The following is a 129,278-nucleotide window of genomic DNA, read 5'->3' as shown; positions in this document are numbered from 1 at the left end:
CACTTCAGTATATATCTGTAAAAGATAAAGTTGCTTCAAAAAAACCTAACAGAGTATCATGATCACACATTCATTCTTTAAGTAGAGACCCGGTGCAAGAAATTCTTGCATGCGTGCGGTCCTTAGACCTGGCCAGAGATTGAAGCACAAGTGTCTGGCATGGAAGGACGGGTCCCAGGTGACCTGTGGGCCATGGGCTGCACCTGGGCCTCCTGGGCCCTCACGCGTCCCCCTCTGCTGAGTCACAGTGCCCGAGTCCCCACGTGGAGATGCGCTGAGTGCAGCTGGACACCGCAGGCCAGGGCACAGCGTGGGCCTCTAGGCTGCCAGCGGTGCCACACAGAAGCTGGGAAGGCAGCACACGCTCTCCTGGCCGGCCTCACAGACCAGCTCCTGCATGAACCCACAGGGAGCCCGACGGGCCCCAGTGGTCCTGGCGCTTGAGTCCCGGCTCACCCAGAAGAGGCCTCACGGGTGTGGAGCAGGCACCAGGCACCTTAGTGCAGGGGCTTCCCCAGTGCGTGAACCCTGGCATCCTGGGGAGGGTAGCAAAGGGAGTGAGAGCAAGTTTGGCCTACACCCCGCATTCTCACCACACCTCTGTCCCTCTCACCCTGCCTGTGAGAGGTCGAAGCCCCCAGCTCAGGTACCTTGGGAAGTTGGTTGCTGCCACCCACCCCCAATTTCCCATGTCAGCCTACAGCCCAGACCTGATTGGGTGATCAGGACCTGCGGGCTGCTGGTTGCTGTCTGTTTAACAATAGGTTGGGCCAGTAGTGTCCTGGGGGGAAGGTGATGGTGGTGGGGGGGGGGGGAGAGGAAGGGGAGGGCCCCCCCTCCTCCTGGCTCCTGGTTGGGTATCTCAGTTGTTTAGAGCATTGCCCTAATAAGCCACAGGTTGTGGCTTCGATTCCTCATCAGGACACATACAAGAATCAATCAATGAATGCATAAATAAATGGAACAACAATTTGATATTTCTCTCCTTCTCAAATAAATAAATTAAAAAAATTTGAACCTTATATTTATGTTACAGTTAAGCCCCTCTTGTAGTGGGGAAATGGAACCAACTGTGGTCGAGGGTCTAGGGTACAGGACAAGTTAATATTAGTAGTTGGGGCAACAGGGCAAGTTAATATTAGTAGTCGGGGCAACGGGGCAAGTTGATATTAGTAGCTAGAGAAACGGGGCAAGTTGATATTAGTAGCTAGAGCAACTGGGCAAGTTGATTAATGAATACCTTGGTAACGGGGCAGTGTTGATTAATGTATCCCAGGTAACTTTGTGTGTGTTTAGCCAACCGTTGTATGGTTTTGGGGAATAAAAGGCTGGCCCAGAACCAGGGTAGGCGCAGTCGTAGGAAAACACGCCTACGGCAGTCGCTGGCCAGCTTTCAATAAATCCTCACTTGCTGCTTAAGACTTAATCGGAGTTGGTGGTCTTACAATCACGAACATTGGTCCATAACATTTATAGTCAATTGATTTTTTATAGAAGTGCCAAGAATTGTATTAAATATTCATAGAAGCGCTAACCCCAAGAGCCAAACTGTGGCAACAACCAAAACCACATCAAGTGATGAAAGAGTAACCTAAGTGTAGTATGTATATATAATGAAATACTATTCAACCATAATAAGGAAGTACTAATACATACTACAATAATGATGGACCTTGAAAATGTGTGTTCCATGAAAGAAGCCAGAAACAAAAGAACACATATTGCAAACTTTCATTTATATGAAATGTCCAGAATAGTATATGTACTACTAGGTGTGAATACTGCACCATGTGGATATGTTACCATGTTGATGTATATCCTTCCAGTTTTTTCTTGCATAATTCTGAATGATGATTGTCTTGTAGTTTAGTTATAATTTTGATGTGGTTGTGGGAGGATGCGAGTACCGTGTTTCCTGTGCTGCCATCTCGATTATAAGCCCCTCTAACCTCTTTTATTTATTTATTTATTTATTTATTTATTTTTTGGTTAATCCTCACCCGAGGATATTATTTTCACATTGATTTTTTTAAAAAGTAAATATATACATATTTTTGAATATGAACCCCAGACATGTGCCTTTTACCACAATCAAATCTGAGACGCTTCAGTCCACAGGCCAACCCTCTATGCACTGAGCCAAACCAGCTAGGGCTAAATAAATATATTTTTATTGATTTCAGAGAGGCAGGGAGAGGGAAAGAGAGAGAGAAACAGCAATGATGAGAGAGGATCATTGATTGGCTGCCTCCTGCATGCCTCCCACAACCCACACCCACAACCTGGGCAAGTGCCCTGACCCAGAATCAAATCTGGGACCCTTAGGTCTACAGGCCAATGCTCTATCCAAAGAGCCAAAATGGCTAGCTCCCCATTGATTTTTAGATAGTGTAGAAGGGAGGGAGGGGGCACAAGAGAGAAACATTGATATGAGAGATACATGGACCAGTTGCCTGCTGCACAGGTCCCAACTTAGGTTGGTGACGCCTGAAACCCAAATATATGTCCTTGACCGGGAATCAAACTCGGACCCTTCTGGTCCATGGGCCAAGGCTCTAACCATTAAGAAAAATATGGGCCCTTTTTTGCTTCTTTTTTAAATAAATATTTATTGTTCAGATTATTACAGATGTTCCTCTTTTTTCCCCTCATAGCTCCCCTCCACCTGTTTCCCACCCCACCCCATGCTTTTGCCCCCCACCACTGTACTCATCCATAGGTGTATGATTTCTGTCCGATCTCTTCCTCCACCCCTCAAACCCCATTCCCCCCGAGAATTGTCAGTCCACTCCTTTTCTGTGCCCCTGCTTCTATTATATTCACCAGTTTATTCTGTTCATCATCTTCTTCCTACTCTTCATAAAGAATACACTTCAGCATTTCATATAATCCTGGTTTGGTGGTGGTGAAGTTCTTTAGTTTTTTCTTGTCTGTGAGGCTCTTTATCTGACCTTCAATTCTACATGATAGCTTTGCTGGGTAGAGTAATCTTGGTTGTAGATTCTTCCTTTTCATCACTTTGAATATTTCTTTTTATTAAAATTGTTTTATTGCTTAAAGTATTACAAAGAGTATTATATATGTCTCCTTTTTTTTTTCTCCCCATGACCTTCCTCTAGACTCCCATACCCCCCAGTGTCTTGTGTCCATTGGTTATGCTTATGTGCTTGCATACAAGTCCTTCGGTTGATCTCTTACCCACCCACCCCAACCCTCCCCGGACTTCCCGCTGTAGTTTGACAGTCTGCTCGATGTTGCTCTGCCTCTGTATTTATTTTTGCTCATCAGTTTATAATGGTCTTAATTATCCATAAATGAGTGATATCATGTGGTATTTTTCTTTCATTGACTGGCTTATTTCAATTAGCATAATGCTCTCCAGTTCCATCCATGCTGTTGCAAATGGTAAGAGTTCCTTCTTTTTTACAGCAGCATAGTATTCCATAGTGTAGATGTACCACAGTTTTCTAATCCATTCATCTGCTGATGGGCACTTAGGCTATTTCCAGAGCTTAGCTATGGTGAATTGTGCTGCTATGAACATAGGGGTGCATATATCTTTTCTGATTGGTATTTCTGGTTTCTTGGGATATATTCCTAGAAGTGGGATCATTGGGTCAAATGGGAGTTCCATTTTTAACTTTTTGAGGACACTCCATACTGTCTTCCACAGTGGCTGCACCAGTCTGCATTCCCACCAGCAGTGCACAAGTGTTCCTTTTTCTCCACATCCTCTCCAGCACTTGTCATTTGTTGATTTGTTGATGATAGCCAGTCTGACAGGTATGAGATGGTACCTCACTGTTGTTTTGATTTGCATCTCTCAGATAAGTAGTGACTTTGAGCCTATTGTCATATGTCTCTTGGCTTTCTAAATGTCCTCTTTTGAAAAGTGTCTATTTAGGTCCTTTGCCCATTTTCTGATTGGATTTTTTGTCTTCCTTTTGTTAAGTTGTATGAGTTGCTTATAAATGTTGGAGATTAAACCCTTATCAGTGATAACATTGGCCAATATGTTCTCCCATGCAGGGGCTGTCTTATTGTTTTGTTGATGGTTTCTTTTGCCGTGCAAAAGCTTTTTATTTTGATGTAGTCCCATTTGTTTATTTTCTCTTTAGTTTCCAATGCCCTAGGAGCTGTATTGGTGAAGAAATTGCTTTGGCATATGTCTGAGATTTTGTTGCCTTTGGATTCCTCTAGTATTTTTATGGTTTCCCGTCTTACATTTAAGTCCTTTATCCATTTTGAGTTTATTTTTGTGTATGGTGTAAGTTGGTGGTCTAGTTTCATTTTTCTGCATGTATCTGTCCAATTTTCCCAACACCATTTACTGAAGAGAGTGTCTTGACTCCCTTGTATGTTCTTGCCTCCTTTGTCAAATATTAATTGAGCATATTGGTTTGGGTCGATTTCTGGGCTCTCTATTCTATTCCATTGATCTATATGTCTGTTCTTGTGCCAATCAATACCAGGCAGTTTTGAGAACAGTGGCGTTGTAGTACAGCTTGCTATCAGGTATTGAGATCCCACCTACTTTGTTCTTCTTTCTCAAAATCGCTGCAGCTATTCAGGGTCTTTTTTTATTCCAGTTGAATTTTTGGAGAGTTCCTTCTAGGTCTGTGAAATATGCCATTGGTATTTCAATGGGAAGTGCGTTGAATTTATAGATTGCTTTGGGTAGTATGGACATTTTAATGATGTTGATTCTACCAATCCATGAACATGGTATGTTCTTCCATCTGTTTATGTCTTCCTCTACCTCTGTTTTCAACATCCTGTAGTTTTCTGAGTGGAGGTCTTTTACCTCTTTAGTAAAGTTTATTACTAGGTACCTTAATTTTTTTGGTGCGATGGTAAATGGGATTGCTTTTTTAGTCTCTCTTTCTGTGAGTTCACTATTGGTGTATAGAAGTGCCATAGATTTCTTGGCGTTAATTTTGTATCCTGCTACATTGCCGAGTTCATTTATTAAGTCTAATAGGTTTTTGATGGAGTCCTTAGGTTTTTTATGTATAATATCATGTCATCTGCGAATAAGGACAGTTTTACTTCTTCTTTTCCAATTTGGATGCCTTTTATTTCTTCTTGTCTAATTGCAATGGCTAATACTTCCAGTACAATGTCGGACAGGAGTGGTGAGAGTTGGCATCCCTGTTTTGTTCCTATTCTTAGGGGAAATGGTTTTAGTTTTTGCCCATTGATTATGATGTTGGCTGTGGTCTGTCATATATGGCTTTTACTATGTTGAGGTATGATCCTTCTATTCCCACCTTGATGAGAGTTTTTATCAAAAATGGGTGTTGGATTTTGTCAAATGCTTTTTCTGCATGAATTGATATGACTATGTGGTTTTTATCACTCAATTTGTTTATGTGATATATCACGTTTATCGATTTGCAAATATTGTACCATCCTTGTCTCCCTGGGATAAATCCTACTTGGTCATGGTGTATGATCTTTCTGATGTACTGCTGGGTCTGATTTGCTAAGATTCTGTTGAGGTTTTTGGCGTCTATATTCATGAGGGATTTTGGCCTGTAATTCTCTTTCATTGTGTTGTCTTTGTCTGGTTTTGGTATTAGGGTGATGCTGGCTTCATAGAATGAGCTTGGAAGTGTTCTTTCCTCTTGAATTCTTTGGAATAGTCTGAGGAGGATAGGTTTTATTTCTTCCTTGAATGTTTGGTAAAACTCCCCTGTGAAGGCGTCTGGCCCTGGGCTTTTGTTTGCTGGAAGCTTTTTGATGACTCCTTCAATTACTTCCATAGTTATTGGCCTGTTGAGATTTTTAGATTCTTCCTGATTGAGTTTTGGAATGTTGTATTTTTCTAGGAATATGTCTATTTCTTCCAGGTAGTCTTGTTTGTTGGAGTAGCGTTGTCCATAGTAATTTTTAACAATCATTTATATTTCTGTGGGGTCTCTTGTATTTCACCTCTATAATTTCTGATTTTGTTTATTTGGGTTCTCTCTCTTTGCTTCTTGATGAGCCTGGCTAGAGGTTCATTAATCTTGTGTATCCTTTCAAAGAACCAGCTCTTTGTTTCATTGATTTTCTGTATTGTTTTTTTGGTCTCTATGTCATTTATTTCTGCTCTAATGTTTATTATTTCCTCCCTTCTGCTCACTCTGGGCTTTTCTTGTTGTTCTCTTTCCAATTCTTTGAGATGTAGAGTTAGATGATTACTACCATTTTTTCTTTCTTTCTTTCTTTCTTTCTTTTTTTTTTTTTTTTTTTCAGTTTGGCCTGTAGAGCTATAAACTTTTCTCTCAGGACTGCTTTCATTGTGTCCCAAAGGTTTTGGATTGTTGTGTTTTCATTGTCATTAGTTTCCAGGATGTTTTTAATTTCTTCTTTGATCTCATTGGTAACCCAATCAATATTTAATAACATGCTATTCAGCTTCCAAGTGTTTGAGTGTTTTGGAATGTTTTTATTGTAGTTTTTTTCTAATATTATGCCATTGTGGTCTGAGAAGATGCTTGGTATGATTTCAATCTTCTTGAATTTGGGAAGACTTTTCTTTTTTTTTTTTTTCTTTTTTTTTTTTATTGCTTAAAGTATTACAAAGGGTATTACATATGTGTCCATTTTATCACCCCGCCCTAGACAGTCCCCTAGCCTCCCCTATCCCCCAGTGTCTTATGTCCATTGGTTATGCTTATATGCATGCATACAAGTCCTTTAGTTGATCCCTTACCCCCCTACCTCCTGCCCCCCAACCCTCCCCGGCCTTCCTGCTCCAGTTTGACAATCTGTTTGAGGCAGCTCTGCCTCTGTATCTATTATTGTTCAAAAGTTTATAATGGTCTCTATTATCCATGAATGAGTGAGATCATGTGGTATTTTTCCTTCATTGACTGGCTTATTTCACTTAGCATAATGCTCTCCAGTTCCATCCATGACGTTGCAAATGGTAAGAGTTCCTTCCTTTTTAGAGCAGCATAGTATTCCATCGTGTAGATGTACCACAGTTTTCTAAGCCATTCATCTACTGATGGGCACTTAGGCTATTTCCAGATCTTAGCTATGGTGAATTGTGCTGCTATGAACATAGGGGTGCATATATCCTTTCTGATTGGTGTTTCTGGTTTCTTGGGATATATTCCTAGAAGTGGGATCACAGGGTCAAATGGGAGTTCCATTTTCAGTTTTTTAAGGAAAATCCATACTGTCTTCCATAGTGGCTGCACCAGTCTGCATTCCCACCAGCAGTGCACAAGTGATCCTTTTTCTCCACATCCTCTCCAGCACTTGTCGTTTGTTGATTTGTTGATGATAGCCAGTCTGACAGGTGTGAGATGATACCTCATTGTTGTTTTGATTTGCATCTCTCGGATGATTAGTGACTTTGAGCATGTTTTCATATGTCTCTTGGCTTTCTGAATGTCCTCTTTTGAAAGGTGTCTATTTAGGTCCTTTGCCCACTTTTTGATTGGATTGTTTATCTTCCTTTTGTTGAGTTGTATGAGTTCCCTATAAATTTTGGAGATTAGGCCCTTATCAGATATGACATTGGCAAATATGTTTTCCCACACAGTGGGTTTTCTTGTTGTTTTGTTGATGGTTTCTTTTGCTGTGCAGAAGCTTTTTATTTTGATGAAGTCCCATTTGTTTATTTTCTCTTTAGTTTCAAGTGCCCTAGGAGCTGTATCAGTGAAGAAATTGCTTCGGCATATGTCTGAGATTTTGTTGCCTTTGGATTCTTCTAGAATTTTTATGGTTTCCTGTCGTACATTTAAGTCCTTTATCCATTTTGAGTTTATTTTTGTGTATGGTGTAAGTTGGTGGTCTAGTTTCATTTTCTTGCATATATCTGTCCAATTTTCCCAACACCATTTATTGAAGAGACTATCTTGGCTCCATTGTATGTTCTTGCCTCCTTTGTCAAATATTAATTGAGCATATTGGTTCGGGCCGATTTCTGGGCTCTCTATTCTATTCCATTGATCTATATGCCTATTCTTGTGCCAGTACCAGGCAGTTTTGAGAACAGTGGCTTTGTAATACAACTTGATATCTGGTATTGAGATCCCACCTACTTTGTTCTTTTTCAGGATTGCTGCAGCTATTCGGGGTCTTTTTTTATTCCAGATGAATTTTTGGAGAGTTCGTTCTAGATCTCTGAAGTATGCCGTTGGTATTTTAATGGGAAGTGCGTTGAATTTATAGATTGCTTTGGGTAGTATGGACATTTTAATGATGTTGATTCTACCAATCCATGAACATGGTATGTTCTTCCATCTGTTTATGTCTTCCTCTATATCGTTTTTCAACGTCCTTTAGTTTTCTGAGTAGAGGTCTTTTACCTCTTTAGTTAAGTTGATTCCTAGGTAGCTTAATTTTTTTGGTGCAATGGTAAACGGGATTGCTTTTATAATCTCTCTTTCTGAAAGTTCACTACTGGTGTATAGAAATGCCTCAGATTTCTTGGGGTTAATTTTGTATCCTGCTACATTGCCAAATTCATGTATTAAGTCTAGTAGCTTTTGGATGGAGTCTCTGGGGTTTTGTATGTATAATATCATGTCATCTGCAAATAAGGACAGTTTTACTTCCTCTTTTCCAATTTGGATGCCTTTTATTTCTTCTTCTTGCTGAATTGCAATGGCTAACACTTCCAGTACTATGTTGAACAGGAGTGGTGAGAGGGGGCATCCCTGTCTTGTTCCTGTTCTTAGGGGAAATAGTGTTAGTTTTTGCCCATTGAGTATGATGTTGGCTGTGGGCCTGTCATATATGGCTTTTATTATGTTGAGGTATGATCCTTCTACTCCCACCTTGCTGAGAGTTTTTATCAAAAATGGGTGTTGAATTTTGTCAAATGCTTTTTCTGCATCAATTGATATGACCATGTGGTTTTTTTCTTTCAGTTTGTTTATGTGATGTATCACGTTTATTGATTTGCGGATATTGTACCATTCTTGCATCCCTGGGATAAATCCTACTTGGTCATGGTGTATGATCTTTCTGATGTACTGCTGGATCCGATTTGCTAAGATTTTGTTGAGGATTTTGGCATCTATGTTCATGAGGGATATTGGCCTGTAGTTCTCTTTCATTGTGTTGTCTTTACCTGGTTTTGGTATTAGGGTGATGCTGGCTTCATAGAATGAGCTTGGAAGTGTTCCTTCCTCTTGAATTTTTTGTAGTAGTCTGAGGAGGATAGGTTTTAGTTCTTCCTTGAATGTTTGGTAAAACTCCCCTGTGAAGCCGTCTGGTCCTGGGCTTTTGTTTGATGGAAGCTTTTTGATGACTGCTTCAATTTCTTCCATAGTTATTGGCCTGTTGAGATTTTTAGATTCTTCCTGATTGAGTTTTGGAATGTTGTATTTTTCTAGGAATTTGTCCATTTCCTCCAGGTTGTCTAGTTTGTCGGAGTAGAGCTGTCCATAGTATTTTTTAATGATCATTTGTATTTCTGTGGGGTCTGTTGTTATTTCGCCTCTATCGTTTCTGATTTTGTTTATTTGGGTCCTCTCTCTTTGCTTCTTGGTGAGTCTGGCTAGAGGTTTGTCAATCTTGTTTATCCTTTCAAAGAACCAGCTCTTGGTTTCATTGATTTTCTGTATTGTTTTTTTGGTCTCTATGTCATTTATTTCTGCTCTAATCTTTATTATTTCCTTCCTTCTGCTCACTCTGGGGTTTTCTTGTTGCTCTCTTTCTAATTCTTTGAGTTGTAGAGTTAGATGATTTACTACCATGTTTTCTTGTTTTTTGAGATAGGCCTGTAGAGCTATAAACTTCCCTCTCAAGACTGCTTTCATTGTGTCCCATAGGTTTTGGATTGTTGTGTTTTCATTGTCATTAGTTTCCAGGATGTTTTTAATTTCTTCTTTGATCTCATTGGTAACCCAATCAATATTTAGTAGCATGCTATTCAGCTTCCAGGTGTTTGAGTATTTTTGGTTGTTTTTATTGTAGTTTATTTCTAATATTATGCCATCGTGGTCTGTGAAGATGCTTTTTATGATTTCAATCTTCTTGAATTTGGGGATACTTTGCTTGTGACCCAATATATGGTCTATTTTTGAATATGTCTTATGAGCATTTGAGTAGAATGTATATTCCCTGGCTTTGGGGTGGAGTGTTCTGAAGATGTCTATTAAGTCCATCTGATCTAGTGAGTCATTTAGGATTGCTGTATCTTTGCTGATTGTTTGTCTAGAGGGCTTATCCAGTGCTGTCAGTGGTGTATTAAAGTCCCCTACTATGATTGTATTGTTGTCGATCTCTCCTTTGATATCTTCCAGGAGTTTTTTTATGAATTTGGGTGCTCCTGCATTGGGTGCATATATGTTTACCAGAGTTATATCTTCTTGTTGTATTGATCCCTTTAGTATTATGAAGTGGCCTTCCTTATCTCTTGTTATGGCCTTCACTTTGAGGTCTATTTTGTCCGATATAAGTATTGCTACCCCAGCTTTCTTTTCCTTTCCATTTGCCTGAAAGATATTTTTCCATCCTTTCACTTTCAGTCTGTGTGAGTCCCTTCTAATGAGGTGGGTTTCTTGTAGACAGCAGATGTATGGGTCATGTTTTTTTATCCATTCAGCCACTCGATGTCTTTTGTTTGGAGCATTTAGTCCGTTTACGTTTAAAGTTATTATTGAAAGGTACTTGTTTGTAGCCATTTCTGTTTTTGTGTGGCTGTTTTCTTTCTGAGCTTTTTATTTCTTCTTTTTATACCAGTCCCTTTAGCATTCCTTGCATTGCTGGCTTGGTGGTGATAAACTCCCTTAGCCTTTTTTTGTCTGTGAAGCTTCTTATTTCCCCTTCAAGTTTGAATGATAGCCTTGCTGGATAGAGTATTCTTGGATTCAGTCCTTTGCTTTGCATCACTTTGTAAATTTCAGTCCATTCTTTTCTGGCCTGATGTGTTTCTGTTGAGAAATCATTTGACAATCTAATGGGAGAGCCCTTGTATGTAACTTTCCGTCTCTCTCTTGCAGCCTGTAAGATTCTCTCTTTGTCCTGAACATTTGCCATGGTAATTATGATGTGTCTTGGTGTGGGTCTTTTCGGGTTCACCTTGTTTGGGACTCTCTGGGCATGTGTGACTTTTTTCTTCCCCACCTCAGGGATTCTGATATTATTTCTTCTAATAGGTTTTCTAATCCTTGTTCATCCTTTTGTTGTTCTGGTACTCCTATTATTCGTATGTTGTTTCGTTTCATGTTGTCCCAAAGCTCCCTTAGGCTCTCCTCCTGTCTTTTAATTTTTTTCTCCAATTGCAGTACATTTTGGGTGTGTTTTGCTTCCTTGTCTTCTAATTCACTAATTCGGTCCTCCGCTTCTCCTAGTCTACTGTTGATACTTTCAATGGAGTTTTTCATTGCAGCTATATCACTCTTCATTTCTTCTTGGGTCTTACTTAAGTTGTTGATTTTTTCATCTGTTTCTTCTAGCTTCTTCCATATGTTATCGATTTTTTCATCTGTTTCGTCTTGCTTCTTGCAGAGGTTGTCGATTTTTTCCTCCATCCGGTTTATGCACTCTAGGACCCTTATTCTGAATTCTTTTTCTGTCATGTTGCATGCCTCTGTATTACTTAGCTGCTTTTCTGGAGAGTCCTCCTTCTCTTTCCTTTGGGGGTTTCTTTGTCTACCCATGTTTGATCTCACTGACATATCTAGACGTTGAGTCGTTCAGTGGTTGCTCCCTTGGTGGCAGTGACTCCTTGATCTGTGGTTGCTCTTCGGGCGGTTGCGGTAGCAGCTGCTCTTCAGTTGGCAGCAGCTCCTCTGGTGGGTTCTGTTCACAGCTGTAGTGGCTCTTCTTGCTGGTGGGGCGAGGTTTCACGTACAGCTGCTGTTCCTCGGCAGAGGGTGTGTTGCTCAGGAGGTTGCTGTTGCTTGGATCTGCTGCGTTGATTTAAAGGCACAAAATACAACACAACAAGGCACCACGTACCAGGCACTATACACAAATATATTCACGATATTAATAACCCCAAATAAAGGTGATCACCCTAATTAAGAGAATTAGGGAACAAGGAAGAAGAAAGAGAAAAAGATAAAAGAGAAAAAGAAAAGAAAAGTAGGGACCAAAAAAAAAAAAAAAAAGGAGTGCAAAAATGAAATTTGGAAAAAGAAGGGGGGAAAATAAAAGCGAGAAAAGAAAAAAAAAAAGAGCGAAAAGAGAGAATGAAGTGGAAGAGGGGAAGAGACTTTTTATATGAGGAGAATACTCCTATAGAACAGCCATTAATCCCAACAAATTCCAGCACCAGCTCCCTGGAGATGAATGCAAACTAGAAACAACCAATAATATAACGATGAAAATAGAATGGAGAACACTAATCCCAAAATAAAATAAAGAGAAAATAAAATGGCACTTTAAAAAATGGTAAAATGGTAGCAGTAGTAATACTGGTTAAAAATAAGAAGGTAGTAATTAAAAGGGTAAAATCGGGTGATGGAAAAAGAAGAAAAAAAAAAAGAAAAGAAAAAAAAGAAGAAGAAAAAAAAAAAGGAAAAAAAATTGGTTTCTTAGTTAAAAGGTGGAAAAAAAAAAAATTGCAGTAGTGAAGGTCCCTTGGTTCTTCTATTCTTCAGTGTGGCTCGCCTTAGACCTGCCAGGTATTCAGGAGAGTGTTGAGTTTCCCTGCGATACACTGTTCCTCTGTGTTGTAAACCACAGTCCTTATTTTAAAGTAAGCCGCATTTGTTTCCCAGACTGCCTTATTTTGTGTTTAGCAAAGAGTCAGTTTGTGGGTCAGCCTCTGGGTGGCAGTGTTTTGGGGTTGGCCTCTGAGGCTATAGGGCCTTTCTGTCCAGTGGAAGTTCACTGCCCAGAGCTGGCTGCGTAATAGTTAGTTACCAGCGCTGTGTTGTTGCTGGGATTGAAAATCCCTCTATAGGCCAGACCCTGTTAACTCCCAGGGACTGATCAGGTTATTTTAATCCTTGATCTTGTACAGGGTGGAATCTGGGTGTGGCTGTGCTCCTTGCCTGAGGGCTGGGGGGAGGAGTCTCACTCTCCAGAGAGAATGGCTGCCCCAGTCCTGGGCTCAGGGATGTCTCAGCACTCAATTCGCTGCCACCTCTCCCGGCCCCCCTCTCTCCTCAGTCTCTCCCCAGATTCCACTCCTCCGCACACTCTCCCTCTCTTCAGCACAGGTGAGTGTCTGTATCTGAAATGTCCCATGAACAGGATTCAGTGAAAACAAACAAACAAACGCCGACCGCGGAAACGGGAAAGGCTTGGTTTCTGTAAGCTTCTTCTCTTACCGGCACTGCATGGTCTGGTCAGCTCTTCAGGCTGCCCCCTTTAGGCTCAGTCCTCTGTGATCACAGAACCCAGCTCTCAATTCCCCCGGTGGCGCCAGGAATCCCGCGTTCTCCTTTCCCCCGTCAGGGGCTGTGCCTGTCCCAAGGGACGCGGCTGCCGTGCGGTCTCCCTCCGACTCTCTGGGTTCAGAGGTCTGGCAAACTTTCCTGCCCAAATCCCTGGGTTTTTTTTACCTTTCCTGGGGAGTTCTGCTCTTCTCGGCTGCAAACCGTCTCACCAGCTGAGCAATTTCGCCAATTCGGTGTGGGTGTTACTAGTTTCAGCTGCTGACTCCATTTGCTCCTGGACACGACCTGGGACGCGTCTGCCTATATCGCCGCCATCTTCCGTCCCTGGGAAGACTTTTCTTGTGACCCAGTATGTGGTCTATTTTTGAAAATGTCCCATGTGCACTTGAGAAGAACGTATATTCTGTGGCTTTGGTGTGAAATGTTCTGAAGATGTCAATTAAGTCCATCTGATTTAGTGAGTCATTTAGGATTGCTGTGTCTTTGCTGATTTTTGTCTAGAGGATTTATCCAGTGATGTCAGTGGTGTATTAAAGTCCCCTACTATGGTTGTTTTGTTGTCGGTGTCTCCCTTGATATCTTCCAGGAGGTTTTTTTTTATGTATTTGGGTGCTCCTGCATTGCGTGTATATGTGTTTATCAGGATTATATCTTCTTGTTGTATCAATCCCTTTAGTATTATGAAGTGGCCTTCCTTATCTCGTGTTACGGCCTTCACTTTGAGGTCTATTTTGTCCAATATAAGTATTGCTACCCCAGCTATTTTTTTTTTAATTTCCATTTGCTTGAAAGATATTTTTTCATCCCTTCACTTTTAGTCTGTGTGAGTCCCTTATTCTGAGGTGTGTCTGTTGTAGACAGCAAATATATGGGTCATGTTTTTTTTTATCCATTCAGCCACTCGATGTCTTTTGATTGGAGCATTTAGTCCATTTACATTTAAAGGTATTATTGAAATGTACTTGTTTGTAGCCATTTCTATTTTTTGTGCCTGTGTTCTTTCTTACCTTTTTATTTCTTCTTTTTACACCAGTCCCTTTAGCATTTCTTGCATTGCTGACTTGGTGATGAACTCCCTTAGCCTATTTTGTCTGTGAGGCTTCTTATTTCCCCTTCAATTTTGAATGATAGCCTTGCTGGATAGAGTATTCTTGGATTCAGTCGTTTGCTTTGCATCACTTTGTAAATTTCCGTCCATTCTTTTCTGGCCTGATGTGTTTCTGTTGAGAAATCATTTCATAATCTAATGGGAGATCCCTGTATGTAACTTTCCGTTTCTCTCTTGCAGCCTTTAAGATTCTCTCTTTGTCCTGAACATTGGCCATGGTAATTATGCTGTGTCTTGGCGTGGGTCTTTTCGGGTTCATCCTGTTTGGGACTCTCTGTGCTTGTATGACTTTTTTCTTTCCCATCTCAGGGACGTTTTCTGATATTATTTCTTCAAATAGGTTGTCTAACTCTTGTTCCTCTTTCTGTTGTTCTGGCACCCCTATTATTTGTATGTTGTTTCATTTCATGTTGTCCCATCGCTCCCTTAGGATCTCCTCCTGTCTTTTAATTTTTTTCTCCAATTGCAGTTCAGTTTGTGTGTGTTTTGCTTCCCTGTCTTCTAATTCGCTAATTTGGTCCTCTGCTTCTCCTAGTCTACTGTTGAAACTTTCAATGGTGTTTTTTTATTGCAGCTATATCACTCTTCATTTCTTCTTGCTTCTTACATAAGTTATTGATTTTTTTCATCCATTTCTTTTTGATTCTTACATAAGTTGTTGATTTTTTTTTCATCCGTTTCTTCTTGATTCTTGCATAAGTTGTTGATTTTTTCCTCCATCCGGTTAATGCACTCTAGGACCCTTAATCTGAATTCTTTTTCTGACATGTTGCATCCCTTGTTTCACTTAGCTGCTTTTCTGGTGAGTCCTCCTTTTCTTTCCTTTTGGGGGTTTCTTTGTCTACCCATGTTTGATCTCACCAACAAATTTTAATGTTGAGTCCTTCAGGGGCTGCTCCTTGGGTGGCAGTGGCTCCTCAGTCTGCGGTTGCTCCTCAGGCAGGTGTGGTAGCAGCTGCTCCTCAGTTGGCAGCAGCTTCTCTGGTGGGTGCTGTTCACAGCTGTGGTGGCTCCTCTGGCTGTTGGGGAGAGGCTTCTCACACACCTGCTGTTCCTCAGACAGAGGGTGTGCTGATCACGAGGCTGCTGATCCTTGGATGGGGGCGGGCTACACACCTAACTGCTACTCCTTGAAGTGGGGCGGACTGCTCATGTGGCTGCTGTTCCTTGAATGGGGGCTGGCTGCACACTGCTGTTGTTCCTCTGATGTGGTGGGATGCTTGTGGTGCTACTGCTCCTTGGAGTTGGACTGGTTGATTGCAAGTCTGCTGCTCCTCGGATCGGGGTGGGCTACTTGCTCGGCTGCTGCTCTTTGGATGGGAGTGAGCTGCATGCGTGGCTGCTCCTCGTTGGACAGGAACGGGCTACTCACCCAGCTGCAGCTCATCGGACAGGTGCAGGCTGTGTGTGGCTCCGTTCCTCGGACCAGTGTGTGCTGCACAGGGCTGCCGCTCCTCGAACGTGGGCAGTCTGATCGTGTGGCTGCTGCTCCTCAGACCGAGGTGGGATGCTGCTGCACCTCGAGTAGGGACAGGGTGCTCGCAGAACTGCTGCTCCTTGAATGGGGACGGGCTGCTCACACAGCTGCTGTTCCTCGGATTGGAAAGGCTGCTCATGCGGCTGCTGCCCCTTGGACAGGTCAGCTGCTCGCGTGGTTGCTGCTCCATGGACAGGGGAGCGGTCCACTCACACAGCTGCTGCTCCTTGGACAGGGGCAGGCCACAGGAAGCTGATGCTCTTAGACCTGAGCAGGTTGCTCACGGGGCTGATGCTCCTTGGACAGGAGCGTGCTGCTCACGTGTCTGCTGCTCACGTGGTTGCAGTGCCCTGGACTAAAGCGTTGGGCTGGTCAGTGGGGACCGTGTTCAGAACTCACAGGAACCTGTGCCAGGGGTGGCTGGAGACTTGGTGACTGTGGGACCACAGCCAGAGTATCAGGTCCCTGGCAGGGGTGGCTGTAGAGTCCCAGGTGTTACCTGAGGGGACCCTGGGTGGAGGTGAGGCTGGACTCCCAGTTACATCAGCTCTCCCCTTTGAAAAGGTGAGGCCTCTGAGGAAGAGCTGGCCTCCTGGTCCTGTTTGCAATGGTAGCAGCGGCTACCTAGTTAGGCGAGCCCGGTTAGCCTGCCCCCAAAGGTCCTGCGGGGTCTAACTGTGCCTCAGTCACACACACACACACACACACACACACACACACACACACACACTCCTCTTTTGCACCCTCACTGCCGCCTTCTTCCTGCGGCTGTAGCTGGGTCTAGGGTGTAATTGACCCCTTTGTTACTAAAGTTTCCTCTCCACGTGTCTGATTATGTGGCTTGCTCTCTAGCACTTTAGCCAGACAGGATAAAATTCACCTTAACAAGGTATGACCAATAGGGAACAAAGCATGAATGTACTCATGACACCGATAACCCCAATATAAGTGACCACCTGAGAAAAGAGAATTAGGGGAGAGAAAAAAAGAGCACAAATGATATAAGAGAGAGAGAGAGAGAGAGAGAGAGAGAGAGAGAGAGAGAGAGAGAGAGAGAGAGAGAGAGAGAGAGAGAGAGAGAGAGAGAGAGAGAGAGAAGATAGGAGAGAAAAGAAAAAGGAGAAAAAATATATATACACACATACATACATGTATATATGTATATATATATGTATATATGGAGAAAACACCAGAGGACCAATAGAAAAACCAAACAAATACAAACACCAAACACCCAGTAAAGAGGGTGTGGGCAGAATCTGTAGAGGCTAAGCTAATATACAGGAAATAAGGTTAAGAATTGGATAAATATGGGGAGGACCTCACTTCAGTATAGAGGAAGTAGAAAAGGGATGAGTGGATAAGAAGAGACAGAAGGGGAATAAAATAATATATTTACAAAAAAAGATTTTAAAAAATGGTATAAAAATAGAAAATAACAAATAAAAATAAAATAATATTGAATGATGAAAAAATAATGTGAAAAGAAGTAGAAAATAAAGCACCAAAAAAAGGAGAACAAAGGCCGAAACCGGTTTGGCTCAGTGGATAGAGCGTCGGCCTGCGGACTGAGAGGTCCCGGGTTCGATTCCGGTCAAGGGCATGTACCTGGGTTGCGGGCATATCCCCAGTGGGGGATGAGCAGGAGGCAGCTGACCGATGATTCTCTCTCATCGATGTTTCTAACTCTCTATCTCTCTCCCTTCCTCTCTGTAAAAAATCAATAAAATATATTTAAAAAAAAAAAAAAAAAAGAGGGTGTGGGCAGAATCTGTAGAGGCTAAGCTAATATACAGGAAATAAGGTTAAGAATTGGATAAATATTGGGAGGACCTCACTTCAGTATAGAGGAAGTAGAAAAGGGATGAGTGGATAAGAAGAGACAGAAGGGGAATAAAATAATATATTTACAAAAAAAGATTTTAAAAAATGGTATAAAAATAGAAAATAACAAGTAAAAATAAAATAATATTGAATGATGAAAAAATAATGTGAAAAGAAGTAGAAAATAAAGCACCAAAAAAAGGAGAACAAAGGCCGAAACCGGTTTGGCTCAGTGGATAGAGCGTCGGCCTGCGGACTGAAAGGTCCCAGGTTCGATTCTGGTCAAGGGCATGTACCTGGGTTGCGGGCACATCCCCAGTAGATGTGCAGGAGGCAGCTGATCGATGTTTCTCTCTCATCGATGTTTCTAACTCTCTATCTCTCTCCCTTCCTCTCTGTAAAAAAATCAATAAAATATATTTTAAAAAATAAAAAGGAGAACAAAAAAAAAGCAAAAAAAAAAAGCTAACAAAACAATAATAATAAAATAAAAATTAAAAATTGAAATGTCAAGGAGGGAAAATGGCGGAGGTATAAGCGGACGTGTCCTGTGCCTTGTCCTGGAGCAGATAAGGGTGAGCAGCTGAAACGGGTAACATTCAGCCTGAATAGGTAGAGGATTTTCAGCTGAGAGATTGTCTGCAGCTAGGAAAGACTGAGAACCCCCCAGGGAAAAAAAAGGACGCTTGGAGACTGCGGCTGAAGCCTCTCCTGGTGCGCCAGCTAAGCAGCGGAGACTGCGCCATCTTGGGTGGTTGTTGCTGGCATCCAGAGACCAGCTACTAACCTGGAAACAAGGGATCTCAAGCAGCGTGACTGAGTGAACTCAGAGGAACACTGCTTCTTCTCACAGAAAGGTTGGACATCCCCTAAAGGTGCGGTTTGCAGTTCGGGTTGGAGGGAGGACCTAGCTCGAGCGCGCACGCGGGGCGGAATCTCCGCCCCACAGAGTCCGCAGCCATTGGGACCAGCGTGACCCGCGAGTGGGGAAGGGGCCCCACAGGGCTGCTGGCAGAAGGGAACGCGAAAAATGAGCCCATAGCTGGACTGGATGTAAAGGAGCAGCCTTGGACTTTGCCAATCTGCTGGCTGCTTGGTGCCAGGGGCGAGTGGGTGCGCGGAGACTGCGCACGGAGACTGTGCGCAGACCTGGAAGGTGGAGGCTTGCGAATTTGCACAACTATCAGGCTCTTGTTACAGTTCCCCTTAGATCCGTGCATTTGATTATTAAACTCAGAGCATGGGATTCCCCAGTTGGGGTCATTCGCAGAGCCTGTAGGGGAAAGTTCTTTTTGGGGAGCCTGGGAAACAGCGAACAGTGGCAAGGAACCAGCTCTGGGCAGTGGTCTTTCCCGAATCAGTTCCAAATACCATAGAGGACAAAACCCTACTGATAGAGAGGACTTAGAGCCTCTGGGGTAAATCCAGACACACTGCCACCCAGAGGCAGAGCCACAAACTGTCTCTTTTGCGATCACAAATAAAGGCAGTCTGGTAAAAAAATACAACCTGCCTTAAAATCAGGTCTGTGGTTTACTGCACGGAGGGACAGTGTATCGCAGGGAAGTTCAACACTCCCCTGAATGCCTGGCAGGACTGAGGCGTGCCAAAAAGAAGAGTGGAAGATCTGAAGCACCTTCACTTCCGAATATTTTTATATATTTTTTTAAATTCTTTTTTCACCATTTCATTAAGAACCTATTTTATCTATTTTTTTATTTTTTATTTTTTTCATCACCTGATTTTACCTTTTTAATTACTACATTTTTTAACCAGTATTATTGCTATCCTTTTACCATTTTTCAAGGGTCATTTTATTTTTTATTATTTTTTATTATTTTTCTTTATTTTATTTTGGGATTAGTGTTCTACACTCTATTTTCATCGTTCCTTTAGCATCATTTCTCTCTATCTCACATTTACCCTTAAGCCAAAACTCTTCCTCACTTTCCCCCTTTTGTTGTCCTGTTTCTCTTACCCTATTCCTGCTTTGGATTTTACCTATTCCTTCTTTCTACCCACTGTCTAAATTTCACCCTACTTATATATCTAATTTCCAATCCCTCACTCTCCCCATACAAATAGCCTCTTCCCCACCTCTATTTCATTCTCTTAATTTTTTTTTGTTTTTGTTGTTGTTGTGTTTTTTTGTGGGTTTTTTTGGTCTTTTTGAGTTTTTTTTTCTCTCCCTTTTCCCAATCTCATTTCGGCACTCCTTTTTGTTTTTTATTTTTCTCTCTAATATTTTTCTCTTTTTTCTTCTTTATCCCCTAATTCTCTTCGCTCGGGGGCGGGGGGGGGGTCACTTTTATTTGGGGTTATTAATATCGTGAATGCATTTAGTTTGGTGCCTTGTACGTTGTGCCTTGTTGTGTTGTATTTTGTGCCTTTGAATCAGCGCAACAGAGAGAGATCTACATAACCAAACACCTTGAGAAGAGAAATCATGGTGAAACAAAGAACCAACCCAAATATGAAAGAAAAACAGGCATCATCAGAAAAGGAAGTAAACGAAATAGAGGCAATGGAGGCAAGCAACCTGTCAGAGAAAGAATTCAGAGTAATGGTCATAAGGTGGATGAAAAGAATGGAAGACCAATTCAACAATATGTGTAGGAACCAAGAGGAAATGAAGAAGAACCAAGAGGAAATGAAGAGAAACCAAGAAGAAATGAAAAACGACATCACTGCCATAAAGAACTCAATAGAAAGCATCAACAGTAGACTAGAAGAAGCAGAGGACCGTATCAGCGAGCTAGAAGACAAGGTAGAAAAAAATACCCAAACAGAACAGCTTCTAGAAAAAAAAATTAAAAAGCAGGAAGAGAGCCTAAGAGAACTCTGGGACAATGCTAAACGAAACAACATCCGAATAATAGGGGTGCCAGAAGGAGAGGAAACTGAGCAAGGAATAGAAAACCTGTTTGAAAAAATAGTAACAGAAAATTTCCCTGATATAGGGAGGAAAAAACTCACACAAATCCAAGAAGCTCACAGAGTCCCAAACAAAATGAACCCGAAAAGACCGACACCAAGGCACATAATAATTAAATTGGCAAACACCAACGACAAAGCAAGAATCTTAAAAGCAGCCAGAGAGAGACAGAAAGTTACCTACAAAGGATCCCCCATCAGACTAGCGACCGATTTCTCAACAGAAACACATCAGGCAAGAAGGGAATGGAATGAAATATACAAAGTCATGCAAAGGAAGGGTCTGAATCCAAGAATACTATACCCAGCGAGGCTATCAATCAAAATTGAGGGTCAAATCAGGAGCTTCACAGACAAAAATGGTCTACGGGAGTTTATTACAACCAAACCAGCAATGCAAGAAATGCTAAAGGGTCTGCTGTAAATAGAAAAAACAGGAAACAAAGAAGGAACGCAGCGGTAAAGAACAAAAATGGCGACTAACAAGTTTCTATCAATAATAACTTTAAATGTAAATGGATTAAATTCCCCAGTCAAAAGGCATAGGGTAAATGAGTGGATAAGAAAACATGACCCATATATCTGCTGTCTACAGGAAACCCACCTCAGAAAAAAAGACGCACACAGACTGATGGTGAAGGGATGGAAAAAGGTTTTTCAGGCCAATGGAAGTGAAAAAAAAGCCGGGGTAGCAATACTTATATCTGACAAATTAGATCTCAAAGTGAAGGACATAAAAAGAGATCAAGAAGGCCACTTCATAATACTAAAGGGAGCAGTCCAACAAGAAGAAATAACTCTGGTAAATATATATGCACCCAATATAGGAGCACCCAAATACGTAAGAAATCTTCTGGAGAAGATCAAGAGAGAGATTGACAGCAATACAATCATAGTAGGGGACCTTAACACCCCATTATCGCCACTGGACAAATCCTCTAAACAGAAACTCAGCAAAGAAACATCAATCCTAAATGACTCACTAGATCAGATGGAATTAATTGTCATGTTCAGAACATTTCACCCCAAAGCCACAGAATATACATTCTCCTCAGGTGCACATTTGTCATCTTCAAAGATAGACCATATATTGGGTCACAGACAAAGTCTCTTCAAATTCAAGAAAATTGAAATCATATCAAGCATCTTCTCAGACCACAAAGGCATAAAACTGGAAATCAACTACAACAAAAACAATCCAAAAAAATCAAACACATGGAGACTAAATAGCATGCTATTAAACAACGACTGGGTCACCAGTGAGATCAAAGAAGAAATAAAAAACATCATGGCAACGAATGACAATGAAAACACGACAATCCAAAACCTATGGGACACAGCAAAAGCAGTCTTGAGAGGGAAGTTCATAGCTCTACAAGCCTACTGCAAGAAACAAGAAACAATGAGAATAAATGACCTAACTCTACAACTCGAAGAATTAGAAAGAGAGCAACAAAAAAAGCCCACTGTAAGCAGAAGGAAGGAAATAACAAAGATCAGAGCGGAGATAAACGACATAGAGACCAAAAAAACAATACAAAAGATCAACAAAACCAAGAGCTGGTTCTTTGAAAGGATAAACAAGATTGATACACCTCTAGCCAGGCTCACCAAGAAACAAAGAGAGAGGACCCAAATAAACAAAATCAGAAATGAAAGAGGAGAAATAACAACAGACCCCATAGAAATACAAAGGATTGTTAGAAAATACTATGAACAACTCTACTCCAACACACTAGACAACCTGGAGGAAATGGACATATTCCTAGATAAATACAACCTTCCAAAACTTAACCAGGAAGAATCTAAAAATCTCAATAGGCCAATAACTATGGAGGAAATCGAAGCAGTAATCAAAAAGCTTCCAGCAAACAAAAGCCCGGGGCCAGATGGCTTCACAGGGGAGTTTTACCAAACATTCAAGGAAGACCTAAAACCTATCCTCCTCAGACTATGTCGAAAGATCCAAGAGGAAGGAACACTTCCCAGCTCATTCTATGAAGCCAACATCACCCTAATCCCAAAACCAGATAAAGACAATACAATGAAAGAGAATTATAGGTCAATATCCCTCATGAACATAGATGCCAAAATCCTCAACAAAATCCTAGCAAATTGGATCCAGCAGTACATCAAAAAGATCATACACCATGACCAAGTAGCATTTATCCCAGGGATGCAAGGATGGTACAATATCCGCAAATCAATAAACGTGATACATCACATAAACAAATTGAGAGAAAAAAACCACATAGTCATATCAATTGATGCGGAAAAAGCATTTGACAAAATCCAACACCCTTTCTTGATAAAAACTCTCAGCAAGATAGGAATTGAGGGGTCATACCTCAACATAATAAAAGCCATATATGACAAACCCACAGCCAACATCATAATCAATGGGCAAAAACTAAAACCATTCCCCCTAAAAACAGGAACAAGACAGGGATGCCCCCTCTCACCACTCCTGTTCAACATAGTACTGGAAGTACTAGCCATTGCGATCAGACACGAAGAAGAAATAAAAGGCATCCAGATTGGAAAAGAAGAAGTAAAACTGTCCTTATTTGCAGATGACATGATACTGTACATACAGAACCCTAAAGACTCCATCAAAAAATTATTAGACTTGCCGAAACCGGTTTGGCTCAGTGGATGGGGCGTCGGCCTGCGGACTGAGGGGTCCCAGGTTCGATTCCGGTCAAGGGCATGTACCTGGGTTGCGGGCACTTCCCCAGTGGGAGATGTGCAGGAGGCAGCTGATCGATGTTTCTCTCTCATCGATGTTTCTAACTCTCTATCTCTCTCCCTTCTCTCTGTAAAAAAATCAATAAAATATATTAAAAAAAATTATTAGACTTAATAAATGAATTCGGCAATGTAGCAGGATACAAAATTAATGCTAAGAAATCCATGGCATTTCTTTACACCAATAGTGAACTTACAGAAAGTGAAACTACAGAAGCAATCCCATTTACCATTGCACCAAAAAAATTAAAATACCTAGGAATAAACTTAACTAAGGAGGTAAAAGACTTATATGCTGAAAACTACAGGACACTGAAAAAAGAGATAGAGGAAGACATAAACAGATGGAAGAATATACCGTGTTCATGGATTGGTAGAATCAACATCATCAAAATGTCCATACTACCCAAAGCAATTTATAGATTCAATGCAATCCCCATTAAATTACCAACGGCATATTTCACAAATCTAGAACGAACGTTCCAAAAATTCATCTGGAATAAAAAAAGACCCCGAATAGCTGCAGCAATCCTGAGAAAACACAAAGTAGGTGGGATCTCAATACCAGATATCAAACTGTATTACAAAGCCACTGTTCTTAAAACAGCTTGGTACTGGCACAAGAACAGACATATAGATCAATGGAATAGAATAGAGAGCCCAGAAATCGACCCAAACCACTATGCCCAATTAATATTCGACAAAGGAGGCAAGAGCATTCAATGGAGTCAAGACAGTCTTTTCAATAAATGGTGTTGGGAAAATTGGACAGATACATGCAAAAGGATGAAACTAGATCACCAACTCACACCATACACAAAAATAAACTCAAAATGGATAAAAGACTTAAACGTAAGACGGGAAACCATAAAAATACTAGAGGAATCCACAGGCAGCGAAATCGCAAACATATGTCGAAGAAATTTCTTCTCTGATAATGCTCCTAGGGCAATGGAAACTAAAGAGAAAATAAACAAATGGGACTACATCAAAATAAAAAGCTTTTGCACAGCAAAGGAAACCATCAAAAAAACCAGAAGGCCCACTACATGGGAGAACATATTTACCAATGATACGACCGATAAGGGTTTAATTTCCAACATATACAGGGATCTCATGAAACTTAACAAAAGGAAGATAAACAATCCAATAAAAAAATGGGCAACGGACCTAGATAGACACTTTTCGAAAGAGGACATACAGAAGGCAGAAAGACATATGAAAACCTGCTCAAAGTCACTAATTATACGAGAGATGCAAATCAAAACGACAATGCGTTATCATCTCCCACCTGTCAGAATGGCTATCATCAACAAATCAACAAACAACAAGTGTTGGAGAGGATGTGGAGAAAAAGGAACCCTTCTGCACTGCTGGTGGGAATGCAGACTGGTTGCAGCCACTGTGGAGAACAGTATTGGAGCTACCTCAGAAGACTAAAAATGGAACTCCCATTTGACCCTGTGATCCCACTCCTAGGAATATATCCCAAGAAACCAGAAACGCCAATTAGAAAGGATATATGCATCCCTATGTTCATAGCAGCACAATTCACCATAGCTAAGATTTGGAAACAGCCTAAGTGCCCATCAGCAGATGAGTGGATTAGAAAACTGTGGTACATATACACAATGGAATACTATGCTGCGGTTAAAAAAAAGGAACTCTTGCCTTTTGCAACAGCATGGATGGAACTGGAGAGCATTATGCTAAGTGAAATAAGCCAGTCAGAGAAAGATAAATACCACATGATCTCACTCATTTGTGGACTATAGAGAACAACATAGACTGATGAAAAAGGACAGACCCAAAGACTGAGAAACAGCGATCAGGCTATCAATCCCCAGAAGGAAAGTAGGGGAGGGCGGGGGTAAGGGGAAGAGATCAACAGAAGGACTTGTATACATGTATATAAGCCAAACCAATGGACATGGATAATGGGGGGATGGGAGCATGAGTTTGTGTGTGGGGGGGAGGATGGGGGTTAAAGGGGGGGATGAGGACACATTTGTAATACCTTAACTAATAATAAAAAAAATTAAAAAAAAAGAAAAGAAAAAGTCTATCATAGTGGCTTAAATAAAAATTCAAATAATTCAAAAAAAAATTGAAATGTCATTCCTTTGGCTGGCTTACGATCCCAGTTTTCTGGAATGCCTGTGATGTTCTTTTTCTGTTGCTGGGACTGAAGGCCCCTCTACAGGCCAGACCCTGTTAACTCCCAGGGACTAATCAGATTGGTTTAATCCATCGTACCATTCAGGGTGGAATGTGGGTGTAGCTGTATTCCTTGCCTGGGGGCTGGAGGGAGGAGTTATATCTTCAGGAGAAAATGGCTGCCCCAGTTTTGGGCTCAGATGTGACTCAGCACTCAGTTTGCTGCCACCTCTCCTGGACCCGCTTCTCTCCCCAGCCTCTCCCCAGATTCCACTGGTCTGCACCTTCTCCTGCTCCTCAGCACGGCTGAGTGTCTGTATCCAAAATGTCCTATGAAGAGGGTTCAGTGAAAACAAAGAAATGAAGGGACAGAACGGAACTGATAGCTGTGTCTCTAACTCCTCTCCCAGGAAAGCCACAGAATGTATCAGTTACTCAGCCTGCCCTTATCTCAGCCAATGGGAAAGCGGGGGAAACTAGCCCAAGGCCAAGAGAATGCTAGCCACCCCCCTGTCTTTGTGTAACCAGACCCTAGCTGCACCCTGCCCTTGCATCACTAGCCCCCGGCCCTCACTCAACCAACCAGAATCGGCCAAATCAGTGGTCAGAGTGTGCCCCCACCCCCGACCCCAAGCCCTATAAATTCTTTGTTCCCTTGGGACTCGGGGCTCTCTCTTGCATCCAGCAATGGAAGCGGGGGGAGGGGGGGGACCAAGTCCCGGGCTTGAATAAAAGACTCTATGCTTTTGCATCGGACTCAGCTCCCTGGTGGTCTGTCTTGGGGGATCTTGAAATCTGGGCATAACAAACACCGGCCGCAGAAACGGGGAAGACTGAGTCTCTGTAAGCTGCTCTCTTACCGGCACTGCATGGTCTGGTCAGTGCTTCAGGCTGCTCCCTTTAGGCTCAGTCCTCCGTAATTATGGAACCCAGATCTCAAATCCCCCAGCCCCAACAGTCCTGAGGATTTCCTTTCCCCAGTCAGGGGCTGTGCCTGTCCCAAGGGATGCGGCTGGGTGCCGCGAGGTCTCCCTCTGACCCCCTGGGCTCAGAGATCTGGCAAACTTTCCTGACCAGATCCCTGGTTTTTACCTTTCCAGGGGAACTCTGCCCTTCCCAGCTGCAAACTGTCTCACCAGCTGAGTATACTTTGCCAATTTGGGGTAGATGTTATTTGTTTCAGCTGCTCATTCTATTTGCTCTGGGACAAGCCTTGGGATGCATCTGCCTATTCTGCCACCATCTTGTCTCCTCTTGTGTAACCTCTTTTTTAAAAATATTTTTTTATTGATTTATGAGAGAGAGGAAGGGAGGGAGAGAAGGAAGGAGGGAGGCAGGAGGGAGATATGGAGGAAGGAAGGGAGGGAGGGAGAGAGAGAGAGAGAAACATGAATGTGAGAGAGAAACACCAATCAGCTGCCTCCTGCACGCCCACCCCGACTGGGGATCGAGCCTGGAACCTGACCATGTGCCCTGACTGGGAATCAAACCAGTAACCTTAAGTGCCTGGGACAACACTCAAGCCAATGAGCCACATCAGCCAGGGCATGAAACCTCTTTTTTAAAACTTAATGTAGTATGAACATTTCCTTATGTCATTAAAAAGTATTTAAAAATTATTTTAATGAATTGCATCATGTATTTGAACTGAAATGTATCTATATACCATGAAATGTCGAGTATTTTGAAGTTTACTTATTGATAAACTAGAGGCCAGGCACACAAAATTTATGCATGGGTACGTTCCCGAGGCCTGGCCTGTAGTCAACACCATCTTCTCAGCTGCCCGCAGCCAGCCCCACCACACACCCCCGGTTCCCAGTTCGCCATCAGGTGATCAGTGCCTGATGGCTAGGGGATGGGACTGAGAGGTAGGCTGTTCCCGCTGGCTCTTTATCCCTGCCCCTGCCACAGGTGGCCATCGGGCGATGGGAGCCGGCTGGCCAGGGAAAGGGACCAAGAGGTGGTCAGTGCGCCTCATAGTGACTGGTCCAGCGGTTATTCTGGTCATTCTGCCCTTAGAGTCAATTTGCATATTACCCTATTATTATATAGGACAATGTCATAATGAACATGTATTTGTATATATATCCTTGTGCATAATTTAGATTAAAAATAAGATTAAAAAATAGTTCATTTACTCATTTTTTCTCTCAACAGATATTTATTGATTAACTGTTTTGTGCCATTTCTCTCAGGAGTCAACATTGTGGGGAGGGGCTTTTCATTTCACCTTAAGTTCTTTAGATATGAGCTGATTGGTCAGTTACAAGTTGGGCATTCTAGGCTTGGTTGCTAAGATACGAATATTTCTCAACAGTTTAACAGTCATTTCAGGAGACATTTCTGTGTTGTCTGACTGCTTTCTCATAGTGCTACTTGCGCATTTGGTGTTGGTGAGAGAATAGAAATAGGCTCAGCCCTGGAGCAGAGGTGAGTTTGAACGTGAGAAATAAAGTTGGACAGTGGCTGTGTCAGAAGAGCAAAGGGATGGATTCAAGGGGTATTTCCTAAGTACAATTTTCTGTTCTTGAAGGGCTGTGGATGATTCGAGAGAGAAGGAGTAAGACTCAAGCACTGCCTAGCCACAGAAATTAAGTTTGAATGGAGAGCAGATACTAAGTTCAATGTGGGATGTACTCAGTTTGAAGAACTGTAAGAAATTAGGAATTCTAAAATATAGAGATAAAGGTTTGCAATTCAAACAAGTCTGGATATATATATATTCAAAAATTTTAAACATTCATTCTGACTATATTTTTCTAGCAATGGTTAAATTTCATTAATTCTCCATATTTATTCTGAACAAGCTAAGGGTCTCCAACCCCTTAATTGCCCTGTAATTCACCTTGATCCCCTTTTCTGTTGTGTTGGCTAATGTTTTAGTTCTATCACAACTTAAATTCTCTCAAATTAGGTGATTATTACTATATTTTGACAGTTAATAACTTATTTAAATTTGCCAACTTCCTAGTCAGGGTCCTAATAGAAAACAGATTACATACTCAAATTAGGACAATTCCAGGAGAGTTTAACAAATAAATTAATTAAAGCAGCTTTATCTAATGGGTATGTATGGGTAGAGATGAAGAAACCCACAAGAGGCAGTTTAATGTGCCAGAGCTTGTAACAACCAGACTTTTAGCACTGCTAGGCCTGAAGGGATTTGGGAAAGGAGCAGTCGTCGAAACCTGAAAGAAGAGATGTATGTACGGGGTTATCTTGAGAGAAGCGGTGGCCTCAGAGAATTAACATAGTGCATTTCATCAACATCATGAAATCGTAGTGATATAGTAACTCAGGGAAAGTTCCTCATATGTTTCTCATTCAGATAGTTTCAGCAATTTATATGCATTATGGGGGCATCAGTGTTACTCCATCTGTCGTCCTCACTCTCTGTTTCTTTTTCCCAAGCCAAGGATCATCATGCCAGGAGGAACCATGAGACCATACTCTCTGACATGACCATCCTCCCTCTCTGCAGTGTCCTATTGGGGCTTTTCATTGGCAAAACTCAATTGCAAGCAAGAGAATAAGGGAACTTACTTGATGTAGTCCATACTGGGCAGCCTCCACGACACTTAGAGTGGAGCAGGGTGTAGGGAAGATTTGGAGAGCCAAGAGAAGATATTCAGGGTGCCATGTGTTTTTACTAATTCTTTGTCCATAATTTCTCACATCCCAGTACTCCTTTCCAGGTTTATTTTATTCCTTGGTGAAGAAAATATATTAGAATTTTTTCAATGAGGGCTTATGAGTAATACATGTCTTAGTATATCTGAAAATGTATTCATTTTGCCTTCACTCTTGAATGTTATAGCTGAGGATAAGTTTCTAGACTGATATTTTCCTTCAAAACTTGGAGGCTATTATTGCATTGTTTCATCTACTATTGCTGATGAGAAATCTGCCATTGGTCTGTTATCTCCTCTGGGGTTCTTTTTTTTTCCTCTGAACTTTTTATGATTCTCTCACTTTCCTTGATCTTTTATCTTATTCCAATGTCTCCAGGTATGAATTTATTTTTATCCTGTGAAAGACTTGGTGTGCTTTTTCAATCTGAGGATTCATATCTTTAATTGTGAAAGATTCTCAGCCATTATTGCTATTACCTTCTGGCCATTCACTCTATTTTTTTGAATTCCCATTACGCATCTATTGGAGTTTTTCATGCTATCTTTCATCTCTCTCAACATTTTTCTTCATCTCTCTATATCTGTGCTATGTTATGAGTCACTTTAGTCTACTTTCCAATTCACGAATTCACTCCTCTGCTGTGTCTAGTGTACTATGAAATCTTTCTACTGAGGTGTTTAATTCATCTCGATGTTTTTCTTTTCTGTATCTGTCATGTAAAAATGTAACTGCTGACCTGGCTGGGTGGCTCAGTTGGTTGGAGCATTGTCCTGTACACCAAAAGGTGTGGGTTTGATTCCCATTTAGGGCACATAACTAGGTTGGGGATTCACTCCTAGGTTGGGGTTTATGTACAGGAGGCAACTGATTGATGTTTCTCTCTCACATTGATGTTTCTCTCTCTCACTTCTTTTTCTCTAAATCAATAAACATATACTCAGAGGAGGATAAAAATTAAAAATATATATTTTTGTTGTTAAATAAACATTGAAAAACATACATGAGCCAATTGTGTAGACCTCAATTATTTATCACAAAGAAGATATCAGTGTTACCACCATCTAGGTCAGGGGTCCTCAAACTACGGCCCGCGGGCCACATGCGGCCCACCGAAAACATTTATCTGACGCTCTATCCACTGAGCCAAACTGCTTAGGGCTGAATTATTCTCTCTTATCATTGATGTTTCTAGCTCTCCCTCCCTCTCCCTTCATCTCTGAACTCAATAAAATATATATTTAAATTTAAAAAAAGATGTGATCCAAAGGGCAGGCTGAGATCCTAAAAGGTGATACCTAATAACACGTATCCAATCTCTTAGGATTCTCATATTGATTTTTATTGTACTAAGTTTTCACATGAAGAATAGAGTCTCCAGGATTTAATGAATTGCCAACGGATATATTGCTAGTGAAGGGCAAAGTCATAATCAGCAACCACACTGGTCTCTTCTGGTTTTTCATTATTTCTTGCATGATTTCATCATACTATGTTACCCACTTTTGAAGAAAAACATACCCAATTCCAGCAAGAGAGAAACAGTTCCCCTCTACTAACCCTCTTTATTCCTTAGAGAGATATTTAGAGCTATGGCAGTTTCCTCAGCTAACTCGAAAGGGGAGTTGAGCCAGTATATCTCAAAAGAAGACATCGAGAAATTTATGATGGCACTCAAAGTTGGAGGTCAGGTGAGGACATCTCAGACATCTTCCTGGCACTGGCCCCAGGGTGGAACCACCTCCATAAAGGTAGCTGGTTGGGTGCATACCCATTCTGTCAGGAGAGGGGCAAGTATTTCCAGTCAGCAGAGCACTACTCGGCTCAGTCCCTTCACAGCTCCAGGTCAGGTTCCCATGTCCCTAGGTTAACCCATAAACTTCTCCACCTACTTCCCCCCAAACCTGGGTCCAGCTTTAATCTTCTCTCTAGACTCAGTCCTCCTCTTCCTTTCTCTACCATGGATCATTATTCTCTTTCTTTCTTTCTTTTAACCCTCCATCCTTCAACCTTCCTTTCTTCTTGAATCCCTTCTCTCCTCTAGATGTCAGAAGATGATATCATAAAGACCCTCAAATTACTGGAAGTCAAAATTCTAAATACTAAGATGCCTAATACATTCTGCCGGAAAATTACAGGTGTCCTTATCAACTACCTGAGGAGAATGGTGAGGAGCTCATGCCTGTGGGTTGGGGGCTATGGGGAAAGAAAGGATTCCAGATCTAAAGCCAGGAGTTCCTTTCTGGTGGGTGATGACATTTTGAAGTTAAGTAGTATTTGGGAGATGAGTACCTCAAGTTTCTAAACAGTTTCCTAGAGCGTATGTTTTATACCCTGAACATGTCTCAAGAACTGTGACCTAAAAGTTAAAGTAATGAAGTAAGGAGGTAAGGTGAAAGAAGTGAGATGGAAAGAGGGAAACGGATTTAGGCTTTGGGCCTCAAAATCTAAGCTGTCCTAATCCTCCTCCTGGGATATCTTAGGCAGTCACACCTTTGCTGTTGCAACTCAGCTAATCACCTCAATTTATTTACTAACCTATTTAAATCCACCCACTTGCCTGCTAGCCCAACTTTGGACTGAACATTCATGACCACTACCTATTCATCTATTCAGATACTTTTATACTTAATTTTCCTGGTACTGGGTAAATCTGGTTTCTGATTTTCTTGGTTAACTGTCTACATGCAAGGTGTCTTCCAGTTTACCTGCCTTCTTTGGCACACCTGTTTACTGATCAAGACCTGACCCTTCAAGAAATTTTCAAAGTTACCTCCATAATGTACCCAACTCTGTTATGACGGTTCACTTGTTGCTTCAGGGAAGGCTCTGTGCTCTGGAAATGCCAAGCCCCATTCCCACCCCAACACAAGCCCAGAGACTTTGCAGAGTGTTTCATTTCCTGCACTCTTGCACACTCTAGGAAGCTCTTGCCTTCTATCATGGGAAAGGTGTATGTTGAATGGGGTAGTAGGATGAGATAGGATAGTTACTGCCCTCTAGATAGAGGAGAACCACTTACTGAGCAAAGCCAATTCTCAGAAGCTGAGGGACTCATCTTGGAGATTAGTCTTGGAACACTGAGTCTTTCTTTTTCCAGGAGACAAAGGAAGAAATGGAAAAGGCATTCACTGCGGTCCTAATGGCTCTGGGGTCACATTTTCCAGAAGTGATCATTGTCAAGCTATGGGACAGACCAAATACACACTGTCTGCCCCCAAGGAGCCTCATGGTTGCAGTGGGGAAGATCATCCTTTCCAAAGGTATTGCTCCCCCGGATGGAAGAATTTGTCTGAGAAAGGAACAGGGGCAACAGGCCTTGGGGTGCTGTATGGAATTTAGAGTATAGCTTTATTCTCCTTACTCCTTTCAGTGTACTAGTATATCTCTACTTAGTTTAGTCAAGGGTGTGTGTGTACGGATGAGCGGGGCAAACTAGCTTCCCTGTGGGACCGATGGGAACTCAGGAGGGAGTTCCTGGAGACTAGGAGTGGCACAGGAGAGCATATTAAAAAGCACAGGAAACTGTGGGGCTGGAGGTGAGGCTTGGAGAACTAGTGGGAAGGCTGAATAGAAAGCCCCCATTTAACACAGGTGAGAAAGGGCAAAAGAGAAGTGAGGAGTGCTTTGCTTAGGGGAAGCTGAAGTTTTGAATTTGATCAGAGGTTTGGAAGGTAATAATGTAGTAGGATGAGGCAGAGAATCACCACACAATCTCCATCCTGGTGGCTGTTGGTGACAGCATTAGTTCTCTTACCCATTGTATTCCCCTCCCTCAATCAAAAAGTGTTGAGGGAAAAATCAGGTCATCAGGCAAATGCCAGACCCTGCCCTTTCTTTGCCACTTGGACCTTGGGCCAGAGAGATATTGGGGGAAGTCAGCTGGCCTTCTGGGCATTAGGTTCAAAATGACAAGGCTTATGGTTTGGGCTGCATAGCAAACTCAGAGGACACAGCACAGAAGCTGGAAATGTGTCTCTTGATCTAATCAGGGCAAATGTTCTCACTTTACAATACTGAGAAGGCCTCCAGCAGCATAGCTCTTTGCTTCATAAAGGTCCTTGGAAGGGAGTGTGCATGTGTAGGGTGTGGTAATACCTTGCATCTGCATGCTGTGCTAGCATCCATTATGGAGCTTCATTTTCCCAACAGCCCTCTGAGGTGGGCTCATTAGGAACTGTAGTCCTATTTAACACCTCAGGACATGGAAACTAGCATAAATTAAGTATCTTACTCTGGGTTACCCAGACACTTTGGAGGCAGAGCTAGGATCTGAACCCAAACATCCTGGTCTCTTATTAGATTCTGTACACTAAGGCGGGAGGCTCCTTTCCTTGGGATAGGGATGTTTTTCTTTTACTCTCCCTCCCAGATACAGTTTCCTATGTTGGTTCTATATGGAGATCTATCCAGCCTCTTCTGAAGTTGGCCCAAGAGGAGAATGACATGTTGGCGATATGTCATGGTAAGGGTCAGGAGGGTCTGGGGAAAGGCTTAATTGGAATCCGGGAGGGAGGAAAGAAGGCCAGGAAGAGACTGGGTCCCTCTGAAGTTGGACCCCATAAGTCTATGGAAAGTGCAGATGATTGCTGAGAGCAGGCCAGGTATGAGTAGATGCTGTTCTCCATCTGACCTTTCTTGGCCTGGTTTGGGGCAAGGAGCAAACTTGATAGGGAGGCTGTAGGTGTTGACCGCCTTTCTCTTTCACTTTCCCTGCCTATCCTGGAACTAGGTGAGGTCAGAAAGGAACGATAGTTGGGGAGGTGGTGGGCAGGTGGGTCCTTCCCAGAACAGGACCCCCAAAGCCCTTTTTGGGTTGGGGAGGAGAGGACTGTACATATAGGTGTGCATGCTTTACTTTGTGGAATGGGAAAGGTGATGGGCAGCTCTAACTCCCTTCCCTCCGTACAGTATTCTACGGATTGGTTGTCAGTGCCCAGAAACACCTGGATCCCTGGGATGATAAGGTGATGGACTTTAGTCAAAGGGAAATGTCCATGAAGGCCTACATCACCTTCCGCATCTTCCTCAACCGTTGGTCTTTGAACAGCACGGACAAGGTGGGAGTGGGAGATTACAGGGGATGGGTGGATGGGCTGAAGGAGTAAGGCTTGAGCCAAAGTTAGGCTCAAGTTTGTCCACTTGCTGGTAGAAGGGTCTTCTGGGAGAGCAGGTGTTCCTCCTCAGGCTCCTCTTACCATGCTCCAGAAAAACATAGAGTAAAAAAACACGGCACTGTCCATTCACTTATTTGTTAAGTGTGCAATTTACATTTATTGATTAGTCTCATTTGCCAGGCATGATGCTAGGACCTGGTCATACAAAGATGAATAAAGCCCAACCCCTGAGTGTTTGTCTTCCTCATCCTATTGCTGATGCAAGTTTGTATATCTCTGTAGGCACAGGTGACAGAGCAGGTTCTGCAGATAATGGGCCACCTTTTCTTCCTTATGTCACCAACCAAACTCAAGGACCAAGTGAACCGGTTAACACAATGGTTAATGATTTTGATGTCCACGAAAGTGACACCTTTCTACATTTCCCAGGTGATTGGGTTGTGCGTGAGAGGGAAATTTGACTCGTTCATGTATTTCATATTTATTGCGTAGTTAATGTTGGAGTGGGCAAAGCTTGGCCCATAGGTCAAATCCATTCTGAAACTTATTTTTGTAAGGAATGTTTTACTGGAACTCAGCCATGTCCATTTGTTGAATTCACCTCATGCTTTGAAACTCTCTGACTTCCTTGTCTCTGACCTTTAGAGCCAGCTTGAAAGGGCCTATGAGATAAGATCAAGCCTACCTGGAGTACCTCCCTATGTTAAAGTTAACCAGTGTGGGACCTTACTTATGAAGGGTGTCCCAAAATTCACGCAAGAAGTAATTTTGATAGAAAACACAGGTTTATAATTAAAAATTTTAATCTTTTTATTGATTCATAAAGTATACAGTATAAGGTTATGTATAGAATAGCATATTGGGTAAATGGCTTCTCGAAATGTCCAATTCTTGACTACAGTGCCGAATTGATGTCCTTGGACTCTCAGCTACACTCTCACAAAGTGCTTTGATGTTTTGTGTTGAACGACTTGTTGAAGGATGGCCAGAGTGTTTAAGATCACTAATTGATCCAGTCTGTCTAAATTTTTTAATTAATCTCTTCACAGTTGATGAAGTAAAATCACTATTCCGACCATATTTTGCACAAAAATTGCTAACTGTAGCTGCCAAAGCTTCATTATTTTTATAATATTGCTCAACAATGAAAACGTGTTGTTCTTTTGTGGAGTGCTCCATTTTTAATAACCCTGAACTGTCAGCTGTCACGCTATCTTTTTTTTTTCATTGGCAACACTTGACGGCACAAATGGCGTAAAATTCAAATCTTGGGTGAATTTTGGGACACCCTTTATCTGCAAAATCCTTTCACATCAACACCCAGCTTAGTGCTTGATTGAAAAACCAGGAGAAGTTGTGTGTACACCAGGGACCTGGGATTTTAAGGGCCATTTCAGAATTATGCCTGTGATAGAAATGTTATACACATATTAGGTATTTTTATGAACAGAGTTTCAAGAACCAGAACACAAATGTTCTGATTGTTGTTTCAGTTTTCCTTCTAATTCAATGGCATTTCTCAAACCGAGTTCCCCCAACTTCTAATGAGTATTTCACAAAAAGAAGGCGTGTTATTTAGTAAACTGGGTGAGAAATGTTGAGTTTAAAATTAAACAAATTTCTTACCTGTAGGACTTCTCTGAGTGTTCAATATGTGGGTTAGTCTGGTCCTCTAAGAAGCACATACCAACTTGGACTAGAGGTGCAAGAGAGTTATTGGAGGGACACCTGTGAGGAAAAAATAGGGAAGGAGCCAGAGGAGGCTGGGAGAGCCATCAGACTGAGGAGATGTTCTGACCATTGATAAGGAGAAGGAGAAGGGGGAAAGATGGGAGAGAAGGGAAGAAGAGAAAGTTTTACATTAGAGTGTCGTTCTAAGAAAGTTCAATGCTAACAGGGAATCAATGCCAACAGGGAGTCATTGAGCCAATGTTACCCATCAGAAAGTCCTACATCTTGCATATGTAGGCCTGCTTTAGTGGGCCTGCCATACTCAGTCATTGGCTGGAAGAAACCTTTGGGAATCTAGCCTCACTTTTAAACAGTGATGGATTTTAAAATAAAGAAGTTGGAGATGTCGTTCAATTATGCCCTCCAGAATAGGCATCTGAGAGGCCCATTTTTCATGGTTGCTCAACATGGTAGTATGCACTTGTAAATTTCCAACAGGAGATTTTTTTTCTTTTTAGTGCAACCCCCATTAGCATCAAGTTTTCAGGGATCACCATTTGTGGTCTACCATTGCACTACCACCTCACATGCACTTTCTTTGGTGTGTGAAGATTTGACCTTCCTCATGTATGTGCTCTGAGCTTTCTCCTTTAGTAGAGCAGCCAGTCTCTCATTTACTAGTACCTACCCTCCTGTCATGTGTCTGCATGTTGCCTCAGGTAAGGTCTGTGAACCTGGAGCAGAGGTTTGCTCTTTGAGGTCAGTTAGCCAGTTAGAGGATGAAATTTGTAACCTACCCGCTAGTCTGCAGATTGTGCAGGTAGAGATTGTACCCTACATTTTACGGACAGTGGAAATGTTTTGGCTACTTCCTCCTTCTCTCTCCTTCTCTATCACTCCAGGGGCTAGTGATTAAGAATCTGCTGGGGGCCAGCCCCAGCGGGTCCAGGGGTTCCCAAAGGTGTGGACGGAGTCGGCGAAGAATGTTTTACACGGAGACAGCGTTCAAAACTCTCTAGCTTTCCTTAGTCTCCGTGGATCTTCCCTGTGCCTGGCTGAGGCCACAGAGAGATCCCAAGGCAAGCTGAGCCTTTATTTTATAGTGAGAGGTAAACAAGGTAGTGGTTTCCATTAGTTACACAGTTCTTGTGAGTTTCACTTGTTTACACAGTTCTTGTGAGTTTCACTTGTTTTTGTTCTTGTGAGTTTCACTTGTTTACACCATGGTTATACTTCTTGCACTTCCTCAGCCCATTAGCTTCCCAGATAAGATCTAGGGAGTGTCACAAAGTCAAGCCTAATTATGCTAAGAGGACTGTGCCCTCTAAGCTGGGAATTGTTTGTGACTTTGCCTACAGGTCAGTCTGAGGCTTAACCCTATATCAGCTCCCTACATCTCACCCTTCTTTTATTTTTTAAGCTACTATAATGAGAGTTTTTAAGCTACCATAATGACAGTAAAACTTAAGCATCAAACTTAAACATCAAGAACAAAACTCTGGCTATTAAAGCAACAACAAAACAATGCCAATGCAAAACCCAAAACATTTTAAAACTTGAACATAACATTTTTAAAACTAGTAATAATAATAAAACAATGGCAATGCAAAACAGCAATAAGTGAGAAATCAAAGCACAGTAACATTTTTCTACCAAATGAAAGTTTCTTTTGCCAATTTACTCAAGAGTACTCTGACTTGGCTGAGAGAGTAGCTTCCATTTCTTGCTTTTCTACCATCTGCAGGGCCTCAGTTGTTAACTTCTTCAGCTGACCCCAAGTCAGTGATTTGGTTGTCCTTGTTGATCTGGCTAGCGGGCGATGTCACTGGTGACGGGCTTCCCGAAGTGTCACCATGTTGTACGGCTGGATCAAACGGTCCATCAGGGCCGTGTTTGATGATGGTGTCGGTGTCTGGGGAGGAGTCAACTGTGCCCTCTGGGTCGGCTGAAATGGATGATACTGGGGAGGAGGAGGATGAGGTGGAAATGGAGGGTAGTAGAGAGAAAAAGAAGAGAAAGCAAAAGAACTACAAGGCATGGAAGTGTTTTAAAAAAAGAGGAAGAAGAAAGTGAAGAAGGCAGCATCCTGACATAGCCCTTTCCTTCAGCTGCACCTTTCCCTGTGGTCCAAGGTAGAAATGGGAAACAAGTCCTGTTGCAGTGAGAGGGCAGCTGCTGTCAGCCAGTCTCTGTCTTTACCTGGGTCCCGATCTGAGCTGGGCCAAGTCTCTTTCTGTTCCCAATCTGAGCTGGGCCAAGTCTCTTTCTGTTATCTGGGTCCCGATCTGGGCTGGACATGGGAAGCGAGAAGCAGCCATGGGGGCAGGAGACCTTCCTCAGAAGGGGCGAGTGTTCAAGCCCCTGCACAATTGGGGGGGTGAGGATCTGTGCCCCACCTCTGTTGAACCCCAAGTTCTCTCCTACTGGCCCCCGGCTGTGCCTGTCTTAGGTTGCCCCACCCTGTGGAGTCTTACCCGTCGTTGACTACCAGCCATCTCTGGGCCAAGTAGGGTGATGTGAGGTTTAGTTCTGTCTCCTTGGTAGCCTATGCCCCTGTGGCCTCCATGCCCAGCAACTGCCTTGGGATCCCCTCGCCTGCTGGCGGGGCCCCGGCATTGATCACATATCTTGGGAAACCCAGGTTTCTTCTCCAGAGAGGGCCCAGCTTACACCATTGGGCGAGAGACAGATCCATGGTACCAGCCACCGTGACCTCAGCAAGAACAGAGAACTCAGGCAACAGCTGTGGGCCCGGGACAGGGATTTCTCAGCCCAGGATGTCGGGCTCTTGGTACAAGACAACTCCACATATGGGGCATATACCAGACACTCCCAGTCACAGCAGAAAAGGGAGGTGCCCTTCCTGGATCAGTAGGGTAGGGAGATTCTAGAAAAGGCTGTGTTCAGGAGAGCAGGAGAAAGGCCAAAGAACCAGCAAACAAGTAGTCAGATTTTTAAAAAAAGAAAAAGGAAAGGAGATGTGGGGCAAAGCTGGGACATAAGGACAGACAAATAGGAGGCACATGCGATCCTTCCAATGGACAGGTGGTTCCAGCTCAGGGCTGCTTGTTGTCTGACTCGTCCTCCTCCTGCTGGGTTAGACTTGGAAAACTTCAATTTAAAAAGAAATCTTTTTCTTTTACACTAAGTAATCTACAGGGTTACTTCCTGGATGTTGACTGATAGTGCCGCAAGGCCATGTATTACAAGTCAAAATCATTAAACATTTATTGTGACTGTACTTTCAGATTTGGTATTTTAACAGCAAATCATTAGAGTATCCTATAAATATTAGTGGAAAATATTTCAAAATTTTAAAATTTCTCCTTTTCATTAAATTTAAGATAATATGTTTAAACAGCATTCCCTTTCGGCTTATTCGCATATACAGAAGGATCATGGGAAGCCTTCGGTAACCTTTTTTAGAAGAATTTTACTTTACTAGGATTCAATTGCTTACAAAGATACTGGCTTCTTATAGTAGGTACAGTTAGTAAATTTAGTAAAATTTTATGTCTGATTCACGAGGTGCAAATGCTGTCCCACCTGCAGCCTAATTTAAAATGCAGCGGCAAGGAGCTTTTGCTATTTTAAATTGCATCTTAAAATTCTGCTGCATTTTAAGAAATATCAAACAAAATAACTTGATTTGCCCTCTCTTAGAGGCAAAAACTTAAAATATATTTATTAATTTATATTTGATAAATCTTTCCATGTGATTTCAAGTATATTAAATTGGCTTTATTAATAAATCTTTTAAGAAGAGAAAATAAACTTTTGAAAACATTCCAGGGCCCATGAAATGTCCCAAAGTCATTCCTTGGTTATAGTTTTGAAATCCAACTTGAAAGACCATCAAATATATATGTGTATATATGATTTAAAGATTATATACCTTTTATAATTATTAAGAGATATCAATTAAATTGAAACTGATCTTAGCATATAAAAATTTTGGTTGGGATCACAGAATTTACCCTCTTTTTTCAATCAGACAAATGTTGAAATTTTACTATAATTATATGATTTCTCCCAATTTATTTAACCAGAACTTTAAATTCTTAGCTGGCAAGTTAAATATTTAGCATTTCTCAATCAATAACATTTTTAAGAATAAACTTCAAAAATGCAAGACATAATCAACCAACAGATTTAATTCTGTCCTCTAGATTTTTCATGAGGCAGATTTAGCAATTTAGCAAACTCCCAAAGTCCTAGGCTGCCATTGCTCCCAAGGATGGGAAACTGGGAAGCAAGCCTGTCTTTAGAAGTTGCCACTGGCAGGAAATTTTTGGTCTACCTGCTTGTTCTGTTGGGGGAAGGGAGGCTAGCCCTTCCTCCATTAGAAATTGCCTTGGGAAGCCAGCCTTAATTAAAGAGTGTAGCCGTCTTTTACCTGGGCTACTTAGATTTTTATAATTAATATAGTTCAATAATTCTTGAGATTCAAATCCAAATTATTATTTTAAGGCATACTCTTTAGCAAATTTTTGTAACAGACAATTTTACTGAATTTCCTTTTCGGCCTTGAAGTTAACTTTTCAACACCCTTCATTAGCATTTAAAAACTGTTCTTTATTATGGAAATATACCAATCTTGTTGCTAGAATCTAGCCAGCATCTTTTTTCCTTTGGGTAAAATTTGCCATTTTTCTTGGGAAATAATCAGTCTTGGGTTTTATTCTGTACATTTGGAAAGAGATTTCAGCTCAAAACTCTATCTAAATGTCCAAAATCGGACGATGCGCACCTTAGTTCCAAGCCAGTTTCTCTTTACGCATGCACAGAAATCCCAGACGCATTTTTAAATTTTGTAAAACTTTTCAATCATGAGAAGAGTTTAAATTAGAATACTTGGGGAGGAGGCATCCATATTGGATCGCCATGTGCTCCCTTCTTCGCTTTCCCCACATCATGCTTTGGGGGAAGTTTCAGCAAATGACTCAGATGGCATATTTTTCCCAAAGTCATGCTTAATAGAAAAAGACATTTTAAATTTTTTTTCCTTTTTCGCTTTCCAAAGTTATGGCTAGCACCCAAGGTTATCTTGGCCAAACTTTGCACTTCCCGACATGTTCTCCGGTAATTTTTAAACAATACATTAAGTAATCTCATTGCGGGAGAGCTTATAGCTCTGCCCTCTCCTGCCACCTTTGAATCTCTCCACACCAGAGGCGGACTCAGCAGCAGGGTTTCATTTCTTATTATAGATTTTAGATTCCAAATACAAACTAAGATATTAATTTGAACAAGAAACCACATTGAAGTGACCATGGCACTCTTTCTTTCTTTTTTTTATTTTTCAAGTTTTGATTAACTTTTTGGCAAACTTTTAATATCTAATGTACCTCTTTCAAAAAAAAAAGGGTTATGTTCTATAGTAACATGCAAAAACTGTAAGAGATTACCTTCTGAAACTTTAACTCCTTAAGCATGCACATCAATAGTTTATCATAAAGTTTCTTACTTTTTTTTAAAAGCCGAATATACTTTTTTAAAGCCAAATCCTGCCCCGTTAGCCTGGTTAAGAAAACGTTCCCAGCCTACTTACAGATCTGGAGAGCTAACTTTGATGTGTTAAAACTAAGTAAAATGCATTTACTCAATCCAAAGCAGGCATTAAAAAGAAAACCCCCAAATGCTCCCTTATATCCATTTTAAGAGTAGGATTGGCACTTTCCGCTATTACCTGAGTCCTTATCTATCACCCCAGGGAGAGCTTGCCAATCCTGGACTTTCCCGGGGTGGAAAGGCTGCAGTGGGGTTAAGGATAAGGCTCCTTGGGCCTACCTTCTCCCATGCCTTTACATTTACCTTTCCAGCACCTTTCCTTCCTCAGAAAAGCATGGACACACTTGTATAAAACGTTCCGTCTGACTAGGAGTAACCTTAACTCCTCTGCTAGCAAGCATATGTGTTTAAAGATCAATACAGAGTCTTTTTCCTTTAGACTAAGTATGGCAAATCTTCTCAATCTATGTTCTGTACTATCCACCTTCTTACCCTACTTATTGTCTATAGGGGGGTCTGCAGCACCCTATGGTGGAGTCCTATCCGTCCCGAGTGCGGGGGTTCTCAATGTGTGTGGGGGGGCTTACCTAGGGGAATCCTGTTCAGGCGCCATATGCTGGGGGCCAGCCCCAGCGGGTCCAGGGGTTCCCAAAGGTGTGGACGGAGTCGGCGAAGAATGTTTTACACGGAGACAGCGTTCAAAACTCTCTAGCTTTCCTTAGTCTCCGTGGATCTTCCCTGTGCCTGGCTGAGGCCACAGAGAGATCCCAAGGCAAGCTGAGCCTTTATTTTATAGTGAGAGGTAAACAAGGTAGTGGTTTCCATTAGTTACACAGTTCTTGTGAGTTTCACTTGTTTACACAGTTCTTGTGAGTTTCACTTGTTTTTGTTCTTGTGAGTTTCACTTGTTTACACCATGGTTATACTTCTTGCACTTCCTCAGCCCATTAGCTTCCCAGATAAGATCTAGGGAGTGTCACAAAGTCAAGCCTAATTATGCTAAGAGGACTGTGCCCTCTAAGCTGGGAATTGTTTGTGACTTTGCCTACAGGTCAGTCTGAGGCTTAACCCTATATCAGCTCCCTACAAGAATCGAGATATTTGTCAATCTGTAGTACAATTTGTTTGGAAATTAACTAGCACTAGCCAGCTCTACTTAGGGAGGCTGGCCCAATGTGGGGGTCTATCGGCAAACCAAAGGGGAAGAAATGTTAAATATTTAAAATCCAGTGGAGGGATTTCTGCTCTGGCAAAGATCGAGGCCAGAATTACTCTCTTCTCTGAAACAACTAAAACACTACGCAAATATATGAAGTAATGGTTCTCAAACTATTGAACTGCAGGCAACAAAGAACAGTGTCCCTGAGAGACAGTGGAGACATTGCAGAAGCTCTATTGTTGCCCCTATTTACTTCCTTGAGAAAATTTCCAGTCAGTGGCAGAGGAAAAGAAACCCCAGGAAGAGTTGATGGACTTTCTGAGTTGAGAAGATAGGACTGAGGGGCCAGGGAGACCAGCATAGCTAGAGTTTACAGGGTGGAGTACTAAATAGTCCGTGTGTGTGAGGAAATGGTTCCAGGTGAGGAAAACTCCCAAGCCTGAAAGAACAGTAGCCAGAACTCACACAGGGCCAAGAATTACACCTGTTCCCACCAACCAGTCTTAAAACCTTATAATTCATAGGTCGTTAGGTAGATGGGTGGGTTGGGGACCAAAATTAACAGTAGTCTGAATGCTTTTCTGTTCCTGCCTAACTAATTTTAAAAGCAAGACCCAAAGGATCAAATTATTTTCAAGTGACTTTAGCTGTGTTCCAGGGAAAACTCAAGAATATTTATAGGAATATTAAAATGTCCAATACCCAATAAGGGAAGTTTACAATGAGTCACATTAATTTTTTAAAAAATAACCAGGCATGCTTAGAAGCAGGACAATATGACCTATAATAAGGAGAAAAATATATAAAAAACTGACCCAGAACTCACACAAATGTTAGAAGTAGCACACAAGGACATTTAAACATGTTTTATAACTGGTTCTATTGGATTAAAAACTAGAAGAAAGTTTAAGTAAATAAGTAAAAACCAGGAAAATATATTTTAAAAGTACCCAAGTTGAACTTCTAGAGTTAAAGACTAGAATATCTGTGATGAAAAACACTGGATACTATTAATGACAGATTAGACATTGCAAAAGACAGTACTTGTTTATTGAAGACTGCAATTGAAATTACACAAAATGAAACAGAAAAAGTGAAAAAAATAAATAAAGAAGAAAGCATCAGCCTGGCCAGAGTGGCTCACTGGTTGAGCGTCGACCAATGAGGCAGGAGGTCATGGTTTGATTCCGGGTCAGGGCATATGAGCAGGTTACAGGCTTGAACCCCAGTGGGGGGCATGCAGGAGCCAGCCAATCAATGATTCTCTCTCATGGTTGATGTTTCTATCTCTCCCTCTCCTTTTCTTTCTAAAATCAATAACACAATAAATTAGGAAAAAAAGCATCAGTGAGGCATGCAACAACTCTAAGCAGCTTAATTTATGTGCAATATGAGTCCCCTCATAAAGGAAGAGACAGAAAATGTATTTGAAGAAATAGTGGTTGAACAATTCCAAAATCTGAAGAATAGAATAAACCTACAGATCTAACACAGTCAATGAACCCAACACAAGAGATAAAAAAAACTATTCCAAATCATGTTACAATCAAATTTCTCAAAACCAGTGGTAAAGAAAAAAGGATTTTTAAAAATTAACTTTATTGGAGTGACATTAGTTAGCATGAACATGGAGGTTTCAGGTGTGGGCTTCTGTATTATAAGATCTGTATATTGCTCCATGTGTTCACTACCCAGTTAGATCTTCTCATGTCACCATATATTAGTTCCCTCTGCTCTCCCCACCCCTATTGATCCAGTTTGAATTCATTTTTGTACGTGGGACCAAACTGTAACCCACTTTCATTCATTTATATGTGACTTTCCAGTTTTCTCAGCACCATTTATTAAAGAGACTATCTTTATAGTGTGTTTCTGGCTCCTTTGTTGACAATTATCTGTCCATATACATGTGGTTTTATAGCCTGGCTCTCTATTCTGTTCCATTGACCTGTATGTCTGTTTCTATGTCCGTACCATGCAGTTCTGATGATCATAGCTCTGTAGAATAATTTGAAGTCAGATAGTTTGATACCTCCAACTTCATTCTTTTTTCTCAGTATTGTCTTGGCTATTTGGGGTCTTCTGTGGTTCCATACAAATCTGACGATTTCTGATTCTATTTCTTTAAAAAATGACACTGGAATCTGTATATTGCTTTGGGTAATATGGCCATTTTAACTCTTTTGATTCTTCCAATCAATGAACATGAAATATTTTTCCATTTTGTTGTGTCTTTTTCAATCTTTTTAAATATTTCTTTATAATTTTCAGTAGATAGGTCTTCCACATTCTTTGTGAAGTTTCTTCCTAGGTACTTTATTCTTTTGATTGCAATTGCAAAAGGAATTATTTTTTCATTTTCTTTTCTGAAGTTTTGTTGTTAGTATTCAGAAAGGCAATGGATTTATTTTTTCTTGGTGCATGGGGGGAGGCTCCACCAATTGCGCCACAGCCTCCAGGCAGTTTATTAATGAGATATTGTACATTCTTTTTTTATTTCTTTTTAATTTTTTTTAATTTATTGCTTAAAGTATTACAAAGGGTATTACATATGTGTCCATTTTTTCCCCCCGCCCTAGACAGTCCCCTAGCCTCCCCTATCCCCCAATGTCTTATGTCCACTGGTTATGCTTATATGCATGCATACAAGTCCTTTAGTTGGTCTCTTACCCCCCTGCCTCCTGCCCCCAACCCTCCCCGGCCTTCCCACTGCAGTTTGACAATCTGTTTGAGGCAGCTCTGCCTCTGTATCTATTATTGTTCAAAAGTTTGTAATGGTCTCTATTATCCATGAATGAGTGAGATCATGTGGTATTTTTCCTTCATTGACTGGCTTATTTCACTTAGCATAATGCTCTCCAGTTCCATCCATGACGTTGCAAATGGTAAGAGTTCCTTCCTTTTTAGAGCAGCATAGTATTCCATCGTGTAGATGTACCACAGTTTTCTAAGCCATTCATCTACTGATGGGCACTTAGGCTGTTTCCAGATCTTAGCTATGGTGAATTCTGCAGCTATGAACATAGGGGTGCATATATCCTTTCTGATTGGTGTTTCTGGTTTCTTGGGATATATTCCTAGAAGAGGGATCACAGGGTCAAATGGGAGTTCCATTTTCAGTTTATTGAGGAAACTCCATACTGTCTTCCATAGTGGCTGCACCAGTCTGCATTCCCACCAGCAGTGCACAAGTGTTCCTTTTTCTCCACATCCTCTCCAGCACTTGTCATTTGTTGATTTGTTGATGATAGCCAGTCTGACAGGTGTGAGATGGTACCTCATTGTTGTTTTGATTTGCATCTCTCGGATGATTAGTGACTTTGAGCATGTTTTCATATGTCTCTTGGCTTTCTGAATGTCCTCTTTTGAAAGGTGTCTATTTAGGTCCTTTGCCCATTTTTTGATTGGATTGTTTATCTTCCTTTTGTTGAGTTGTATGAGTTCCCTATAAATTTTGGAGATTAGGCCCTCATCAGATATGACATTGGCAAATATGTTTTCCCACGCAGTGGGTTTTCTTGTTGTTTTTTTGATGGTTTCTTTTGCTGTGCAGAAGCGTTTTATTTTGGTGTAGTCCCATTTGTTTATTTTCTCATTAGTTTCAAGTGCCCTAGGAGCTGTATCAGTGAAGAAATTGCTTCGGCATATGTCTGAGATTTTGTTGCCTTTGGATTCTTCTAGAATTTTTATGGTTTCCCGTCGTACATTTAAGTCCTTTATCCAGTTTGAGTTTATTTTTGTGTATGGTGTAAGTTGGTGGTCTAGTTTCATTTTCTTGCATGTATCTGTCCAATTTTCCCAACACCATTTATTGAAAAGTCCATCTTGACTCCATTGTATGTTCTTGCCTCCTTTGTCAAATATTAATTGAGCATATTGGTTCAGGCCGATTTCTGGGCTTTCTATTCTATTCCATTGATCTATATGCCTATTCTTGTGCCAGTACCAGGCAGTTTTGAGAACAGTGGCTTTGTAATACAACTTGATATCTGGTATTGAGATCCCACCTACTTTGGTCTTTTTCAGGATTGCTGTAGCTATTCGGGGTCTTTTTCTATTCCAGATGAATTTTTGGAGAGTTCGTTCTAGATCTCTGAAGTATGCCGTTGGTATTTTAATGGGAAGTGCGTTGAATTTATAGATTGCTTTGGGTAGTATGGACATTTTAATGATGTTGATTCTACCAATCCATGAACACGGTATGTTCTTCCATCTGATTATGTCTTCCTCTATATCTTTTTTCAACGTCCTGTAGTTTTCTGAGTAGAGGTCTTTTAACTCTTTAGTTAAGTTTATTCCTAGGTAGCTTTATTTTTTTGGTGCGATGGTAAACGAGATTGTTTTTGTAATCTCTCTTTCTGAAAGTTCACTATTGGTGTATAGAAATGCCTCAGATTTCTTGGGGTTAATTTTGTATCCTGCTACATTGCCAAATTCATGTATTAAGTCTAGTAGCTTTATGATGGAGTCTCTAGGGTTTTGTATGTATAATATCATGTCGTCTGCAAATAAGGACAGTTTCACTTCCTCTTTTCCAATTTGGATGCCTTTTATTTCTTCTTCTTGCCGAATTGCAATGGCTAACACTTCCAGTACTATGTTGAACAGGAGTGGTGAGAGGGGGCATCCCTGTCTTGTTCCTGTTCTAGGGGAAATGGTGTTAGTTTTTGTCCATTGAGTATGATGTTGGCTGTGGGCCTGCCATATATGGCTTTTATTATGTTGAGGTATGATCCTTCTACTCCCACCTTGCTGAGAGCTTTTATCAAAAATGGGTGTTGAATTTTGTCAAATGCTTTTTCTGCATCAATTGATATGACCATGTGGTTTTTTTTCTTTCAATTTGTTTATGTGATGTATCACATTTATTGATTTGCGGATATTGTACCATCCTTGCATCCCTGGGATAAATCCTACTTGGTCATGGTGTACGATCTTTCTGATGTACTGCTGGATCCGATTTGCTAAGATTTTGTTGAGGATTTTGGCATCTATGTTCATGAGGGATATTGGCCTGTAATTCTCTTTCATTGTGTTGTCTTTACCTGGTTTTGGTATTAGGGTGATGCTGGCTTCATAGAATGAGCTTGGAAGTGTTCCTTCCTCTTGAATTTTTTGTAGTAGTCTGAGGAGGATAGGTTTTAGTTCTTCCTTGAATGTTTGGTAAAACTCCCCTGTGAAGCCGTCTGGTCCTGGGCTTTTGTTTGCTGGAAGCTTTTTGATGACTGCTTCAATTTCTTCCATAGTTATTGGCCTGTTGAGATTTTTAGATTCTTCCTGATCAAGTTTTGGAATGTTGTATTTTTCTAGGAATTTGTCCATTTCCTCCAGGTTGTCTAGTTTGTTGGAGTAGAGCTGTCCATAGTATTTATTAACAATCATTTGTATTTCTGTGGGGTGTGTTGTTATTTCACCTCTATCGTTTCTGATTTTGTTTATTTGGGTCCTCTCTCTTTGCTTCTTGGTGAGTCTGGCTAGAGGTTTGTCAATCTTGTTCATCCTTTCAAAGAACCAGCTCTTGGTTTCATTGATTTTCTGTATTGATTTTTTGGTCTCTATGTCATTTATTTCTGCTCTAATCTTTATTATTTCCTTCCTTCTGCTCACTCTGGGGTTTTCTTGTTGCTCTCTTTCTAATTCTTTGAGTTGTAGAGTTAGCTGATTTACTACCATTTTTTCTTGTTTTTTGAGATAGGCCTGTAGAGCTATAAACTTCCCTCTCAGGACTGCTTTCATTGTGTCCCATAGGTTTTGGATTGTTGTGTTTTCATTGTCATTAGTTTCCAGGATGTTTCGAATTTCTTCTTTGATTTCATTGGTAACCCAATCAATATTTAATAGCATGCTATTCAGCTTCCAGGTGTTTGAGTATTTTGGGTTGTTTTTATTGTAGTTTATTTCTAATATTATGCCATCGTGGTCTGCGAAGATGCTTTTTATGATTTCAATCTAATTGAATTTGGGGATACTTTGCTTGTGAACCAATATATGGTCTATTTTTGAATATGTCTTATGAGCATTTGAGTAGAATGTATATTCCCTGGCTTTGGGGTGAATTGTTCTGAGGATGTCTATTAAGTCCATCTGATCTAGTGAGTCATTTAGGATTGCTGTATCTTTGCTGATTGTTTGTCTAGAGGGCTTATCCAGTGTTGTCAGTGGTGTATTAAGGTCCCCTACTATGTTTGTATTGTTGTCGATCTCTCCTTTGATATCGTCCAGGAGTTTTTTTATGAATTTGGGTGCTCCTGCATTGGGTGCATATATGTTTACCAGAGTTATATCTTCTTGTTGTATTGATCCCTTTAGTATTATGAAGTGGCCTTCCTTATCTCTTGTTATGGCCTTCACTTTGAGGTGTATTTTGTCCGATATAAGTATTGCTACCCCAGCTTTCTTTTCCTTTCCATTTGCCTGAAAGATATTTTTCCATCCTTTCACTTTCAGTCTGTGTGAGTCCCTTCTAATGAGGTGGGTTTCCTGTAGACAGCAGATGTATGGGTCATGATTTTTTATCCATTCAGCCAATCGATGTCTTTTGTTTGGAGCATTTAGTCCGTTTACGTTTAAAGTTATTATTGAAAGGTACTTGTTTGTAGCCATTTCTGTTTTTGTGTGGCTGTTTTCTTTCTGAGCTTTTTATTTCTTCTTTTTATACCAGTCCCTTTAGCATTCCTTGCATTGCTGGCTTGGTGGTGATAAACTCCCTTAGCCTTTTTTTTGTCTGTGAAGCTTCTTATTTCCCCTTCAAGTTTGAATGATAGCCTTGCTGGATAGAGTATTCTTGGATTGAGTCCTTTGCTTTGCATCACTTTGTAAATTTCTGTCCATTCTTTTCTGGCCTGATGTGTTTCTGTTGAGAAATCATTTGACAATCTAATGGGAGATCCCTTGTATGTAACTTTCCGTCTCTCTCTTGCAGCCTGTAAGATTCTCTCTTTGTCCTGAACATTTGCCATGGTAATTATGATGTGTCTTGGTGTGGGTCTTTTCGGGTTCACCTTGTTTGGGACTCTCTGGGCTTGTGTGACTTTTTTCTTCCCCACCTCAGGGAAGTTTTCTGATATTATTTCTTCTAATAGGTTTTCTAATCCTTGTTCATCCTTCTGTTGTTCTGGTACCCCTATTATTTGTATGTTGTTTCGTTTCATGTTGTCCCAAAGCTCCCTTAGACTCTCCTCCTGTCTTTTAATTTTTTTCTCCAATTGCAGTACATTTTGGGTGTGTTTTGCTTCCTTGTCTTCTAATTCACTAATTCGGTCCTCCGCTTCTCCTAGTCTACTGTTGATACTTTCAATGGAGTTTTTCATTGCAGCTATATCACTCTTCATTTCTTCTTGGGTCTTACTTAAGTTGTTGATTTTTTCATCTGTTTCTTCTAGCTTCTTGCAGAGGTTGTCGATTTTTTCCTCCATCCGGTTTATGCACTCTAGGACCCTTATTCTGAATTCTTTTTCTGTCATGTTGCATGCCTCTGTATTACTTAGCTGCTTTTCTGGAGAGTCCTCCTTCTCTTTCCTTTGGGGGTTTCTTTGTCTGCCCATGTTTGATCTCACTGACATATCTAGACGTTGAGTCGTTCAGTGGTTGCTCCCTTGGTGGCAGTGACTCCTTGGTCTGTGGTTGCTCTTCGGGCGGTTGTGGTAACAGCTGCTCTTCAGTTGGCAGCAGCTCCTCTGGTGGGTGCTGTTCACAGCTGTGGTGGCTCTTCTGGCTGGTGGGGCGAGGTTTCACGTACAGCTGCTGTTCCTCAGCAGAGGGTGTGTTGCTCAGGAGGTTGCTGTTGCTTGGATCTGCTGCGTTGATTTAAAGGCACAAAATACAACACAACAAGGCACCACGTAACAGGCACTATACACAAATATATTCACGATATTAATAACCCCAAATAAAGGTGACCACCTGAATTAAGAGAATTAGGGGATAAGGAAGAAGGAAGAGAAAAAGATAAAAGAGAAAAAAGAAAAGTAGGGACCAAAAAAAGGAGTGCAAAAATGAAATTGGGAAAAGGAGGGGGGAAAATAAAAGCGAGAAAAGAAAAAAAAAGAAAAAAAAAGAGCGAAAAGAGAGAATGAAGTGGAAGAGAGGAAGAGACTTTTTTATATGAGGAGAATACGCCTATAGAACAGCCATTAATCCCAACAAATTCCAGCAACAGCTCCCTGGAGATGAATGCAAACTAGAAACAACCAATAATATAACGATGGAAATAGAATGGAGAACACTAATCCCAAAATAAAATAAAGAGAAAATAAAATGGCACTTTAAAAAAAAAGATAAAATGGTAGCAGTAATAATACTGGTTAAAAATAAGAAGGTAGTAATTAAAAGGGTAAAATCAGGTGATGGAAAAAAGAAGAAAAAAAAAGAAAAAAAAGAAGAAAAGAAAAAAAAAGAAAAAAAATTTGGTTTCTTAGTTAAAAGGTGAAAAAGAAAAAAAAAATTGCAGTAGTGAAGGTCCTTCGGTTCTTCTATTCTTCAGTGTGGCTCGCCTTAGACCTGCCAGGTATTCAGGAGAGTGCTGAGTTTCCCTGCGATACACTGTTCTTCTGTGTTGTAAACCACAGTCCTTATTTTAAAGTAAGCCGCATTTGTTTCCCAGACTGCCTTATTTTGTGTTTAGCAAAGAGTCAGTTTGTGGGTCAGCCTCTGGGTGGCAGTGTTCTGGGGTTGGCCTCTGAGGCTATAGGGCCTCTCTGTCCAGTGGAAGTTCACTGCCCAGAGCTGGCTGCGTAATATAGTTAGTTACCAGCGCTGTGTTGTTGCTGGGATTGAAAATCCCTCTATAGGCCAGACCCTGTTAACTCCCAGGGACTGATCAGGTTATTTTAATCCTTGATCTCATACAGGGTGGAATCTGGGTGTGGCTGTGCTCCTTGCCTGGGGGTTGGGGGGAGGAGTCTCACTCTCCGGAGAGAATGGCTGCCCCAGTCCTGGACTCAGGGGTGTCTCAGCACTCAATTTGCTGCCACCTCTCCCGGCCCCCCTTCTCTCCTCAGTCTCTCCCCAGATTCCACTCCTCCGCACACTCTCCCTCTCTTCAGCACAGGTGACTGTCTCGAGATATTATACATTCTTTTTAAAAAGTGTTTTTAAGTCCTCAGAACCTGTTGTGTATTTTGCACTTATGGCATGTCTCAGCTCACACTGGCTGTTTTCAGTGCTCAGTGGCCACACATGGGTAGTGGCTGCCTGATTGGCTGGTGCACTTGGCCATCCCCATGTCATTGGCTGTGAGGCAGTGGATTTTTGCACATTGATTTTTGTATCCTGCAACTTTACAGTATTTGTTTATTGTTTCTAATAGTTTTGTTTTTTTGGTGGAGTCTTTAGTGTTTTCTATATACACTAGGAAAATGTCAACTGCAAAAACTGATAGTTTTATTTCTTCCTTCCCTATTTGGATGTCTTTTCTTTCTTTCTCTTGCCTTTTTGCTCTGGTTAAGATTTCTAGTACTATGTTGAATCAGAGGTGTGACTGTGGACATCCTTGTTTTGTTCCTGTTCTTAGAGGAAAAGTTTCAGGTTTTCACCATTGAGTATGATATTAGCTGAGGATTTATCATAGATGGCCTTTATTATGTTGAGGTACTTTGCTTCTATTCCTATTTTATTGAGTGTTTTAATCTTACATGGATGTTGTATCTTATCCAGTGCTTTTTCTGCATCTATTGATAAGATCATATGATTTTTATCTTTTCTTTTGCTGATGTGGTGTATTACATTGATTGATTGGTGTATGTTGAACCATACTTGTGACTCTGGAATGAACCCCACTTGACCGTGATGTATTTTTTTTTTTTTTTGGATATACTGTAGTATTTGATTTGCTAGTATTTTGTTTAGGACTTTTCATCAGAGATATTGAACACAATATCTCTGTGTTCATCAGAGATATTGGTCTGTAATGTTCTTTCTTGGTGTTATTTTTGCCAGGTTTTGGTATCAGAGTTATATTAGCGTCATAGAGTGTGTTAGGAAGTATTGCCTTTTCTTCAATGTTTTGGAAGAATTTGAGAAAGATATGTTTTGAAAAAGAGAAAATCTTAAATACACAAAAGGATGTTTCATATGGAGGAATAATGAAAACAATAATAGATTTCTAAATGGAAACAATGGAACTGAGAAGATCTATAATAAAAGAGTAATATGCTAATTAGACTGGACATCCTTCAGGATATCATTCTGGACATCCTTCCGGACAAAGTCAGGGCCAGAAGGAAGCCAGCTCGCATCCGGGGTGCCTACAGGCGGCCAGAGGGAAGCCAGCCCGGCCTGTAGAAAAACACTGTCAATGATAAAAAAGAATGAAATCTTAACATCTGCAACAACATGGATGTGCCTAGAGCAGTGATGGCAAGCTTATGACACGCGTGTTAGAGGTGACACGCCAACTCATTTTTTCAGTTGATTTTTGTTTGCTAAATGGCATTTAAATATATAAAATAAATATCAAAAATATAAATCTTTGTTTTACTATGGTTGCAAAAATCAAAAAATTTCTATATGTGACACGGCACTAGAGTTAAGTTAGGGTTTTTCAAAATGCTGACAGGCCAAGCTCAAAAGGTTCTCCATCACTGGTCTAGAGGGTGTTGTGCTGAGTGAAATAAGTCAGTCACAGAAAGACAAATGCCATATGATTTCACTTATTTGTGGAATCTAAGAAACAAAATAAACAATCAGAATTGTAACAGACTCATAGATACAGAGAACATTTTGATGATTGCTAGATAGGAGGCAGGTGAATGATGGGTGAAGAAGATGAAGGCATTAAGAAGTACAAATTGGCAGTTACAGAATAGACATGGGATGTAAAGTACAGTATAGGGAATATAGTCAGTAATACTGTGACAACTCTGTAGGGTGTCAGATGGCTATTATCGAGGTGACCACTTTGTAAGTTATTTAATGTCTGGTGACTGGGTTGTGAATTGTAAATGAAAAATAAAACATGATTTTATTTATTTATTTCAAAAAGATTTAAAATAATAAATAGGAAGGGAGAGGGAAAAAGAGAAACATCAATGGGAGCAAAGCATTGATCCTTCGATGGGCTGCTTCCTGCAAGCCCCCATCAGGGAACAAGACCGAAACCTGGGTATGTGCCTGACCAGGAATCAAACCTGCAACCTTTCAGTGCCTGGGACAATGCCACATTGGCCAGGGTGAAAAATAAAACATGATTTTTAAAACCTGGATTAATAAATTGGACTTCATCAAAGTGAATACTTTATTTTTAAATTTTATTTTAATTTTTTCCATTTTTATTGAATGTATGGGGATGACATTGGTTAACAAACTTATACAGGTTTCAGGTGCACAATTCTACAACACATCACCTGTACACTGTATTGTGTGTTCACCATCCCAAGTCAAGTCTCCATCCATCACCACTTATCATCTCTATACCCTCCTCAACCTCCCTGTCCCCCATCCCTCAGCAATCCCCACACTGCTGTCCCTGTCCATGAGTTTTTTTTCTCGTTTTAAAATATTTTGCTCAATTCCTCCACCCCCTTCACTCTCTCCACCCTCCAAAAGTGAGTAAATTCTGTTCTTTGAAAGTTGTTAAGAGAATGAAAAGACAAGTCTCAGACTGGAATAAAACATTTGCAAATCATATATATATGTATCCAGAAAATATAAAGAACTCTCAAAATGCAATTTAAAAAATTAAAAAGCTGCCTAGGCCAGTGTGGCTCAATTGGTTGGAGCGCTGACCTGTACACCAAAAGGTTGTGGGTTTGATTTCCATTCAGGGTACATATCCAGGTTTTGGTTTGATCCTAGGTTCGGTCAGAGCACATGTGGAAGACACCTGATTGATATTTCTCTCTCACATTGATGTCTCTCTCTCTCTCTCTCTCTCTCTCTCTCTCTCTCTCTCTCTCTCTCTCTCTCCTCTCTCCCTTTGCCCCTCCCACCCGCCATCCTCACTAAAATAAATTTGAAAGTATTTTAAAAATTGGCACAAAAATTGAATGGATATGGGGATAGCAAATTAGCACAGGAAAAGTTGCTAAACATCATTTAGGAAATTAAAAATTACAATGAGATGCCACTATACATCTGATAGAATGTAAATTGGCACAACCATTTAGGAAAACAGTTTGGCAGTTTTTTAAAAAGTAAGTGAGAGACTTATGACGACAGAGAGCAGATCAGTGGTTGTCTGGGGAAAGAACGGTGTTGGGAGGGCAGGGCAAGAGGGGTTAGAAAGTGACCAGAGGAAACTTTTTGGGATGATGAGTATGCTTATTATCTTAATTGTGGAGATGGTTTCAAGGGTGTTAACATTTATTAAATAGTATATTTTCAATATGTGCAGTGTATTATATATCAACTATAGGCCGAGTGCAGGAGATTCATGCCCTCGGTGGCGGAGAGGTGTGGTCCGTCAGCCTGGCGTTCACCCTATTGCAGTCCAGGAGCCCTTGGGGGATGTCCCGTGCCATGGAGGCAAGAGAGGCTCCTGCAAATACAGCTGCAACTGCATGAGCCCTGCCTCTGGCTGAGCAGCACTTCCCCTGTGGAAGCGCACTGACTTCCAGGGAGCAGCTCCTGCATTGAGCGGCTGCCCCTGGTGGTCAGTGCACATCATAGTGACCAGATGCTCTTCCATTCAATCAATTTGCATATTCCCCTTTTTTTTATATAGGATTAGACATCAATAAAGCCTTTTTTTAAAAAAAATAAAATGGCCCTAGCTGGTTTGGCTCAGTGGATAGAGCATCGGCCTGCGGACTGAAGGGTCCCGGGTTCGATTCCGCTCAAGGGCATGTACCTTGGTTGCGGGCATGTCCCCGGTAGGGGGTGTGCAGGAGGCAGCAGATAGATGTTTCTTTCTCATCAATGTTTCTGGCTCTCTATCCCTCTCCCTTCCTCTCTGTAAGAAATCAATAAAATATTAAAAAAATAAAATGGACTGCTTACACATGTGAAAAGTAAGGCTATTTGTAGCCTCTCATACAAGTGAGAAGAATAACCCATAAAACAGTACAGTTCACTAGGTAAAGGGTAGATATTTAGGCTTTAAAACGTGGTTTTCTGAATTTTGAAAGTCGGAAAATAGAAGCAGTTCTTTCTTTGACCATGATTTCTTTATCCTATTTCTTTGAAATCAGCCAACACCTGCCATGTTGAGTTGCTCTAAAAGTTACCGTGAAATAATGAGGTTATTTGAAAGTAAGTGTAGCTTCTTGGGTGAGGTGAAAGAACAGGTCATGGCTGTATTTGTCTGTGGAAAAACTAGCCCCTGGGCCTCCTTGCAAAGGTCCAAGAGGGCATGTGAACTGTGATATTGGGCCACCTCTAAGAGGAGATCTGAGGACAGAGGCTCTCCGTTGAGGCCGTGGCAAGGGCTGGCTGAGTGGCTGACTCTGTCCTTACACACACAGTGTATCTACCAACTCGTGGAGGCTCTGGCGCTCAGCGGCTGTGGAGGTGTAAACTTGGAATCCCAGCTGGAAAACATTACAGGCATGCTGTTCCAGCAGGTGAGTGCTGGAGGCTGCAGGTATCCTGGGCTTGGTCTTCCCCTCTTGTTTGGAGGTGATGGTTCCCCCAGGGCAGGTCACTACCTCCACACGGCCCTGGGCTTTTTTCACGGTGACTGTAACTGCACACACCTCAGGCTTCCCTCCCAGGATTCTAGTCACAGAGTGGATATTCTCTATGAGGTAAATTGGATACAGTTCTGTATGTTTCTGGGGGTGGAGGCCATTGTTGCTCCCTCTAAACTGGTTAAGGGCAGAGAGTCCAAACCGACCCATTATGCCTGTGGGAAATGGCAGGCCTTCTGTGTTGTAGCCTAGAGGAGGAAGAGGACAATTGAACATTTTGCTAAAAGGTGTTACCGTCCATATATTTGCTGGCCACTGTCTTCTTTTCTTTGGGGCTGTGTAGGTGTATTCCTGGGTCCTCTTTTCACATTCTTATGGGCAAGTGCCGCACTTTTTCTGGCTGCATACCTCAGTTTCTTCATCCATGCCCAGAGCCCCAGATTTTTCAGTGCTCCCAGGTCTGATGCCCTTGGTCTCCCCACAGCTCTGTGAGCGAGTGAACCCAGCAGACCCTCACTCTGTGGAGAACCGCAGCCTCGCCCTGAGGGCTATCTTCACCCTGGGTAAGTCCACACATTTTCCTAACCCCAGGTATGGGCCCGGGGACCTTGTACTCCATGGGAGGCTAGGTTCCCAAGACAGCCTTCTTTCCTTCAGACAAGATGCAAAGTAATCCATGTAAAGTTTTCCTGAAATTGAATGAATCTCCAAGGGCACAGACATTCTCCCTTTCCTATCCCTTTTGTTACCACTCCCTTCCCCTGTGGTTGGCTTCCCGTTCTCCTTTGGTGATCCTGAGCTCAGAAAGGTGATACTGTGTAGAGAGCACTGATGGTCGTGAAAGAGGTTCTGACCTAATTGGTGTGCACATGGTGGGGCAGGGGAGGGACAGGCCTAGGTTAGGAAAAGCATCTGCCCCCAAGCGTGGCACATGGTAAATGCTGGACAAACACTGGCTCTCTTTCTTCCTGCTTCTTTTCTCCAGCCTAATAGACCCTAATTTATCCAGCCCATGGCATCAGTGGTTTGCTGTGAGCATGATTTACTTCTACATACCACCTCCCACTTAAACATACCCCTGACTCCCTTTATTCATGCCCTCTAATAGCCAAGTTATACCAGGATCAGATGGTATCCTTATTACTAACCGCCATGGAATCCAGTGATCCAGCCAAGATGGAATCAGCCCTTCAAGTGTTCACAGATGTGTTTCAGGAATGTGAGTAGGAAACAAGCCTGGTCCTAGGGATCTTCTTGCGCAGGAAATCTTCTTGCTCTGACAGACAGTCCTATTTAGTAGTTAAAAGCACAGCTTTAAACTCAACATAAACTCAATGGGTTCAAATCCTGATTTTGACTCTTAATAGCTGTGCAAACTGGGGCAGATTACTTTTAGTCTGAATCTCTATTTCCTCATTTGAAAAATGGAGTTGCCTTGGCTGGGTGGCTCAGTTTGGTGGAGTGTCATTCTATACACCACAAGATTGTGGGTTCAATTCCTGGTCAGGGCACATACCTATGTTGCTGTGTCGCTCGTGTGTTTCCAGATCAGGGGTATGGGAGGTGATTGATCAATGTTTCTCTCTCAAATTGATCTCTCTCTCTCTCCCATCTTTCAATAAAATAAAAAACAACATATCCTTTGGGTGAGGATTATAAAAAATAAAAATGTAAGTAACATTAATTCCTACCTTTAGCCATTTTTAGTGAGAATTAAAGGACAAAACATATCTTGGATTGTAGGTTTTAACTTCAGTCAAGTGTCCATCAAAACATTGCTGTGTGACTAACAGTACGAAGCACAGAAAGTACACACTTAAATAAGATATGGTCCTTGTTCTGAGGAGCTCAGTCAAGGAGGGAAGATGAGACTGTTCACACAGCAAAAGGATACAGGATAATAGGTGATAAGTTACTTAAATGTGAGCATGGCGATGTGCAAAAGGAATGCAGAGAAGGTGTCAGTCAGGAGATAGGATAGACTCTGTGAAGGAGATGTGCTGAGAGCAGAAAGGAGACTGAGTCAGCAAAAGGAATTCACACAGAAGAGCAGTGCTGGCAGTTCTAAAGGTTGAGATAGGCAAAGGGTGAGCAGAACAGCTCCGTCAATGAGGTAGACTTGTGTGGTCAGCTGTGGGAGCCTGGCAAGCGCTGAGGCGCAAGCGCTAGCTTGCTGAAATACTGTTTTAGGTCACTTTCTAGTCTGGTTTGAAGCAGAGGGGTGGTGGAGATAGCCTCTCGGGTTTGATCTGGCCTTGAAGAGCAGGACTGTATCTAAAATTTCTCCTACCTGTCTGTCTTCTCATGCCTCCCAAAGCAACAAAGGGGGAGGTAGGAGACTGACCCCTCTGCATGTCTGTCTTTCCTCTAGTGCCTCAGACCAAGAAGCTGCAGCGCATGGTACTGAATACTACCATTTTGGTGATTCAGGAGGACCTCAAACCAGTGAGCAGAATGGCAGAATGTTGGGGCTGGGAGGGCAATTGCTGTTTTGAGAACTTGAGGTGTGGTAAGATGGAGAGGGGAAGGTTTGGGTGAATGAAGAGAGAGGTAAGGCCCCCTTGCCAATCTAGTTCTGGCCTCAGACTTCTGCCCATGGGTTACATTTGGGCTTGTGAAAACCTGAGAAAGGTTTGAGAAGTGGTTTCTTCCTATTTTCTGAGCCTTTTCTGTGGGCAATACTGTGGTGAGCCCAGTAGGGACATGGAGCTCTGAAAGATACTAATTTTGCTCCCAGAAAATTCACAGTTTGCTTATGGAGAGAAGTCCTGAAACATCACATCTTGCATATGCTATGAGAAGATATATATATATATTTTCAATATATGCTTCTCTTTTCTTTATATATATATAAATTCTTTCTTTAAAAATTTTATTCAATTACAGTTGGTATACAATATTATATTAGTTTCACGTGTACATCCTAGGGATTAGACATTTATTTATATAACTTATGAAGTGATCACCCCAATAAATCTAGTGTACACCCAGCATAGTTATTACAAAATTATTGACTATGTTCCCTATGCTGTACTTTCCATCCCATGACTATTGTATAATTGCCAGTTTGTACTTCTTAATTCCTTCACCTTTTCATCTATCCACCCACTCCCCTCCCATTTGCCAACTATCAAAATGTTTTCTGTGTCTATGAGTTTGGCTCAGTTCTTCTTGTTCATTTATTTTGTTTTTTAGATTCCACAACTAAGTGAAATCATATTGCATTTGTCTTTCTCTGTTTGACTTATTTCACTCAGTTCAACACCCTTTAGCTCTATCCATGCTGCCAATGGCCAGATTTCATTCTTTTTCAGGGTTGAGTCATTCTTTTTCAGGGTTGAGTCATATTCCATTGTATATATGTACCACTTCTTCTTTACCCATTCCTCTATTGATGGACACTTAGGTTGCTTCCAGATCTTGTCTAATAATAGACAAATATGGTAATTAACCATACCTTCGCTATGCCTCCCATTGGCTAATCAGCGAGATATGCAAATTAACCCAACCAAGATGGCGGCCGGCAGGCATGCAGCTGAAGCGAGCAGGCTTTCTTGCTCCAGTGATGGAGGAAACAAAGGTTCTCCGCCTGCCGCGGCCTGGCTCTGCGCTCCTAAAGGAACAATGTTTCAATTATAGAATCTAAACAAACCCCAGATACCTGCTTTCAGCAGGTTGTGGCCTCAGAACTGGAGTGAGTAGGAGCCAGCTCTCAGCTCCTATGACGGCAAAAAAGTTTCAATTATAGAAGGTAAATAAATCCCAGAATAAAAAAAAATAAAGAAAAAAAGGAGAGGCTGGGAGCTTCAGTCACTGGCCAGCCTGAAAACAGCCATCAGCCCCTCATTCAGACTGGCCAGGCACCCCAGTAGGGATCCCTGAAGGGGGCGTGACCAGCTGAATACAGCTATCAGCCCCTCACCCAGGCTGGCCAGGCACCCAAGCGGGACCCCCACCCTGATCCGGGACACCCTTCAGGGCAAACCAGCCAGCCCCCACCTGTGCACCAGGCCTCTATCCTGTATAATATAAGGGTAATAGGCAAACTGACCCTAACAGCAGAAAGACTGGGAATGACTGGTCACTATGACACACACTGACCACCAGGGGACAGATGCTCAATGCAGATGCCCTTTGGTGGTCAGTGCGCTCCCACATGGGGGAGCTCTGCTCAGCCACAAACCAGGCTGATGGCTACCAGTACAGCAGTGGTGGTGGGAGCCTCTCCTGCCTCCTCAGCAGCACTAAGGATGTCTGACTGCAGCTTAGGTCTGCTCCATGCTGGCAAGTGGGCATCCACAAAGGGCTGCCGGGCTGCCAGAGGGATGTCTTATTGCCAGCTTAGGCCCAATCCCCTGGGGAGCAGGCCTAAGCCAGCAGGTGGTCATCCCCCGAGGGGCCCCAGACTGTGAGAGGGCACAGGCCAGGCTGAGGGACCCTTCCCCCCCTCAAGTGCCCAAATTTTTGTGCACCAGGCCTCTTGTTATAAATAATGCTGCAAGAAACTTATGGATGTATATGACATTTCAATTTAGCGTTTTGGGTATCTACAGATAAATATCCAAAAGTGAAATTGCTGGGTCCTCCTTTGGCTCTCTGTATAGTCTTTGTTCTAAAGTCTATTTAGTCTGATATAAGTATTGGTACTCCAGCTATTTTAGTTTTGTTACCATTTTCAAGAAATACCTTTTTCCACCCCTTTATTTTCAGTCTGTGTATGTGTCTTTTGACCTGAAGTGGCTCTCTTGCAAATAGCATATGTAAGCGTCTTGTTTTCTTATCCATTCAACCATCCTATGTCTTTTGGTTGGAGCACTTAATTCATTTGCATTTAAAGTAATTGTTGATAGAAATGTACTTATTTCCATTTAGTGATTCATATTTTTGATATTCCTTTCTTCTTCTCCTTAAAGAAGTCCCTTTAACATTTCTTGTAATATTGGTTTGGTGTTGATGAACTCCTTTAGCTTTTTCTTGTCTTGGAAGCCTTATCTCTCCTTGGATTCTAAAGGACAGCCTTGCTGGTTAGAGTGATTTTGGTTGTAGGTCTTTGCTTTTCATCACTTTGAATATATCTTGCCAGTCCCTTCTGGCCAGCAAAGTTCCCATTGAGAAATCAGCTGACAGTCTTATGGGAGCTCCCTTGTAGGTAACAGTTTTTCTCTTGCTGCTTTTAAGATTCTCTGTCTTTAACCTTCTGCATTTAATTATGATGTGTTTTAGTGTGGGCCTCTTTGGGTTCATTGTGTTGGGACTCTTTGCACTTCCCTTGATGTTGTACCAGATGCCCCTAAACTATCCTCATTTTTTTTCTGTTCTAATTAGGTGTTTTCTGCTACCTTATCTTTCAAATTGATGACTCAATATTTTGTGAGAAACCATATTTTTGAAAAAGCTCTTCAAACAGGGCTGGAGACAGCAGAGACTGCTTCAGTTCTGGATCAAAGAGGATAGGGGAACAGGAGAGGAGGGGAGCAGTGGTTTGGGGTACCAAATGCACGACAATGGCATCATCCCTAAAAACACATCCTCAGAAGGTTAAAGGAAAGCTTGGAATCTTGAGGGTTAGGCCCTCAGGACTTGTGGGATTTGTTCCTGGCTTTCCCTAGGAAGGCCAGAACATGGGACTGCCCTGGACTCGGATTCTCCCCCAATCCACACTCCTGCTAATTTTCATATCTCTGGGGAAATAAGGTGAGGGCACGGTAAGTACTTAGAGTTCTCCAGGGAGGTGGTGGGAGCTGAAATGGTTAGAACTTCCGGGCAAAGTACAGAAATGGTCATGGTTAATGGCTTGTGGTCTGTCATTATTGCGAGCCCACTGTAGAGTCTCACTGGGTTTAGTGTCAGGAGATCTGATCCCCTCACCTGCCTTGGTCCTCTGTGTCCTCACCTGGATTATGAAGGGTCACACTGGCAGTCCCTGACATTCCTTTCTGTCTTGTCATGTGATGGTCTGTGACTCCACAGGTGCCGAAGGTTCTCCTGCACTTCATTGAGATGCTGGGCCAGCATAACTACTTGGCCTTGCCCCAGGGGAACACTCTAATCAGCTTTGTCATCAAGCTTGTGGAGTCTGAGTCATCAGTGAGCAAGGGGCTGGGCAGGGAGGGGACCGAGGATGGGAGCACACCTCAGGGGATGGAACAAGAGGAAGGCAGGGTTGGGAGCAGGAGGGAAACAAGAGGGTATGCCTGGCACATGTGAAGGGTCTTTGGCCTGTAAAACCCTAAGCAGTGAGCCAGGGAAGGCCCTGAACCCAGAGACTTAGGTAGCATTGGTTTTAGATTTAAATCTTTCCCTTTCTCATTCTAGAATGAAGAGGACATCCGAATAATGTGTTCCAGAATCCTACAGATGGTATAAACAGCTAGGGCCTCAAGGAAACAGACCTCTCCGTTTCCTCTTCCCTTGGCACCCCAGATCACTACCCTCACCCCGGCCCCACCCCCGACTGCATCCCACCTTCCCCTTCCATCAAATGCCTTGTGGTGTCTCTGTCACCTCAACCCACCTGCATTTCATTCCATACAAGTGCCTGGGGTTCCACTGAGAAGTGCTCAGTGCAGCAAAAGAGGGTCACGGGGTGTGGATCTGGAAGCCAGAGTCTGAGTCCTGATCAGCCAGTTTTCTAGCTGTAAAATCTTGAATAACTTGTTCTCCCAGCCGCAGTGTCTTCTTTTATAAAAAAGGGGGTGATTATATTTCCTGACTGTTCTCAGCAACCTCCAGGGATTCTGGGAGACTCATATAAACTGATTTGCATCAGCGCTGAGGAAAGGGCTGTGTTGTGGGAGGAAAAGGACTTAAGATTTACTCTCCCTCCCAGTGAGCTCTGCCTCCTGACCTTCAGCATGTCTCTGACTCTGGAAGGTTCCTCAATGAAGGTGATTACAAGTCACACATTCCAAATTTCAAGAAGTCCTCATCTATCAAGTCAACTTATGCCTGCTATAATTTTAATCAGGACCTTGGTTATACTTTTCCAACCTGAAGTGAGGGGTTGGGGGTGGGGGTGGTGGGGAGAGAGAGAAAGAAGAGGAAGAGGAGGGAGAGAATGAATATGAATGGGTTAAGGGGGCTCTGTATACAGGCCTCAAATACTCAGTCTGGAAAGGGAGACAAGGTCTTGGGGTTAGAGACTGATGACGGGCTGACTTGGGGCTTGGCATTGAAATTCTTGCCACCTCTCCTGCCAGGTATCTTTGCCCAAACTGCTCACATTGGTGTGTGAGCCCAACAACACCTTGGCCTTCGTGCCTCTGTGTAAGGCAGCCACACAAATGGCTCTGAAGGCCCGTTCCCTGGGCCAGGTTCCTTACCTCAGCAGCTTTCACCAGGATCGTAAGTACAAGGGTGTGGCAGCCTGTGGAGAGGTGCTCACTGTGAAATTAAGTCTGTTTGTGGGCATGGAGTGTTGGAGTTGGGGGCTGGCTGAGACACTGCAGGGGTGATGGGTGTGGGGAAGAGGATGTAGAGGATGCTGGATGAGGGGATTAGGTCCCATGCTTGGGCCATGATGGGAAGAGTAAGGCAACTACTTAAGGCCATTTGGCCTCATGAATGAAAGGGGGATGCCTCTCATAGTCACAGTTCCTTCTTTCCTTCACTCCTCATTATAGAACACTTGATTCAAGATGTACAAACATTGTTAATTACAAAGTAATGAATACACATCCTCCTGACCCTTAGTTCTTCCTTTGCCCTAACTCTGAGCCTCACTCTGTGCTCACCCTATCCCTGACCTCTAACCCCAGTGGGACTTAGGGTTAGAGTTAGGATGTCTGTTCAGCATATCATTGATGTGTGTGTGTTTTTTAAAGGCTGAAGTTGCAATGGTTTGTGTTTTAGTCTGAATCAAAATGTCACAGCCCCCGTGGCATTGACACTGATGTTCCCTCTCCTCTTTGCTCTTTCTCCTCCTCTGAAGTACTGATGGGAGCTGCCAGTGGAGGCTGGGGGTTGAGCATCCTGAAGTGTGCACTGACTCTGCCCTCTTCTTTTATCCTCTCTCTAACTTAGCTACCGAGTACGTTTCCCCTCAGAGACTCCTGACCCATCTTGTGGTAAGTGATGCCAGAATGAGTGCCACAGTCATATATTCTTCCACCCACTCATCAACCCACCCATCTATCCACTCATTTCACAAAGAGCTGGTTACTACTTTGTCTCAGGCATTATGCTGGGTATGGAATAATGAGATAGGGGCCAAAGAGCGTGGAGGAGGGACCTGGGAGTATAGTGGTGAGGCCTCGAGATGAGGATGTGGGCAATGGGAAAGGCCTGCCTTTCTCCTATGTGGCCTTATTGTGAGCTGCTCTCTGTTGACTGTGGACAAGCCCACATACCTTTCTGGATCTCTGTGTTGAGTTTCTCTGTTAGCCCAGAAATTATGTGCTAGACATTATGCACACTTGGAATGACAAAGGTAGACCTACCCTTGAGGTGTTCACAGACTTAGTGGGGAAGACAAGTGTGGGAATAGCTATCTATAGTCTAGGGCAGGGGTGGGCAAACTTTTTGACTCCAGGGCCACAATGGGTTCTCAAACTGGACCGGAGGGCTGGAACAAAAGCATGGATGGAGTGTTTGTGTGAACTAATATAAATTCAAAGTAAACATCATTACATAAAAGGGTACGGTCCTTTTTCTTTTTAGTTTTATTCATTTCAAACGGGCCAGATCCAGCCCGCGGGCCGTAGTTTGCCCACGGCTGGTCTAGTGTGACAGATGTACTAATAGATGAATACATAAGGTGCAATGGGACTTAGAAGAGCACCAGGCTGACATGGTCTCCAGGAGGCAGGAAGGCATCACAGAAGAGGTGATGTTTCCAGAGCATCTGGGAGGATGTAGGAGTTCAACAGGTGGCAAAGAATGGGCAGGGCCTAAGCTCCAGCTCTACCATTCTATGGATTTGCTTTCATTTTCTTAGTTCTCTTAAATATTTTCTCTGCCTCCTGCTTTCTTCTCAGATGTGTTCCCGGAAGGCCAACAGGGAAAAGGAGTTTGGTACAAGCTCTCTGAGGCTACTATCTGCCCTGCATCCTATCACTTCTCTGCATCCTGTTATAAACCACAATGTTGGCCAGCTGTGGAGGAAGGTGATCCCACAGATGTTGGAGATACTAGATGGTAAGGGCTTGGTTAGCAGGGAGAGGAATGAAGCTGGGACAGTGGCCAGACTCAAAAAGAGATGGCGTCCCGAGGTGCAGGATGGACCTTCCTTGGGGTGAGGAGAACTGGAACCAGTCTCTCTGTCCCTTTGAGGTGCTATTGGATGGGTCTGCTTTTGGGGGCAATGTTGTGAACTGTGCAGAAACACAGTCCAAAGTTCTGTGGCTCCAGGGTTCCCAGAATGACTCCTGCACTTTCTTATGGGCAGATGATCAACAAAGAGTGTGGGCTTTGGAAACAGACAGACCAGTTTTGTATCCTTGCTCTGACACTGGTCAGCTGTGTGTTTTTGACCTTTGGAAAGTCATTCATCTTCTGGAGCCTCTGTAAAGGGGGAGAGCAGTTTCCTTGTAGGCTGAGAGCCGCATAGTACTTAAATTATTTCTTCTCCCTGGCTGGGACCTTCCGGTTGAGTGTGTCCCCATGCTTTCTCCTTTCCTAGATCATACTGAGAAGAGCCTGAATCCGGAGGAGTGGGAGGACAGGCTGTTCTGGGTAAGTACTCCCCAAGACCTCCCTCCCTCCACACTTGCCTTCTTTCCCATCTACAGGAACCTGATGGAGGATAGCCCCAAGCCCCCCAGAGACTGAGGCCATGATGAAGGGCCTAACTGCTCAAGCAAACCTCTTTCTGTGGTTCCCTTGCCTCCTGGCCTCTGCCTCAGAGTATCTGACTGTGTGCTAAGTCTTGAGCCCCCTTCCATACCCTTATGACCATATATCAAGGGGGAGTAAGGGAAAGGGCCCTAGCTGTATGTCCTTGGGCAAGGTATTTAGCCTTTGCATGTCTCAGGTTCTTCATAGGTTAAATGGAAGTTCTTCCTGCCTTCTAGAATTAAAAAGGATGATATCAGAGAGGACCTTGGAAATTGGAAAGGGCTTTACACATGTAATTGGCATTACCATCATTGTCACTGTAATATCATTCTTCAGTCCTAACTCCCACCATGTGTTTCCCCTTTTTTCCTTATTTACAGGCCATAACCCCTGTCTCTTGCTTCTTCTTCTTCTTCTTCTTCTTCTTTTTTTTTTTTAAAAATATATTTTATTGATTTTTTACAGAGAGGAAGGGATAGAGATAGAGAGTTAGAAACATCGATGAGAGAGAAACATCTATCAGCTGCCTCCTGCACACCCGCACTGGGGATGTGCCTGCAACCAACGTACATGCCCTTGACCGGAATCGAACCTGGGACCCTTCAGTCCGCAGGCTGACGCTCCATTCACTGAGCCAACGGGCTATGGCTCTTGCTCCTTCCTGACCCCACTTTTCTGGGGCAGAACAGCCTACCACTGACCTTTGTGGTCCTCTTCTCCCTTCTTCTTCCTCAGTTTTTGAGTCACTCTTTAGTGGCTATTGATGATGACTGCTGGCAGGAGCAACTCATCAGAGCCATCTTGGAGAGGATGTGTTATTTCGGCGATGATGGTGATGAGAAGGTTTGTCTTTCTCTCCTTCTCTATTCCACTCTCTCTAAAAAAAATCAATGGAAAAATATCCTTGGGTGAGGATTAAAAAAGAAGTGCACTAAATGCCTAGAGCAGAGCAGACACTGAGCTGGGCCCAAGGTAGTCATGTGAAACCAGCCTCTGCCTTCAGGAAAGCATCATCTGCTTGAGTGAATAGACAAGAGAGTGGGCAATTATTCTAAGCCTTGTAGATTTCAGGTTGGAAATATGCACTGTGTGCTTGGGAGCAGGGAGGAGGCCTGAGGGGCCTGGGCAGAGCAGCTTTGTCAGAGGCGATGCACTGTTTAGGTTTGCTCAAGACTGTTTTGATGTTAGTGCTGAAAGTTCAGTGTCCGGGGAAGCCCTCAGTGCTGGACAAAATGGGAAGATGAGTCTCCTGCAGAGGAGGGCATAAGTCTGGGAAGATGAGTAGTCTTTGCCAGTGAAGCAGAAAAGTAGGTGCCTTAGGTCAGGTTTAATTGATGCAGAGCCTAAGGTGAGGATTCTTATCAAGTGACTTGGCGAGGAAATGCTCTCAGGAGAACTTGTGATAGAGTGAAGGACACAGGATAGGGGAGAGGAGAAGCCAAGCCAGGATGTGGCCTGATCCCATGGGGGCCCTGGATGGAAACTGCCCAGTCTATCCTGCCTGGAGACAAGTGAGGGGGCTTTTGTACCCTCTGCCCCCCAGGTTGTTTGTCATTGGCTCCAGGTTTCCAAGGTTGGTCCTGTGCAGGGAGGGGAGAGAGAACAATGCAGCGCCTGAGCATCTGGGGTAAGGAGGCCCCAGTCACCTCAGGACAGTTCTCCCCCAAGGCTGCAGGGAGTAGCTGTTCAGAAAAGTTCCTGCAGCCAGTTGAAGGGAAGGAACCCTGAGGTCTGGGCAAGGCACCATGAGCATCTGCTAGAGGGGAAAAGATACCCATAAGAGGGGGAGCTAAGGCATTCATTGAACAGCAGGAATGTCCTGTTTGCCTACTGCCTCAGGCACTGATAGCAATGGGACAGAGTAATGAACTGGGTAGACACTGCTCTTGAGCTCCAGTCTCACCTGAGATGTGGGGTTGGTGCAAGTTGGGAAGTAACGGAATAAATCCACAGACAAGATGAGTGATTATGATGAATTCCTGAAAGAAGGAAACAGGGTGCTGAGCTGGAGAGGGACTTCGGAGGTCAGAGAGGCTCACTGAGGTGATATCTGAAAGATGAGAATGAGACATTTTTAAAAATATATATTTTATTGTTTTTTTACAGAGAGGAAGCGAGAGGGATAGAGCGTTAGAAACATCGATGAGAGAGAAACATCAATCAGGTGCCTCCTGCACACTCCCTGCTGGGGATGTGCCTGCAACCAAGGTACATGCCCTTGACCGGAATCGAACCTGGGACCCTTGAGTCCGCAGGCTAACGCTCTATCCACTGAGCCAAACCGGTTTGGGGAAGAGAATGAGACATTTTAAAGAGCCTGGGGAAGAGGGTTCTACACAGAGAAAATGGGGAGTGCAGAGACCCTGAAGAAGGGAGTGGTGAGTCCACACAGTCTGGTATTACAAGGTGGACAGGATGGTGTGCAGTAAGCAAGGATAAAGGCCACTGACATTAGGAGGAGGGAGAAATAATTACATAAAATTACTTCTTCAATTATACAATTTTGGTTCTAAAATTATGCAGGTTTAAGGAACTTTTTTTATTTCCTAGGTGTAAGTGGGAGGTATGGGGGTCAGAGCAAGTTCCCAAAGGATGATCCCTAAGAGGCTGAGACATTGGAAAGGCAGCTTTCTTTTCGCTGTAACTTGAACCCCTGCTCTATAGGATCACTGCCTTATCCAGATGCCTCTAGAGAGCAAGGGCCAGGGTGGAGGATGGGGCTGTGGGCAAAGGTGGTGGCTAGTATAGGAAATGCTGCCCTCCCCTCATTTCAAGCTCTGGGTGACCCTGCTCTCCTTCCTTTCCTAGGCTTTTCTCTATAAATTCTTTGGCTTTGCCCTGTGGACCTCAAGAAGTGAGAAACTGGTGAAGATGATGCTCTCCGCCATCCTTCAAACTTCCCATGAAAACGTGCAGGAGAGGGAGGTGAGGCAGAGTGCATTGGCAAAGCATTTTCAGGTTGAGTCAGGATGGCAAGGTGGCTAAAACTTGGGCCTGGCAAACCAGAGCACCTGGGTGAGAGTTCCAGCTCTGCCACCTACTAGCTATGTGCCCTTGAGCAAGTTACCGAACCTCTCTGTGCCTCAGTTTCCTCCTCTTTAAGACAAGGCTATGGTACCTTCCTGATAGGATATTTCTTTAAAAGATTTATTGAATTTTAAATAATTTTATATTTAGAGGAAAGTTGCAAAAAATTCCAAAGAATTCTTATTCTTCTCCCAGATTCCCAAAATATAAATGCTTTTCCATGTTTGTTTTATCATTCTCTTTCTCATACATTACATAATTTATTTACTAGCATTATTACTGTATTTTTTGAATCTGAAATGAAAGCTGCAGTCATGAAGCTCATTTACCCCTAAATACTTTACTGTCTACTAGCTAAAAATAAAGATATTCTCTTACATAAGCACAGTGCAATGATCAAAATCATGAAATTAACATTGCTACACCACTGATATCTAAATTATAGACCCAGTTTGAAAACCATCAATTGTCCCAACAATGTGTTTTAAAGCAAAAGAAAAATATTATATTTTTATTTTTTTTATTCCAGTGTCTAATTCAGAATCAAGCCGTGCATTCAGTTGTCATTTCTCTTTATTCTTCTTTAATCTGGAACAAGTTCCTCATCTTTATCTTTCATGGCCTGGACATTTTAAAAATGCACAGACCACTTATTTTGTACAATGTCTCTCGGTTTTGGTTTCTGTCATATTTCATCGTGATTAGATTCAGAGTGTGCATTGTTGGTGGAATACCACAGAAGTAATGTTTGTTGAAGGATGGTTTTGAGGATTAAAATGTAAAACCACTAAGAGCAATGCTGGTACATAAGCACTCTCTACTTGCTGATTACTGGTAGTGCTGGTGTTCATGCCCTAGGACCTCCCTCTCCAGGGCCCTTCTCCTGCCAGATTCTCAGAGCATCCATCAGCTCCACGATCAGCAACAGGTATTTACTAAGCCTGAGTTGCAAACAGTATCAATGAGGAGAAAGACATATATAGGAATGAAACGGCTAACTATACTCAATGGCCTTCTAAAGGCTACATGAGCAGTCATTGTGGCATTGAGGCTGGCTGGGACTTGGGTTGGTTGGGGCGAGTTTAGGAGAAGGAGGGAGGCAGGTATTCCCGGTTGACATAACATTCTGAGTCAAGATTCAGGATCAAGACTTTGGGGAGCACATCTAGAGAACAGTCAATGGTCTAGTGGGACTGGAGTGCAGAGTTCTTTGACAAGGAAGTAAAAGTGACCTCTTGCTAGCACTTGGGAACAGATTGAATACAGGAGATAAAGATAAGAGGGGAAAGGGCCTCTGGGATGATTCTTGGGTTTCTGGTCCAAGTGGGAGGAGAATGGTATCCTTCCCTAAGGCCAGAAACCCAGGACAAAGGGGGAGGCAGTAGATGTACTTAGTTTTTGACTGGGAGGGGTTGGAGTGTCAGGTGGACATGTACAGAAGCATGTAGACCAGGATCTCAAACCTGGGCTTGGTGTCTAGATTTGGGAAACATATTTTCCCTGACTGTTAAATGGGGACAACAATATTTACCTCAATGTATTAGTGAGGATTAATCAAGTAACATGTATAAGGCTGGTAAACATTAAGCACTGATGTTCTGATGATGTCAGTTATGATGATGATGTCATATGATGATGATGACCAGAAGGAGTGGTAGCCATGGCTAAGGGAGGACATAAGAAGAGGGACAGAATAGAACCCCCTTCTGATGCTCCACTAGTCCCTCTTTTCTAAAGAGGTAAAATTTTCCCTTTATCTACCTGATATCCAATGGTCTACAAGTCCCACTAAAATTTCCTCCCTCTCCAGGATCTGTGTCCTGGAGCCTGTCACTGTCCCGAGGCTCCCTCCATCTGTCTGCTCTTGCTGCAAAGTCGAATGGTGGCCCTTCCAGCACAAATGAGCCCATTTGCTAACAGCTGGCACCTGAATGTCTGCTTGAGCATTTTGTTAGCTCTGTGCCCAGTCATCCTTGTTGAGTAAGCTCTAGGGAGGGACTCAGCTGACACTGAAGTCAAAAGGGCCTGCTATGAGGCTGAGGGGTTAAGTTAAAGACTTTTCCTGGCAGGAACCACAGAATCCCCAAGTCTTCATGATTTGACTCTCTCTAGGTTGTGATTCCCCAACCCACTGGGACTGACAACATGTCCACTGAGTTGTTTTGCCATGATCTCCCTCTTCCTGTTCTCCTAAACTAGAAATATTAGCATTATCTGTAACTTTTCCCTGTCTTCCATCTCCTCTCTGACTAGCTATCCAATCCTGTCAGCAAGGTGCCTGGGATTTGTTCTTCCTTCTGTTCCCACCTCAGAGAAACCATTCTCTGAATTCCTAGTGCCTATAAAAGTATTCTCAAATGTACAGGGTTAGGTTTGACAAGAGCAAGATTTTGTAAATCTGTGACTATGATTTTTCTTAATAATTTACTTTTTCAGTTACTTCTCGCAAAGATATTTGGTTCTCCACCTGGATTTTCAATAGTTCAAACGTGGAGAACCAAATCTCCTTTCCATTTCTTTCCTCTCCTCCCCCTTCCCCTTCCTCTATGTATATCCTGCTTGTGGGGGAACATAGCATGTGTCTGGCTCACCCCGAACTGTGGCATGGGGTTGAGGCTCTCTTTGTTACAGGGCATTGCTGTGGCGTTCAGCATCGTGTCCAAGAAACATCTGAAGACAGTCCTGGAGCAACTGAAAGGGTATAGTGCTGTCCTCACTGACAAGGAGTCATCGTCCATCCTCACACTGGCAAAGGTGATGTCATTCCCAGGGTGCTCTACCAGCCTCCCATACAAATCCTTCCAAGGCATCCCCATCACTCCAGCCTCCCATTTCTCTGAGGCCTTGTGACTCATCTATAAATGCTTCTCTTTCCCTGGAAACAACTGTGGGAACGTTTCATCCTTGATCCTTTTCTCTTGCTCTGCATTTCAGGCCCTGGTATCACCAGCTACATGCCCACCCTGTCCCCCAAGCTGCTCGCCATCCCACAGTCCCATCTTCTTTCCCAAATCGTCTGAGCAACCTTTTCCTCTCTGAACCTCTGTTTCCCCCTCCCCCCTACAGGAACATCAGCGAAAGGAATGGGTGCTTGTCTGTAACACCATCTACTTAAGCTATAGCAAGATTATTTTAGAGAGCAAGGGAGATATTTTCATGCATTTCGATGTCGTGCTGGCTTTGATCCTGCAACACTACCACAACTGCATTTTGGAAAAGGTACTTCCTGCTTACTCTACTTCTCCAGCTTTCCATTTCTGCCATGTCCTCTCTTACCGCCCAAGAAAAGATGCTTGGCCTTAAATGGGAGTCAGGGGCTAGTACAGTGACTTCTCCCACATTTTAATCCTTTCACTTAATCCTGCTACTTGGAGACTCTAATTGGCCCAAGGAGGAGACCACAGTAACTTTAGGTCTGTTTCACAGTGTGTCCTTCCTACTGACAGAGCTTCGTAACCTGCCATTGAGCTCTTCACTGCCCTCTCTGATGAAGGGATGAGTAAAACCTAAATTCCCTAGTGTTTGTAGGAAGAAGCATTCAGGAGAGGCAGCGGAGTGGCCATACTGCTCTCTTGCCTTTGCTATGTGTCCAAAGCATGGGTCCCGGGTTGGAGAAGAATCCCTTTCCATTCCCAAGTCAGATATCTTTTGGTAAAACTTGTTCAAGTGAAAGACAATACCTTGAAAGACCAGGAAGCTTGATGTGTCCTAGTTACAGAGTAACATGAGGGTGGCTTCAGAAGGGGGTTGGTGAGAGGACTGGCTCTGTCCACCACAGGGATGCACTGGTCTACCCTCAGAGGGAAGGTGCAGAGCATCAGCCTAAGGAAGGCTAAAGAAGGCTTAGGTCCTCACCCCGCAGACTGTGTAGGTAGTGTGCCCTGGCACAGATCCATTGCCACCTTGGAGAACCCTGAGCATACTGGTTCATTCAGGATAAGGCCCTGAAGCTGGATTACCTGAATGCCCTCATCATACTGACAAAAGCCCTGGGCAGGCAGCAGCACGTGGCCTTTCAATTCAAGTTCCCCCACAAGCTGGCAATTGTTTCCATCATGCTGGTAAGTATCTTGCAGGAGGATGGAGGCCGGAATGCAGAGAGGAGGGAGGATGGGTCCACAGGGAAACCATTGGTGGCACTCCTAGGCTGGAGCTGAAGGTAAAAGCCCAGATTTTCTAGTTTCCTTTTCCCGCCTTAGTGTTCCCTTTGCCATCCTCAAGGCTGGGGTGAGTACTGTAGGGAAGGTGTGGTGGGGAGTAGGAGAGAGGTGCTGTCCTCAGAGCCTTTGCAAGTCACTAAACATTCTAAATTCCACCTTGTTATGAACACAGCCTGGAGTGGGAGGAGGCAGAGGCAAACAGGAAAAATATGTTCACCATCCTTTTGGTGTGTGTGTGTGTGTGTGTGTGTGTGTGTGTGTGTGTGTGTTAGGACCTAATCAAGGAGGAGCCATTGAACTCCATTTCCAGCTCTATTAGACAGAAGGCAATGAACATCATCAATAACTTCAGGTAACAACACACCATCCACTCTGTCTTCCTTGACCCAGTTCTATTGCAGCTCTTTATTCCCTAGTTGATCCCCCCTCTTAGTTTCTGCTTCTGCTTCTAGCATAAGGGAATAGTAGAAATTTACTGGCCAATATCTGCCACTTCTTTTGGCCAAGAGTTTTTGAATTGGATTTTCAAAGGACCTGGTATAGATGGCCTCTCCTATCTCTATAGGCACTTGCTGTTAATTCTGCCGCAGGCATCCTTTTGCTTTCAGCCCTGTCCCTGATAGGCACCTCCATCTCCATCAGTGATGTCCTGTTCTCTCAAAAGCTCTGGGGAACTAACAAGTAATAATATATCATCCCAAATTAGCAGTACCCTTTCCTGTAATAGTCATTCCTCCTCTCTTTCCCTAGTTCCTTTCTTTCCATCTTCCTGGCTCTTTTCACCCTTTCTTACTGTTACTCCCTTTCTTCTTTTAATACCCTTTCTTCTGATATCTTCCTCTTTCTTGCTCCGACTTATTCCTCTGTCTGCATCACTCTGTCTATACCCTTTTCAGTTGTTATTCCTGAGCACACTGGTTACACTTCTTCTCCCTGGATCGTAGGATGCTCAGGCCCCTCTTAGAGATAGAAGAAAGAGTAGAGCTCCTGGGAACATGCTTCAAGAGTGTGTTCTGCCTGCCATCCAGAGAAGTGTTACGAAAGGAGGCATCTAGTCCCAAGAAGGGCCAGGCCAATGTGGTAAGTAACTCTTTGATGTTTGTCTCTCTGGTCTCATTTTTTATTTTTTTAAGAGGTTAGGAACTATAGGTTTGGCAGTTTTATGTAATAGTCTTCTGCCTTCTTTAATAAAAACACAAAATCATTGGAAGGAAGCCCTCCTGTGAAGAAGAGGTTGTAGGTCATGTAGTCTGAACACTACTCCTGAGATCTAACTTCCTCCTTCTACCCGCTGATTACCACTGCCACCACTTTAACACTCTGTCCCAAAGGCAGACACTTGATCCTTCCCTTTATAACTGCTGTGTGATTGAAACGAGACTAGAAGGTTCAAATATGATTTTGCTAACGGTTGACAGGTAAGTAAAGCCAGGGAATCCCAGGAGCAAGCAATCAGAGTCTATTTCTTATAGTGCCTGCAGTGTTTCCTTAAGGAAGGAAAGAGAGATTCAGTTTTTAATTTATATTCATATATTTAATTCCTAGGAATTCTTTCATGTGTTCTGATTAAGCCTTTATCTTGCCTGGTCGTCCTTGTTTTATTGATGCCATAGTCTCTTGAAATGTTTTTGAAGCTATTAAAAAGAATTTAAAAATACAGGTTTCTATTATTTACCAAATTAGCTTGATTTTCTTTACGGTCAGTTGGTTTGTTCATCTTGGGCCTCCTTTTCATCCGATTTCTGGTAATCCTTACTTTTTAGTTCACAGTTATGTCATGAAGGAAAGACTGGTACATATAGAAAAGGCAGAGGTGGGTTTTCTCTGGCCTCCCTCAGTGTGAATCTGCTTTGGATGAGGAAGTTATTTTGACAGGATTTCCCTGTGTTTGGAGCAAGCTGGGAGTTCCAGCTGCCCAGTACAAATAGCTTTACACCTAGGTGGGTTTCTTCCGAGTATTTTATTCCAGGGAGAGCTGCCTTTCTTTTTCTCCCCCCTGATTTTCAGTTTTTGTGGCTGGGATCTATCACAATGTTGCTCTGGTTCTCCCAGCAGGCCCTACGTTTAGAAGCCCTCCTTGGCAGATCACCTACTCTCTTTATAAGGCTTTGGGCGAGGCCACTTGGTTCATTCAAGGATAAGAGGGAGAAACCCACTGTCCTAGATTTTGTGAATCAGTTACTCTGCAGACAGCCAGGCCAGTCCTCCTCCCACCTGGAGCCAGTCAGCCTGTCAGTCCTGGCTGCTTACTGAAGCTGTATCCCTGGGACCAGAGTCCCAGCTGAGCTCAAGTTAGGGAGTGGGGATGGAGGCGGTGGGTAGCTACGTTGCAGGGGAACTCCCAGTCCACCAGGACAAACTACACACCAGGCAGACATTTGTGCTCTGGTGAAACAACAGAAGGATTAATTGAAGTGAATGATGGGCCAGTAGTGCTTGAATGTAGGGAAGTTTTTGGAGCAGGCTTTGTCAAGGAAGGCTGGGACAGCCAGAATGCTGAGCAGTTTAGAAGGAGGGTTGGGGTGATAGGTTGGTAATTTTTTGAGTTTCTTTTTCCCCTCAGGATCTGTTTGAGGGAACCATGCAATCCCTCCTAAGACTAATGGAGACACTTATTGTTGAGATGCCCACCCGGATCCAGAACTGCTTGCAGGTTCGTGGGAACAAACCCCTGAACGTCGGTTTATTCATTTCCTAGAACTGCCATAAATAAATACCACACGAAGTGATGTCAAACAACAGAAATACATTCTCTCAAGTTGTAAAGGACAGAAGTCCCAAATCAAAGTATTGGCTGGTTTGGTTCCTACTGGAGGCTCTGAAGGAGAATCTGTTCAGTGCATCTCTCCTAGCTTCTGGGAACTCCTGGCAACCCATGGTATCTCTTGGCTTATAGACATATCATTCCAATCTGAGCCTCCATTTATTTTCACAGGGCATTCGTGTGTGTGTGTGTGTGTGTGTGTGTGTGTGTGTGTGTGAGTTTGTGTGTGTGTTTCTCTTCTTTTTTTAAAAAAATATGTTTTTATTGATTTCAGAGATGGAGAGAGAGAGAGAAACATCAATGATGAGAGAGAATCAGTGATCGCATGCCTCTTGCAAACCCCCACTGGGGATTGAGCTCACAACCCGGACATGTGTCCTTGACTGGAATCCAACCCAGGACCCTTCGGTCTGCAGGCCACCCTCTATCCACTGAGCCAAACCAGCTAGGGCTCTTAATAAGGACAGCAGTCATTGGGTTAGGACCCACAAATCCAGTATGAACTCACCTTAATTTGAATCATCTGCAATGACCCTATTTTCAAACAAGGTCACATTCTGAGTTTCTGACTGGACATGAATTTTGGGGGGACACTATCAACCTGGTACAGTTGGGAACAGACCAGGGGAACTGTCTAGGGACTGCTTATTTTCCCAGTCAGAAAAACTAAGAAGTAGAACTGCTGATGAAGATTGGGTGCAAAGCTTTTAGGGAAATGATAATAAGGGCTAAGATCAAATAACTAATATTGGTCTTGCCTTTAGAGGAGAAAGCTTCCTCCTTCTTCCCCTTCAGCCATAGCTGTGGCCAGCTTCTCTCTCAGCTGCCCACTGCTCCCACATAGCAGTTAACAGTTCAAAACACAGGCTGGGGACTGCCATACACTATGGTTCCAGATGGTGGCTCTGCTGTTTGCTGTATGGTCTTGGGAAGTTGTTTAATGTCTGTTTGCCTCAGTTTTCTCTTGGAAACTGGAATGACATAGAGCACCTAGTTAATACAGTCATTTGGTAATGAGTGAGGTGTTTACAAAGTGCTTGGCTCAAAGACGTGAGGTGCAGGTACAACTGATTTGCCCATTTTAAAATTGTCTTTTTATTGACTTGATGTACTCTATGCTACTGTCATTGGGATACTTGGCTTTCTCCTGAAATTGCTATTCCCCAGTTACCACAGGGAGTTCAAGACTTCTTTGCAGTTCCTGTTGTTATTAAAATATAGGTCACTGAGGACTATATTCAGAGTATTGCATTCAAAAGTTACTTGAAATATTTTTTTCTGTATGATTATATTGTCAATTGATATAATTTAGACTTGCTCGTCTTAAATTTTATGGTTTTTCTTTTACTTAATTGAAGAGCTTGATGATATAAAGATTTACATAATTAAAAACTTACTAGTAAAACCATGTAAAGTTTTACTCAGAGGATTTTTGCTCCCAAGCTGATCCTCTTAACCTTATTCGCACTCACCCTCTGTAGATAACCGTTTTCATTAACTTCTGGTTTGTCCTTCCTGTTTTTCTTATTGTGAAAATAAGCAAATCTCTGTTTATGGTGTATTCTTATTTCCCTTTCTGTTTTACACAGTCGTTAGCACATTCTATTCAGTGCTCTTGGCCTTGCTTTTTTCATTTATCCTCATCAGTTCACAGATATGTTCCTTTTTTTATGGTTTTATATATTGTGTGCATGTAATATAGTTTATTCAATCAGTCCTCTATGGATGGATGTTGGACTGCTTGTAATTATTTTGCTACTGGTTTTCTTCTTAACTTTTAAATTTGAAAGGATTGTAGATTCACTGGCAGTTGCACAAATAGTACATAAAGCATCTATTAAAACCAGGGAATTTCCTTGCCAGTATGGCTCAGTGGTTGAGCATTGGCCCATGCACCAAGAGGTCACTGGTTCAATTCTCGGCCAGTGCACATGCCTGGATTGCAGGCTTGATCCCCATTGAGGGGGTTTGAGGGTGTGTGCAGGAGGCAGACAATCAATGTTTCTCTCCGATCAATGTTTTTATCTCTCCCCCTCTCCTTTCCACTCTCTCTAAAATCAATACAAACATATTTAAAAAACACACAAAAAACAGCAAATTGATGTTGACACGCCGTTGTAAGACATAGACTTTATTCAATTTTAAAGAATTTATTAAAATTGATTTCAGAGGGGAAGGGAAAAGGATAGAGAGAGAGAGAAACATCAATGATGGGAGAGGATCATTGATTGGCTGCCTCCTGCACACCCCCTAAATGGGATCAAGCCTGCAACCCGGCCATGTGTCCTTGACCAGAATCAAATCCAGGACCCACCGCAGACCGATGCTCTATCCACTGAGCCAAACTGACTAGGGCAGGACGTGTTTCTTCTGGTCAGTGTAGCATCAGTGTTCTTTTGAGTTGGTTGTGGATTTTTCACCTGCTACTCTTCTTCTTTTTCAATTATATATCATGGTCTGTGTGGTTGCATCATTGTCAGATTGATGACTGTAGATTGACAAGTAGCAGTGGTATTTAGTACCCATAATTAACCAAAGGTGAGACACTTTTCCATTGTGTTTCAAGTGAAACCACGTATAATGATATTTTTCAAATAGATTTACATACACTTTACTCTGGAATCTGTGAATACAGTGACAGTTATTTTTTTTTTTTTATCACCAAGTTCTTTTTCTACTGAAGAATGGGAGGTGGAGGGTAGGAGAACTCAGAGGTATGTTGAATCACTGAAGTGAATAGAGTGGATATATTTTGAGAGCCACTGTTGAACCTGAAGGAAGGGGGTTGGAATTGAGGAGATTTCTATCACCTAGACGAAGGGAAAATATGGGGCTGGAGGATTTAATACCGCGTATACTTGATAGGAGAGAGGAGAGAATGAAACCTCTGGTGCCAGACCCACATATAATCTGCCTCTTGGCAAAAGAGGTCCTACTGTCAGAACTCTTGTCCTAAAACTTTGTAAAAGCCAGGTTCAAGAATATCTTTCTGTTCTCTGGGACACAGATGAATGGGCATCTCCTTTCATTATCTCCTTCCTCCAGCTTATGGATCCTTGGCTCAATTCCCAGAAGGATAACGAGCGGGAACGGGCCATGTGGTGTGCTGCACATATTCTGGAGTTTACAGCAAAAATGGAGGACTTCAATGTGAGTGGGAGGCGGCCGTGGAGTCTGAATTCTCATACCCTGTCTGGTTGCCCTTATCCCTACCTTCATCATATATATTACCTAGCCTCAGTCACTCATTCTCCGTCGCCCATGCTATTTTCTCTTGTGGATCCCATCCTGTTCTCTCCTTTATCCCTTCTGTCATCTTCTACTTGGTGTTTTTCTCCATCCATCAGTTTTATTTCATCCCACTTGGTTCAGTCTGATGTTATTTGTCTGAACAAGCAATGACTAAACACTCGCCTTGTGCCAGGCGCTGTGGTAGGTGCTATAGCGAATACACAGATGACCAAGATAGTTTCTGACTTCATGAACCTTACAGTCCACTGGGGAGAGAGGCATGCATAGAACAATCTTAAAGAGAAGGTGATAATGAATAAACTAAATATAGTGGGACTAAAAGATCAAAACAAACAATTACAAGTTGAGGGGGCAGGGAAAGCCTCATAGAGAAGAAGGCATTAAACCTGACTTGACATATGAGTGGAGTGTCAAGGGGCAAAGAAGGGGGATAGAGTAAGGTAATTATAAAACGATGACCTCTGATGTCCTTTATGGCCACAACTCATCTATCCAATTCCATTCCCATTAACCTCACATAGTCTCACCTTTTATGTCTCTGGCTTATGCATTTCCTCCTCTGAGTTCTTCCTGTGATAGCTCAGCCTAAGGGAATGGCTGGGATAACTTGTGACTTCCAGCTTCCTTCCCCAGATGGCAATTGAATTCACCCGGCTGGGGCGCCTGGTAAAGCTGCTGGCCATGCGCTGCCAGGACCCAGTGGACAGCATCTGCTTCCTGTCTTCCAAGGCTGCGTATAACCTCTACTGTATCCTCTTGAAGAAAAAGCGTATGAGGAGCCTGTTCTTCCCCCTCCCCCTCCAACCACACACTTAGGCCTGGCCATCCCCACACACTCATCCCAAGACAGTGAGGGCCAAGAAGCTGCTTGAGTACCTCATTTCCATTGAGGAACCTACCCCCAAACATATACAGATAATCTCTTGGGAAAAAATACCTACATAGGAAATACTTCTTTGGAATTAGTTTCTCCTTTTTTGGCTCAGCCCCATCCTTTTACCCAATTCTATCTCTGCTCTGAGGCAGGCAAGATAGTTTGTTTGTCTTTTACCTCAGCTCCCACCATTTCTTATCTTAATGCCCATTCCTCTACTCCCAGCCCCAAAGGACATACATAGCCCCAAGCTGACTGAGTTCAGTAGGAGCTTTGGGCTAGAAGGTGGGAAAGGGGGAGTTTAACATGCCTTCTGAGTGTTTGAGAGGTGGGGTCGGGTGTCTCTGTTTCAGAGATGAAGAAGAAAATACAAGGCTTGTGGATAGAAGAGGGCATGAATGAAGTCTATAGTGCCAACTTGTTCTATAACAACACCTTTAAAATTGCCGAGGTGAGGGAGCAGGACCAGAGACAAAGTGAGGGAAGCCTGGGCGTCTCATTTACACGCTGTAATAGACTCCTGGGGTGGGACTCCTATCCTGTCTCTCTTCCCATTCTGTTACTGGATGTGAACTTTTCCTTTGGGGGAAATTTTCCTATCACATGCTACTATTTGTCCCCCCTTGAGCATCAATGGTCCTGATCCTTGTCTTCCCCTGTCCCCCCAGAAGCATTTGCTTCATGCTAATGCTGCTTTGTGAGCAATGTGTAGACTCAGAGATGTCACTGAGGATCTTAGCCCCAGCCCTCCTCTCCTGGGGTTCTGCTCTGCACCCCCTGACCTCTGAGCCCCACATTGCACTTGAGTCCAGTGTTTCCTCCCTTCCATCCCCAGGACTCTGTCCCCAGGAAAGGGTCTTCTAGGAGTTAGGCAGACAGCACAAGCCTAGGACAGAAGCACAGAAGCTCCCAAGAGAAGCCCTCCCTCACCAGGAGGAATGGCACAGGCTGTCTCGGGCAGGGGGAGCCCTGCATCCAGACTCATCGCACCATGTGATCCCACCCTGTTGCAGGCCTTTGCAGAGTACTTCACCCAGAGGCAGCTCACCAACCTGGTGCTGACAGCCATGGAGGAGCTGACGGGCAGCAGGGCTAACGTGTCTCTGGCTGCAGCCCAGTTGATGAGCGCTGTCATGAAAAAGCGGGGCTCAGATTTGATAAAGGTAGTGTGGTGCTGGGTGGGAGCTCTGGCCTGAATGTCAGGAGCACTGGCTCATGTCCTGGCTCTGTTACCAAGCAGCCAAAGGGCTGTAGCCAAGTCCCTCTCCTCTACTGGCTTTAATTCATTCACTTCTAAAATGTAGGCTTGCACTACATTTCCTCTGTGGTCCCACTGAGCTCCGACATTTGTAATCCTGAGCTTGTAACTGCAGTGCCTCCTATCTGGGCGGCCGATTCCTCAGTAATGACAGCCATGTGCAGGGGTGTAGGCATTGTTGGGGGACTCTCCCCAACCCCCTGGGGTGTCAGGAGCTGAGACCTCAGTGAAGGAGTAAGGCTGTGGATTGGAAACAAGGAAGTTCACAGAATGACTGACCTATGTATAAATGTTCTTTTAAGCTAGCATAAATATGGGAAGGCCCAGCATTTAGAAATCTATTTCTCACTTCACTAAGAAAAAAAAACTTCAAAATCGGGTCATATAGGGCAAGTCTCTGAGTGGCCACCATCCTCTTTATACGTGTCACGGGGGCTGTCCATCCCCTCTCTCTCTGCATCCCCAGACATCCGTTGCCTCCACTCATTTATGTGACTGGCGTGGCCTAGGTACCAGAAATGGGCGGGCACCATGACAGTCCTTGAGATATTACAATGAAATGGACTTCCCAGAGGTCCATAGTTTAGAGCTCTGAGCACCAGATGAGAACCCTGTGGTCTTTCCACATCCAGTGCCACTGTCCCTGCAGTTTTAGGGCTGGAAGTTGACCTTAGCTGGGAGGGAAAGGCCTGAGTGCCTCCAGGGCTTTGGCTTTCTTTCTGGAGGGTCTTCTGTCTCCTGAGCAACCTCAGACCACCTCTCTGGACATTGGGGCTCTGGACAGGCATTTGCTCTAGTGGGCCTTGGCCCGAGCTCCCTTTTTGGGCCCTGCTGCTCTGGCCTTTGGCACCCCGCAACTCTTCCTTGAGAAGAGAGTCAGGGACAGGATTGCAACTATGCCTCTTGAGTTTGAGGACTCAGTAGAGAGGGAGGAGGAAGGAAGGAAGTAAAGAAGGACTGACGGGTGTTCTGGCTCTCCCCTGCAGGTGGAGGAAATTGTGGCGGGCATCCTGGAAAGGCTCAAATTGCAGCTGGAGCCCAACACAAAGGCGGAGACCCTTCGGGCCCTGTGCTTGCTGGCAGGCAACAGCACCCACAGCGTTGTGCCCCTGCTGCTCAACAGGCCCCTCCCTTGGGATAGGTACCTCTCCCACACCCAGGAGTACACTCCATCCCAGTAAACCCTCCCCTGCTCCAACCCAAGCCCATGTTAAAATCACTGCACAACGATGCATTCTTCTTGATGCCAATCAAACTTCATATTCTTTGGCCAAGTCCTCTTGGGCCTCACTCCCTCTAGAACCGGAGAACTGGCCTTTCATAGGCTCAAGACCAGATTGGTACTAGAATATGATTACCAGGGCCCATGACATAGCTGTCCCTGGCTCCTGCAGAACCATTCTGGCCGTGTGGAAGGTGTTCGGCACCGAGCGAGAGACCACAATCAGCGTCCTGCAGCTGCTGATAGGCATCCTGGAAAACCACTCCACAGAGGGCACGACGGAGCAAGCCCTGCAGCCCGTGGAGGTCAGCATGGGGAGGGCGGGCAGGGGGCGGAGGACTTATGTCTGGGACTTGCGTGCAGAGGCGAAGATTAAAGGGCACCTGTCAGGTGCGAGCAGTTGTTAGGGAGCAGTGAAGAGGAGACTGTTAACACTGGACTCATGAATACTGCACATACGTTTAGTACTTTAACTTTGTACATCCAAGAACTGCATGATGTAGAAAGTGCAGGAATCAATCCCATTTCATAGACAAGGAAACTGATGTTCAGTGTTAATCAGCTTTTTCTGTCTCCTGAGTTTGTGTCTGGCGCCCATATTTCTGGGGCCTGGCCAGGGGCATGCGGTGCTGGGGCAGAGGATGAAGTTTGGTTGTCTGAAATTGGGTAGCCCAATATATTTTCTGCTGAAAAATTAGAGTTGGTTCCCTTTTTGTTTTTAATGTTTGTCAATAAAGAGAGAGCAGATTACATGTGTGTGGCCCCTCATTTCCCCAGGATTGAGCTGTGGGCATTCAGTCTTTGAGTGCTTCTTAGAAACCTCAGTCAGAGTGCACTGTGACCTATGGGCAGTGACAGGGAGGGGCAGTGTGTGGGATTGTGGGACCATTTCTGTCTTTACCAGACCTAGTCAATTCTGCTTCCTCCTTTCCACGTGTCCTCCCCAGGCGGCGTGTGCCTTGTGTGAGATGCTATCCGGGACTCTGTGCCGGGAGGCCATCCTGGAACTCTACCCCCGGCTATTGCTGGCTGTGCTATGTCATCTCTTCTGGGTGATTGAGCAAAATGTCCTCCAGAAGGTGGTGGTCTACAGGAAGGATGGGGGCTTAGGCAAGACCTTTGACTCCAGTAGGTAAGCCTAACCCTGGTGTGATGGAGAAATGAGACTAGTCAACTCCAGAGGGCCCTGGACAACTGGATGCCAATCCCCTAGGGAAGCTGAAGAAGAGACTGACAGCAGCACAGAGCTGGAATGTCGGTGTGGGTGCCCCAACATCACGTGCTGGAATGTTCCCACGTGTTTTCAAGTTTCTCGTTACCCTTTTCCTTGCATGCACTCCTCTGCTTCACCCAGCGGTTCAGGTCTCTGTTCATGACTCGGCCCATGAAAGATTCAATACTCTCCATGCAGCTGTGGCCATTCGAATCTGGATCACCTCTGGCTTAGCTTTGTCACTAACTGCGCCATCTCGTGGAAGTTACTGCTGCAGTTTAGGGTGTTGAACTCCTAAGTAAGCGGTTGTCAGACCTTTTTAAAAAACCTCAGGGTATTCTATTCAAGTGAAATCTTACAGTAAAAAAATAAAGAAGACTAGTAACCAGAGACATTCTGGTTAGATGGGTGTGGAGGTGAAGGGGTATCCTAACCCTGCTACACCGTGGAGAGCTGAATTTGAAAGCTGTGGCACTAGCACGTCTCTATAGGCTCTTTTACAAGACAAGGTTGAAGGGGTGAGCAGACACAATTGGAGATGGGTTTCAGAGAGCCATGGGTTTTCATCAGCTGGAAAGCAGGATCCAGCTATGCACCAGATCCAGATTAGAGAACTGTCTCCTGGCTTGCCAGGACAAGGATGCAAACTAGGGCATAACACCTTGTTCATCCCTCTGTTCCTTTCTTTTCACAAACCTTGTGACGACGGGCCTTCAGTTGTGCCCTGGAGGTGGTGAAGCTTGTGTTGTTCGCAGCCGCATATGATGGAGTGGTGGTTTATGCAGATGAGCATAAGTGCTGGGATCATCTGTCCTCCTCTAAATTTTACTACAGAGGCATCATGGACCTGACAAGGTGCGACCATTTCCCCAGCATGCCCTATACCACTCTAGCCCCCAATCCCAATTTTCCAGGATCCAGCACTCAAATACAGCAGACTATAACCCTCCCTTGCTCATCTCCCAGACCTCAGCCTTCACATTATCCTGTTCTGTGCATACTGTTCCCTTGTCACCTCCCCTCCACCACTGCCCACTCCCCACCCAGCAACTCTTGGCTTCCTCTGCCCCACCCCAGTGGCATTGTGAAGAACTGTGAAGCAGTCATGCTGCACCGACTTCTGAACCTTGTCAAGACCTTCCTTGACAGCGGAGATAATCATCGGAAGATCTTGTCCAGGACCGTCTATGCACAGGTGAAAGCCTGGAGGGAGGACCACAGCCCTAGCCATTCATTTCCTGTAGCTGAGGAACATTTAACAGAAATGTTAAATAACTTGCCCCAGAAAGTGGAAAGAATAGAGAGTGGGGTTTGCTTCCCTGCCACTTCAGAGCCTAAAGAGGCAGGGGAAGCCTGGGGAGAAGATCAGCAGCATTAGTTTTCCCAGAATGATTTTAGGATCCCAGGATCTGGCCCAAAATGCTAAGGTTATCAGCGCTATCCACCATTGCCGTAGACCAGTGATGGCGAACCTTTTGAGATCAGAGTGTCAGCATTTTGAAAAACACTAACTTAACTCTGGTGCCAGGTCACATAAAGAATTTTTTTCATATTTGCAACTGTAGTAAAACAAATATTTATATTTCTGATATTTATTTTATATACTTAAATGCCATTTAACAAAGAAAAAATCAACCAAAAAAAATGAGTTTGCGTGTCACCTGTAACAGGCGTGTCATAGGTTCGCCATCACTGCCTTAGACTCTAGCCCATGCGCACAGATCTACTATTGCTCTCTACTGGTAACAGTTATTACCTGAGTATGGGGCCTGAGGGGAGCTAGGGAAGCACCAGGTACCCATCCATGGTTATAGTAACCTTGTTTCCACAGCTCCTCTGGCATCGATCAGTGGCTCAGACTCTGGGACAAGACTTTGTGGGCAATCTAATCAAGTGGACCAAGGAGCCCAACCTCATCATGAAAGAAATTGGACTCTGTGGAATCAGTAACCTGGCACTGCATGAAAGTCAAGTAAAAGTGGGGGGCCCAATGGGAATCAAATGTTAGTCTCTGAACCACTTAATTTGTTTCCCTTGGGGTCTCTTAATTACTCAGAGCTTAGTAAATTTCCCAACCCCTCATCCTAGGGCAGTACAACATCCAGTTTATAGACTTACATAGCCTGGCCATCTGGCCTCCCAAACACCCTGAGCACCAGCCTTCCACTTCCTCTGCACATCCAGCCCCTAGATTCCCTACGTCTGTTTCTTTTAGGCACCACTTGTTTTCTCAAAACCCTATCCCTAAAGTGTTGCATGATGCCCAGGTGGGAAGTGATCTCTGCCTTCTTTCAAACAGTCAGAATCTGTGAAGAGCCTGTTTCCAACCTTGGGAGACTTCCTGAAGAGTGAGGCACGAGTGACAGTTCAGGCAGTAAAGGCCCTACGGAACATCGTCGTAAATGGGCATGGAGAAGAGGTCAAGGCGATGTTCTGCAGCATCTCCAAGCATCTGCGTCCACTCATCAATGATGTATGGGCCCAAGTCCCTAGGATTAGTTGGAAACAGTATGGGCTGGGGCTGAAGGTGAACCCTGGAAGCTGAATTTAGGGTCCTGGGGCAGAGCTATGGGACTTGGTGGAAGGCTAAAATCACTGAGGGGCAGAAAAAAGGAGACTTGGCTACTTGAAGCAGTGCATTAGACAGGTGCAAAATTCATTCCCTATACATACAGATGTAGCACTCATCCACTTACTCTCTTACCACAAATTTCCTGAAGGAGCCACTGAAGGGGAAAATGTGACATACTGATGTAAAATTGGTTCTGACTCCAACGATCTTCTCCTGCAAACTTAAAGAGTGGGGGAAGAACTCATAACTTCTACCCTCCTTCCAAACAGCACAGGGACCCTAGAATGCTGGGAGCCTTGTTACAATATCCGAAGGCTCAGAAATCTGAACTACCCAGTCCAGTAACAGCCCACTCCATGTCTCAGCCTCTTTACAGATCACAGCCATTTTGAGCTGAATTAACTTCACATCAGAGGTGTATGCTTACTTAGAGTATTCCTGTTCTGGCACCTATCAATTTTTAGTATTTGAACCTTGGATTTGAATTATTTTTGTATCAGCCTCATAATCTCGAAGAGCCTGGACACTCACTCCATGATTCATCTATTTTTCAGTTACTTTTAAAACCCAACATGTATATTTGACTTGACAAAGCCTAAAGATAATCTTTACCCTTCATCCAAACAATATAAGAATCTTAGAAGCTTGATTACACTGCCCCCGTTTTATTAATTAATATTGTCTAGTAGTTTAGTTTCACATTCTTTTAAAATCCCCAAATGTGGTCTTTAACATAATCACCACCATTGCTGTTATGTTATACAGTCAATACTCATTTAGATTTTCCCATATGTTGCTTACACATTTCTTCATTTCCCTTTCCTTCTTATAGCTCTCTCTTCCCTTCTAGATTCATTTTCTTCTTTTTTCTTTGTGGCTTTTTCAGTGAGGGTCTGTTAATAGCAAATGTTTTCAGTCTTGGTCAGAAAATGGCTTTATTTTGTCTCACATTTGTCTTTAGTTTTTAACAGTTTAGGATGTGTTGGCATGAATTTCTTTAGGTTTAGCCTGAATTTTTGGAAATCTCTATGTTTGTGTCTTTTACCATACTTTAAAAGATTGTAGCCATTATTTCTCCAAAACATTTTCAGCACATTCGTGTTCCTCTCCTTTTAGAAATCTGATGACAGAAATGTTGGACCTTTGCTCTTGTCCCATCGGTCCCTAGATTCAGTTCATTTTCAATAATTTTTCTCCTTGTTGTCCAGATTGGAAAATTTTTATTGATCTCTCTTCAAGTTCACTGTGTCTTTCCTCTGACATCTCTGTTTTGCTAATTTGCATTTATCAGTTTAAATATTTCCCGTTTTTATCTTGTCTCCTTCTTTGCTGAGGCTTTTATTTCTGAATTGATTACAAGGTTATTCAGTGTTGTTTTTGGAGTATTTGGTATCATAACTCCTTGGAAGTTTATATCAGATAATTCCAACATTTGTTTCATCTTAACTGGTATCTGTTTCATCTTAACTGTTTCATCTCAATTGGCTTTTCCCATGTGAGTCAAGATTTTCCAGGCTCTTCATATACAGAGTGATTTTTTTTTAATCCTCACCTGAGGATAATTTTTTTATTGATTTTTTTATAAAAGAGAGTGGAAGGGGGAGAGAGGAGAGGAGAGAGAGAGAGAGAGAGAGAGAGAGAGAGAGAGAGAGAGAGAGAAAGAAACATGAATATGAGAAAGACACATAGATTGGTTGCCTCCTGCTCCTGCAGAGGACCGAACCTGTAATGGAGGTACATGCCCTTGACCAGGAATTGATCCTGTGACCCTTTGGTCCACAGGCTGATGCTCTAATCATTGAGAAAAACTGGCCAGAGTGATTTCTGATCGTATCTTTATAAATACTAAGTTATGTGACTCTGAGTCTCAATGAAATCCTATGGAGGATGTTTATAGTTTTACTTTAGAAGGCAACTGGCCTATTTAACTTCAGGCTGCAAGTTCTGACTAGCCTTCTGTGTGCACAGTGTGATTTCCATGTCAGTCTGAATTGCCAGCCATTGCCCCCTCGAATGTTCACTTTCCCTAGGTCCTCCCTCTCTGTGACCTCCCTGATTTTATAGTTCCCTGGGGCTCCCTTTTTCTCCTAGTTTGGCCATAAAGCTGAGGCTTTAGTTAGCCTGCAATGCTAGGGACTTCTGTGACTGTGCCTACATTTGGGCCAAGTGGCATGAAGGCAGAGAGAGGAAATAAAGAAATGGGGGTTTGCCCATCCTCCTGGGGCCTCAGCTCCTTCAAAGGGAAAGTAAGGTTTCCCTCCCTCAGAGTTTTGGCTCCTATAGGTTCCCACTGGTTTGTGTGGGGGCTGTGGCATGAGAGAACAGTAGGAGAAAAAGAACTGAGGGATTTCCCGTCTCTTTGATCAGTGTGAGTTCCCTTTCTGACTCTTTGAGATTAACTAGATGACTTCTCTTGGAGCATTCTGTCAGCCTATGGTGTTTCCTTCCCAGTTTCTGGTTGCCTTCTGGGCAGGTTGGGGAGACCAATAGATAGGAAAAGCCAGGCCCCTAGGTCATAGAAACCAGTGATATCCCTCTACCCCATGGGCGCTGGAGTGTCAGCAGCCTCTTTATCTTTGGCCCTGGGAATTTCTCTTTCTTGAAATTGTAGTTATTTAAATATTTCTTAGTATATTTTCATTTGCATTTTAAGATGTCTATAATGGGAAGGTTGTCAGGTTATCTTCCATGTTGCTGGAATGGGAAGTCAAGATTTATGGCCTAACTGAGAAACAGTAAATGGCCATTATAATGGCAACCTAGAAAGTGAAAGGAACACTAACCCAGGCAAGGGCTGTGAAATTTGGGTTCTAGGTGCTCCTTTAACATTCACCTAGTCATCATACACATTTACTTGGTTAAAACTCTGTAGTTTACGCTCCCAGTCAAGATGGCAGCAGCAGTAAACACTGTACTCCCCTTCTCCCATGACCACATTACAACTAAACTTCAGAGCAACCAACATTGATACCTGCCTGAACTCTAGCTGAACAAAAGCCCTATAGCTAAGGATACACAGAAGAAGCCACATCAAGGCTAGTAGGAGGGGCAGAGGCCTGGAATGAGCTGGTCCCACACCTACATGTACTGGTTAAAGATTGGGAGAGATATCTCAGCTGTGAAGTCTCCCAGTGTGGAGTAGGAGTCCCAGCCCCACACCAGGCCCTCCAGCCCAGGGTTCCAGTGCTGGCAAGAGAAGTCCCTAACTTCTGACTAGGGAAACTAGTAGACATGGTGGCTTAGTGAGGCATGGGGTTAGGGGGTTGGTGGGTGGAGTGGGCGAGGCTCCTGGAATCCCAAGCATTGCTCTTAAAGGGCCTTTGCATGGAATTACTCGCTGATGGATTCACTTGCTCTGATCTCCAGCCCTGGGGCAGTACCTCAAAAGATGCCAGAGGTAGAACTCACTTATCTGGCTTCAGGGGAAAGGCTTGAAGGGCAGCTGTCTCCCAGAGGAAGTTCTGGCAGAGCTACTGTTCCTTTGCTAAGCCCTCTGCATGCATGTGTAGGCAAGCATCAGATCTCAGTCCCCATCAAAATGGCTAACACTGTTCCATACAAAGAGCTTGTCTTGGCATATGCCAACATTCCTAGAAATATCTCAAAGGTTCACAAACCCCCAAAAAGCAGCATCTGGCCCTGGCATGCCTTGTCCCGCTTCCCAAGCAGCTCCAAGCCTGGCACTAGCAGCATATGGCCTCAGTTTGCATCTTAGCCTCTCCCAGGCACCTCCAAGCCCACCACAAGCAGCACATATCTGCAGATCACTTTGTAGCTAATACCAGGTGGACCCAGGCAGGTCACAGGCAACAGATAACCTTCACCTGTACCTCTCAATAGGCCCCAGAAACAACACACCCAGTGGTCAGCTTCAGACTACACCAGAGCAGCAAACAACTCCATCCACAAATGACACACTCAAAGGGCAGACTCACATGGTACCAGAGTCCTGCTAAAGCAAATTCTGCTATGTAGGTTTACCCCTGCACAATAGTTCCTCCACTGGAATCATCACCAGTCCTCACACCCAATCAGCCTGGAGGTCACTCCCTGACATTGATGTGCCATAGCAATCAAGGCTCAACTACAATAGAAAGGCACACATACACACACAAGGGACATACCTGGAGCACCTAGCTCAGGTGAACAGGGAGACCGTGTCACTGGGCCGCATAGGACGCCTACTACATAAGACGACTCTACCAGAGTGAGAGATGTAGCAGTCCTCCCTAATACATAGAAATAAACACAAGGAGGCAGCCAAAATAAGGAGACAAAGAATCATGTTCCAATGAAAGAACAGAAGAAAATTCCAGAAAAATTACTAAACAAAATGGAGACAAGCAGTCTACCAGATGCAGAATTCGAAACACAGGTTATTAAGATGCTAAATGGTCTCAGAATTTTAATGCAGAGGAAATGTAAAATCAAAGAGCCTGAGCCGCATGCCTCAGTGGTTGAGCATTGACCTAGGAACTAGGAGGTCACAGTTCAATTACTGGTCAGGGCACATGACCCAGTTGTGGGCTCCATCCTCATTGGAGGACATTCAGGAGGCAGCCAATCAATGATTGTCTCTCATCCTTGATGTTTCTATCTTTCTCTCCCTCTTTCTTCCTCTTTGAAATCAATAAAAATATATTTTCAAAAACCATGAAGATAGAAAATATAAAAAAAGAACTATTTGGAAATGAACATACAATAACAAACAAAGAAATACATTAGAGCCCTAACTGGTGTTCGTCAGTTGATTGGATGGTGTCCTGTGCACCTATAGGTTGTAGGTTCAATTCCCAGTCGGGGCACATGCCTGGTTTGCAGGATTGATACCCGGTAGAGGGCATGCAGGAGGCAGCCAATCAATGCCTCGCTCTCACATGAATGCTTCTCTCTCCCTCTCCCTTCCTCTCTGTCTAAAAATAAATTTAAAAATCTTTGAAAAATAAAGAAATACATTAGAAGTAGTTAGCAGTAGATTGAATGAAGTAGTGGATCAAATCAGTGATTTCGCAGATAAGGGAGCAGACCACACGCCATCAACACAGCAAAAAGAAAAAAGAATCCCAAAAAAAGTTGAGGATAGTTTAAGGGGCCTCTGTGATATCAAGTGTACCAACCTTTGTATCATTCAGGTACTAGAAGAAAGAGAGCAAAGAATTGAAAATCTATTTGAAAAAACCAGAAAACTTCCCTGACCTAGGAAGGAAACAGACATACAAGTCCAGAAAATGCAGAGAGGTCCAAATAAGATGAACCCAAAGAAGCCCACACTAAAACACATAATTAAAATGAAAAAGATTAAATATAGAGAATCTTTTTTTTTAAAGTATTGATTTGAGAGAGAGAGAGAGAAGGGAGAGAGGGAAAAACCGTTTTGTTGTTCCCCTTCTTCATGGATTCATTGGTTGGTTCTTGTAGGTGCCCTGACTAGAGATCAATCCACAACCTTGGCATAGCCGTCAACACTCTACCCAACTGGCTACCCAGTCAGGGCCAAAGAGAGAATCTCCATACTGTTTTCCACTTCCATACACAAATCTACATTCCCACCAACAGTGGATGAAAATTCCTTTTTCTCCACGCCAATAATTGTTTGTTATTTATTGACGATGGTCATTCTGACTGTGTGAGGTGATATTTCAATGTGGTTTTAATTTGCATTTCCCTGATGATTAGGATGAGCATTTTTTCATGTCTATTTTCCATCTGAATGGCCTCTTTGGAGAAGTGTTTAAAGCAATTTCCCCCCTGGTGTTGAGTTGTATTAATTCTTTATAAATTTTGTATATTAACCCTTTATCAGAATATGTTAACCCATTGGCAAACATGTTCTCCTCTTCAGTAGGTTGTCTTTTTTTTTATTGCTTAAAGTACTACAAAGGGTATTACATATGTGTCCTTTTTTTCCCCCCACCCTTGACAATCCACTGGCCTCCCCTACCCCCCAGCGTCTTATGTCCATTGGTTATGCTTATATGCATGCATATAAGTCCTTCGGTTGATCTCTTACCCCCAACCCTCCCCGGCCTTCCTGCTACAGTTTGACAATCTGTTTGAGGCAGCTCTGCCTCTGTATCTATTATTGTTCAAAAGTTTGTAATGGTCTCTATTATCCATGAATGAGTGAGATCATGTGGTATTTTTCCTTCATTGACTGGCTTATTTCACTTAGCATAATGCTCTCCAGTTCCATCCATGCCATTGGAAATGGTAAGAGTTCCTTCTTTTTTACAGCAGCATAGTATTCCATCATGTAGCTGTACCACAGCTTTCTAATCCATTCATCTACTGATGGGCACTTAGGCTGTTTCCAGATCTTAGCTATGGTGAATTGTGCTGCTATGAACATATGGGATATATGAACATATATCCTTTCTGATTGGTGTTTCTGGTTTCTTGGGATATATTCCTAGAAGTGGGAATCACAGGGTCAAATGGGAGTTCCATTTGTAGTTTTTTGAGGAAACTCCATACTGTCTTCCATAGTGGCTGCACCAGTCTGCATTCCCACCAGCAGAGCACGAGTGTTCCTTTTTCTCCACATCCTCTCCAGCGCTTGTCGTTTGTTGATTTGTTGATGATAGCCATTCTGACAGGTGTAAGATGGTACCTCATTGTTGTTTTGATTTGCATCTCTCGGATGATTAGTGACTTTGAGCATGTTTTCATATGTCTCTTGGCTTTCTGAATGTCCTCTTTTGATAGGTGTCTGAATGTCCTCTTTTGATAGGTGTCTGTTTAGGTCCTTTGCCCATTTTTTGATTGGATTGTTTATCTTCCTTTTGTTAAGTTGTATGAGTTCCCTATAAATTTTGGAGATTAGGCCCTTATCAGATATGACATTGGCAAATATGTTTTCCCACGCAGTGGGTTTTCTTGTTGTTTCTTTGATGGTTTCTTTTGCTGTGCAGAAGCTTTTTATTATGATGTAGTCCCACTTTAGTTTCAAGTGCCCTAGGAGCTGTATCAGTGAAGAAATTGCTTCGGCATATGTCTGAGATTTTGTTGCCTTTGGATTCTTCTAGAATTTTTATGGTTTCCCGTCGTACATTTAAGTCCTTTATCCATTTTGAATTTATTTTTGTGTATGGTGTTAGTTGGTGGTCTAGTTTCATTTTCTTGCATATATCTGTCCAATTTTCCCAACACTATTTATTGAAGGGACTATCTTGGCTCCATTGTATGTTCTTGCCTCCTTTGTCAAATATTAATTGAGCATATTGGTTCGGGCCGATTTCTGGGCTCTCTATTCTATTCCATTGATCTATATGTCTGTTGTTGTGCCAGTAACAGGCAGTTTTTAGAACAGTGGCTTTGTAATACAGCTTGATATCTGGTGCTGAGATCCCACCTACTTTGTTAGTAGGTTGTCTTTTAAAAAATATTTCCTTATTGATTTAAGAGTGGAAGCGAGAGGGAGAGAGAAATAAAACATCAATGATGAGAGAGTCATTGTTAAGCTGCCTCCTGCATGTCTACATGCCTGCAACCCACACATGTGCCCTGAATGGGAATCGAACTGTGACTTCCTGCTTCATAGGTTGATGCTCAACCACCGAGCCATGCCGGCTGGACTGACTGTTTACTTTGTTGATGGTTTTCTTTGCTGTACACAAACTTTTTAGATTGATGTAGTCCCATTTGTTTATTTTTTCTTGATTCCTTTGCCCAAAGAGATATATCAGAAAGGAAAATATTGCTAAGAGAAATGTCAGAGATTTTACTATGTTGTCTTCTAGAAGTTTATGGGTTTAATTCTTTAGTCCACTTACAGTTTATTCTTGTGTATGGTGTAAGAAGGTGGTCTAGTTTCATTTTTTTTTTTTGCATGTGTCTGTCCTGTTTTTTCAACACCATTTAGTGAATGGACTGTCTTTACCACATTGTATGTTCTTGCCTCCTTTGACCATATAGTCGAGGGTTTATTTCTGGACTCTCCATTTTGTTCTGTTGATTTGTATGTTTTTTTTTGTTTGTTTTGTGTTTTTTTTTTGCCAGTACCATGTTGTTTTGATTTCTATGGCCTTGCAGTATAGTTTGATATCAGGTAGCATGATACCTCCAATTTTGTATTTCTTTCTCAAGATTGTTATTGGCTATTTGGGGTCTTTTGTGGTTCTATATAAATTTGTGGATTATTTGTTCTAGTTATGGGAAATAAACCATTTATATTTTGATTGGAATTGTATTAAATGTATAGATTGTTTTAGGTAGTATGGACATTTTAACTATGTTAATTTTTCCTATCCAGTATAATCTTCCATTTATTTGTATCTTCTTCAGTGTATTTCTTTAATGTCTTCCATAGTTTTCTGAGTATGGTTCTTCTATCTCCTTGGTTAAATTTATTCCTAGGTATTTTATTTTTGATGCAGTTGTAAATGAGATTGTTCTCTTTGGTTTACGTTCTGATAGTTTATTATTGGTGTATACAAATGCAACTGAAAAGAAAGAAAAACAGGAAAAAATGCAATAGAATTCTGAATATTTATTTTGTATCCTGATACCTTACTGAATTAATTTATAAATTTTAGTAGTTTTTTTTTTGTTGGAATCTTTAGGGTTCTCAACATAGAGTATCATGTCATCTGCAAATAATGATAGTTTTATTTCTTTCCAGTTTGGATGCCTTTTATTTCTTCTTCTTGTCTGATTGCAGTACTATGTTGCCTAAGAGTAGTAGAAGTGGACATCTCTGTCTTGTTTCTGATCTTTTAGTTTTTCCCTGTTGAGTTTGATGTTAGTTGCATGTTTTTGATATATGGCCTTTATTATGTTACAGTGTGTTCTCTCTCCTTCTACTTTGCTGAGAGTTTTTTTTAAATAATAATTTTGATGTGTCTTGGCGTGGTTCTCTTTGGGATTATCTTGTAGAGGACTCTCTGTACTTCCTGGACTTGTGTGTCTTTTTCCTTCACAAATTAGGAAAGTTTTCCATCATTATTTCTTCAAATAGGTTTTTAATCCCTTGCTTTCTTTCTGCTTCTTGTGGTGCTCCCGATAATGCAGACATTGGTATACTTGATGTTGTCCCAGAGGACCCTTATAGCATTATCATTTTTTTAAAATTCTCTTTTAGCCCTGGCTCATTCACTGAGCATCGGCCCATGAACAGAAGGGTTACAGGGTCAATTCTGGTCAAAGGTTCAATCCCAGGCCTTGGTTGGGGAGTGTGTGGGATGAAACCAATCCATGTGTCTCTCTCACATCAATGTATCTCTCCCTCTGTCTCTAACACTCCCTTCCAACTCCCTCTAAAAATTACTGGATAAAATATCCAGTAATATGGATATTTTATAATATTATAATATTTTATAATATTTTATAATAATGAAGATTAACAACAAGAATTCTCTCTCTCTCTCTCTCTCTCTCTCTCTCTCTCTCTCTCTCTCTTTTTCACTGCTCTGATTTGCTATTCTATGCTACCTTATCTTCCAAATTGCAAATTCAATCCTTTGCTTCATTTAGTCTATAGTTGGTTCCTTCTAGTGCATTCTGTATTTTTCACTGGTTCTTATTTATAGTTTCTGTGTCCTATTACTGTCTTTTCTTGTTTTCACTGAGTTCATCCATTCTTCCCTGCATTTATTGAGCATCCTTTTAACCATTGTTTTGAACTCTGTATTTAGTAGATTGCTTGCCTTCATTGTTTTTAGTTCCTTTTCTGGGGATTTGTCTCTTATTATATTTGGGGCATGTTTCCTTGTATTCTCACGTTGGCTACCTCTCTGTATTTGCTTTATTGTATTAGGTAGATCTGCTATGTCTCCCCATCTTGGTATTTATTTCGTAGGTGTCCTGTGGGGCTTGGTAGTGCTGTCTCCCTGATCACTAGAGCAAGGTGTTCCGGGAGTGTGTTATGTGAGCCCTCCTGTTGCAGTTGAGTCTTTTAAAAAAAGATTTTTAAATTTCTTTTTGGAGAGAGAAGAAGGGAGAAAGAGAGAGAGAAACATCAGTATGAGAGCAACATTGATCAGCTACCTCCTGCCTGCTCCCTAAAGTGGTTGAGCCCACAATCGGGGCATGTGGCCTGACCAAGAATTGAACTGGCAATCTTTCAGTGCACAGGAAGACAACCAACCTACTGAAGCACACTAGCCAGGGCTGTAGTTGACCCTTATTGCTGTTGGTGCATCCATGGGTGGGGTTAACCTTCTGGCTGTCTGACTCTGAGGATTGGCCTTGACCTCACTGTATGAGCTGCTGGGCAGGGACTAACCCCATGAAGTAGAATTCACCCCAGCAGGGTCTGGTACCTGCCAAAATCTTCCTTTCGATGTGCCACTTGTGGGGCTAATTGGGTTGTGCTTTAATGTGGTCTGAAGCCTGCCACCAGGTTCTGAGGCCTCTTGGGAGGGACTCTGGTGCTGGTGAATATCAGATGCTGCCTGTGACTGGCACTGGGCTACCTGGTAGGATCTACAAAAGATCCACATTTCCTGCCTCTGCAGGAAAAGGGTGCATATGGGAGGAACCAAAGTGCATGCCATGTCTGGCCTCCATCAGCACCAAACCCATGGGCGGGGTCAGCAAAAGTCCCTAGGCACTCCAAGATATGCCTTTTCCTGCTGGCTTCCTGTTAGGCCCAATCACTGAAATGGCGTCTGGCAATATGCAAATTGAAGTAGGCTCTCGGGTTGGGGCCAGTGGTATTCACCAGGTTGATACATATACAAACTTGAAGCCAGTACTGCTTCTGAGGCCACTCAGCAAGTGTGTCATGGTACAACAAAGCCAGCTGCCAGCTGCCACCTGCATTGGGCCTACAGACATTTGTGGTGAGGTGGGTTCTGAGGGAGTCATCAGGGTGAGGCCAGCAGAGTTTACAGGGCTAAAACAGATCAATATTTGGTCATGTGGATAGAGAGCTTTCCACAGCAATGGTGGCTCCAGTCAGCATGTGTGGGGGAAAATGACCCTCACCCTAAAGCCACAGAACTTAGTCTCTGACATCCCATTTGTCTGCCTACACATCCTAAAGATCCCTCCAAGAAAGTCTGCACTGCCAACTCAGGGATACAGGTATTTGGGAGGGAGTACTAATGCATTCCACCACATTGATGCCCTGTGGAGGGGAATGCTCAACCCATGAAATATGGCATCTGTGGACTGGTTGGAGAGGATTTCAACACAAGGACCTTGCTGGCTGTCCCTTTAGCTCTCCCTGAAGCCACACATCCCAGTCTCTCCCTATATGAATCCAGTCTGCTCTGAGCTACCTTCCCTCTGCTGGAGCCCATGGTGAGTGGCTGGAAACGACATTTTCTGCACTGACTTTTTAAGAGGGTTCTTGGGTTTCTGGCAGACTCCCTTCTCTCCCTAGTAGATGGAATCTCTGATGACTTTCACAGCCAGGAATTAGGTGGGTTTCTCTTCCTTTTGTGGTGCTTCAGGCTGGGGAGCCTGTGTTGCATTGAGCCTGTTGATCCTGACAGTGGACTTTGTAGGTGAAATATCTCTCCAGATTCTCTACTGCTGCAGGTGTGGGGCCACCTCTTTTTGAGCCTCAGTCCATCCTACCAGTCTCCAAGTGGCTGCTTCTGTAAATTCTTGGTCATAAGACTTCTGTTCAGCTGGACTTCAATTGGTTACTTAGGTTGATTGTTCTGAAATTTAGTTGTACTTCTGGTTTGATCCTGGGAGGAGGTGAGTGTAACTTCCACCTACTCCAACACTGTATTGGATGCTGTTGGGGTTTTTTTTAATTTAAATACTAACATTGAATCACCTCCCTGTTTAGCCATTATGTGATTTGTGCAAAAAATAATTCAACTTGTTAAAATATCTGTTTTCCGTATCCTACAAATTCAGGAACTGTCTTGTCCCATCATGTCTGCTATTTAGTAAGTGCCTAACTCATTATAGGTGCTTAAAAATACTTGTACAGTTAATATATACTATACTCTTGAAAGTGTATAAAGTTTAGCTGTTTGTGATCCTTGCTAATACAAGCTAATATAGATTTAAACAATTACAGCATAACCGGGACAATTAAATTTTTTTTTAATTTGGCATTTTTGAGCTAAATCCCCAAAAGAGAATAAAGTGATAGGTTGTAGATATGATCCAGGGCAGAACTGAAATTATAATCTTAGTTTCCCTAGCACAGTGCCATAACTCTAGGAGGCTTATTATCTCTAGGGGGCTAAAGAGATTTACTCAGCTCCACAATTTATGTTGCCTTTTTATTATGTAAAAAGCAGTGTCCTTTGGACATGAAAAATGAAATGTGGGTGTATGAAAGTCAAGCCAGGCAGGGTCAGAGGGAAACCATAGCCTCCTCATCCTCATTTTGCTCTTCATGGCAGGAGAGGGACCAGGTGAGGATCACAGCCATCTCTGCCCTTGGGCACATGATACATCGAGTCAACAAATTCAGGCCTGGATATGCCATCAAGAAACATCTGTACAGTTTTTTAGTCCCGCTGCTGCTTAGCTTAGAGGACGACAACACAGAGGTGGTCAAGGTATGGGTGATCTCTGTCCTGCCAACCTCAGCCTGATACAACCCCTTCCTGCTAGAGCACAGCCCCTTCCCTTTAGTCCTCTTTCATGAGCCTTGTCTGGGATCTGCATTCACTCTACACCAGTGGTTCTCAACCTTCTGGCCATTTAAATACAGTTCCTCATGTTGTGACCCAACCATAAAATTATTTTCCTTGCTACTTCATAACTATAACTTCATAACTACTGTTATGAATCCTAATGTAAATATCTGATATGCAGGATGGTCTTAGGCGACCCCTGTGAAATGGTTGTTCAACATCCAAAGGGATCGCGACCCACAGGTTGAGAACCACTGCTCTACACCTCTTTGGTATCATCTTCTGGGCTGAATCTGAGCACTTTTACCCTCTTTTGGGTGCCATCAGTCTTAGACTAATATGTTACTCCTCCCTGAGTTATGTACACATTTTCACATGATCAAGGCCCCTGATCCCAGGTACTAATCCTAACCAAACCCCTTGTGGACTAGTTTCATGGTCTGGCCTGGCTCTCCAGAATTATAGAAGGTAGACTATGGATTTCCTTCTCTCCATCCCATAGGCCTGTGGAGCAGCCCTGACTGAGTGGACTAAGGTGATTGGCTGGTCGTCCTTCACACAGATGTTTCAGCATACCACCCTCAGTGATCACATGCAGGTGTTGGAAGAAACATGCCATCACTTGGTGAGTGAGAGTTTCTGAGGAAGCCGGTTGCATGCTATGGACTCACTGGCAGGCTTGCTGGGCAAAGAGGAGAGGGCTGACAGAAGATATATTCTTTATTTTCCTTGATTCTCATTCTTTCTCATCAGCAAACTCTGAGAACCCACATTTGGGATGCCAGTCCCTGGATCTCCATATTTGATCCTCTTAGCATCCCAAACTCTGCCTCAGAGGCTAGGGACACCATGCAAGGTTAATAGATGCCAATGGGATAGAAGCCTTCTGGTTAGAGGAAGAGATATAGACAGGAGTCCTCAGGGCTTGATATCAACAACCATGGTGGTAACGGTCTGTAGCTTCAGTGACTTCAGTGAAGTCAAGAACAGGCCATAGAGCAGGAATCCTTGTTGAAAAGTAAACATTTAAGGGCTACGCAAGTAGGTTAGGAACTAAATGATTAATTCTAATATTATGAATTTGAATGTTTTACATAGATAGAGCACTTTACCCTGTACACTTTAACATCCATTATCCCATTGGAGCCACTGGTAGGTTCGGCAGGTTTTATTTCAACATTTCAGATGAAAAAACTGAGGCCAGTGTCAGGGCCAGTATTCAAACATGCGTCTCCTGGCTCTACAGCAGTTGTTTTCTCCCTTATCATGTTGGTTCCTAGGGGCAAAATTCTCTTTTTGAACTTCCTGCTGAGTCTGCACTGTTGCTGGGGTGGGGGTGTCTGAGTGTCTAGGTTCACATCGTTTAAGCGGACTGAAGACAGAAAATGCTGCTGCTTGTGGACAAGGTGAGAGGGCCAAGGCTGCAAGACGGTCTTCAGTAGAGTTCCCAGCAGCCCCCCTCTCCTTGTCAGCATTACGCCTCTTTGACTTCACAGGTGAATACATGCAAAAGACAATTAGTGGGGGAGTTACTGTTTCAGAGCTTCAGCTTCCTGAAGAGCTCCGAGTCCTTCCTACGGACAGCTGCACTCCATTTCATAGGTAAGGGGTCCCTCCTGTCAATTTCTCCCTTCTCTCCAGCAGGAAAGCCCTCCTTGACCTTTCACTAAAGGGCTAAGCCAGAACCATGGCATGAAGAAGTTGGTTACTTTCCTTGCTCTGACCTGATTTGAGATATGCTGTCAGAATCCAAAATTTGTGTTAGAAAAGCCTGGGGAGGAGGAGTAAGCTATCCGCCTTTGTCCTGGCTCTGTGTGCATCTACCCACTTTGTCAGCATGCTGCTTTGTGAGGAAGAGAAATGTATGCATTTGGAAGGAAAAAGCTGTTGCTTCAACTGGAACCCCATGGATTTCCCAAAATATTTTTTGTTTTAAACTATAATAACAGTATGTGTTTATGTTAGAAAGCAAAAAATATTCAGACTGGCTGAAAGAAGACAATGAGTAATACCAGAACTTACATCATTTGGATTTAACCACTACTAACACCATAGAATTATTTTTCTTAAAAATATGCTACACACACACACACACACACACGCACACACACATATAGCACTTTAAAAAATATATGTTTTTAACTGATTTTAGAGAGAGTAGAAGGGAGAGTGAGAATCATTGATTGGCTGCCTCCTGCATTCCCCCTACTGGGGATTGAGCCCACAAGCCAGGTAGGTGCCTTGACTGGGAATTGAACCATAATCTCTCGGGTCCTGGATCGATGCTCAATCACTGACCCACTGGAGCAGAGCTATAGAACTTCCATTTACTTGATTATTTTAACATTTTTATTGATTTTTTACAGAGAGGAAGGGAGAGGGATAGAGATTTAGAAACAAAACATCCATGAGAGAGAAACATTGATCAGCTGCCTCCTGCACACCCCCTACTGGGGATGTGCCCACAATCAAGGTTCATGCCCTTGACCAGAATAGAACCGAGTACTTTACGTCAGCAGACCAATGCTCTATCCACTGAGCCAAACCAGTTAGGGAAACTTTTAAAAAATAAACTTTGGTACACAGCTCTATCACAAATACAGGCATTACTTACTCATCAACATTATATTTAATGACTACATAATGTTAATTTTATTGTATAGATGGATTTATGAAACCAGTTCTTATTTTTGAATATTGAGACTGTGTTATCTTTTGTTTTTATAGACAGGGACATAGTGGTTAAATCTCTGTATGTCATCATGATTATTTTGTTAAGATACATTGCTTAAAAGTAGAGTTTCTGGACCCAAAGGGTATGCAGAATTTTAAGGATTTGGAACTGGCCTCTAAAAAGTTAGATTCATTTTCTTTTGTCACCAGTATGTATATGAATATCCATTTTGCCAAACATTTGGCCACCCTAGGTAATATGTTTTTAAAATCATTACCAATTTGATAGGTGAAAATAAAGAAGCTTGTTGTTTTGGTTAATTTTTTTTTTAATCAGCAGCTAGGTTATGTATTTTGTCCTGTTTATTGCCCATCCATATTTTACTTTTGCAAATTATTGACTTGCGCCCCTTGTCCATCTTTCTGTTGGAGTAGGAGCCCCATGAAGTTTAACATCCTTGGCGCAGGCTCCACTTATCAGCTGGGTCACAGCTGCTCTGAGGGCTGTTCTTTCACTAGGTCACTGACATGTTGCCAGCAAGGCATCTCTTACATACATTCCTTGCTAAAATCATTTTATAAATTTCCTTGTTCACTACCGAGCCTGGGGAAAAGGATGGCCCAAAGGCTCAGGAATTCTGGATGGACTTTACATCTGTTCTGTCTTTAGCATTAATAGCTGAGAAGATAAACCTGCATTCCATACATGAGGATGATGTGCAGCTGGTACGAAATGGTGAGTCTGGGCCTCGCACCTGGGTTCTGGGTTACATAAGGGGATGGGGCAAGATAGAAATTAGGAAGGGGCAATTCCTGATGTACATGTGACATTATTTTAAAAGTTTACTCTTACCAGTATGAATGTTATATCTAAAAGTTTAAGTGAAGAGAAGTAAGAGAAAGATAAGATTATTTGTCATCATACCAGTTAGATAAAAGCTCTGCTAACAACACGTTCTTGTCACTGCTCCTCTGTCCTGTGCTCTGGGCTGACCCTGCAGAGGTGTGTAAGGCAGACATGGTTCCTTTTCCCCCGAAGAACATGCAGTTTTGTGTTCTTTTTTACTGCCTTAAAATATTTTAAAATTAATTTATACTTATAGAGCCCTTGATATATTAATATTTAAGTTATTTCAATTTTTTTGCTATTCAAACAATGCTACCATGAACATTCTTATATATGCCTCTTTATATGCAAGTGTAATTCTTCCTCCAGACTAGATACTAAAAACTTGACTTTTATCATGCATGTTGAACTTAACCAAGTTTAAAGTACAACATTTTAATCTTTCCTACTATGTTGACATGAATTTCAATCACTGCCTTTCCCAATTACAGACTTTTATTAACCAATATTTTAGTTCCTTTTGTAAAATCATAATTTAAATGCTATGATTATTATTGTTATTTTATACAAACCATAGATTTACAAAGTGTTATATGCTCACCATTTTTTTTTTTTTTTTTTTTTTGTATCTCTGACCATCCCTCAGGGGTCATTTTTCTCCATCTTTCTGGAAGTAACCTTTTAGAAGTTTCTTTAGTGCTGGTATCTTTTTCAAAAATCCTCACAGGAGGACATGTTTATTGCCTTCAGAGGGAGAGAAGGAGAGGGAGGGAGGGAGGGAGGGAGAGAGAGAGAAACATTCATCGGTTGCCTCCTGTACGTGCCCGATAGGGGATGGAACCTGCAACCTATTGGTGTAGGGAATGACACTCCAACCAACTGAGCCACCTGGCCAGGGCTAGTGCTGGTATCTTTTTTTTTTTACACACTTTTTATTAATTTTTTTATTGATTAAGTTACTGCATATTAGTGCTGGTATCTTGATAATATACTGTCTTAGATTTTGTTTTGTTTGTTAGAATTTCTTCTTACCCTCATCCTTGCAAGATAGCTTTACTAGTTTTAAAATTCTACACCAACAATTAATTTCTCTCAGCATTTTGAAGACTTTCTGCTAGTATTTCCTGGCTTTCATTGTTGCTAACTAGAAGCCTGCTATTCTAGTGGTTTTTTTTTTTTTTTTTTTCCTTTGTAGATAATCTGTCCTTTTCCTGTGGCTGTTTTAAGATATTTTAAAGTGTTACTTAAAAGTATAGAGAATCTATCTAATAAAGAGGAAATATGCTAATTGTCCTTCATGCCAATTGCAAAGATGGCAGTGTCCACAGCCAATAAGGTGGGAATATGCTAATTATTGCCCTGCCCTCAAAGATGGCCGCACCCACAGCCATAAGATGGCGGTGCTCAGTCCCCTCAGCCCCGCCAGGGCGGCAGGCACGCATGAAGGGAAGGCTGAGCCTGCCCTCAGTGGGCACGGCTGCTCCACTTGCCTGCTTCTGGAGACCTCCAGTCACCTCAGCCCCCCAGTCACCCAGGTCCAGCCGGAGACTCAAATATCCAGGGCTAGCCGAGGCTTATGCTGCTGACAGGAGCAGCAGCAGAGGTGTGATAGGGCGTTGCCTTCCCCTGATCACCGGGTCACCTCCCACACCTGAGGGCTCCTGGACTGTGAGAGGAGCCCCATCCAGTGCATGAATTTTCTTTCACTGGGCCTCTAGTAATATAGTAACAGGTACCCATACCCCAATTTCAAGAAGTAGCAATTCATGGTCACCTTTTCTTTTTTAAAAGATATGTGGTTTGTTGTTGTTGTTTATTTCAGAAAGCGGAAGGGAGAGGGAGAGGGAGAGGGAGATAGAAACATCAATGATGAGAATTATCAATCGGCTGCCTCCTGCACGCCCCCTACTGGGGATTGAGCTCACAACCAGTCATGTGGCCTGACCAGGAATCAAACAGTAACCCCCTGGTTCATGAGTCTATGCTGAACTACTGAGCCATGTTGGCCAGGTCTCCATTATTTTTAATCTTACCAAAGTCCTAAAAAAGAGGTAGGAATGGAAGTTGGTAGTGTGGAGAAAGAGGAGCTGCTATTCCCAATGTCCATCAGAAGAGAAAGTTTTACCTCACCTTTCAAAACCCTTTGCTCCCTTCAGTCCCTGAAGAGCCACACCTATGTTTTATATAGGATGTACTTCTGCTGACTCCCTGCCATTGTTCTCTAGTAATTACATTTGTTAATTATTGAAAACCTACTGTATACTATGTCCTATTCTAAGCATGAGATAGTGCAGTGAACAAAACTGATAACCTAACCTTCATGCAGTTTACATTCTAGTCGGGAAGGGAGGAATACCCCCTCAACAAATACGTAGATGTTAGATAAGCACTGTGGAGGTCACTATCTCCATAAGGCAAGGGGTAAGAAGGGCCGGAGTGGGGTCCGGGGTACCCCTCCGCTATGGGACATTTAAGAAGACAGCCGGAGGAAATGAGGGAGTGAACCCTATGACTCTTTGAGGGATAAGCACTTGGCATGTTCAAGGAAGAACAAGAAGAGCAATGTGATGGCATGGAGTGAGCAAAAGGACGGGCAGGAGGTGATGAGATCAGAGAACAGCAGTGGGGCCACGTTGATGCGGCCTTTAGCCATGGTAAAGATTTAGGGTTTTACTTGAGTGTAGGGTGCAGCATGGAACACAGTTCTTAACTCTGCCAATGGACACTGGGAAGAGTTTAGGTAGCTTGTGATCAATGGTGAGTGGTATAATTCATTCCAGGACCAAATGGAAAGGATTTTTGAATTACTTATTTTTCACTATTTTTCATACCACAGTTTCCTTCCTTGATGTAGAGACAAGATGAAGAGAATGTTTGCTTTTCTAGCTCCTGTTCCTATGTCTCAGCCCTTTTGTAGTTGAGAGTGTTATGTGTTTGTCTGAAAGTTCTGACATGAATGCCACAGGCTTGTTGTTCTGCAGATGCCTATCCTCAGGGGCTTTGCCCTCTACTTTGAGCCCAGTTAGAGTTTCCTGGTGCCTGCTGTGAGGTAATATTTGAGGGATGCTGTTTGTGAGGTAATGGTGGAATCCTGTCTCAGAGGAAATGCCTAGCAAACAACTGGAGATAGACAAGTCCTTGTTGTCTTTACAGCTCTTTGTCCAGAGAGTAAAATGGTAAATGATTTCTAAGGGTACTTTCTTCCACAAAGTCTGCATTACTCAGACCACTTTCACATACTAGATCTCTTGATAATGAGCCATGTGAACTTGGGGTGCCTCAGTTTCTCCATTGGCATCATGAGGATAATAGTGCTGATCTTGAACATTGTTTTGAAGATTGAACACAAAACATGGGAAGCACTGAGCTTTGCTGGGCACATAGATGTCCCACAAAACATCTGTGTTGAACTGACTCAGGCTTCTGGACCAGAGGAGGGGTGGTAGTGGGAGGGCAGGTAGGGAGTATCTTTGTAGCTAAGGGAGTATATTTGTTGCTTCCCAGAGAGAAGCCATTCTACTGCTAGCACATTAACCATCAGCTGGTAGCATCTGCCCTCTGAGGGCTTGACCCTGGCTTCAGTTCTGACTCTGACATTTTATATGCTGGCTGCCTTCTTTCAGGTTTTACAGTTGAGGTCTCTACTGTGTAGTAGATACCTATTCCAGCTACAATAGTACAATTTCAGGAAAAGTATATCCAGAATGGAAATCTTGGACTCCTAAGTCTATCAGAGAATTCACCTTGCCTTCCCCTTCCCACCCAGCCTCCTAGAAAGATGCCCAAATACCTAGATAGGAGGAATTTTTTCCCAAGGAAAATACTTCTAATTACACTTCCACCCATGTCTAGTGCTGAGCAAACCTGCGGTTGAGAAGTGGTTCTTTAAAGGATTGTATATTTCTCTATATAGTGCAAGCTCAACTCTCTTTTTTTCTATTCTAAATGAGATCAACGTGAAGCTGTAGACTTTGATGGCCTGGTTGGCTTTTACATTTGTTGAGCCCACATTCTTCCTGTCCCTTTTCTCCTTTGCAATACTAGTAAGTAATTTCCTGTCTCCATCCCTCCGTTCCCACTCAACTCTGAGCTATGCACCCCTATTCCTTAACTGGACCACTTTGTCAGCTCCTGACATGCGGTTCCTCTCTCTACACTACTCTCCATGCAGCAGCCAGGATCTCCTTGAAACATGTACACTGGATCATGGCACGCCTTTGCTTAAACCCCTTCAGTGGCTCTCCGCTGCTCTTTGGGTCAAAGTTTGGTCCCTTACCCTGGGTCACAGGCCCTGAAAAATCTGGCTTCTGACTTCTCTCCACCCTTAGCCTACATCATGTCCCCCTCACTAGAAGGGGCAGCCACTCTGGCTATTTTCTGCAGGATGACGCGATCCCTGACTCCACTGGGACATTTTCTGCCCTTGATCTTCATGGGGCTGCCTTGGAGGCTGGCTCCCATTCTTTGCATCCCAGCTCAAATGTCACCTTCTCAGAGAGGCATTCCCTGACTGGCCTATCTAAAGGGGTCCTTCCCAATTAGCTCTTCTCATCGTCCTGTTACATTTCCTTGTTTGCACTTAATTTATGTTTTCTTTTTTCCTCCACTAGAATATTAAGTTCTATTTAAACAAATATCTATTTTTATTGACTTCAAAGAGGAAGGGGAAGGGAGAGGGAGAGAAAGATAGAAACATCAATGATGAGAATCATTGATTGGCTGCCTCCTGCACACCCCACACTGGGGATTGAGTCTGAAACCCGGGCAGGGTGCCCTGACCAGGAATTGAACCATGACCTCCAGATTCATAAATTGATGCTTAACTACCGAGCTGCACCGGCTGGGCTAGAATGTTCTTTACTGTGGGGAATCTGTCTTTCTTAGTCACTACTATATCTCTAGGAAGTTGCATATGCCACTTTCCCTTACACCCACTTGGTCAGAACTTAGTTATATGACCACACCTAGTTGCAAAGGAGGATGGGACACATTCTTTTTCTTATAGCACAGTGCATGATGATAGTACTGTAAACCTCAATTAAGAGCTGTTGATCATTGTTTATAACAGTAAAAAAGTGAAAGCAGCCTTATTATTCACTAATAAGGTGTTCATCAAAGAAATTATGATAGAATCATGTGATTGGATATTAAGTTATATGGGGAAATATTTTATGGAGAGAAAAATGTTACTCCTATTTTTGTAAAACAAAGTTTCTATGTTAGATATTTAAGAAATACTGCAAGGACAGGTATGAAAATATCATATTTTTTTTGGCGGGGTTGAGTGCTTTTTCTTCCTTTCCTTTTTAAAAAACAATTTATATTTAAACATTTTCTATAATCAAACAATATCACTTTTACAATGACAAAAAAGTATTCTAAATGAAGTCATAATGTGACATGTGGGGTGGAAAACAATGGAGTTTGGGTAAACAGTTTTTGGAGATTAAGAATCTGAGTTGACTTCCTTTCTGGTTTCAGCTCTTGAAAGTATGAGGAATGATCCTGTGGAATCTATCCAGATTCTGGTGACTACTCTTCTTCAAAATATTGAGGAATATGTTAATCCCGAGGACAGCTCCACTTCCATTATAAGTACTTGCTTCTTCGGATTATGTGCCAGGAAAGCCCAAAAAAGAAAGAGGCACCTATTTAAGACTGTCAGACGGGAAGGAGATAATGATACTGATCGGCCCAGGAATTGGCTCCTAGGCCCTCTAAATTTACTGTGCAGCTGGTGCAAGGGAGGGTAAAAAATACTCCCCTTCTAGTAGGCAACTTAGAAAAGTCAACACAGTCACAAGCACCAGAGTCTGAAAGTCCCCCTGAGGAAACTCCATTGATCCCCAAACAAGTTGCTCCTGAGCCACTGTGAACATTTAAAGCCGGTGGCTGAAGCCTTTTCCAGGTGTTTATTCAGAGTCAGTGCTGGACTCTGCCGTGGTCTCTCCCACCTTTTCTCCAACTGGATGGGCGACTTTGGTTTAACCCCAAATAGGTAGTTTTGATCTTAGAAGAGATAGTATAGTCCTTGTTCTTTATCTCCCCTAGGGTACTGTGAGCTATCAGTATATACATTTGTAAATAAACGTTATTTTTTCATCCTAAACAAAATGGCTTCCATCCTAGTTTGGTTAGGGGGTAAACCTGAGTGGCAGCAACAGCTCTGGAATCAGTTCCTTCTACCTTCAGGTAAAGTTTCAAATGGCAAAAGGGAGGAGCAGGGTGGTAGAATCACAGGGCACCTGGTTCTCAATCTTTCCCTCACCTCTGCACAGGTTGCATGAAATTCACATGCTTGACACATTTCCACGGGTGTATTCAGATTTCAGGTTAAAGCATAAAAGGCGGGCTGTGGTTTACATACAGTGGAGCAGCAATGACTCTAACTCTCTCGCTCAAAAAGCACATCCAATAGCCATGAAAGCACATATTGTTTAGATAATTTTCAGTCCATTCTAATTTATTTATTTTTATTTTTAAAAAAATATATTTTATTGATTTTTTACAGAGAAGAAGGGAGAGGGATAGAGAGCCAGGAACATCGATGAGAGAGATCGATCAGCTGCCTCCTGCATGCCCCCCAGTGGGGATGTGCCCGCAACCCAGGTACATGCCCTTGACCGGAATCGAACCTGGGACCCCTGAGTCCACAGGCCGACGCTCTATCCACTGAGCCAAACTGGTTCGGCTCTTATTTATTTTTTTGAAATTATTCTAGAACTTAGATTTGAATCCTTGCTCCCTTTACCACAGACCAATTGTTACTGACTAGTTTGCTACACTCTTTCAGTACTCCTTGTGCCTGATTTTTCATCTACAAAATGGTATTATAATACCTCCTGGGTGTTGTCCTCCAGTATCCATCCTTCCCTTCTTCCCTGTTTTGTTATAAACTGTTATAAACTGTGCAGAACAAAGAATATGTATCCCATCCTCCCTTGCAGCTAGGTGTGGTCATATAACTAAGTTCTGACAAAGTGGGTGTAAGGGAAGTGGAATATGCAACTTCCAAGAAGTGTTCTTAAAGGCAGGGGCACATCCATTGTTGTACCACCAGTCTTCCTGGTGACTAGAATGTAAACATAGTTGGAACTAGGCATCTGCCTTGGACCATCAGGAGGAAGTGATATATTGGAAGTGATAGCAGAGCCAAAAGATAGACAGAACCTAGATCAGTTATGAGAAGAGATCTGTTTTCCAGTTTTGATAGCTTACCCTGAAGACTGTTTTTCTGGGGGATGTGGTAGAGATAAAATTTTATCTATTTTAACCAATCTTGAGTTTTCTGTCGCCATCAAATCCAATCCTGATGGATTTACTTAATCTTTCAACATTGCTATAAGGATTAAAAGAGATCATTAATATAAAGAGCTTAGCAGTTTGTCTGGCATGAAGGGAGAAGGCAATACTTTTTTTTCCAAAGTCATGAAACAGTTAGGCTATTGGAACTTAGTTCTGAGAACTTTGAAAGGGGTGAAAAAACCAGAGAACTAGTTCCCACTTTGGTCAAATTGACTAATGTTACTTCTTTGAAGTTAGCAGTGATCAGAATGATTTTGATTGTTTCTAAATTTTATGAACTTTTAGATAAATCTTTTTGAAACTTGGTTTCCTCATATAAAAATGAGAATATTTAAACTTTCTTCATGGGCTTTACAGAATTAAACAAAATAGTGTGATAGACTAGATATATCTAAGTGCTAAATAAATGGCTATAGCTATTACCCAGGTGTGATGGTTAATTTTATTTGTCAACTTGGCTGGGCCATGGTGCCAAGATATTTGATCAAACATTATTCTAAATGTTTCTCTGATGGTGTTGTTGGATCAGATTAACATTTAAATCAGTCAACTTTCAGTAGAGCAGATTATGTGTACTAATAAAGCCTAGGAGGCTTAGTGCGCAATATTGTTGCCACACGATGGCTGCCATACAATGGCTGACACACAATGGCTTTATGCATAGCAAAGGTGGGGTCTGGCAGCCGCTCTGCACAATGAACCCTGGGGGTCCCATGGCTCCGCGCAGCATAGAAGAGGCCCATCCCAACGTCTCTCCTGCCATGCATGGAGGAGGTGGGTCACGGCAGGGGAGGGCAGTTGTGGGTGATAGGGCTGGCAGGGGAGGGAGGTTGGGCCAATCGGGCTGGCAGGGGAGGGCACTTGGGGGTGATCGGGCAGCAGGAGAAGGCAGTTAGAGCCCATGGGGCCGGCAGGGGAGGGCAGTTGGGGGTTCTCAGGCTGGCAGGCAGACGTGGTTAGGTACAATCAGGCAGGTAGGTAGGCGAGTGGTTAGGAGCCAGCAGTCCCAGATTGTGAGAGGGATATCTGACTGCTGGACATCCCCAGGAGCAGGAAGCGCACGGGCACTGGAAACAATCAGTGCTTCCAGGGGGGTTTGAGGGGCTGGGGCCTAAGGGAGAAATGATTTTAGAGGAAGCACAGAAGCTTGTGAGTGCAGGAGGCTTGGCTCCCAGGTCCAAAATCAGGAAAACAGCTCAGAAAGGAAACCTGAAGAAAGCCCCGGAAGTACCCAAAGGAAAGAAAGGTCTGGGCATCTCCACAGAAAAGCGAAAGGGCACGGGACACAGCAAGACCGGGCGGCTCTGGAAGCAAAAAGGAGCTTCAGGAAAGCGGCGAGCACAGGGGAGGGCGGGAGACTGCTGTGAGGCGGGCCCGGCGTGGGGGTGGTGTACTGGGCTGCATATCTGGTGCTTTGGCCAGACAGGTCATGCTGTGCTGTCTGTTCCTGGAACACATAGATAGGAAGGTACTGACATCAGGTCAGGCCTTGAGATATGGTCTCAGGGTCCCTCCTCAATATGCTGTGCTCTCTGTTCCAGGAAAACATAGATAGGAAGGTGATAATGCTATACGGTGTTGGGAACAAATTGCGTAAACAAGGCTTTGTAACTTTGTGGTTTTTGCAAATAAAAAGGCTGTAACTCTTGCAGTCATTACTGCAGTTCAGCCTCTGCTTCGGCAGAGTGCTGGGACTGTGGTCAGCTGGTCAGCTTAATAAAGGCTCTTAAATTTAAATTCTGAGTCGGTGGTCTATCTCGCTGAGCCAACCCGTAACATTTGGAGGCCCCAGTGAGATACCCGGCAGGGAGGAGAGGGACCCCCTATTCAAGGCAGGAGGCTCTCCCCCACTTGTCGCCGGACACTCAGCGAGATACCCCACACCTGTGAAGAACGACTACCAAGGAGGCCTCCATTCCACCCAAAACTTTCAATTCGGAAACTGAGCCACCTGGACTCTCGAGAGAGGTAAGGACCGGTCGTTAAACAGGAATTGGGACGTTCCACGGAAGGACCTATATGGAGGGCTGGACGCAGCCGTACTCCTGGTCCTGACCTAGGGCCACGACGGTGGCCGGGGTCCTCGTTTGTGCGGCTGTAGGCTGCAATGGGTTTGTCTGTCTGGTATTTATTTGTCTTGGTGTTTATTGACAAAAAGTTGTCTGCTTCTGTGTACACCCTGCTGCAATGTTTTTTGAAAAATTTTCAGGACTTCAAGGAGCGAGCTGCAGGTTCCGGGCAACCTTAGGTTGCATTTGGCTGGTGTGTTTTGTCTCTGTTCTTTGTTGTCTTTGTCTTTGTCAAAAGGGATAGGGTCAGTCATCTTCGTCGACCCCCTATCAGTCAGGCCCACTCCGAGTGAGTGGAAGGGGAGCTTGATCACCTCCCGGGAAGCCATAGAGCTCCCTTAGGCAATTAGTCAGGAATTCGTTGGATTATTTAAACTCTGAGTAAACATTTGGTAGAAGTCAAAAACTTGGACTGTCTGGTATATGAATGTAAGTGTGAGAGTCTGTGTGAAGCGAAAGCTACTTTGATTTATTCTGCTTTCTGTGAACGGGAGTGGCCCACTTTCCAGGAGGGGTGGCCGGATGCAGGGTCTTTTGATCTGACCACTGCCTACCGGGTCCATTATGTCATATACGGACGCCCAGGGCATCCTAATCAAATTCCTTATATTCAGGTTTGGGTTGACATATTGTCCAAGAAACCCCGGTGGATGAGGGCTTGCCTCCCGAGCGGAAAATTGGGACAGAGACAGACAGTCCTCTTGGCTTCGGCCCAGAAGGACAAGACTCCCCCTGTTCTCCAGGGTCCAAGTGAGGAGGCACTCCCCAGGGTCAGGCCTCCCCCATTTGCTCCCCCACCCCCCAGCCCTACGGTGGCTAAAGACCCTGGCCCGGAACCTTTGCCTCCTCCACAGCCGGTTTCCTTTCCTCCAAAAACACCAGTCCAGGACCCAGTTTCCTTCTCCCCTCCTCACATTAGGCAAGGGACAGCATATGGAGAGAGAGAGGGAGAGGGGTAGAACCGGCAGGACCCAGCGGCATCCGCCAGTCCTGCAGTTCCTATGCTGCCACTACGGCAGGCAGGCCCGTTAGATTTGGGTCCAGACGGGCAACCTTTCATGGTCTATGTCCCCTTTTCTACCAGTGACCTGTACTATTGGAAGAACCAGAATCCTTCTTTCTCCCAGAACCCACAGGGGTTAATCTCTCTTTTAGAGTCTGTGTTTTTTTTACCCATCAACCTACCTGGGATAATTGCCAATAGTTGATGCAAACTCTTTTCACTTCAGAGGAGAGAGAGAGAGACAAGGCGGAAGGGAGGAGATTTGTACTGGGTCCGGATGGGCAGCCTAGCTCTGACCAAGATAGATTAGAGGCTGTGTTTCCCTCCAGGCAACCTAACTGGAATCCCAATAGTGAGAGGGGAAAGGAGGCTCTCGATCGGTATCGCCAGACTCTATTGGGGGGTATCCGAGCTGCTGCTCGGAGACTCACAAACCTCTCTAAGGTGACAGAGACAGTCCAGGGGCCTAATGAGAGCCCGGCAGCTTTCCTTGAGAGGCTGTTCGAGGCCTATCGGATGTATACCCCCATTGACCCTAATGCCCCGGAAAATTGGAGGGCTGTCATTGTAGCATTTGTTTCCCAGTCGGCCCCAGATATTCGGAAAAAATTGCAGAAGTTAGAAGGCTTTGAGGGGAAATCAATCTCTGAATTGGTTGAGGTGGCCCAGAAGGTTGCTAACAATCGGGAGGACCCGACTGCAGGTTTAAACGCCCGGATGGCAAAGATCCTCCTGGCCATAAATGAGGAAAAAGGGGCCTGAGAGATAAGGAGGACAAAGGAAAGCCTCGCGGGAGAAAACGAGTCCAACCCCGGCTTGGGAAAAAATCAGTGTGCATTTTGCAAAAAGGAAGGACATTGGAAAAGGGAGTGCCCTAAACGTGCGGGGAAACCGACTCCCGTGTTGGTGGAGGAGGTGGATTAGGGTTGTCAGGGCTCAGCTGGCCCCTGAGAGCCCAGGATAACTCTGACAGTGGGGGGCCAGGAGGTGGACTTCCTCGTGGACACGGGAGCCACTTTCTCTGTCCTGAAATAGGCAGTGGGTCCAGTCTCTACGACCAAAATCCCCATCAAAGGGGCAACTGGAAAAGTAAAATCTTACCCATAAACTGAAGGTCAGATCAGTAACCTAGGAAACGGTTCAGTGACTCACACATTCCTAGTAATGCCAGAGTGCCCTTACCCTCTGCTAGGCTGGGACTTGCTGAGGAAATTACGGGCCACAATCTCCTTTGGGGGGCCAGGACCTGAGGTCAAATTACAAAACCCAGGGACTGCAGGAATATATCTCCTCACACTACCCTTACAGGAGGAATATTTACTACATGAGGAGGAACCGGGGGAAGTCTCCGCAGATGCCTATCTTCAACAACTAAGACAGGCTATCCCAGGAGTTTGGGCAGAGGACAATCTGCCAGGGTTAGCTAAACACCGGCCCCCAATTGTAGTCCAGCTGACCAGCAGTGCCACCCTAGTCAGAGTCCAGCAATATTCAATGAGCCAGAAAGCGAGAATGGGAATCGCCAAGCACAATACGAGACTGAAAGAGGCTGGAATCTTGATTCCTTGCCAATCTGCTTGGAACACTCCCCTGTTGCCAGTACAGAAACCAAGGACTGAGGATTTCAGGCCAGTACAGGACTTAAGGGAAGTAAACAAGAGGGTTGAGATTATCCATCCCACGGTTCCGAACCCTTACATTCTTCTCAGCCTCCTCAAGCCAGAACACCGGTTCTATACTATTTTAGATCTAAAGGAGTATAGTCAAAGAGGTCAAAAGTAGTAGAGGAGGAGAAGGATTTGAGTCTCTGGGGCTTAGAGTAAAGAAGGAAAAATCTAGGAGGGAGAGAGCAGCTGAGGAAATAGTTAATGCAGAAAAGAGGGGGGCGAGTAAGCAGGGAAAGCAGACCAGAAGTTTTGTTGATTTTTACTTATCTGCTGGACTCAAGGCCGCAAGCTGCTAAGCACAGTAAGTTTTTCTCTGCCCTGTTTTGTTCTCTTTAACCCTTCCAAGACTAAATTAGACTGATACAGTATACTTGAAATTGCATAAGGAAGGAAGCACCTGCTCTTAGTAATCTAAGAAATACTGGCTGTTTACTTTATAGTAATCATTAAAGGATTGAGGTTTCTAGGAATAAGGAATTACTGAGTAGAAGATCTGAGGCATGGTTATGCATTTTTAAAGGACATGGAAAGAAGGTTTAAAGGCTAATTTAAAAGTATGAAATTTATAAAGGTTATGTATGTGATAAGAAGGAGAAGAGAAATGTTGAAAGGAAATTAATCAAATAGTACAGGCCAGTAAGCCAGAGAGAGGAAATAATTTACATTCTGCCTCCCTAAACAGAGGGTAAATAGTTATGCCAAAGTACTTAGGGGGGACTGATAAAAGAAATCTAAGTTATTGTTTTAATTCTGGAGAGTCCATAAAAAGGACTGGCAAGGAAAATCAGAAGATCTTAAGGCAGGTCAGTGGTTTTTTCTCCTTATGTAAGTCCTCTGAAATTTGGCAATGCTTAATAAATCATGGCAATACATTTCTTTGCATAAATTCAATAAGACCGGGTTCCAATAGTGATTTTATTGAATGAAAACTTTGACTGGAGTATCATGTTTTAGAGAGCCTTGTTTGAGCTCTGAAGACTTGAAGCCAATAAGAATGCCACGGAGAAAGCCTGGTATCTTGCTTGGTAGCCCTGAAAATAGCTGGCGCTGGAGCGTCAGGCCCATGCCCTACCATCACTGGAGGTTGGTCAGAGTAGAAGGGGAGCACGGAACCGCCATGCACTCTGGGCCACGATGAGTAGGAGGGCTGCTGAGATCGGCCTTAAAACAAGGTCAATGGGCAGCAGATACTGCAGGCAGGCAGCTGAATGGCTTGGCTTCCTGGTCCTATGGGGCACATTGATTCAATCATGAAATTCCAGCAAAGGTAGTCAGTTACCATTCTTGTTGTGTTTATGCAAACAATCAGGCCAAATTGAATACAGTAAATAAATTGGTATTTTAATGAACGGAGGGGTAATTTTAAGGAGAAAAATCCTATTTTAATAGAGGTTAAAACTGAAATGTTTTCTTTCCCTCCCACCAGACCATTTGTTACAGTTTGTCTCTGCCAGGTCACAAGCCCACCTCCTACTATGCCCAGGCCTCATCGTCCCTCTGACAGATAGCAAGGATCTCTTGGCTCTGAAAGAAACTTCTGACCCTCCTCTGCTCGAAGTAGTTACAGAAGAGAATTCAATGCCCATTTTCCCTGAAAGAATTCAGAGCCAGGATCCTTGAGGTAATAGTAGGCAGTTAGACAGACATGAGCAGAGCAAGGACGATGGGCCAACTAGCATTGACTCCCCAGAAGCAAGAGGGAACTTGGCTGCAGAAGAAGCAGCCCAGGAGGCTGCCCTAAAACCAGTGGGGCCTGTACAGGTTCTAGTGACTCTTCCAGACCCTGAACTACTCATCTCACCAGTTTACTCAAGTTCTTTCAGGTTTTACAGTCTACCCAGAAAGCAGACCAGAAGCACATCAGAGATGATCTGCCTGTAGCCGGTTCATCCCTTCCAACCTGGTGACTCTGTTTGGGTAAAGAAATTTGCCACCCAAGGACTGACTCCTACCTGGAAAGGACCACCCCCACGGCAGTCAAGATCAACGGGATCCCGACATGGCTTCATCACACCTGGCTTAAGACAGCCCAGGCAAAATAGAGATGTCCAGGACTCATTGGACCCTCATTACAGGCCCTTATAAACAGGCCCACTGACTTTATTTGGCAAAGACTTACAGTCCTCAGGGGTCAATATAACTCCCTCCCTAACAATGACCCAAAAGAGTCAATGATTTGACTCATGTACATAAAACCAGGGGGGAATGTACTGGGCTGCATATCTGGTGCTTTGGCCAGACAGGTCATGCTGTGCTGTCTGTTCCTGGAACACATAGATAGGAAGGTACTGACATCAGGTCAGGCCTTGAGATATGGTCTCAGGGTCCCTCCTCAATATGCTGTGCTCTCTGTTCCAGGAAAACATAGATAGGAAGGTGATAATGCTATACGGTGTTGGGAACAAATTGCGTAAACAAGGCTTTGTAACTTTGTGGTTTTTGCAAATAAAAAGGCTGTAACTCTTGCAGTCATTACTGCAGTTCAGCCTCTGCTTCGGCAGAGTGCTGGGACTGTGGTCAGCTGGCCAGCTTAATAAAGACTCTTAAATTTAAATTCTGAGTCGGTGGTCTATCTCGCTGTGCCAACCCATAACAGGTGGGGGGTGGGTCTGAGGAAGTGGAGGCCCAGGGCCAGGACCAGGATGGCTCCTCAGGAAGAAACGTGCCCCCCCACATTGGCCAGAGGCGGACAGAGACCGGGAGTGACCCGCAAGTCTGGGACGAAAAGTGAAGGAGGACAGCGGGGCACCTGGCAGCAGCAGTGCATGCGGTTTGTGGGAAGGAGACAGAGCCACGCCAGGGTCCTGTCTCCTGGGGGCGCTTCAGCGCCGCGAGCTTAGACTGGGACAACACAAGCAAGCACCCCAGGCTTTAAGGCCTCACTGGGTGCTTGAGCAATTCTTTTAAAAATATATTTTTAACACATTTCAATTTCAAGAAGTAAAAACAAAACCAAGAAAGAAAAACTACGCTTTTGGAGCCTGAACATCCACAGGGACCTCAGCGCGATCCCGAGCTGACACCCGCCCCAGCGCAGGATCCGGCCTGCCATCTGCCACCAGGGGAGTGGGCCTAAGCAGGCAGGTGGTTATCTCTCCAGGGGTCCCAGACTGTGAGAGGGCACAGGTTGGGCTGAGGGACACCCCCCCTTCCCCGCCAGTGCACAAATTATTGTGCACGGGCTTCTAGTTGTGGATAATGTGTCTAAAGACACGGAGATTAAAAAATCTGCTCAAGTCTCTGCTTTCACATTTTTGAGTACATTCCCAGAAGTGGGATTGCTGGATCATATGGTAATTCTATTCTCAATTTTTTGAGGAACTGCCATGCTGTTTTCCATAGTGGCTGCACCATTTGACATTCCCACCAGCAGACACAAGAGCTCCAATTTCTCCACATCCTTGCTAACCCTTGTTTTTCTTCCTCTCTCTCCTTCCTTCCCTCCCTCCCTTGTTCCCTCCCTTCCTTCTTCCCTCCCTCCTTCCATCCCTTCCTTCCTTCCCTCTTATTCTCCTCCCTTACTGGTTTCTTTCTTCCTTCCTTCCTTCCTCCCTCCCTCCCTCCCTCCCTCCCTCCATCTCTCTCTCTCTCTCTTTCTTTCTTTCCTTCCTTCTTTCTTTCTTTCTCCCTCCTTCCCTCCCTCCCTCCCTTCCTTCCTTCCTTCCTTCTGCCATCCTAATGAGCATGAGGTGGTATCTTATTATGGTTTTGATTTCCATCCCCCTGATGATTAGTGATGTTGAGCACCTTTTTATGTGCTTGCTGGCCATTTGTATATCTTCTCTGTAGAATTATCTTTTCAACTACTTTGTCCATTTTCTAATTGGGTTATCTGATTTTGTTGTTGTTGTTGAGTTGTACAAGTTCTTTATATATTCTAGGTAGTAGCCTTTTATTGGATATATGATTTGCAAATATTTTCTTCTATTCCATATGCTGTCTTTTCACTCTGTTGATTGTGTCTGTTGATGTGCAGAAGTTTTAATTTTGTTTTAGTTCAAGTTACCGATTTTTATTTTTTTAGCCTTTGTGTTTGTTATATCCAAGAATTATTGCCATCCAATATTTTGAAGTTTCCCCCCATTTTCTTCTAAGACTTTTATAGTTTATAGTTATGTTTAAATCCATTTAAGTTTTATAAATGGTGTAAGTTCCAACTTTATTCTTTTCCATGGGTATATAACCTCCCCCCCCCCCTCTTTTTTAAGCTATTCACTCTTTAGAAATCACTTACCATAGGTTTAGTTTTATCACTTACCATAGATTTAGTTCTTTTATTCAGGGGTGACCAAATCCATACATCTAGACTGCCTCTTTCCTGAATTCTAGTCCCCCATTTTTAAACACCATGGAATACCAATTGGAGTCAGTGAAAGTGGGGCAGCCTGGAAATTCAGTTTGATTAATTATTGACTATTACATGAGGAAAGAGAATATGTCCCATGCCCACTACAGTGTGGCGTAATGAGCAGAAGTAGTGTATTAGATGTACACTGGACAGTTATCAAAGAAACTGAGGTCCAGAGAGACAAGTATTTTTAGGGTACACGTTGTACTGTTCCAGGGAGAGGCACATGGGGTTTGGGGGATGGGAACAACTGGTCTCTAGAAAGGTGTTTTCTCTTACAGGACAGGCAGATTTCATGGCACTTTCTCGGGCCTAGGTAATATGTCTCACTCAAATCCATGTTTTCCTGGTTTTGAGTCTATGGTCAATAAGCAATTCCAACTCACATCCGCTTCCCAAGTAGAAAATTAGCTTATGCTCACTGGAAAGGGCTCCTTTATAAATACACATCCATTAGCAAATATAAATTGAGTGATTATGTATCTGTCGTGAACCTGATACTTTCTGAGTTGCTAAGATAATTCAGTTTCTGGACTGATGCTCAGTTAATGACGTTTCCTATAGCTGGTCATGTGGTTTAGATACCATGACCTTTCCTCCCTAGACATAACATCTAGGCCTCAGTTTTATTTCAATTCCAGGGCCAGAAAAGCAGCAAAACAAGGGGGGCAAGCCAGGACCAGCTAACAAATGACCCCCTTCCCTGGCATTGACCAATCAGTGGAGACCATGACCCTGAAAGGATATGCCTGGAAAAGCAGATGAATATTCTATTGAGACCCTTCTCTAAGAACTCCCCTAAACTCCCAGCCTTTAAAACCCTCAAGACAAGGACCCAGCTCGCAGGGAGTGTGCCTGTGCCTTTCCCTTTGCCCTCCTCATTCCCCACAGGTGTGCGACTCCTAAACTCTAAGGGCCTCCAGGAGACTTGCAACCAGGGGAGCAATGGGCAGCGACATCTCATCCCGGGCTAACCCCTCAATCTGTCTCCAAGGCCCCTTTACTCTGAGCCAAAGTAGCCCTGCCTCAGCTAATTTCTTTCCTATAACATTTCCAGAGGCCAAAGCAGACCGCCTAGGTCTCTCCTGTTGCTTCTTCTATCCTAAGCCCTTCCTCTTTTACTATCCCCACCGTTAATAAATATGCTCTTGAAATACCTGGATTTGTGTTGTGAAATCTTTCCTGCAGCAAGTCAAGAACAAACATACACCTGGCCTGCCTGAGGCAGACTGCTGTGGGCCCTGTCTCTGTCCACTAACTAACTCCAATTGATATTAGTGATAGTTAACCTTTTTTAGCTTTTATAATGCAGCATGCAAGGTGCTAAGCCCTTTATGTTACCAAGAGAATTTCAATGATCCCACAAAAATCCCATAGGATAGGTCCTTCCCTCCCGCCCCCAAGCTCTAAGAGAAAACTTATTTCGAAAGTCGCAGAGGTAGAAGAAATGAGCAATAGAAAAATGGGCTCCAGAAACAAGTTGGGGAGGCAATAGAAAAGGACACTTTGAACTTAGGAGAAAGAGAGAGGCAAGGAGGACCAGCCTGGGGGGAAGAAGAGAGAGGAGGGAAAGGGGAGGGGAAAGGCACAGGTGTGCTTCCAGGAGGGAGATCTCTAGGACAGGTCCTATCATTATCTCCCTTTTATAACTAAGAAAACGGAGGCTCAGAGGGTTTAAACAACATCCGAGGCCACCCAACCAGTTACTCGTAGAGGAGGGATCTGAATCCAAGCAGTGTGACGCTTACTAGCACCAATACTTAAAATTAGCAAGAAGTAATGAGAACAGGAAAAGAAACAATGCTGGCCAACGAAGAATTTAAAAGACACACAAAATTTAACTCTGTGATTACTAGAAAAAAGGCAAAGAGGAATACATAACAGGTTTAAATAGCTCTCACTGTTGAGTGATAGAAAGTATATTTGTAAATTATGTGGACCAAGGGTCCTCAAACTACGGTCCGCGGGCCACATGCAAATACAAATATTGTATTTATTCCCATTTTGGTCTTTTACTTCAAAATAAGATATGTGCAGTGTGCATAGGAATTTGTTCATAATTTTTTTTTTAACTATAGTCCAACCCTCCAACGGTCTGAGGGACAGTGAACTGGAACCCTGTTAAAAAAGTTTGAGGACCCCTGATGTGGACAAAAAGGGGCCACATCTAAACCTGACAAGCTCAGGGGAGGCCTTACAAACTCAGAGACCTGAAGTAACCACATAGGATGGTCTGAAATTAAAACTCTAAGCAAAAGCAGTTCTTGACAGGTAGTCATGTCTTAGGCTAGAATCTTCCCTGACAAAAGAATCTTTCCCTTAATTGAACCTGTCTATTGCCTATTTTTTTTCCTGAGCCCATTTCTTCTATAGCCACACTGCCTGGGCTAACAGGACTTCTTTAAGGAGAAGAGAAAAGATCAAAAATATGAATAAGAAAATATAGGGAAGCCCTGGCTGGTATGACTCAGTTGGTTAGAGCAATGTCCCATATACACCAAAAGGTCATGGATTTGATTCCCAGTCATGGCACATACTAGTACCTAGGTTATGAGTTCAATTCCAGGCTTGTTCAGGAGGCAACCAATTGATGTTTCTCTCTCTCCTTCTCGTTCTAAAAAAAAAAAAAAAAAAAAAAAAAAAAAGGAAAACACTCCACAAACAAAACAACAAAAACATGTCCTCAGGTGAGGATAAAATAAAAATTTTTAAAAAAAGAAAATACAGGAAAGACAAAGCTGATTAAGGCAAACAATAAAAGCAGTGGATCAACCAACTATACAGCTAGTACAAAGGTTAAAAGGTACGTAGGAAGATCATGTATAATTACAACAATAAATTAAGAGACACATAAGAACTAAAAGTAATGATAAAAACATAAATGTAGAGGGGATGAGTAAAAATTGTAGTGATTCTAGAATGTGTTTGAACTTACGTGACTATCAACTTAAAATAGACTGCTATAAACATAGCTTGGGACAACTAAAATAATCCAACCCTGGAAAACCAAGATGGCGGCATAGGTAAACACCGGAAATTGCTGCCTCCCACAACAAATTCAAAAATACAACTAAAAGACAAAACAGACATCATCCAGAACCACAGGAAGGCTGGCTGAGTGGAAATTCTACAACTAGAAGGAAAGACAAAAGCACACTGAGACTCAGAGGAGGTGCGGAAGTGCAGAGGTACGGAGGCGCATGGGGCAAGGGCTGGCAACTGAGGATGCGGCTTTCTTTTTGAATTCGGAGGGAGTCACAAGCCTCCAACTGCTCTGAACTCCAGTTGCGGGTAAGACTCTGGGGACACAGACTCATTCGGGGAGAAACTGGACTGTCTGGCAGTGGGCAGAACTCTGAACTCGAGGGCGGCTTTCTCTCAGAGGTACTTGCAGAGATTACCAGGACACTGAGACGTGGGGCCTCTTAGGGCAGGGCTGAGGATCAGCCATAGCTGCTTGCTCCACCCTGTTGATTCCCTGAGACCCCGCCCCACCCAAGCTGTGACAGAGGCTTTTGCATATGAATGCCCTGGCCCTTTGCAACCTGAAAATTACCTAAAAGACTGCAGCTGGGCCAGACAGACCCAGAAATTCCAAGAGAAGGCCCAAGCCCCCACAGGAGCTTGCATTGCTTCATAGCTGGGCCTCATTTGGGCACCTCCAAACCCCAAACAAGGAAGGGGAATCTGCAGATCTCCTCGTAGCTCCTGCTGGGGAGCCTCAGGCAGAGGCTAAATTAGCACCTCCTTAGATCCAAGAGCCAGTGTACCCAGTGGTCAGAGTGGGACAATCCAAGTACATCTCCTCATATCCATAAAGGACACATTCAGTGGGCAGACTCAGTGAGCACCAAAGCTCCACTGAAGCAAGTTTTGCCTCATAAGGGTGTCTTCAGCACAGAAGTTCTCCCACCGTAGACACAGCTGAATCTCACAGCCAATTGGCCTGGAGGTCAATTCCTCCCAGTGATACCTACAACAATCAAGGCTTAACTACAACAAGACCATGCACAAAGCCCACAAAGGGGTGCACCAAGAGTGTCCACCTCAGGTAATTGGGGAGGCTGAGCCACTGGGTCCTATAGGACACCTAGCACACAAAGCCACTCTACCAACACAGGGAAGCATAAAAAATGCGGAGACAAAGAAACAGGTCACAACTGACGAAAATGGAGGAAAGAAAATGACTGGATATAGAGTTCAAAACCACACTTTGACGGTTTTCAAGAACTTTCTAGAAACCGCCGATAAATTTAGTAAGAACCTCAAAAAGACTGGTGAGACTGCCGATAAATGTAGTGAGACCCTCAAGAAATCTAGTGAGACCCTTGAGGTTATGAAAAAGGACCAACTAGAAATTAAGCATACACTGATATTATGCAGAGTTCCAACAGCAGACTAGAGGATCGCAAGAATCAAGTCAAAGATTTGAAATACGAAGAAGCAAAAAACACTCAACCGGAAAAGCAAAATGAAAAAAGAATCCAAAAATACGAAGATAGTGTAAGGAGCCTCTGGGACAGCTTCAAGCGTACCAACATCCAAATTATAGGGGTGCCAGAAGAAGAGAGAGAGCAAGATATTGAAAACCTAGTTGAAGAAATAATGACAGAAAACTTCCCCTACCTGGTGAAAGAAATAGACTTCCAAGTCCAGGAAGCGCAGAGAACCCCAAACAAAAGGAATCCAAAGAGGACCACACCAAGACACATCATAATTAAAATGCCAAGGGCAAAAGACAAAGAGAGAATCCTAAAAGCAGCAAGAGAAAGACAGTCAGTTACCTACAAGGGAATACCCATACGACTGTCAGCTGATTTCTTAACAGAAACTTTGCAGGCCAGAAGGGAGTGGCAAGAAATATTCAAAGTGATGAATGCCAAGAACCTACAACCAAGATTACTTTATCCAGCAAAGCTATCATCCAGAATTGAAGGTCAGATAAAGAGCTTCACAGATAAGAAAAAGCTAAAGGAGTTCATCACCACCAAACCAGTATTATATGAAATGCTGAAAGGTATCCTTTAAGAAGAGGAAGAAGAAGAAACAGGTAAAGATACAAATTATGAACAACAAATATGCATCTATCAACAAGTGAATCTAAAAATCAAGTGAATAAATAATCTGATGAACAGAATAAACTGGTGAATATAATAGAATCAGGGGCATAGAAAGGGAGTGGACTGAATATTCTTGGGTGGGAAAGGGGTGTAGGGGATGCGGGAAGAGACTGGACAAAAATCGTACACCTATGGATGAGGACAGTGGTGGGTGAGGGTGGAGTGGGGGTGGGAACCGGGTGGAGGGGAGCTATGGGGAAAAAAAGGAGGAACAATTGTAATATTCTGAACAATAAAGATTTAATTAAAAAAATAAATAAAATAAAATAATCCAACCCCAAAAAACAACAACAACAACAAAAAAACATAGCTTGGTATAGCACAGTGGTTAGCAAGCTCATTAGTCAACAGAGCCAAATATCAACAGTACAATGACTGAAATTTCTTTGGAGAGCCACATTTTTTAAACTTAAACTATATAGGTAGGTACATTGTTATTAACTTAATTAGGGTACTCCTAAACTGGCCTTTGCTAAAAACGTCCTCAATCTGATTGAAGTACATTCGCTGAGGTCGACCCCTTCCAACTCTCCCATCCACACTCCTCTTGTATACTTGTTTCGCCTATCTTTTGTCACCCGCACGCAATTTGCGGCCAGGACTAGCACTAACCACTGCACAATGAGACTGCTGACTGACTGGCTCACTCAACTCCTGCATGAATTGCGCGCCTCCCCAGCGCTGCGTATCCGCGGCCCGCCTGTGCCTAGTCTCCCTTCCCCTGACAGACTGACACCCCTCACTTCTAATGCCACTTCTTCAAAATAGACTTGCCCAGGCTGAAAACCCACTTCTGCCCATAGGCCTCAGTTTCTATCGCACTGTACATGTGCGCCCTCACGTGGTATTTTGTGGAAGAGCCACACTCAAGGGGCCAAAGAGCTGCATGGGGCTCGCGATCCGCGGTTTGAAGACCACTGGTATAGCACATACTAACCACAAACCAAAAATTGACAAGAGATATAAAAAATAATAAAGAAATCTAAGTATAATACTATTGAAAGTCAATAACATGCAAGAGAGAAAGCAAGGGAATAAAAACAAACTGGGAAGAACAACAAAAATAATTAGAAACCAATGAATAAAACGGCAATAACTATGTACCTACCAATAAATACTCTAAATCTAAATGGACTAAATGCTCCAATCAAAGAGATAGGGTGGCGGGATGGATAAAAAAGACCCATAGTATATGGTCTATAGGAGACCCACTTTAGATGGAAAGATACACACAGACTAAAGGTAAAGGGGTGGGGGGAAAAGGTATTTCATAAAAGTGGAAAAGAAATGAAATAAAAATATGGTAGCAATACTTATGTCAGACAAAATAGACTTTAAACCAAGGGTTGTAACAAGTGACTAAGGCACTTCATAATGATAAAGGGATTACTCCAACAAGAAGACAAAATTCTTGTAACTGTCTATACCCAATGTGGGAGTACCTGAATACATAAAGCAAATATTGACAGACATTAAGAAAGATATCGACAGTAATACAGTAATAGGAGGGGACTTTAACACCCCATTGACATCAATGGATAGATCAATCAAAAAGTCAGAAAATCAAAAAGGAAACAGTGGCTTTATTTTTTTTTTTCAACATAAACATTCATTCATGTTGCCTATAACATCTTTGTCAAGATTTTGTACCAGAATTATGACAGACTTATTAAATGAGTTTGAAGCCTTTCCCTATTTGGCTCAGTGGATAGAGCGTCAGTCCATGGACTGAAGGGTCCCGGGTTTGATTCTGGTCAAGGACACATACCTTGATTGCAGCCTCCTCCCCGGCCTGGGCCCTGGTCAGGGCTCATATGGGAGGCGAACAATTGATGTGTTTCTCTCACATCGATGTTCCTCTCTGTCTTTCCCTCTCTCTTCCACTATTCCTAAAAATCAATGGCAAAATATCCTCGGGTGAGGATTAACAACAAACAAAAAGCCCTAGCTGGTTTGGCTCAGTGGATAGAGTGTTGGCCTGTGGACTGAAGGGTCCCAGGTTTGATTTTGGTCAAGGGGCACATGCCCCGGTTGCAGGCTCAATCCTCAGTAGAGGGCATGCAGGAGGCAGCCAATCAATGATTCTCTCTCATCATTGATGTTTCTATCTCCCTCTCCCTTCCTCTCTGAAATCAATAAAAATATTAAAACAAACAAACAACAATGTAAAAAACAACACAAGTTTGGAAGTGTTTCCTTTCTCTATTTCCTAAAATAGCCTGTGTTAATTAAGTACTATTTTTTCGTTAAGTGTTCTATAGATATCACCAATAAAACTATCTGGGCCTGTAGGTTTCTTTGTGAAAAAGGTTTTGACAACAAATGCAATTTCTTTAATAGATATAGACTTACTAAGATATTCTATTTCATTTTGTTAGTCTTGTAAGTTATGTTTTTCAATTAATTTTGCACATTTCATCTAGATTGTCAGAAATGAAGGATATACTAACTGAAACAAAGAATAATTTATAGGGAATCAACAGCACAGTAGATGAAGCCTAGATTCAAATCAGTGATTTGGAATATAATGAAGCAAAAAAAAAAAATACCCAATAAGAACAGCAAAAAGAAAAAAAGAATCCAAAAATATAAAGATAATGTAAAGAGCCTCTGTGACAAACTTCAAACATACCAACATTTGCATCATGGAGGTGCTGGGAGAAAAAAGAGAGAAAGCAAAATATTGAAAAACTATTTGAAAAAAACAATGACAGAAAACTTCCCTAACCTGGAAAAGGAAATAACATACAAGTCTAGGAAGCACAGAGAGTCCCAAAAAAGATGAACCCAAAGAGGCCCACACCAAGACACATCATAATTAAAGTGCAAAAGGTTAAAGACAAAGAGAAAACCCTAAAAGTATCAAGAGAAACGCAATTAGTTACCCACAAGGGAGCTCCCATAATACTGTCAGTGGATTTCCCAACAGAAACTTTGCAGGCCAGAAAGGAGCGGCAAGAAATAGTCAAAATGATGAAAAGCAAGGACCTACAGCCAAGATTACTCTACCCAACAAAGCTATCATTTAGAACCTATGGACAGATAAAGAGCTTCCCAGACAAGAAAAAGCTAAAGGAATTCATCACCACCAAACCAGTATTAAATGAAATATTGAAGGGTATTCTTTAAGAAGAAGAAAAAAATATGAATAAAATGGCAATAAATACATATTTTAAAACAAATGAATCTAAAAATCAACATAAACAAACAAGCAGTACAGAAACAGACTCACTGAAACAGAACATTTTGATGGTTGCCCGATGGGAAGGGGGTTAGTGGGATGAGTGAAAAAGGTGAAGGGATTTAGAAGTACAAATTGGTAGTTACAGAATAGTCATGGGTATGTAAAGTACAGTATAGGGAATATAGTCAATATTATTCTGATAAACTATGTATGGTGTCAAATGGGTGTGAGATTTACCAGGATGATCACTTAGTAAGTTATATAATGTCTAATCACTGGAGTATACTCCTGAATATAACATAATATTGTATATTAACTGTAATTGAAAAAAAAGATTTTTAAAAAAACAAGCCAGCAGGGTCGGGCCTGGTTAGTACTTGGATGGGAGACTGCCTGGGAATACCGGGTGCTGTAGGCTTAAAAAAAAAAAAAAAAGAAAAGAACAGAAAAGAAAAAAGCCACCTGGCTCAAGAACTTAACTACACTTTACCATCTACTTTTCAACAAAATTAACAAAGGTATAGAGGTTTAGAGAAATTCCAGTTGCCTCAGGTCCAGGTCAATGACAACAGAGACCAAACTGAGCCTTATATTCAGATCCCTTGACATAGCACATAGGCCTCTATTATCTAGCCTATCTCTCCAATACCGTTTCTAGCTGTACTTTACCCTCAAACTCTACAGTCCAGTGACACAAAACCATATGCAGTCTCATAACCTCTCAAATCAGTACGATCTTCCTCTGCCTGGAAGGAAGAAAGGAAAAAACATTTTTCTTAGAAAAGGAAAATGTATGTTTTCCGCTCTGCCTGGGAAAGCACTAGACCAGATGATTAGAGGCAGCCAACTTGAATGAACTTAGCCCACCCTAATTTGGATTTTCTACATATTGGAATCCCCCAACTTTCAAATGACTCATACATACCACAAACAGCTGCCCAGACCCTATCCCATGCCCACTACCACTGCAACAGAAATCATTTTGGAAAATCAAAAACAAACTAGGAACTTCCAGAGTACCTGTGGATTCAGAAGCTATGAAAAGAAGAGTAGATGAGGTGAGCTGACCCTGTAGGACTTATTCTGAATTAGAGTTGGTCTACTTAGAATAGCATTCCTGCTCCAAAATATGTACTCTACTGTTCCCCCTTTGACTTAGCTAAAATCCTATATCTAAAGAATTGGGAATTTTGGTGAGAAAGTGAGATGAGCAGAGCATGTCCACCTGGTTGGGAGAGAGGGTATGGTAGCAGATGGGTGAAGGTAGAATCAGCACAAATGGGGTGCATGTGAACAGGGGCCTTAGTAAGTAAAAATGAGACATAAAGGAGAGAAAAGAGAGTGTATCAAGAGCAAACTTCAGCTGTTTCAGAATTTAGTCTAAGTCAGTGGTTCTCTACCCAAACAGATTCAATTCCAGGAATGGTATTGCCAAGAATTACATTTTCTAAAATGGTGACAAACACTTGGGAAAGTTCAAAACAATCTTCCCCCAGTTGCAGACCTGGAATTCACTATAGTTTAAAGTTGTGCCAATACTTTGTGTTTATATGCAAAACAGCTGGATTCTAGGTTTATGTAATCTAAACAGGTAATTCACCCACATAACCATCAACAACATTCCAAAGTCGAAAAAGACAAATGATAATGCTTCTTTGAGTGAAATTATTCTGGGAACTGCATGACATCAGCATATCTCAGCTGCTCATGATATGCTGGTCACATTCCTCAATCACAACCCAAAAAGTTCTTGCAGAGATATAATGATCTCGATGATCTAAAAGATCTTATTCCAAGAAATAGGAAAGAAAAAACTTTTCCTTCTTCTACTTCATCTTCCCTCCTACTTCAGATAGTCCCCAACAACCAAGACCCCCATCTAGTGAGCTTATACCATATATGGTTTTTTTGGGTTATTTCGGAACCCTACTCAACATTATCACACTATTAGAGGCCCGGTGCATGAATTCGTGCACCAGGAAACAGTGGCTTTAAATGACACATTAGACCAGCTGGAGTTGGTTGATATTTTTACAACATTTTACCCCAAGCAGCAGAATATACATTCTGTTCAAGTGCACATTTTCCAAAATAGATCACATGTTAGGCAACAAAACAAGTCTCAATCAATTTGAGAAGATTGAAATCATATCAACCATCTTCTCCAATTACAATAGTATGAAACTGAAATCA

General features: G+C 42.9%; 1 protein-coding gene across 1 annotated transcript; it reads left to right on the top strand.

The window, feature by feature from the left end:
- Positions 1–30,774: 30,774 nt before the first annotated feature.
- On the top strand, positions 30,775–114,548 carry LOC308513845 (maestro heat-like repeat-containing protein family member 1; the record flags this gene model as incomplete). Its single annotated transcript, XM_081083946.1, has 39 exons — positions 30,775–30,873; positions 31,227–31,349; positions 32,283–32,445; positions 33,555–33,647; positions 34,094–34,242; positions 56,041–56,139; positions 56,690–56,768; positions 57,314–57,424; positions 58,577–58,650; positions 62,176–62,292; positions 62,521–62,565; positions 63,405–63,549; positions 64,228–64,271; positions 65,181–65,340; positions 65,825–65,877; positions 66,715–66,822; positions 68,788–68,904; positions 71,638–71,760; positions 72,073–72,225; positions 72,942–73,067; positions 73,439–73,518; positions 74,111–74,246; positions 75,730–75,819; positions 78,976–79,080; positions 79,816–79,951; positions 80,410–80,507; positions 81,070–81,219; positions 82,301–82,455; positions 82,709–82,841; positions 83,484–83,668; positions 84,467–84,604; positions 84,716–84,944; positions 85,581–85,721; positions 86,049–86,222; positions 98,633–98,791; positions 100,366–100,471; positions 102,213–102,278; positions 107,871–107,984; positions 113,959–114,548. The coding sequence occupies 39 exons, from the start codon at positions 30,775–30,777 to the stop codon at positions 114,546–114,548; spliced, it is 5,166 nt and encodes a 1,721-aa protein (XP_080940072.1).
- Positions 114,549–129,278: the final 14,730 nt, after the last annotated feature.

Source organism: Myotis nattereri (assembly GCF_964212035.1).
Source record: "Myotis nattereri genome assembly, chromosome: 2".
NCBI classification, from domain to species: domain Eukaryota; kingdom Metazoa; phylum Chordata; class Mammalia; order Chiroptera; family Vespertilionidae; genus Myotis; species Myotis nattereri.
Note: the sequence above shows the minus strand (reverse complement) of the source record. Positions and strands in the feature narration are given on the sequence as shown.